Below are 126,101 nucleotides of genomic sequence, written 5' to 3'. Positions count from 1 at the left end.
GTATCTTGGCTACCCATGATTTCATTTGATGTGAAAGTTGCTAGTTAACTAGTAATGGTCATTGACATTTGGTCTGCCCCATGGACATCTTGGATGGAATGGGAAAACTGCGTGGCTACCTTCAATCCAAGATGTTGCAACCTAAAGTTGTTCAACCTTAGCAACTGTTTTGACAATTCAGGTAACCTTGATTCTCAGGTCTTAAGTTACTGGTTTACTCCTGCTCTCTTTGAAGGTCTAGAGCATGTTGTCTAGCCTGATGGTAGAGTAGACAAGTTGATTTGGAAAGACCCACATGTGATTATTGTCAAAATTGTCTACTATTCATCAATCAAACAAAGATGAAAGACTCAGGACATTATATGGAAGAAAATTTGGGGTGCGAAATTTAGTGACAATTGGAGCTGAGACGAACGTTGAGAAGAACATCAAGAATTCATGTCGACATTACGACTGACTTCGAAAACCATTTGACAAATGGTTGGTACTGTTGGAATCAGCTTCACGAGAAGAACATCACCCACTAAGTTTGCTTTGTCAACTCATTATTTGTATGTGGTAAGATTTTGGGATATCCTCCCCTTTATAAGCATTTTTTGGCGAGGGCGATGATCTACTCATCAAGAGAGTCATTTCGATATATGCTATGTCAAGATTCGTTACCTTTCCCGAAACACCATTTTGACTACCAAATAGTGTCATTGTGCATGGCTAAGGTGAGATCTTTGATCATATTTGAATGGTATTGTTGGACATAGTTTGAAGAGTACATCATAATAATAATAATTTTTTATTTCATAGGAGAATGTAGAACAAAGTGACTTATGGAGTGACTAAGCTCTTTAACTTAAGAATTGGGGACTTAGGAGCGTCTCTTTTGCAGAAACTTTAATGTTCCTAAGGAGGTAGAGACTCAACTTAATTATTGGACTTGTTTTTATATGTTATGAATAACATTAGACACATTCTAATTTTTATAATTTAAATGTTTGAAAAATTAAAAACTTAATCTGTATATTTTTCTAGATTGTTCTAGGACACTGAGTGTCAAATGTATTTTTGTATAATTATTTATGCAGGTTATAATTTTTAAGTTTATTCAAATTAAACCTGTTATGCTGCCAAATTTTCTAAAATTAAAGCAGAATATGTTCTTTTGTTATTCTTGTTTGCCTACTTTTGGTTACATTGATGAGAGTCATGTTGATCATGATTTGTGCATTTTGTTGTTTCACGACCTAGTCATTGTGTCATCATAGATAGATCAGGTGTGTACTCACCTGTTGGTGAAAAGACCTAAAATATGTATAGGAAGTGAATTGAATTTGAGCCTCGGTATTATGGTGGCTATCAGGCGCGACTACCCAGTTTAGGATGTTATTTTTTGGTATTGAGAGATAGGAGTCTAGTGAATAGTGTGATATGCACGAGTAGCTTGTCTTTTGTGATTATTTGTGCTCTCTATATATATATATATATATATACATGACGATGATGGTGAGAGGTTTTGTTTTTGAAAGCTAACCATACAAGCATTTTTATTAAACTCTTGGTCCTTTGATATTATTAGTTATTTTCCTATTAAGCTTTATAAGATCACCCATGTCTATTTCCCTTCTAACACTACAAGAAAAGGACTTTTTGCCGGCGCATTTCGTCACATGCGCCGGTAAAAGTTTTCGACACAAAGAAATGTGTGGACTCCAAAATTTATTTTGGGTTTACTTTTGCCGGTACATAGGTGCGCCAGCAAAAGGCATAAAAAAAATTGGAGGGAAAATTCCCGCGTGGGTTTTATGTGGTAGGTTGGGCCACTTTTGTCGGCGCAATTATGTGCCGGCAAAAGTGTTAAGTGAACCGCTCGTTTTGCTTTAGGTTTAGAATTAATTTTTTTAACACTTTTACCGGCGCAATTAATGTGTAACTTTTTGCAGACCAAGTTTGTCCTCCCACGAGATAACCCTACATTCATAGACTACGGTGAGTACGAGATGTCAAAGGGTTTACGTGACTGGAGGGCAGACTGCAAGAAAAAGTGGATACAAAACATTGAGGAGCTTGGACAGGAGAGGGCCGACATGTCACCTCCTGAGGGAGTAACTCAAGAGGTGTGGAGTGACTGCATCGCTTATTGGAGCACAGACAAACAAAAGGTACATTTTTTAAAATGTTTAATTTAGTAATGTTTAATTTATATAGTCAATAATAAATAATTAATTGTTAGAAAAATTATTAATTTCAGGCGAGAACAGCGAAAAATAAAGAAAGTCGGGGTAAGATGAAACTTCTAGGAGGCTGGGGCTCCAAGCCTATTGTTTCACATGTTGTCGAGGGGGTAAGTTTATATTTAACTATCATTCATTTAAATTTTTCTAGTAAAATAACAATACTAATATATTTTCTCTTGAAAATAGGCTAACCCCGACACATGAGAACTGCCAACTGCGGTGGAAACTTTTCAAAAGTTTCACCATAAAGGCAACAATTGGCGCAACGAGTTCGCGCAACAAGCTTACGTAAGTTTACATTTTAATTCAATTTTTATTTATTTCTTTTAATTTATTTGGTATTAAAATTAACCATTTTACTTATTTGTTTGTTTTAGGAGCAAATGGTTGAAATAGCGGCAACTCAACCAACGCCCACTGAAGATGAGCCCGATGAGCCTGCTGTCGATCCTACACAGTACCCCCGAGACTTACCTGTTATGACGCAAGTACTCGGGGAACGATATCGACATCTTAGAGGCTTTGGCCATCTCCCTGCATCGAAGGGAGTTGGGGCCAAAAGAGCACCTGCCACGCATCCTTCAGCCCCACCGACTGTTACAATGGAACAGTACGAGGCTTTACAGAAAAAAGTGGAGGAAGCGGAGCAGACAACTCAACATACGAGGCAGCAGTATGAGACACAACAACTCTACCTCAGACAATTCCAAGATCAGTTTGAGTATCTTTCTCGAGCTGTGCCGGGTTTCAACTTGCCTCCCATGGATCTTCCACCATTGCCCACTCCTGGTGCTGGATCGTCGGTTGCTCCTGGTGCTGGATCGTCATCGCAGCCTCCCGAGACTTAGAGAAACAACGATGACGACATTACCCGCCTATAGAACTTTACTTTTTTTATTATCCGATTCAAACATTTAACATTTTGTTTATATACTGATTTTAGTAGAACATAATATAATTAATGTTGATTTATCTTTGGGTAAATGGCGGCAAAACCCCCAATACTTTCGTTTTGGTTTCATTAAACCCCCACAACTCAAATTTCTGCGGGTAAACCCCAAAAACCACTATTCTGTTATCAATTTACCCTTTCCGTCCAAATTTAGCTGTTAAATGCCAGGTTAGCTTTTCCACGTGGACACAATATACACGTGTCATAATTTTATTGGTCCACGTAAATAATTATATTAAAAAAATTAAAAAATTAAAAAAAATAATAATTTAAAATTAAATAATTTTAAATAATTTTTTTTCTTTCTTTTTTTTATTTTTCTTTTCTTTCTTTTTCTCTCTCTCTCTCTCTCTCTCTCTCTCTGTAACTCCTTCATCTCTTTCTCTATCTCACCACCACCATTACTCCTCTTCAAAAATATCATCACCACCACCCCCATCAGCCACCACAGATGCCCACCACCACCACTACCATTCACAGCCACCGAAACCACAACCCACCATCTCTAAAATCACCACAACCTACTGGTGCCAAAACCACCACCACTGCTTATTTTCAAATCCAAATCACAAAAAAAAAAATCAAAACAAAACACCACCCGATATACACATATATACACAAAACAAACCAATTTAAATAAATCCAAATCCAACAAATAAACAAACACACATATATACACAAAATTTCAGTCCAAAAACACAAACTTTAAAACCCTAAATTTATTTCTCCACAACCATTATCTTTTTACAGATCTGAAAAAATAAAAATCACAATAATACCCAAAACATTTATAGACAAATCTATTGCAAAGAAAAACTATGAAAAACCCTAAATGAGAGAGAGAGAGGTATCAGTGATCGATACCTAGGTTGGGGTCCTCGTGGCCGGCTCGGTGGTCCTCGTCAACGGACAGCTTGGTGGTCCTCGTCGACGGCAACTGGACTCACATCATCGAGAGAGAGAGAAGAGGGATGAGAGAGAGACAGAGACAGAGAAGAGGGCTGAGAGAGAAAGAAAGAAAAGAGGGCTCGGGGAAGCTTACCTGGGTCGGGGAAGCTTCAGCGTGCGCCTGGCAGGTGGTCATCGGCGACGGCGCTGGCGCGGGGGGTCTGTACCTGCATCGAGAGAGAGAGAGAGAGAGAGAGAGAGAGAGAGAGAGAGAGAGAGAGAGAGAGAGAGAGAGAGAGAGAGAGAGAGAGAGAGAGAGAGAGAGAGAGAGAGAGAGAGAGAGAGAGAGAGAGAGACCGTATCTCCGTACATAAAAGAAAACGAAAAAGAAAGAAAAAAAAAGAAAGAAAAAGAAAGAAAAAGAAAGAAATAAAAGAAATAAAAAGAAAGAAAAGAAAAGAAAGAAAAAGAAAGAAAAAAAAATTTATTTAAAATTTTTTAATTTTAAATTAATTTTATTTTAATTTTTTAATTTTTTTAATATAATTATTTACGTGGACCAATAAAATTGTGACACGTGTATATTGTGTCCACGTGGACAAGCCAACCTGACATTTAACAGCTAAATTTGGACGGAAAGGGTAAATTGATAACAGAATAGTGGTTTTGGGGGTTTACCCGCAGAAATTTGGGTTGTAGGGGTTTAATGAAACCAAAACGAAAGTATTGGGAGTTTTGCCGCCATTTACCCTTTATCTTTTTATGTAAATTATTTTGGTTTTTTTTGTTAATATAATATTATAATTATTTAAAAAAATTAATTAATTATATTTAATTAATTAATATTATAATTAATTAATTTTTTTTTTTAAAAATAAATACTTTTGCCGGCGCATTCCTGCGCCGGTAAAAAGTGGCCAAAACTATTGGCGCCAATCTGACGGTTGGCGCCAATAGTTTTGCCGGCGCATTATTGCGCCGTCAAAAGCTTATCAAAGCAGGTTCATAGCGGATAAGGATATTTTTTAACACCGGCGCTTCTTTTTCACCGGCGTGATTTCTCGCCGGTAAAAGAAAGTTTTACCGGTGCATTTACTCTACGCGCCAGTAAAAAGTCTTTTACCGACCAAGCTTCCCAGATAAGCTTTGCCGGCGCAGTTAGTGTACTTTTGCCAGCGCAAAAATACGCCGGCAAAAGAGGGTTTTCTTGTAGTGTAAGAACCCAGTTTGATATTTGTGGATGAGAGAGAATCGTTGATGAAGAACAATGTGATTAGCTTAGTCCTATTTAATTATTGATTAACTCTCCTTTTAAAGATTGAATGTGTATCTAATTATTAATGGATGGTCTATATCATTTAAATATCTATGAACAGTTAGGGATGAGGAAGTATTATTTCGGTACTTTTAGACTTATTAAATCTAACTATTTGGTGACTACATAACTGTAGATGATATTATTGTTCTATATATATTGACGAGTGATCTTATTTTACTACAATTATTTCCTATCTATTATAAGAGTTATTCCATTATTTTAAATATGTATTTCATATAATTTTATAAGGAATTATTACATGAAACATACAAATTGACACTTTATTGACAAAAATACCTCCAAAAGGTGTGGATAATATTTATACCTTTTATGTAATTTTAATTACCAAAATACATCTTACACTATCACTTACACAATCAGACGATGGTTGCAGGGCGGTTGCGCGATAGTTGCATCAGGCAAAGGTTTAATCAGACGAAGATTGCTGGGTGGTCGACCGAATGTTGTATCAGACGAAGGTTGCTGGGTGGTTGGCCAAAGATTGCATCAGACGAAGGTTTTAATCATACAAAATAATTGTTAGCAAATTGTTTATGCAACTGTAATGCAACTGTTATAAAATATTAAAAATCAAAACAATGTTTCCACGTACGTAACTCTATCTACATGTCTCTTTATAAGTTAATATGAACAAATTCACCATTAGAAATTTAGAAAACAACAAAAATACACCAGGATAAATATTTTACTATAATATTGATGTTCTTTTTTTTTGGGTTATACTTGAGTTGGATTGTTTGGGAACTGTAGTTAAACTTTTTGAGATATGCATTTCATGGATCTAAAAATTGAAGTCAGTATATTAGTATTATGCAAATTAAATTGAATTTTAAGATGAATTTTAGTTTTGTAGTAGTTTTTCTATACTTTTTTTTTTCATGAATTCGAAACAGTCCCTGTTTTGATTGATTCTCATCGTCTTCTCAAGTAAAGTTGCCGGAATTAATGGTGGTTCTCTTTCTGGTTGAATTTTTGTTTTGGCTGCGTTGGGTTGTTGTGTGGTTGCCCAGAAAGCATGGATCTTGAGTTGAAGGTATGTGTAAGTGACATTTGTGTAAAAAAAATTGGTTGTATATTTGTTTTTTAGCCAGCTAGAAGTATTTTTTTGTAATATTGTTACTGTTTTGGGTTAAAATTGAAAAAAATTCATTTTATAATATAATTTTGTAATATATTAATTTAAATGATTATTTATAAGTATTATTTTTCAATTAGGATCAAAAGTTAAGTGTGAGTTTTGATCCCCCAAATTATACATATTATATATGTGTCACAGTCTAGCACTGGGACCATGTCACGAACTACTTTTAAACAACACCGTAATTGAAAACTTTGAACAAATCAAATGTTTAATTAGGCTATTTATTATGAGAAATGCTAAAGGACACTAGTGGTGCCTAACACCCTCCTATATTGGTCCAATTAAGTGTCATGTCCCATATAATTTAATATAATAACTTTTAGGAAGTATCGGTAGACAATCGCAACGCAACATGTTGCAAAATTTTATATATGGATTCCTAGAACCCATGTTGGACCAATTAGGACATATTCAAAGTCGTTTCACTCATAAAATTATAAAATGATATAAAGACAAATAATGGAAAGCAACAAAAAAAAGTTATGTGAGTGCAATGATACCGTGGTGACATATTCAAAGGCTAGCTTGGTGGTGAGGGAGGGATGGGAAAATGGGAGAGATCATGAGTTCGAAGCTAATACATGATTGTAAAAACCATTACACTACACTAAAAAAACAAAAAAAAAAAAAAAAAGTTTCTATAATTTATATATAAAACTACCTTAATACGCAAGCAGAAATGATTTTATGTGAGTGCAAATGTAAGAAACTTCAGCTGTAGTCAGAAAATGTTGAAAAACACGTGTAGTTAAAAATATATGAGGGGCACACTAAAAAACAAAAAATACTTTCGTCACACTATAATTTTTTTTACTAAATTTAACTTATATTCATAATATAATATTTAAATATAAATTATCATTAATTTAATTTAATTACAATAATTTACCTTTAATCACCACGACATAAAAATAATAATTTAAATTAATTACACATTTTTCATTATTAATCACAAACTTTATTGACAATATATGACAATTGTAGAGAGGCAGGTGGGGAGTGAGATTAATAACTAATTAGAATACATTGACGTGATGAAGAAAAGTGGGTGAATTAATAATGAAAAGGGTGGTCGGTTTTAATCAACATTTCTTTAATGACATAAATAATAAACTATTGCTAAAAAATAAAATAAAAAATAATAAACTATGGCATATTGTGTTGACTGTTGAGTCATTGTGAAAATTACAGGATTATTATTATATAATCCTGTTGATTAGCAAACTAGTTATACTGGGATTATACATACAGACTACAGTTATATCTATTTTGAATCTATTTCAATTTGGTTGTGAAATTAAAAACCAATATACTTGGTTTAATTAGTGATTATAGTAACAAATGTCTGGATTAGTTCAATTACTAAAGTCTAGTCTTACGCGACTAGAGGAGCAACAGTACTTTTCATTCATTCAAATCATAACTAATCCATTTTTCGGTTGGTTTCATGAAGAATATTCCCAAAAAATCGAAAGTTTAGATCCTTTGGAGATAACTTGTGGCCAAGAAAACAACATATTTCATGTTGCAGTAAAATACACAGCTAATCCACGAGCAGACCCAATACAGACTTGGCTAAGAGAATACTCTTTACTTGCCTTTCAGCCGAACAACAAAGGCGACACGCCTTTGCATGTGGCGGCCAAGTTAGGGAACAAGAGTTTCGGGGCGGTTCTAATAGAACATGCAAAGAGAGTTGTAGAAGGCCATAATTATGAGTCGTATAGAGATCTGTTGAGGAAGGTGAATTATGTGAAGGAAAACACAGCACTTCATGAAGCTGTGTTCAACGGTCACTTCGAAATCGCAAAGCTGTTAATCGAAGAAGACCCAAGTTTGACATGTTTTGAGAATAAGGATGGAGAGTCTCCTCTGTTTTTGGCTGTAGAAGGAAGGTTTTATGATATTGCTTCCATAATTTTGGACACTTATCCAAATTGCTCTTTGTTAGGAAGGAAAGGCATGAATGTCATGCATGCTGCTGCCATTCGTTCGTGCACAAAAGGTATGAATTAATTATTTGATATGATTAACGATTTCAATTTTATTTCCTTTGAACATTTCTTCAAAATAAACAATATAAAATGCTCCTACACTATATCTATACACATAAATTTCATTTTTTTTTTTTGGTTATTATACTAATTCACTTCTATATTTGTCTTATATAGTAGAAACACTGCTGCTTTCAAGAAGTGTTACTAGGGGTTTTGACGGTGAGTACGAAATTGAGTAATTTAAGTTTAATTTTCAGTTTTAAATAAATATTTAAGTTTAATTTTTGACAGTAATTAAGTGGCAAGTTATTATCACGTGTTATTTTTTTATTGGCTATTTTAAACTATTTTTTAAAAAAAAAAATTAAAAATTTAATGACCTAGACCAATTACAATTTTTCACGTGACAATTTACTTCATTTAACAGTCAAGTATTTATAGAAGTTCTAAAATTATAATTTAATTATTAATTATTACCGAAAAAATTAAATTTAGGTATTTATTTATAACTGAAAATTAAACTTAAATATTTATGTCGCAAATTACTCTACGAAATTTGACTCGATAATTGTTTTATGATTAATGTTAAATATTATTTTAATTCTGTATTTTATAAAAATTATCGATTAGATTCAAAATGGTACAAAATAAATCATGAGATTAATTTTTGTCAAATTAAACTTTGTAATTAATTAACTGTACACTACATACCTAACAATCACCATAATATTAATTTAGTCCATACATACAATACAACTTTATACGGTCTATTTTTGTTTTTTTTTTCTTTCAGATTTTGTTAAAAAGTTGTTAGAGAGATGTGGATCCCAGATTTTAGAAAAATCAGAAGATGAGTTTGGATGGATGCCTCATCACTATACAGCAAACAATGGACAATCAAGACTTGTGAGATTATTTTTGGAAGCCAAAAAATGCATTGCCTATATCAAAGATAAACAAGGTATGACTGCTCTTCACATCTCTGCAAGGATGGGCCATGTAGGAGTGATGAGAGCATTGATGGAGAAATGTCCAGATATTGGTGAGTTGTTAGACAATAGAGATCGGACTGCACTTCATATTGCTGTTGAACACAAACAGAGTTTTGTGGTAAATACTTTACTAAGTATGAGACCTTTTGTTAATCTTATAAATGAGCAAGACAATGAAGGAAATACAGCTCTACATGTAGCTGCTATGGATGGTTATTCTAGGATTTTTAAATGTTTGGTAAGTAATCAGAATATCAACAAGAGAATCATCAATAAGATGGGGATGACTGCTTTTGACATTGCTCGTAAATCAGCAATCCTAGGATATGGTTGTCTTGCAGAGGTATGTCCCTAGCTAATTTTTTGTATTTTTAAAAATTATTAAAAAAATATGTATATTTTTTAAAAGATATTTTTTTTTTATTTGGGCCCCTAAAATAAGTGGGCTCTAGACACGGGCCTAACCCGCCTATGCCTAGGGCCGACCCTACTTTTGGCATACATTTAGTTGGAAGGAATGAAACTATAAAAATAAAAAAAGAGAATGAGAATTTGATAAGATGTATGGGGTTCCATTCCAAAACCAACAATGAGATGGGTAGTCCATACACATTTTATGTATGCTATTTAGTTTCTACACATTATCAAATGAAACTCTCTAACAATTTATTCCACATATTATCAATGTAAGAGGGTGCTCCAAATTATTTTATGTTTTTTATTTTCAAAATACAATACTTGTGCAGTTAGTTCTTAGATTTTTTCTTACAAAAAAAACCCTTGAATATTCCACCTCGAGATGAACCCAACCCCGATCTCATCACGCACTTCGAATGTCGGCCTTAGTCCCAAATCTAACTTGGGCCTTGACCTTGGACTCGGTCCAAGTCACGACCCCGAGCCCTAAACTTAGACCTCAACCTCGACACTAGGCCCAACCTAATCCAAACCCGGACTTAAACTAAGACCTCAGACCAGACTGAACACTAGCCTCGGCCCAAGACCCAACTCCAAACCTATAGCCTTGGACTCAAACCTAGTCCCACTCCTGATCCTAGATTCTAGCTCAAAACCTAGACCCAACCCAAATCAGTGGCCAAGGGCCGAGGCTAATGATGAAAAAGAAATTATCAAAATAGATTATGTTCTCTCATTTTTTTTAACTCAATTTTCAAAAATTATTTTTGAAAAATATGGCCAAACACTCCTGTTGCTTTTTAAAAGCAGTTTTTATTTTTAAAATTAATGTGAAAATAAATTTAAAGCTATGAAATTAAACACTCCCTAGCTAGGACAATCTATTCTAACAGACACTATATTCTCTAAGTCAGCGCGCGCCAAGCCAAGGGCCTACCACTCACACCTTTTCTATGTACGATGTCAGAGATTGTCTCTCATGTCACTTAGAGCGTGCATGTCCTTGTGTACCGTGTAAAACGATCCAATGCATGGCTAGGAGCAGGGGTAATTCAAATGAGAAGGGCCCATGAGTGACACGCGTCCAAAGCACCATTAGTACACAACCAGTACAATCTGACATCGGTAAAGACCACATGACAAATATGCCACCTACCAATCCAACGGTGGGGGTTTATCCTCATGAAGATCCACCGACGACAATCCTTGCAAGGGATCGGCCTATAAATACCCCCGAAGATACACAAGGCGGGGGATCTCGATTCGAACTTCGACTTCTTCTCCTTTAATCCCTTCATCTCTCCATTGAAGGCGAACCCTTTATAAGAATATTCCTACTAAGCTTCCTCTTTTTCAAGAGGAACACAGTGGATCGGAGAAAAATCCATCCTTTTTGTATTTGTATCAATATTCACCGGCCAAAGAGCCTAATAAAATAGACTCATAGACTAAGGATAACTAACGTTAACTAACGCCTAAAACACGTAAAAATTTATTGTCTATATTCTTGCTATTTGCGTTTTTATTACTTTCTTAAGCTCGGTAATTATTCAGTTGCCGAAAAACTCGGTAAACAATAAGGTTTTATGATATATTTTTATACAACAAATTAATTGCAGGCTTTTATTGTATCGAGAATGAATAAGAAAGGCCAGCTTGTTCAAAGTTTACAAAAGGATGCGATTGATGAAAGAAGACGTGAAGAAACCCAATTAACAATCACTCATAATCATCAATCTGGACATAACAATAATAGTGATGATGATGATGATGAAGATCATCAACATATACAGCACATGCATACCTTGACCTTAATGGTGTCGACTCTAATCGCAGGTATTACATTTCAAGTAGGCATTACCATGCCAGCAGCAGGGAAATACAATACTCCAAAGGGCTTGGAAACTTTCGAAAAGTTCATGCAATTCAATTCCCTTGCTTTTTCATTGTCATCGTTTAACATGTTCTTACACTTCATTGTGAGTACTCTTTCCAACAAGTTCTTACGGGGAAGACAATATAAGAGGTTTATTAGTATTGCAACAATTCCCATAATATTTTCATCTGTTATTGCATTTATATGCGCCTTTAGTATGGGTACAGAAACACTTATGCACGAGAAGAAAGAGCTAAATAGTTTCATTGATAAGAATTCTAATATGTTTAGGGATATCTTAACCACTTCACCAGGGGCTGTTGTACTGGCTGCAATCATTTATACATGGTACAATAGACTATTTTGACTTCTCCTAAGTATAGTACTGGTATTGTTTTTATAAGGTCACTGGTTACTTTTTCGATGTATTATATCTATTTTTATTGTTATTGTTTACTGTGTTTTGCTAATTAGTTATCCTATTTTGTTATATTATAAAGCTTTTCACCTCAACTGGGTTATTAATTAATTAGGAATGTTTATTAATAAATAATTTGGAGCAACATAAACTCTTTATTACTTTGCGTAGACCTAAAACAAGTAATAGCTCGGAGGTTGTTTGTTACGTACATTCTTAACTAGTGACTGTTCGTTATAGCAGTTGGTTTTAGTTGTTAGAGTCGGTTAGTCCTAGTCAGCTAATGAGAGCTAAATTGTTTAGTTTCTGCTATGACTTCGGTTATTAGTTTGAGCATGTATATAAACACTTGTATACACTGAAATGAAGCAAAATTCTTTCTAGTGGTCACTACTACAAAAAGAGATTTTAGAGAGGTTTTTTTTTTTTTTTCTTTTTTTTTTTCACTTACCGTTGATCTTACAGGAAATTGAACTGAATACCGCTAAATTAGACTTATATTTTTATTAAGTCCTTTTTGACAAATTAGCTAAAAATATATTTTTTAATTAATATGTATTTTTATTGGGTAATTAAATTGATTTTATTGTAATAAATTCGTGCCCTAATTGCTCCATTTCTTTTATGGAAAGATCTGTTAATTCCCAGCTAGTTGTAATTGTTTAGGAAGCTTTTTGAGAAGAAATTCTCTATTTAGAAAGTTGTCTATTTTTGAAAAATTTGACTTTTTTTTTTTTTTTTTTTTTTTTTTGACGTGGTGAACAAAGTCACACATGATAAACAATGCAGCACACCACAATCGGCGGTGGAGCCTCTCGAACCAGGATAGCTCATTGTCTAACCGAAGGGCATGTTTTGCCAAACCATGAGCTGCGAAAAACAAAACGCAAGCCACATAGGACAAAACTGCCCCCGGAAATATAGACAATAAAGCTATAACGTATTTGAACAATACCCCATCACCTTGAAAAACAGCTTTCCTTTATTAATAGTTGTCGCCAGAGTTAGCAAGACTGAAAAAATATCACAACACCAAACCAAAAAAACAGTTATATTAGAATGACAATCTTCAAAATAAAATCTAAAATACAAACTTAAAATTTAACACACAACCCAAATCACTAGCTCAAAATTACTTAAAAACTAAAAAAACCAACAAAATTTCAAGAATAACTAGCCAAAGGGTAATACCTTTGGCTAGTAACAACAAACTAACACCCTTATAAAATTGCTAAAAATCAATAACAAACAGATTATATTTAAAATTAAAACTTATCGACAAATTCTCTGTAAATATAGGCCCGCCACAAAACAACCTACAAAATAACAAAAATAAAACTTCGTTACCAAATAATATAATAAAAAAGAGTATGCGAAAGAAATGATGGTATACTAATCCATATTAAAATTAAGAACTTAAAAAAAGAATTAAAATACTTATCTGATAAAGTAAGAAGGTTGTTGAAGTAGAAAACGAGAGCACAAAATGGATCAAATATCTTGTCCATCATATCACAAACCTATCTTAAACAAGTAGGAACAAACCATAAAATGGCACAAAAACCATAAAAGGTACAAAAACTATAAAAAACATCAAAACATCAAAAAATTAAATGAGCGAAATAGTGGGTTATTATTTATAATACAAGCTGATTATGTAATAATTATTAACAATTAAAAATTAATTATCTAAACTAAATAATATAATAAATAATAAAATTTATTATAAATTAATACAAAATAAAATAAAATGGAAGACAATAAATTAATATGATAATGTATATTATTAAAAAGTTAATGAGTAAAACACCTAATAAATTAAAAAGTCAATAATTATTAATAAACGTCAATCACAAAATTTGTGATTTCAAAACATTAATGAAAATTTTAAAATTAAAAGGAAAGTCAAAAATATTTAATTGATAAAAGCTACAAAAGAGGAAAGAATAAACAAAAAAATAAATACTTTTAAATGTAAATAAAATGCTTTTTTTTAAAAAAAATAAAATAAAATGCTCTTAAACTTTTTATATAAGGTATAAACTACATAATAAATAATAAAATACAAATAACAGAAAAGTAAATAAAACACTAAAAACAATCTGTAAAATTAATTTAAATCTTAATTTAATTATATAAACATTAATTAAAATTAATACTTATCTGTTAAACTTGGTATCTCCCGTTGTCTCCGTCAGTCATTGCCGATCTCACGAGACAGCTAAGTAAATCTCAGTCATATAGGCTCACGTGAACTCCTCCTCTTCAGCCAACTCCGCCACCGCCACCGCCACCGCCACGACCATCTCGGATCCCGCCGTTGCACGACTCTGCCCAAAGCAATCATGTCCTTGATTTCGTCATCTCCAGTCGAAAACTCCGTAATCTCCATATAGCTCTTCAAGTCTTGATGGCTCAGCCATCGTCTCCGTCCTTCTCCATAAATTTAAAAGCTTCTTCCAACACTCCACTGCCGCTGCACAATAGGCTCATCGTGCAACCAAGGACTCGCTCGAACTCGTTGTACTCAAACATGAATTTTTCTTTTTTCTTTTTGAACAAATAGCAAACTTGTACAACAGTACAAACAAATAAATGCAGTACAGATTCGGTGTAAAATAAATGTGATAATTGATATGGTCGGGTAATAAATTAAGATTGAAAATAAAGTTGGGAAAGTCAAAGAGAAGAAAATGAGTTAGTAGTGTTAGTGTCAGCGTACTCACAGATTTGATCTCCAACCCTAAACGTTTTGCCGGAAGTCCAGGTAACGATGTCGTGAGATGCGTCCCAGCCACGATCGACAAAATAGGGAAATATCTCTTTTGATTGAGAAATAAGGGAAACATTAAAAAAGCAGTCTTTTACATATATATATACTAGGTGAATGTACGTGTCGAGCCACGTATTGCTAGTTTTATTAAGATTTTGGTCTTTTTAAGATTTTGAATGTATTTTATTTTTAAAGATTACAATAAATATTCTGTAAAGTGTTAATATTATATAAACATCTCCATTTATAAAGCTAAAAAGTGAGTCAATGACAGAAGTGGTATATCTGCAATCACACAAAGATAAAAGTGGTATTTATGCTTCCTATGCTTATCCAGCGAAAACATTAGATAACTTGAGGTTAACTTTAATATATAAAGATTTTTTTTAAAAATAAAAAAATAAAAAAAATATTAATATTCTCCCAAGATAGGTTTGTTAGAGAGATATGTGGGTAAGATGATTTTTTTTTAATTTAAAAAGAGATTATTAATATTTAAAAGATTGTTTAATTTTTTGGATTTAATTATTGGGTTTATTTGTTAACGGGAGATCAAACCTAATCGTTAAATTTAACAGAATATTCTTTTATTTTTAAGTATATTCTGTTAAACCAAGAATTGCCGTTAGATAGACACTTTTAATATATAAAGATATATGGGTATAAAGAAGAGAAGAGCAGAACAGAAGGAGAAGGAGGAGGCTATGGCGGCGATGATGCTTATTCCAGATGATGTACTCTCTCAAATATTCATCCGAATCCATGATTGCCGATCTTTACTCCGATTTACCGCCGTTTGCAAGGCCTGGTTTTCTATCATCAATTCAGACCACTTTCGCCACCAAAATCAGAAACGATTATCAAACAATCTTCAACAATCAAAACCATTTACCCTTTTATTTAGACATGGTCGCGTTGACAAACTAACAAAACCCTTTCCCTACCAATATTTCTCAAAAGAATCGCAGACTCTACATCAGAAGAACACAAACAACACCAACATCATACATTCTCAGGATGATTATTACCTCAATTTCTTGTCTTTCTTAGTAGGGGGCTGAAAAAACTTGACTTTCTCTCTTTTCTAATTGATGATTTCGGTTTTGCACAGATCAAATAAACTTTATTTGACATGTTTGAAGTCCAAACTCGTGATCTTGATTCATTTTAGAAAGTTTATTTTCTGATCCTGATCTGCTGCTGCAGAGCCCGCTTTTGATGCTGCAAATCAAGAAATTTTTTAAGAAAGTTTTGCACAGTTGGAAAATTATTTTTGTGGTTGTCTCTAGGGTTGCTATGTTCTATAAATAGGACCTAGTGTTAGGTTATTTTTAGTATTAATTTTAGATTAAGTTTAGTATATTTTTAATTTAGTTTTACTTGTGTTTTGAGTATTTTTACGCTTGTTATCTTTTATTTTTGCAGATTTAAAATAAATGAAGATTTAAAAAATATCAACAGAAAAAGATAAAAGATTGCATAAAAATATCAATGTGGAAACAAATCAGAATCCTGCCCAGAAAAGAATATTTCGCGTGGAAAATGGAAGCATTGGAGATACACGGGCCGCGACCCGAGAATGGGTGTGACGCAGCTCGCAAATCTGGAAACACCAAAATCCCCACGTTGAAACCATACATGAGTAAAACGATAAGTATACTTGTCAGTAACACTTGTCAAAACGATAAGTATACTGCGTGTTAGAAAATACCACAATAAGTTTTTAACGCCATTGCCGGGGATTGATAGTTAATATTATTAAAAATTAAATTTTGTTCTAATTTGGTTTGTTTTCAATTATAGTACTAATTCTGTTTGTTTCAAGATCTTATTTTTTTCAGGTTCACTAGTTTATGAGAAGTCAAGGTGCAACTGTCAGATTACCTATTGATCCTGAAATAGAGAAAACTTGTAAAAAGAACATAAGAAGGAAGAGATTGGAAAGATGCAATAGAAATTAAACAAGAAAGAGTCATGGCTGACAACGCCAATAATGGCAACAATGGAGGAGCTGTAGAAGACCAGGCTAATGGTCACAACAACAATGACCGTAGCCTGAGGGACTATTTGCTTCCTAACTTGATAGGGGTCTGATCTTGTATAAGACCACCTGCCATCGATGCCAACAATTTTGAGATCAAGCCAGCCATACTGTAGATGGTCCAATGACCGTAGCCTAACCGTAGCCTGAGGGACTATTATAACTTTCATGAATATTTTCTTTAAACACTCCGAGACCTTGAAATAGAGAGAAATAAGCGTAAAACCGTCCTAAAAGTAGAAACAAAGAGCGAAAAACAACACTAAAAAATGACTCAAAACTTAAGCTAAAAATAGCCTAACACTCATTTATAAATCTTGGGAGCTCTCCATGTAAGAAAAAATGTATAGCACCATCTTTGTCAACTTCTTTCCCACCATATCCCTGAACATGAAAAGCAACTGGCATTCCGTCTGATCCGAGAGCCTTTTCTATCCTCATAGCAAGCATGGCTTTAATGATTTCAAAACTCTCATTGATGACCTATAAATCCTCATCAGCGGGCAAAACTCCTAAAAGACCCACAAGCGAGGATGTTCCCCTCTACGGGTTGATGGAATAAGTAGTATTAAATTTCTGAGCAAAAGGATTGACACTTTCCCCGGATTTGTCACCCATTCTCCATCAGAATTCTTTAAAGCTTGGATTAATTACGTCTCCTCCTTATAACTATTGAAGCCATAAAGAATTTTGTGCATCTCCTTAAGCCTAGAAACCCTTGATTTTAGCTTACCATATACTTCATTTGATAGATGGACATTTTTGCACAATTTTGTAAAACTTTAGCTAACTTTTAGCTCATTTATTGAAACTGCTTAAAGGAAAATTAATAGTGTCAATTCCAAGAAAGAATTGATGCTAAAACAAGACGCGCCTAAAGCTTGTTTTCCCTTTAATGTATTCACCTAAAATATATAAAATAGCTCAAGCAAAAAAAATAGTTTTTTTTTTTTTTTGAAAATAAAGCGTTATATAGATAGGATAAATTAGACATCGCGGTCATTACAAAGGATAGAAACATGTATTAAGGAAGGATCCACAAAACCTGAAATGCTCCAATCGAAAGCCCATCTAGCCACATTATGGGTAGCAAAATTACAACACCGCGAAACAAACGAAAAATTACACGATAAAAAGTTTTTAGAGAGTTGATTACAAAAATAGACATAATTATCAATATTCCATAACTGGTGTAGTCCTTTCAGCGCGTTGATAACCATTTCTGAATCACTCTCCACCAAGACAAAGTTGTGACCCCTGAACCTCGCAGAGTCGAGAGCAAGGCAACAAGCAGCCGCTTCTCCGATCAACGGATCCCTAAAGCCGAGCCTGGAAACAACAGCCCACAGGATATTCCCAGAGTGATTTCGAGCCAGGGTTGCGATGCACATAGAATTACCACCCACCCTCGCATCACAATTGATTTTGATCCAGTCCTCAGGTGGCGGAGTCCAAGCAGGAGGAGCCACAGGTAACATTGGAGGAAACAAGCAAGCCACATAATCTGTATAACAATGAGATATAGAGTCAATTGCTGTTAAAATGTTATTTGATTTCGAGTTGTGTACCTGGTCATTTCGGGTTCTCCAAATAGTGTCCACGATGACTGAAGCATAAAGGAATAACTTATCAGAGTCCACCCCAGAAGCTTTTAGGTTCCAAAGGAACTTGACCCAGTCCCAAGCCTGGCCCCCAAAGTTAAGAATTGGGTACACCCCCCAGGGAGAAGACCTCCAGAGATGGTAAGCAAAATTGCAATATAGAAACAGGTCTTCCATTGATTCCTCAGCCTCCCCACACAAAGGGCAGGTTACGTCTTCAATATGGATTCTCTTGGCCAAGATACCACGTATCGGCAAAGCATTCGAAATGATACCCCACCAAAGGATTTTATATCTTTCCAAGATTTTGGAGTTCCATAGTCTATTCCAGAGAGAAGGAGCCACCACACAGTTGGGGGCTCTTCCCAGAGCTTGAATCAAATAAGCAGACTTCGTGGTGAACTTCCCGTTTCCTTCTTTGGTCCAGATCCACCTGTCTCTCCCTTGACCGGAAGGCTTTCCACCTTTTAAGATATCCCTGATTGTTTCTGATTCAAACAGGGCCTCGAGCTTAGGGATATCCAATTCCCATCGCTCAAAAGAAGTTCCGCTACCTTAGTCACCCTCACAGGGCAAGGAGTGATGGGTTTCGGGTAGAACACTTTCCCATGAACAATCCACGGGTCCTTCCAAACATTAGTATCTTCCCCATTGGATATCACCTTACAAGCCCCTTTCCTGATAATATCTAACGATTTAACCACATTTTTCCAAAAAAATAGTTGAGTTATTTTTTATTTTATTAGCCAGTAATATTAAAATAATATGGATATGTATAAAGTCATTTTTAATAATAAATTAAATGTCACTAAAAGTCAAAAACAGATGTGGATATGTACTACTTATCAAAAAAAAAAAAAAAGATGTGGATATGTACTATTTGTATTTGTGACTGTGAAGGTAGTGAAAAAGCTATTAACATGTGGAAAAAAAATTAGACATAAAAGATGCGATCCACAAGGGTGCTTTCTTGGCGTGAAGTACTTTTTAAGTATATTGAGAAGACCATTGAGTTGAGTATGCTTTGTCTTGGTTTTACTATTATACATTAAAGTGAGAAATGAAAATGACAGTGCAGGGTTATTATTTCTTATTTGAATATTCTATTCCTTCGTAATAAACAAATTAAATATTGCTCCTAACTTAAGGTGTCCAAAATATAATCAATTTGTGTGTAATTTGATATTAAAATGCACCAACAACAATATTAAAAATAGAGTTAAGATATTAAAATAGAACAAAGCTATCCATTCCTTTTATAAACACTCTCGCAATTTGTTTGAATGGGAAAAAGAATAAAGTGAGTTGTTGGGTAAGATATATAAAATTTTATCTCTACCAATACAATCCACATAGCAAATTATTATTGGTTTTAATATTTTTTTACATAATAAAAAAATTGATGTGTGTGGCTGCTTAGGAATTTTGATAAAAGTAATACAGTTGATTGGGCAAGTAGCCATATATTCGTATTTTAGATCGTGAAAAAACCAATAACTAATGAAGCAAATTGTCACTTTCAAACAAAATAAATTAATTAATAACTCAAATGCTTATAGCACTGGATTAGTTTTCATGTTTAGAGCAAATTCTTGTGTTGAGTAAGCAAGTACTTAATTGCATCATGTCTACTTTTCACTACAATTAATCCAAGAAATTGGCTTTTGACATGAGTTCTCTGTTTTGCCATCGTGGGTTACAAGAACATGTAGTAGCCGGCGGTGTCAATCCCGAATTAGATCCTCACCGGATAACAAAGGCCGGAAACAACGCCTTTCACGATGCAGTAAAATGCGGAACTAATCCACTTGCTGTACGTGTGCAGATCTTGCTAAGGCTGCATTCTGTTCTCTCCTACAAACCAAACAACAATGGCGACACGCCTTTACATGTCGCGGCGAGGTTAGGGAATGAAAGTTTCGCCATGGTTCTGATAGATCATGCTAGGGAACCATGCCATATTAATGACTATACAAGTCTGCTGAAGAAAGCCAATCATGTTGGAAACACAGCACTTCATGAGGCTGTGCTTAATGGTCACTTCAAAATAGTAGAGCGGTTAATAGATGAAGATCCAACTTTGACAAATTTAGTAAACAATGCCGGCGAATCTCCTCTGTTTTTGGCTGTGGATCGAGGATTTTATGATATTGCTTCCATAATTTTGGACACTTTTCCTATTTGCTCTTTGTTAGGAAGAAAGGGTATGAATTTCATGCATGCTGCTGTCATTCGTTTGTATGACCCAGGTATGTGTATAAGTATATGTAAATATATTGTTTCATTATATATTTGTATAGATTTAATCATTTGTTGTGTCTGTCTTGTAATTAATGATAGGAAACCTGGTGCCCACCATGATCAGGGAAAATTGCTGTAAGTACAATGGTTTCCTTTGTTACTAATGCTTCATTATTCTTATAGGGAAACACCCCCAATTTCAATTGATTAGGAATGTTTCCCTATACTAAACAATCAAACTTAATGATTCAATTTCAATTACAAATTGACTTTTTAAACACACCCTAAATATTAAATACTAAACAGTTTCCTTAATGCTTATTCAATAATCCTAATTACCCAAATTTGCAAAGATGCAGTCTCTTTTTCCTTAGGAGTTGTTACAAAGGCATTAAACAAATGTGGATCTCAAATTTTAGATAAAGGAGAAGATGAGTTTGGATGGAAGCCTCTTCATTATGCAGCAAGCATGGGACATTCAAGAGTTGTTAAACTATTTTTGGAAGCCAAAAAATCTCTTGCTTATGACAAAGACAAACAAGGTATGACTGCCCTTCATATCGCTGCAAGGAATGGACATTTGGGAGTCATTAGAAAATTGATGAATGAATGTCCAGATATTGGTGAGGTGTTGGACAATGGAAACAGGAGTGCCCTGCATATTGCTGTTGAGCACAAAAAGGTTCATGTGGCACATACTCTATTAAATACTAAAGCTTTCATTGATATTATTAATGAGCAAGACTGTAAGGGAAATACAGCTCTACATGTAGCTGCTGTTTGTGGTTATTATGAAATTTTTGTAAGTTTGGCAAGTAATTCGCGTACGGACAAGAGAATCATGAATGAGATGGGGATGACTGCTTTAGATATTATCGGCAGATCAAATCTACTTGGTATTGTTGAAAAGGTACCTATGTCCTACTCTCCTAAATAAATCAATGCTGATTAGAGTAGCTATCTTAATTATGAGTTACTCATATTTGAAGGAGTAGTCGAAGAATATTAGTCACACAATTTTGTTTGAGCCTCATTAGACTTTCAGTTACTATAATTACTAGGCTAATTTCTCATTAGGGTAGTAATGACATAGCATACTAATCACACTCTATTTTAAAATATAAGGTGTGTTTGAATATGAGGTCAGAAGTGTACGTATAAATTCTTAATTTTTTATTTGACAAAATAATTAGTAATTACACAAAAAGATAATAACAGTGTAATTATATCTCAATTATTTTCAGTTACACTGTTAGAATGTGTTGAGGATACTCAAGATGAGTTCAAACTGTTAGTTAGTGGTAGTTATAAGTCTGTTAGTTTGTTGTTTTCTGTTGACTTAGTTAGTTAAGACAGTTTGTGTCTTTACTTGTCTTGGTGTTGTTATTAGCTTGGACTATAAATATAGCTCTTTCTACATTACTTCATTCATTTCAATCAATAAAGAATTTACTTCAGAAATCTCTCTCTCTCTGTCTCTTTCTCGTAATCTCAACTGAATGTAATTACGTAATTAAACAAATAAGCAAAATATTTTGTAATTGATATCTCTATTACTTCCAAAACTGTGCAATTCCATTTTGTTTTGGCTTTCCAAATGCGCCCTTAAATATTTTGTATTGATTATGGTGGTCATCTCTTTTGAAACATTTGTATGATTAACTCTTTGGATGAAAATTTCCTTTTATCTTTCAAACACATTAATACATATAGTTTTGTCTTTGCAGGCTATTATCAAATTCAAAATAAATACAGAAAGCAATCTCCTAAGTCTACATGAAGCTGCAATAGTGAATCAATCTACAAAAAGTGATGAAAAAGTTCAAGAAATTCAATCATCATCAACAATGACTAATGAATCTGTACCAAAGGAAGAGATTATTGATAAGGAAGTAAAGCAAATGGCAGACATAAATTTAGTGGTGTCGACACTGATCACAGACATAACATTTCAAGCAGCCATCAGCATGGCCGGGGCCGCGACATACAGCAGTTCAAGCAGCCTCGAAGCTTTCACATTGTTCACGGCATTCAATTCCTTGGCCTTCAGTTTCTCGGCGGCCTCTATGATAATCCACATTGCAGTTGCTCTTTATTTCAAGTTACTTGGTAAGCCACACAGATATCCTTTTACCTTGACAATGATTTTAACTATTGCCTCCATTACCTTATCTGTGTTGGCCTTTTTCACGGGTTCAAAAGCATTGTTGTACGAGAAGAAGTCGAAGATTGTGTCTAGTTCTAACATTTGGGATATTGATTTTCCTGAGAAAATTACATTCTTTGCTTTCCTGGCCATTCTCATATGGGTCTTGCTCCCACTTGTGTTGACTACTTTATACCATTTAATCATTTTGAGTTCTGATGATGGGTTGCCCCTCCTTTTGTTCGAATTCAAGTATGGAGTCTTACATTACTTACAAATGTTCTTAAAGTGATCATCAGAGACTTCACTCTATTGTATTAATAGTAATATCAACCAATCATAATTGTAATGTTAAGGTAGTGTCCTTGTATTTGTGTACTTCTTGTTAGTGTAGTCTTGCATGTATATATAATATGTTTTTATGGTTTTCCCACCCATATAGCCAACAATGTTGGGGAGTAAAGCACGTGTGCCTTTGAAAAATAATAGAGCAACTACTTGGGACGACCTAGATATATGCGAAGTCATCCCTGAGTAGTATAAATAATTGGAGAAATAGGAGTGTTTGGTACCAAGTTTAGACTTGGTTAGAATGAGAATGTAATAACTAAGGATTTTCAAGTAAATTTCATTTTTAACTTAAAATAGTAATAATATTAATCATCTCCAACAGTTTCATATTCTCTCTAAGTCTATTTTTTTTAATTTTACTTTCTCTAGCTCAAACTCACATAATAAATACTCAAATTTAGTTGAAAGGAATGAAAACATAACTAGAATAGGAATAATATTCCAATACTTTAAAATAAAATCAAACACAGAAATGAAATTAAAGTTATTTCCTTTTTTCCTTTCCATTCCATTTCATACCTCTAACCAAACGCTACTTAATAGTTAACTTGACTTAAGAGAATTAGATAAAGCTTTCAGATCTGAGATGAGACTATTTCATTTGTTGGGATAATGAAGATGAACTGAGTTTTAGTTATTTATTAAGGTAGACTGATGAGTATATATATAAATATGAACACAATTGACCATACACACTATATCATGTGAGGAAAGCCACGTGACTGGCCTATATTTCTATATAATTATTGAGTTTTGGCTCCATAATTGGTTGGTTTAAAATGTATCTAACTAATAAATTCATGGTATTAAGAAACAACACTCAATGGCAAGACTTATAGTCGAGTTCTTACTAAAGTCTTTTTTAACACCACAACACTTGAGTTTAATAACTCCTCCATTACATTTGGGATCGTTCCATGGACAGCATTGGGTAGACATGGACAATTTGGATCCTCTAAAGAAAACATTTGGCCAAGAAAACAACGCCTTTCATGTTGCAATACTAGGTGAAGCTAATCCCAAAGATTTACCAGTGCAGAAATTGCTACTATCCCATTCCTTGCTTGCCTTTCAGCCAAACAAGAAAGGGGACACCCCGCTACATTTGGCGGCCAAGTTGGGGAATGAGAGTTTCGCAGTGGTTCTGATAGATCATGCAAAGACATTAGGCCATGATAGTGACTACAGAAATCTGCTGAGGAAGGTGAATTATGAGAAGGAAAACACAGCACTTCATGAAGCTGTGATCAACGGTCAGTTTGAGATTGCAAAGCGGTTTGTAGGATTTTTACCGTTTTAACCCTACACCAACAAAGCCACAATATCAGTTATCAAGGTCAAAAATGACCTTTCCTAGTCTAAGTAAACCCTTAGACTAAACGGCACCGTATTAACCCCACGACATCAATCTTGATGTCGTATGAATCCTTTGATTCAAAGACTCAGTAGAAGAGTCTAGAATCCCAAACACTCAGACACAAATCACTCACACACTCACAAACTCGAAACCCTAGCAGAGCAAGTTCTCTCTGAGAACTTGCTCGATTCCAGACCCTAGAAACCCAGAAAGCCCAGAAAAACTCAAATCTAAACACACACACACATAGCTTTTAGGTTAGATGAAAAGAAAATGAAAGATAAGGAGAGAAAACACCAGAAATTTGTTTCAGAGTTCACCCAAATCTGGGCTACGTCTCTGTCAAGCTCTTCTCAGAGATAGAAGCTTGATATCCACTATCACAAGGTTTGTTTACAAACTTTTGGGAGCTTCCTGTCACAGAAATCGATCAGGTAAGCTCGATTTCTTTCTTTACACTTTGTTTTGTTGTTTTTTCTCTGTGTTTTATTCTCGATCTAACTCTCTTCTTTTCTTTCTCTGTGCATGTACTGCTTCTTCGAGCTTCTCACCATGAGATCTGGATTCTCATGGTTGGATCTTGGAGCTGAAGACTCAAACTAGGGTTTTCTCCTTCTCTCTCTCTCTATTTCTGTTTTTCTCTGTATTCAATGTTGTAGATCTAGGTTTTTCTGCTTTGATCTGTATATTTATATTGTTGTTGTGTCGGTTGATCAAAGCCTTAGGAGTTAGTTACAACATCAGTTGTAACTAACTAACTACTAAGTCTTGATCCACTAGAGGCGAAGCCACCCTAGGATCGAGTCTTACTTGCTTTTTAAACTGTTTGTATTTTGCTGATGTGGATATTTGTAAAGAGGACTGGTTATAAGTGGATTTTATTCAACAATTTCCACCTGAAATCCTCTTATAACCAGTTCTGATGTTTGTATGTTTATCTCTGAGAGTCCTAGCTTGATAGGTCCTACACTTAGTCTCCTTTGTCGATTCTTAACAAGTTCATGCAATGTATGAACTTGTTAAGAGTCACAATTTTAGTTCCCATGTCTGCTGGGTTATCCTCAGTAGGCACCTTCTCTATATCTATCTCTCCTTGTGTCACTTTGTCCCTGATGAAGTGATACTTAATTTCTATGTGTTTTGTTCTGTCATGGAACATAGGGTTCTTACATAGAAATATGCGGCTACGGTTTGCGAGTACACAGTGGGTACTCCTTTAAGTAGATTAAGTTCTTTCATTAGCCCTTTTAGCCATATAGCTTCCTTTATAGCTTCAGTTGTGGCCACATACTCAGCTTCTGTAGTTGATAGTGCCACAACAGGTTGAAGTTGAACTTTCCAACTTACACAGTTACCTCCAATTAGAAAGAAATAGGCAGATGTAGATCTCCTATTGTCCCTGTCCCCTGCATAGTCTGAGTCACTATAACCTTCAATTATAGTGTTAGCTTTCTGTCTATTGTAGGTTAATCCAACCTTAGTTGTCCCAAGTAGATACCTGAACACCCATTTCATGGCTAACCAGTGAACTTTTCCTGGATTAGCCATGTATTTGCTAAGTACACTCATAGCAAATCCCAGATCAGGTCTAGTACTTACCATTAAGTACATCACAGACCCTACAGCATTAGAATAGGGTACATCCTTCATAGTTTCAATTTCCTTCTCTGTCTTAGGGCATTGTTCCTTAGAAAGTGTATACTGGCTAGTAATAGGTTGCTTAACAACCTTAGCATCTCTCATTGAGAACTTATCTATGATTTTCTCAATGTAATCTTCCTGTCTAAGCACCAGTTTTCCTTTATCTCTGTCTCTTAGTATAGATATCCCAAGGATCTTGGTAGCATTTCCAAGGTCCTTCATTTCAAATTCTGTCTTGAGTAGAGCTTTAACCATATCAACCCTAGTCCTTTCTTGACTTATAATAAGCATGTCATCTACATAAAGTAGTAAGTAGATGACATCTTTTATAGAGTCTCCTTTGTAGTACAGGCATGTGTCATGGTAGCTTCTGTTGAACCCATGCTTTAACATAAAAGCATCAAACTTTCTGTTCCACTGTCTAGGAGCTTGTTTGAGTCCATACAAGGACTTAACCAACCTGCAGACCATATTTTCCTTCCCTTTAATCTCAAAACCTTTAGGTACCGTTCCATATAGATCTCTTCTTCTAAGTCTCCATGTAGAAAAGCTGTAGTGACATCCATTTGATCAATTTCCATGTCAAACTGATTAGCTATAGATAGCATTATCCTTATAGTCTTGTACTTGGCTACTGGTGAGAATATCTCATTGTAGTCAACTCCTTCTTTCTGTGTAAAACCTTTGGCTACTAACCTAGCCTTGAATCTTATAGGTTCACCTTCAAGTATCCCTTCTTTATGCTTGTAAACCCATTTGCAGGCTATTATTCTTTTCCCTTTAGGCCTTAGAACCATTATCCAGGTCTTGTTTTTCTTCAGAGAAACCATTTCTGAATCCATAGCTTTAAACCATTTCTTAGCATTAGGTCCTGTCATAGCTTCTTCATAGGTTTGAGGTTCTGTACTTAGAGATTTCATAGCAGTCATGAAGGCATAGGCTATGTCTTCATTCCAGATGTTGAAACTGTACTTAGGATTAGGTTTAGGTGTCCTTTTCTCTCTGTCTCTAGTTAATTGGTAGTCATCCAGAGCTTCAGTGGGCTGAACAACTTCAGTTTCATCTCCCTGTTGCTCTTCTCCTTCGCTCCTTCTCTGTTGGAGCTTTCGTATGTTCCACCCGATCTGATCGTGTTCACTTCCACTCGGTTCCACCTGATTTATATCAGGTTCTTCTTGGTCATCTAGCCACCATAGAGTAGGGTCAACCGTATTGTACCCGCATGGTTAGTGTCTACCGTACTGCAGGGTTAGTTTTAAGCAAACAAGGAAATTCATTTTCTTTGAAAATAACATCTCTGCTAATTATAGTTTTGAATCCACCTTTGTCTCTTAGCCAAATTCTGTAGCCCTTAACTCCTTCAGGATAGCCTAGAAAAACCCCTTTAATAGCTCTAGGTTCCAGCTTACCAATACTCTGGTGCACAAATGCACTACAACCAAAAACTCTCAGGTTTGAAAGATCTGGTGGTTTACCAGACCACCTTTCCTCAGGTGTTTTGAATTCAATAACACTTGAGGGACATCTGTTTATTAAATAAGCAGATGTCATAACTGCTTCTCCCCAGAAACCATGGGACAAACCAGATTGTATCAACATACATCTGGCTTTGTTCAGAATGGTTCTGTTCATTCTTTCTGCAACACCATTTTGTTGTGGTGTTAGCCTAATCGTTCGTGTCTTTGAATACCTGTTTCTCTGCAAAACATGTCAAATTCATTGTTGCAAAATTCCAGACCATTGTCTGTCCTTAGGTTTTTAACCTTTCTGTTAGTAAGATTTTCAACAAGTGTCTTCCAATGTTTAAACCTTTGAAAAGCATCATTTTTATTTTTCAATAAGAAAATCCACACTTTTCTAGAAAAATCATCAACTATAGATAGAAAATAGGTATTACCTCCATGAGTTGGAGTCTTTTCAGGACCCCATAAATCTGAATGTATATAATCTAATATACCTTTAGATTTATGTGTCCCTGTTTTGAACTTCAGTCTATGATGTTTTCCAAGTATGCAATGCTCACAAAATTCCACTTTGCTGATTTTGTCCTTGCCCAGTAGTTGTTGTTCATTCACAATCTGTAAACCTTTTTCTGCTAAGTGTCCAAGTCTGTTGTGCCATAGTATAGCTTTAGCATCTTCAGGACTTTGTAAAATGTTGTTCTGTCCAACAGTGTTGTTGCTTCTAGCTATAGGTTCACCAATCATGTAGTATAGGCCTTCCTTTTTAATTCCTTTGATGATAGTCATAGATCCTTTGCATATTCTCATTTGTCCATCTTTGATCTTGCTTTCTATTTTTAAATCATCAAGCACACTTAGTGAAATTAGGTTTCTAGATAAATCAGGTACAAATCTTACCCCAGTTAATGATCTAGTGACCCCATCATGCATCTTAAATGCCACTGTTCCTGCCCCTTTAATTTCACAGCTTTGGTCATTCCCTAGAATCACTTTTCCCTTAGTTGAATCCCTGAAATCAGTCAAAATAGATCTGTTATTAGTCATATGAAATGTACAACCTGAGTCAAGTATCCAATCATCTTTAAAAGATGATCCTGCAACATAAACTTCCCCATTTTCATAACAGTCACTAAAATTTGCATTTTGTGATCTGTTTTATTATTAGGGTTTCTGGATTCTGAATTGTAAGCAGTTCTTTGTCCATTAAACTTGTTCTTTCTGTTTTTGTTCAAGAAATAGCAATCTTTCTTGAAATGTCCAGTGTTTCCCACGGTTGTAACATCCTTTCCGTATCTTGTGGTCCTTTAGAATTTGATCCGCCTTTGTTTTGTCCTCTGTTTGGACCCCTGCTATGGCTTTGACTCCTCCCTTTTCCATGCCAAGGCTTCTTCTGAGTAGATCTGCCTCTACTCAGATTTAGTTCACCATTAGAGCCACCATTCTTTTCTGATTTCATCTCTAAGTCCTTAGATTTTAAGGCAGAGATGACCTCATCAAGAGTGATTGAGGTCCTTCCATACTTAATTGCTGTTTTAACTTCTCTGTAAGTTTCTGGCAATGAATTAAGTATGATGATGGCTTGGTTTTCATCACTAAGAGCCTCATTCTCCCCTGAGTTTGCAAGCTCAATGTGCATCCTCAAGAACTCATCAAGATTTTGATCTAAGGACTTGGATTGGTTCATTTTGAACCCAAAAATCCTTTCCTTGAGATAAATCTTGTTTGTCAAAGATTTCTGTTGAAATTGCTCCTCTAGCTTTTTCCAAATCTTTGATGGAGTCTCTTCCTTGTCTACTAATCTTATTATAGCATCTGATAGATTGAAGATTAGAATTCCAGTAGCAGTTTCTAGGTATTCTTCTTGTTGTATTTTAGAGGTTCCTTCTGGCCATTCAATAGGTTCATCTAGCACCCTTAGTAATTTTTGTTGAGCTAGTAGAGACCTAATTTTCCTCCTCCAAATTCTGTAATCCCCTGTACCATCAAATTTATCAATGTCAACCTTTATGTTACTCATTTTAATGAAATTGAAAAGAAACAGATAAGAGTTTTAGAATTTTCTCAGTTTGTATTTCTGATATTTGAATTTGAATCTTGATATTCTTGCTGTTTGAGTGTTGTTCTTTTTGTCAATCTTTCTTTCAAGATTTTCTTGCCAATTCCTTCCTGATATTGTTTTCTTGATTCTTTGTTGATCTTCCTTAGCCAAACCAGGCTCTGATACCACTGTAGGATTTTTACCGTTTTAACCCTACACCAACAAAGCCACAATATCAGTTATCAAGGTCAAAAATGACCTTTCCTAGTCTAAGTAAACCCTTAGACTAAACGGCACCGTATTAACCCCACGACATCAATCTTGATGTCGTATGAATCCTTTGATTCAAAGACTCAGTAGAAGAGTCTAGAATCCCAAACACTCAGACACAAATCACTCACACACTCACAAACTCGAAACCCTAGCAGAGCAAGTTCTCTCTGAGAACTTGCTCGATTCCAGACCCTAGAAACCCAGAAAGCCCAGAAAAACTCAAATCTAAACACACACACACATAGCTTTTAGGTTAGATGAAAAGAAAATGAAAGATAAGGAGAGAAAACACCAGAAATTTGTTTCAGAGTTCACCCAAATCTGGGCTACGTCTCTGTCAAGCTCTTCTCAGAGATAGAAGCTTGATATCCACTATCACAAGGTTTGTTTACAAACTTTTGGGAGCTTCCTGTCACAGAAATCGATCAGGTAAGCTCGATTTCTTTCTTTACACTTTGTTTTGTTGTTTTTTCTCTGTGTTTTATTCTCGATCTAACTCTCTTCTTTTCTTTCTCTGTGCATGTACTGCTTCTTCGAGCTTCTCACCATGAGATCTGGATTCTCATGGTTGGATCTTGGAGCTGAAGACTCAAACTAGGGTTTTCTCCTTCTCTCTCTCTCTATTTCTGTTTTTCTCTGTATTCAATGTTGTAGATCTAGGTTTTTCTGCTTTGATCTGTATATTTATATTGTTGTTGTGTCGGTTGATCAAAGCCTTAGGAGTTAGTTACAACATCAGTTGTAACTAACTAACTACTAAGTCTTGATCCACTAGAGGCGAAGCCACCCTAGGATCGAGTCTTACTTGCTTTTTAAACTGTTTGTATTTTGCTGATGTGGATATTTGTAAAGAGGACTGGTTATAAGTGGATTTTATTCAACACGGTTGATTCGAGAAGATCCGACATTAACATCTTTGGTGAATAAGGCAGCGGAATCTCCTCTGTTTCTTGCTGTAGAGGGACGTTTTTATGAGATTGCTTCTATCATTTTGGACACTACTTTTCCTCATTACTCTCTGTTAGGAGGAAATGGCATGACTGTGATGCATGCTGCTGTCATTCGTTCTTGCCCTTCATGTATGTATATATCTAATTTCATCATCTCTAATCCATCTAAACATCTTTTGGCACTCTTATACTGTGGAATACTAATCTGTTTCTGCTTGATATTTGTTGTTTTCATTAGTTGCATTGATAGTGTGTAAGAATTTAGTATCATATATAGGCTAATATTCTCATCATCAATGATTTTGAGATAAAACCCCATACATCATACCGTGCACGTTCACTTTATCCAACTTTCTCAACCACATTCTGACAATATATAAGCTTGTGCTGTTGAGAGAAATAGTAAGTTTGAGTGAATTCCTTGCCTTTAAGACAGCCCATTTTGATTAAATTCCCTAACTTACTTTTCTTTCCTCTACCGTTTGTCTTTCATTCTAATATGGTTTTACAATATATGTATGTTATGTTCTAATAGTTGATGCAAGGCTGCTTTCAAGAAATGTTACCAGGGCCAAGGATTTTGATGGTATGTATAGTAGAATATATTTTTACTCAATGTATTGTGTTATGTATTCCGTTGATCTGATTTGTCAAACATTAACTCAGTCCCTACTTTCTTAATTATTAGAATTTGTTAAGAAGGTGTTAGAGAGATGTGGATCCCAGATTTTGGAAAAAGCAGAAGATGAGTTAGGATGGACTCCTCTTCACTATGCTGCAAACTTGGGACATTCAACCATGGTTAAACTATTCTTGAAAGCTAAAAGATCAGTTGCTTATATCAAAGATAAACAAGGCATGACAGCTCTTCACATCGCGGCAAGGAAAGGACATATTGAAGTGATGAAGGAATTGATGGAAGAATGTTCAGATATTGGTGAGATTTTGGACAATAAAGATCGAACTGCCCTTCATATTGCTGCTGAACACAATTGCCATTCTGTGGTACATACTTTAGTGAAAGAGAGAGCTTTCACTTATCTTATAAATGAGCAAGACAATGAAGGAAATACAGCTTTACATGTTGCTGCTATTCATTCTCGTTATGGAATTATGAATCGTTTGACAAGTAATACTTTGACAAACAAGAGAATGACCAATAAGATGGGGATGACTGCGTTTGAGATTCTTCTCAAATCATCAAATTTTGCTGGTTTTATTGGAAAGGTATGTCCTCCAATTCTTGTCGAAGAGTCCTACATTAATTTTGAAATAGAATCTCATGCATCTTTTCATACACACACCCTATTCAACACTCGTTTGCTAACTTTTTCATTTGGCAGTTTATTGTTAGATTAGAATTGCGGCTGGCCAAGAATAAAGACCCTCTTCTAAGTTTACAAGACACTGGATATGGGATGGTGAAAAACCATGGAAAAAACGAAGAAACAAGTGGAGAAACCCAAATAGAAATGACACAATCCTGTGTACCAATTAAAGAAGATAATGGTCAAGATGTACAACACATGCAAAACATGAATTTGGTGGTGTCCACACTCATTGCAGGTATAACATTTCAAGCAGCCATAACCATGCCTGGTGCTGCACAATACAAAACTAAAAAAGGCCTTAAAGCTTTCAAAGACTTCATGGAAATGGATTCTTTGGCTTTTGGTTTCTCGGCGGGCTCTTTGTTAATCCACTTCATATTTGCAATGTTTTCCATGATCTCGAAAAGGAAATTCAGGTATCCTACTATGGTGACAATATTGTTCATCTTTCTTTCCATTTTTAATTTTGTGTTTGCCTTTATCATAGGTACAAACGCATTGTTGTACGAGAAGAAAGAGCTGAATAGTCTGCTTATAACTAAAAAAGGTGCTTTGTTTTTTAGTGTTCCTGGTAATTATGCACTCGCAGCATTCTATCTCACTATAGGTTATGTCTTCTTCATCATTCGTTACCTCAAGAAATAATTTTTTTGTTTTTTTATTAGTGTAGTATTCAGTGGGGGTAGAAGAGAAGGTCTTGTTGTTTGATTTTTATTCTAGTTTTCATAAATTGGAATTAAAAACAAATGTTGTTGTATTCAAGAAACCTGCAGTTATTTATTTAATTTGTAACAACTTATTTTTTTAGCCTATAATAGAAATTTTATCATGATGTATCTTATTTGATGAAAAATAGGAAAGTAATAATAAAAAAAAAATCTATAAATATAATAAAAGGTAAATGAGAAAAAAGTTTTTCACTTTTACAATTTAAATGAGTTTTTTTTTCACTTTTATGAAATTTTATATAACAACTAACGAATCAATCTAAATTTCAATCAAAATTCACATAGTAACTCACATAGAACTACATAAAAACACCGGAGCAACCCAAATAGTAAATTTGAAAAAAAAAATTAAAAATAATATATGAGGTAATTCATTAAAACAAATGACTGGAGAAGAGAAAATTAATCATATACAATTTAAAGAGGCAAGTTGTAATGTAAACGGTATAAAGAAAATGAAGGAAGACCTCGATATATGCAAAGTCGTCCTAGTATATCATTAAGATTAGAGAAAAAGATTATATATAGTTTTAATTAATACGTTGAAATAACCACTTGAGGCTAGTTCAAGTAGTCATAAGAAAGTGAATGTGTGTTGGAATTTCTTCGAGTCTTAAGTTATGCAATATAATATATAAATATTTAAATGAAAAAAATTATGTTGAATTTAAACAATTTCTTTATTACTAGTCAATACAAAGAAGAGGAAGCAAACCTCTTTAATATATCTTTCAAAATGATATGTAATGTGTTTACATTCGATTTAGATAATAAATCATTGAATTGTGAGAGGAACAAGGGTTTGGTGAGGAGGTCAACAAGGTTGAGCTTGGTGGAGACATGGAGTAGTTTGAGTATCCCAGCTTGGAGATTCTTGCGGATTATGTGGCAATCGATTTCAACGTACTTGGTACGTTTGTGGAATTAATACTGGATTTTCTGATATGTGGATTGCTGCAGTATTATCACAGTAGAGATTGATAGAGAGCCGATGAATTATGGGGAAGTCTTGTCGGAGAGTTGTGATCCAAGTGACTTCGCATGTGGCATTGGCCATGGCGCAATATTCGACTTCTGCAGAGAAACGAGACAGAGTGGCTTGTTTTTTTGATTTTTAGGATATGAGACAATCACCTAAGAAGATGCAGTAGCCCATGATTGATCTTCGGGTGTTAGGGCATGTGCCCCAATCCACATCTAAGAACACCTTGAGGGAAACACTGTGGTCTGGGAGATCAAATGTTGTATAAGCAGTGAGTTGTGAAGGTGTGTTGGAGTAAAAGAATAGTCATTGGCCTGGTGTTCCTTTGATGTATTGAAGGATACGGTGTGCAACTTGAAGATGTGGAAGTCGAGGTGTAGTCATGAATTGACTAAGCTTGTTTACTGCAAAAGTTAAATCAGTTCGAGTGATTGTTAGGTAAATGAACTTACCTAACAATAAGTAGTGGGGTCTCAAAGGAGATCGCTCGAATCATTGCTGAGTTTGTTGTTAGGCTCCATGGGGTGGAGGCAAGTTTGGCACTCAAGAAACCAGTGTCTTGCAAGAGTTGTAAAACAAAGAGTCGTTGTGATACTGAGATCCCTTTGGGAGATCTTGCAATTTCTAGAGGAAGAATTTGAGGGGGTTAAGGTCTTTGAGTTTGAAGATTGAATTAAGGTGTTTGTAAACACAATGTTTCTGCTTTAATTCTCTATTAGGCCTTCCCCTATAGATTCATAGCTCTTATATATGTGTACGCCAACTTAGTATATTCATGAGTACGTCTTATATTATAAATGTGTAGAAACATAATATTATAAGATGTATAGTAATTAGTTCTGAAATAGAACCCATGCATTAAACCTAACACTTCCAAATCTAATTAATAAGATTCTTTTCTTTCGATCAAAAAAAATGTATTATAAAAACACTGTAAATTCTAATATATACGACAAAGAGTTCATAAAAAATGAATTCGGTCAAGAAAAAGTAAAATAAACAAAGGTGGACGACCTCGATATATGCAAAAGAAAATCAGACTTTAGAATTAAAAAAAATAATAAAAAGAAGATCAGTTCATTAATTGTTACATTTAATACTTAAAAAAATTAGATAGTGCTTGATTTAGGAGAAAGCTGTGTGAAATGTAGTTTTTTTCCTTTTTTCTTTTACTAATAAAATAAAGATAATTGGTTCAGAAAAAAAAAATACTAATATACATAAATTAATAATGGTCATGTAAGAGTAAGACCACGTGGTTATATATGCTATCTTTAATAAATTATTGGGTTGTGGCTCCTTTTCTTATATATTATTCAAATTTATCTAGTTCAATCTAAAATGTGAGTGCAAGACATAGAAAGACAAATTATTAAGACACTAAAAGATTGAATTTAGACAACAATCAACTCAGGTTGTTCATTGTTGTTTCTGATTCTGGTCTGTTAACAAACAATAATGGCCACAATAGTAGACATGATAAAGTCTTTTCTAACTCATAATTCACACTTTGGTTGGGTATTTGATAAAGAAGAACATTTGACCACATTAGACATCGGCAATTTGGATCCTCTTGCCAAAACTTTTGGCCAAGAAAACAACATCTTTCATCTTGCCATAAAATGCGCAGCTAATCCACGAGCAACATCTGTAAACACATTGCTACTCTCGCATTCCTTGCTTGCCTTTCAACCAAACAATAAAGGCGACACGCCTCTACATTTGGCAGCCAAGTTGGGGAATGAGAGTTTCGCAGTGGTTCTGATAGATCATGCCAAGGTATTAGCCGCCGCAGAAGGCCACAGTGACTATAGATATCTGCTGAGGAAGGTGAATTATGTGAAGCAAAACACAGCACTTCATGAAGCTGTGATCAACGGTCGGTTTGAGATTGCAAAGCGGTTGATTCAAGAAGATCCAACATTGACATCTTTGGTGAACAAGGCAGGGGAATCTCCTCTGTTTCTTGCCGTAGAGAGACGATTTTATGATATTGCTTCCATCATTTTGGACACTACTTTTGCCGATTTCTCTGTGTTAGGAGGAAATGGGATGACTGTGATGCATGCTGCTGTCATTCGTTCCTGCCCATCATGTACGTATCTAATTTCTTGAGTGTCTCATTTGATTAAACTATTCTTTGTCTGTGTGTTTCTAATATTGACACATTTATATTCATGTTATAATAGTTGATGCAAGGCTGCTTTGGAGAAATGTTACCAGGGCCAATGATTTTGACAGTGAGTAGTACTAGATTATATTTGTATTCCTATGATCTGATTTTACCCCAATTAACTTTTCATCAGCATTAACTCTGTCCCTACTTTCTTAATTATTAGAATTTGTTAAGAAGGTGTTAGAGAGATGTGGATCCCAGATTTTAGAAAAAGCAGAAGAAGAGTTAGGATGGACTCCTCTTCACTATGCTGCAAACATGGGACATTCAACCATGGTTAAACTATTCTTGGAAGCTAAAAGATCAGTTGCTTATATCAAAGATAAACAAGGCATGACAGCTCTTCACATCGCGGCAAGGAAAGGACATGTTGAAGTGATGAAGGAATTGATGGAAGAATGTTCAGATATTGGTGAGATTTTGGACAATAAAGATCGAACTGCACTTCATATTGCTGCTGAACACAATTGTCATTCTGTGGTACGTACTTTAGTGAATGAGAGAGGTTTCAGTTATCTTATAAATGAGCAAGACAATGAAGGAAATACAGCTCTACCTGTTGCTGCTATTCATAGTCATTATGAAATTATGAAACGTTTGGTGAGTAATAAAATGGGCAACAAGGGAATGAGCAATAAGATGGGAATGACTGCGTTTGAGATTCTTCTCAAATCGACAACACCTGCGGGATCTATTGCAACGGTATGTCCTCTACTTAAATGGACTCGTCTAGCTATTGCATAAATTACAAAATATGAAAAGAAAAATAATAATAACGAGGATAAATATTATTTTGGAGTTTGCATTTTGTAAAAAATTTTGATTGAACATTCTGTTTTGTTAAATGATAAATTGGACCTTATTTTGCCTCCGAATTATGACTCATGCATTATTGTGTCCGAGATCTTTTCAACCCATTATACATAATCTTTGAATTATTCTGTAAAGTTTTATCATATCAAATAAAATGATGATATGGCTATTTAGCCAGTTTAGATATAATATATAGGTTATATTTTGAGGACAAAAATATTAAATAATGGTTGAATAAATAACATAATATTATTTTGATAAGTTTTAGAGTTGTTTAAAAAATAAGATACAAGAGAGATTAAATGAAATATTATATTTTTAAATGACGCTACAAATTTTTTTAGTCAAAAAGTGATATTAGAGATTGGAGGTGCTCTTAGCCTTTTTTTTTTTTTTTTGTTTGTGAATGGTGCTCTTACGCTATTTAATTAAGCGTTAATTTGGACAACTTTTCTGTTCTTTTAGCAGTTTATGGTTGGATTAAAATTGTGGCTGGTGAAGAGTAAAGACCCTCTTCTAAGTTTGCAAGACACTGGATTTGGGATGCTGAAAAGCAGAACTAATGAGGAAGAAACAACTCGAGAAAGTACCCAAATACAAATTAGTGGACCAAATATTAAACAAGATAATAATAATAATAATGGTCGAGATGTACAACACATGCAAAACATGAACTTAGTGGTGTCCACACTTATAGCAGGTATCACATTTCAAGCAGCCATAACAAATAACAATGCCTTTCGCTGCACCATACAAAACTACAAAAGGCCTTGAAGCTTTCAATGTTAGACATTTATATGTATAAACTGAAATATATATGTTTATGTATAAAATGCGGAATTAAATCAAACATATATACACTATGAATAAGGATCGAAATACCTCCAGCCATTGATTCTTGAGCTTTAGTCCCACATAAGCTTTGATCTGCAAAGAAAACTGGTTGATGTGGGTAATCGGGCTTCCTCGCTCTCTCAACTCTCTTTAGATGGATTTTGTTGTTATGAACAGAATGAGTGAGGAGCTCGGAGACCGAGACCCTATATTTATAGGTGAGATACTCCATCAGTATCTGTGCCACATTAATTGTCAGAATATTTTGACAATTAATTCAGGAAATCAAATCAGGTAATGAATATAGAAATCTGACCATATATAGAATATTACGTAATTGATTCTGTCCAGATTCAATGAATATAAAATATTCATTTATCAGAATAAATAATATTATTTTATTTCCTTAATTAGAAATATTCTAATATTCTCCCACTTGGTCAGCATTTAAACTAAAACATTCAAACCCAAACGTTCCTCATTATATAATAAACATACGAATCATAGTGACATGTCCTCATTATAAGTCGAGTATTATCTTCCATGTATTACGATATATTTATTATATAACAATGTACTTTATGTGGCAATGTACTTAAGTGAATAAACCCTAACCCTTATGTTTATTCAGGTCCTCTTACGATAATTTTCTCAGATGAAATTAAGGTGCACATAAATATGAGAAAATATCGAAATTAGAGTTTCATAAAATAATTTTTGGTTGTACAAATAAAAAATAAAAAAAAAAACTGCATATGGGTTAACTGAATCCCATATTTACTTTATGATCCTTGAATTTGTGTTGCGGCATGCCTTTAGTCAAGGATCTATGCGATCACCCAATTCAGTTTGCGTGATTAATGACCACTTATCACGCCTTTTTATGGCTAAATACTTAATGTCGATATGCTAGCTTCGACCAGTACTCTTAGAGTTATTAGCCATAAATATTGTAGCTGAATTTATCGCAAAATTTTCTTAATGGCCTAATGAAACTGTAATTCTGAACTCTAGGCCTACTATGAAACTCTATAATACATCATACGAGATGTATCCTCAAAACAATAAATGAATCTGACTTCTATAGTGGAAATAACAATCAAGATTCTCTACAATATAACTTACTGGGAATCTTAAGAACGTAATAAAATATTGATTTACGTGAATCAATACAACCAGTGAAGTATGTTAGAATCTAATTGGTTAACTATATTTCCAGATGGTCAATTCATCTTAAAATATGTATGAATATAATTTTTAGTATCTTAAAGATACCTCATCACTTTGTATGAAAAATAAAGTGGTCTTAACTTTAGTTATTCTGATACTACTTAACGATCCTGAAACAAATGTAATGCAAAGTCTTATTCAGACTCTTAGGCATACATTAGGCTTCTAAAACAGAAGCAAATGAATGTTCTTAATTTATTCTCACTCCAGATCATTTTTCAGATGCTGGTTCGAGTTGAATTTATCACACTTAAAGATAAAAGTTATATCTGATGAATAATACATAATTTTATTTAATCAGAGATGCTGTGGCTACTCTCTAATTAATTAAAATTATATATATTATTTATATTCCTTATCTCAAAATAATAATTTGAGATATGAATTATTTTAACTTATATAGAAAACTTTTATCATCATTTGCAAGTAACATATTGTCTACGTATAAAACAAATATTACTCCCACTAACCTTCTGGTATATAATTATTTCAATAATTCTCTTTTCAAACCTAAAGGAAAAGATGATATAATACCAATTTGTGAGATGTTTGTTTTAATCTATAGGTAGACACTTTAAGCTTGCATATGTTCACCACTTATTAGAGGAAAATCTTTATGGCAGTCTGTATACCTTCTCCTCTAGTTCACTGTTTGGAATTGATTAATGAATTAAAACAAGCAACAAATGCCAAGGTCTATAATAGAATCATTTATAAAAACAAGTGAGAATGTAAATCTCTTTTGTTATTGATTCTTAGTTCAAAATGAACTTCTTAGCAATGAATATTCTTTTATATCTTTATGTTTCTCAATGTTGCCTAATGAATATTATTAGTGAAAAAACCTATGCTTAATTAATGTTCTCCACCCCATTAGGCAACTTACTAAAGATAAACTTTATTGCTATTTAAGATATTCATTTCTTCATTCATGGCATGTTGTACTACAACTTCAATTCTTTATCATTCTATAATTTAATTTGTGTCTCAAATTAATATTGTAGTTGAACTCTTATTGTACAAAATGTGATCACTAGAATACATTGATCTTACTGTTCTAATAAGTCATCTTAAAGATGGACCAACAAACTCTTAAAAGAGCAAATGGTTCAATAGCATGTTATTTTATAAATTGTAAGCAATTACTAAATAACATAACTTATTAAAATTTTACCAATGACTTGTATATTATTAATGATTAGTTATGAATTCTCAATAACCAGTAATCTTAAGGGTTGTTGTGAATCATAATTAATCTAACACTTGAGGTGGAAGTTTGAGAAAATATGAATGATCTTTCTCGGAAACCAGGTTCCTAGATTGATCACTCCCACTGATCAAGTCAATTCTTAATTCCACAATTCTAGTGTTGTGAGATGGATAATAAAATATGTAACCCTTAAACCTTATAGCTTTTCAAATGAAATATGCTCATTTATGGTTTAGGGCCCAGATCTTTTCTTTGACAATTGTACTCTAACTATATATGGGTATTTATAAAATGTGTACATGTCATCAAGTCGGTTTTCAACCTTATCACAACTCAAAATTTGTTTGAGAAACAACTTTGGTTAGAACACGATTCGATATGTACACCCCATTGTTGAGTATCAATAGACAAAGATTTAGGAAAGATTGGAGTTTGCTATGTAGGCTCCACCCCATGTCCAAAAAATGCTTAGTTTCTTAAATCTGTTACACACTATAATTTGGGTGTACCAAGCATATGTATCGGGCAATGAATCCATGCTTTTAAAGAAACTTTACAAATAGACTGGGAGTTTATCCATACTCACGAATTTTAATGTAGTATTCTCCATTTTATATTTGATCTCACTATCTTAATATGCAAAATGCACCATTTCTCTACTTAAGATTTAAATGTCTTTGAAACATATAAATCTATACTTTTGTAGAAAAATTATTTATGTGAGTAATCGTTAAAAGGAGATGCAAAATTTGAGTCCATGTCTTCAAAATTAATTGACTTGTATGATTTCTAATATGATAGAATTCTAGTATGCACCGATTTTGACTTGTTGGAATACATATTCTTAATGAAATTTACACAAGTTCTAAATAAAGTTAGTAAAATCAAGTGTAATGAAGATCCCCACCATTTACTAACATTTATTCTATTTATGGAGATATGTTCCATAATTTTTGGTGCTATAATGTAGAAGAATTCTTATTAATAACACATTTCTTATTGTCAGATTGAACTTGCATATCTTTATGGGTGACATCATTTGTAGTAAAGACCTCTAAATGTGTCTAAATCAAGTTTCAATAGAATCTTGGAACATAAAGGTCTTTGCCAATTTTAAAACAAAGTCACTACTATATTGCTTGTTCCTTAAACTTCTAAATGTGAGAACTTATCTTGTCTGTGGATAAGATTTGCTCACAGTTACTGACTTTCTTAGGTTTATTTGTAAACCTTGCAAGAAATTATGAATGTGGAATAACAATCTAAAATAATCCACTATGTGTTAATAATCACATTAACTATATTAGAATGAATTCATACACAATAAATTAAAATTTATTGGTGATAATAAAGTGTGATTTATTTTTCTTAATTATACAGTAAAAACTGTACATTTTAGATTAAGTTATCAGAATAAATTTTTGGAAATTTCTACTGGTATGGAAGAAATTTATGAATAGTGATGTAATAAAATTACATATATTGTTTTGAGGTTTAAATGAATCATGTTTTTACCAATGAATAAACATGCTTACATATGAAATCTTATTAAACAAAAATTGCCTGTGGGCTAAATTTTTAATTTAATAAGATTAGATTTAGATGTAGATTATGATAGATTTACACAATTTATGAAAAACTTAAAGTTTAATATTTCTATCTCAATGAAAGGTATGAAACACTTAATTATTTATAAATGTTTCAAAATTTTATACTTTATGATAAAATTATTAAATTAAATCTACATAATTTCCTGTGGGATAAATTAAGAGAATTTAATTTAACATATTAATTATGTAAATATAATAAAATCCCTGTAGGGTAAGATTATTATGTTCACATAATTCATGTCCATTATGTGATCTTGATCCACTTAATGTATATAATTTTATATAATTAAGGATGCTGTGGCTACTCCCTAATTATTTAAAATTATGTGGTTCACTAGACACCAAAGTATAAACTGAAGATTAAAATTTTACTAAATCCAAAATTGCCTGTGGGCTAAATTTTAAATTTAATAAAATTAGATGAACTTTATGATAGATTTAATTAAACAATTAGTTTTGGAAAATGAAGATTTATTATCTATCTTTAATTAAATTTGTGATAACACTATTAAATTAAATTCCCATAACTCCCTGTGGGGTAAATTAGGAGAATTTAATTTAACATATTATCCTAATTAATTATACAAATATAATAAAATCCCTGTGGGGTAAAATTATTATACCTATATAATTAATTACAAGTTATGCCCTTTAAGGTGAATTTTAATTAATATATAATTTTATACAAATAAAGATGCTGTGGCTACTCCCTAATTATATAAAATTATATTTTCACTTTGACATTAGGTATTGGGCTCTACCTAAAAGTAATTTTGTTATTAACATAATAGACAATCACTGAGATTAGTGCTCCTAGTGTGGTCGTCCGAAGATCATTAAAAACCGTTCTAGATATGAGCATTTGTCCCAAGTTCATGTTTTCTTATGTCAAACCACAAAATTACTTACATTTTATTCATATTTTATTCATTTTAGGAAGTTTTATGAATATTTTATGAATAATTTTATGAAACTTAATGTGCTATATAAAATATTCAACCTATCTTAATGTTTCAATATTTCTAAATATATCTAGCACTATAAAAGGAATTTATGTATAGCATTTAAATCATACAAATCAAAATTAATTGTATTAAAAATAAGTTTGCCAAATAAATACAAATTAATACAATTATTGTATGATAATAAATTAAATGCTTAATTCCATAATATATAATTAATTATGCATTTATGACCATATAATATCTTAAATATTTGTACTAATAATAAATTGTATAAATAAGGTAAATATACAAATTAGTACAATTAATTATATGATATGAATTAAATGCAAAATTAAAGAATATACTTAATGGCAGATTTTTCAACTTTTATTAATTTAAACAATAAATTACATAATATTTGGTAATAAATAATTAAATGCACAATTATTACATGCCTAAATAAATCATGTAATTAATTACCAAGTTAAAACAAATTTCCATTTTCAATTTATACTAAATAACATATTAATTCTAAATATATGTATTAAATTAAAAATGGAAATGGAATGAATGTAATTTATTGACTAAATTAACACAAAATAGGAAAATAATTAATATTCCAAATAAATAAAAATTTATAAAAATTTGGAATTTTCCCATTTTTTTTTTTTTTTTGGAAAAAACTGGCCCGACCCAAACCCGAACAGGAAAACGAATTCCGACGATAAAAATTTATGGAATCACTCCCATTTGAATCTCCATGCATAAATAAAGAGATTCATGTCGGTTTTAGGCAATTAAACATGTAAAAATTGGACTTTAATTTCAATAAAAAATGGGTCGGGTCTCTTCAAAAAATTTTCCAGACTTTGATGGTTTTCAAAACCTTTTCATGCATAGATTAAATATATAACATCATATGAAAATGATAAGGCTATTAATATTGAAAAACGCATCAAAGATTCAAAGAAAATAAATAAACTTTTGAACCCACCATTCCAAAAACACGCAAACACGTGAATATATATATACATATATAATTATATGCAGTAATTTAATTGTTTAAATACAGAAATAGAAATAATGAAGTATTCAAATGAATGACAAACAATAAAATTACAAATTCATAATAATTATATATAAACATATATACATAAATACATATATATACCATATATATACGAACTCTCAAAATGATGATTTTGTATATATATATAACCATATAATAAATATATATATATATGAAAGGTATATATGTATATGAATATATATAAATATGAAAGAATATATATAAAAATAAATTGAGTATGAATATATATATATAATCGGGATTATATAATATGAAAGTATATATATATAAAATATATATTATATTATAAATGAAGAATCCCGTAAATGTATGTATATATATAAAACTCAAAATAAATCAAGGCAGAGATATATAATCTGCTCTGATACCAACTGTTAGACATTTATATGTATAAACTGAAATATATATGTTTATGTATAAAATGCGGAATTAAATCAAACATATATACACTATGAATAAGGATCGAAATACCTCCAGCCATTGATTCTTGAGCTTTAGTCCCACATAAGCTTTGATCTGCAAAGAAAACTGGTTGATGTGGGTAATCGGGCTTCCTCGCTCTCTCAACTCTCTTTAGATAGATTTTGCTGTTATGAACAGAATGAGTGAGGAGCTCGGGGACCGAGACCCTATATTTATAGGTGAGATACTCCATCAGTATCTGTGCCACATTAATTGTCAGAATATTTTGACAATTAATTCAGGAAATCAAATCAGGTAATGAATATAGAAATCTGACCATATATAGAATATTACGTAATTGATTCTGTCCAGATTCAATGAATATAAAATATTCATTTATCAGAATAAATAATATTATTTTATTTCCTTAATTAGAAATATTCTAATATTCAAAGCCTTCATGGCAGTGGATTCTTTGGCTTTCGGGTTTTCCGCGGGCTCTTTGTTAATCCACTTCATGTTTGCAATGCTCTCTATGATTTTTGAAAGGACATTTAGGTACCCTACTATGGTCACCATATCATTCATCTCTTTTTCCATTTCTTATTTTGTGTTTGCCTTTACCACGGGTACAGAGGCATTGTTGCACGAGAAAAAAGAGCTGAGTAGTCTTCTTTTTGAGACTAAAAATGGTGCTTTGTCTTTCACTGTTCCTGAAAATTATGCCTTCGCAGCATTCTATCTCACTATATTTTATGTCATCTTCATCGTTCGTGGCCGCAAGAAATAATTTGTTTTTAATAATTTGTATCTTATTAATTTATCAATATAAATATCTCACACTCAAGTGAAGAATAATCCACAAGATTGACTCAATAATATAGTGGATTTTATCATTGCAAACTTGACTTTGACTTTTTGGAGTTTGTTTGTTAGTGTAATACAGTTAGTTTGGATTAGTTAAAACATGTTGTATTTGTCCTAATCTATAACAGAATTCTGTTATTCTATTTTCCTTGTATGCCAGCTGAATTCTTGCATATATAAAAGAAAGTCTCAGCACATTTTGAGAGTTTGAGCAATTTATTACACTTTCAATTGCAATCTCTCTTTTCTTTTTCTTTGTTTTTCTTTGTAAAGTCAAAGGTTTTCATAGCTTCAACTTGGTTTCAGAGCCGATACATCGAACCACCAGACGCTTCATCTACCCAAAATGTGGTCGTCGTAGCTGTGATTTTTTTGTTTTTTTAAAGCTTATCTTTTATATATATCTATAATATCAATAGAAGAATTGATGTTCACAAACAACTCAACCGTACAAACAAGATAAGTTGATATGTACATTTATGAGAGAAAACTATTGTCTCATGGTTGTTCTAGTTTTTACTTACCCATACCTGCACCACAAAGCATTCGAGAGTCGCGAGACTCGATAAAAACATAATTAATAACATAAATTAAATAGATAATCAATCAAAGTTAAAGCACGAATAATGCCCATATCATAAATATAACAACAATCCATAATAAACAAGAAATTACCTCATTAGACAAACCATCAACATCACTATATAGGATTTAAATATTCTAGTTGCAATCTTGTAAAATATTCCTGATACCTAAGCCGATATTCATATATCATTGTCGTTGTAAAACTAGACAACCCGTATACCTTGCTACTAGTATCCCTGATATGTCATTGTCGTTATCTGATGAGATAACCAGCAAGTAGAAAACTTAAAAACAGTTTAAGTTTAGATTCATGACTATTCTTTTATAACGGTCATGATCGCTTCTTCACTTTCATAACAGTAATGATTGTCTCGTTCGTTTCATAACGGTAACGTACGTCTCTTTAGTATCATAAGGGTAATTACCATCTCGTTGCTTTCATAACGGTAATGACCATTGTGGTGAATCTTTACCCTCAAAACAGGTTGTTACAGTAGTAACAATGTTTAAGAATGCACAAACAAAACTAAAACCAATCACAACATTAAAACTAGAACTTAATTGAAATTAGATAAAGAAAACTTAGTTCAATAATGAATGCATGATGGATCTTTACTGAATAGAAATAGTCAGTAGTACATGTTAGAAAAATTAATAATAAACCCAAGATCTATTTGTATATAACATAGAACACAATAATAATATATAATAATTAGGTATGCGTACCTGATTGATCCATAGCAATTATCTCTGTTTGATCCACAGCAGTTACTCCACTTTGATAGTGCAATACTATCAACTAAGTCTTCCTCCCTAGATCTCTAAATCAGAAGCAGTTTTATTTATCTGATTATCAAAAGGTATACAATTGTGATGAGACAATATGTATTTATAGAGTTTGGGAGGGGACTTAGCTACAAAACCCTAGTTGGGCTGGGCCTGCTCATCAAAGGCTTCAGTCAACTAGAAAAGCCCACACTTCTGCTTCACCTAGACTTTACACACAGATGCTAAGCCCATTAACAATTGATCACCAACAACATGGGCTAACGCAGCAAAGAACTATCCAATCAACCCAAGTTTTAATAAAACCAATAAAACTTAATGTAAGCCCAAATAAAAAGTCTAACATTCTCCCACTTGGGCTACATTAATTTTAATACATATATATTATATATCAAAATAATTTTATTTGAAAACGACTCATGGGTTGAACAACAAGAAAACATTTGTGGCCACTTTAAAAATGATAGTTCTCTGATAGCATCTCAACATACCGGTCCAATTTAACCTTTGATAATGAACTATGACAATCATATTGTTTTTAACTCAACAAAAGACATTCATAATCACAAATACCAAAGTATTAAATCGACATGGTCAATAAGTCTAGCAGTGTGGTAAGGAATTATGTTCAACATGTGATCAATTTAAAATAACATAATATCCTTATCAGTCCTCAATTTCACTGATACCGTGATGCTTAATAAATAAGCCAGTGAAATTAAACATACACAACTTAATAAATAAGTCAGTGTCACTAAATTTGCTTAAGAATTAAGCCAACAAAATATCATTGTCATTAAGCAAATATACTTAATATACAATGATCACAACAAGATATGAACTACATGCTTTCAATTCAATTATTCTCGAGAATATAACAAAACCTAACTGAAAGCATAAACATCCAATAATCAAAAAGTATTGGCCCACAAAGTAGTTCATAACATCAACAAGTAAATTACATATAAATGTAATCTCAAAAGATAAAATAAGAAACTCCCACTAACCCAAAGGAACAAAAGATTATAAAATGCTCATATGAACAACATGTAATCAAACAATATGGCACTTAATCCTTTGGTTAGAGGATCTGCTAACATCAACTTGGTTTTTCAATATTCTGTCACAATGTCTCCTTTCTTGACCAAGTCTCTAATAGTGAGATACTTTATTTCCATATGTTTAGAAGCACTACTAATCTCATTATTCTTTGAAAAGAAAACAACAATATTATTATCACAATAGATTAGTATAGGAGAGGAAATAGAATCAACTAGTCGTATCTCTAAAACCGAATTCTTTAACCATAAAGCTTACAAAGATGCCCCATAACATGCAACAAATTTAACATACATAGTAGATGATACGATTAAAGTCTATTTAACACTTTTTCAAGAAATAGCAGCACCAACAAAAGTGAAAATATAGCCAGAAGTTGACTTTAAATCATCTACATAACCACCAAAATCTGAATCTGAATAACCAACAACTTAAAGATTGTTGACATGCTTATACACAAGCATAAAACTCTTCGTTCTATGCAAATATCTCAAAACTTTCTTGGCTGCAACCCAATGATCATGGCCAGGATCAGATAAATATCTCCTAAGAACATCGACCATGAAAGCAATATCAGGTCTAGTGCAAACCTAAGCATACATCAAACTCCCTACTGCACTTGCATATAGGATATTCTTCATTGCTTCTTTTTTTAAGTCGTTCTTAGGACAATGTTGCTTAGTAAATTTGTCCCTTTCAAAATAGGAACGAAACAAGCTTTACACAAATCCATGTTGAACCTTTTGAGCACACAATTATTGTAAGCTTCTTGAGGTAAGCCAAGAAATTTTCAATTCTTATCATGATAAATCTCAATCTCCAAAACTAAAGATGCCTCTCCAAGATCTTTCATATCAAAATTGGTAGATAGAAAACTTTTGGTCTCATTTAGTAATGACAAATCACTGCTGGCAAGTAAAATATCATCTACATAAAGAACAAGAAAAAATATGATGACTCCCACTGATCTTCATATAAATACACTAGTCAAACTTGTTCTCGATGAAACCCAACAGTGTCACAACCTTATCAAACTTCAAGTACCACTGGTGAGATGCCTGTTTGAGACCATAAATGGATCATTTCAATTTGCAAAACAAATTGTCATTTCCATTTTCCTCGAAGCCTTCAGATTGAGACATAAAAAATTTGCTCACTCAATTCTCCATTCAGAACAATAGTTTTAACATCCATTTGATGCAACTCTAAATCAAAATGCGCAACTAAGTCCATAATAATTATGAATGAATCTTTAGTGGAAACATGTGAGAAAATTTTGAGTGTAATCAATACCTTCTCTTTGAGTAAAGCCTTTAGCCACTAAACACGCTTTAAACCTTTCAATCTGTCCCTTTTTATCCCTTTTAGTTCTTAAAAAATCCATTTGCAACCTATTGGTTTGAAACCATCAGGTAATAAAACTAGCTCCCATACACCATTTTTCTTCATGGAGTCGATCTCATCATCCGTAGCTTCTATCTATTTTGAAGAATGTGGACTATTAAGTGCTTCACTAAAAGTAAGAGGTTCCACAAAATGACCAAGATCACATTCACCTTCTCCAAGGTAAATAAATTTATCATCACACCTTATTGACATCTTTTGTCTTTGAGATCTCCATATAGGAGGTACTTCTGGAATAACCTCTATTTATTGACCATCATTTTGAATGACATATTCCACAATTAGATTTCTCTGATAACAAGACCCTCATCAACAACAAAACCTTCTTCAATAATAGGTTCCTCATCAATAGTAGGACCCTCGTCATCTTGGATAGTAGGAGCAATATATTCATCAGCAATGGGAGTGTTATCAACTAGAGTAAGAATAAGACTGCTATTATTATCATCTCTTGAAAAAGAGATAGGAATAAAATTTCCTTTAGATGACTCCCCCATTTTCAAGAGATGGTGAAGTAATATTTTTAGCAACATCAAATTCCAGAAATTTAGCAGTCTGAGATTCAACAATTCGCGTACCACGAGTAGGACAGTAAAAGCGATATCCTTTTGAGCGCATTGGATAACCAATGAAATAACAACGATTTGTTCTCGAATCTAACTTTTACAAATTAGGATCATAAATCCGTACTTCAGCTGGACAACCCCATACATGAAGATGATTTAGACTAGGCTTTCTCTCAATCCACAACTCAAAAGGATTTTGGAAACAGATTTACTGGGAACACGATTTAAAATATAAGTTGCAGTCATGAGTGCTTCACCCCATAAAAACTCTGAAAGATTTGTTCTACTTATCATGTTTCTGATCATATCCATGAGAGTGCGATTTCTCCTTTCAGCAACGCCATTTTTCTCAGTGAACCTGACATATTGTATTGAGAAACTACACAATTTTCTGGAAAATATCCAGCAAAAGGCCTCATGTGTGTTTAGATTCTATATAACAACCAGAATATTCTCCTCCGCGATCAAAATGAACAAATTTTATGACTCTTCCCAATGATTTCTCAAGAACATTTCGAAAGATTTTGACTTTATCAAAAGCGTTGGATTGTCTCTGATCAGGTAGGTGAGGCCATAAGAAGAAAAAACATCGATAAAAGTTATAAAATACTTGTTGCTGCACAACGTGTTGGAATAAGGTTTACTGATGTTAGTGTGGATAATCTCTTATAAAGAGTGACTATAGTGAGCAGTCTGCTTTCTTATTTTAGTCAATTTTTCACCAGTACAATCAGCACAAGTATCACAACCAGAAACATCAACAGGAGAAAGAATTTTAGCTAGAAGTAATCGATCAATTCTTTCTTTAGAAATATGACCCGATTTATCGTGCCAGAATAATAAGGATGTTATCTTAATATAAGATTTCTTATCCACAATATTCACAATATTGAAAAAGGAAGCTAAGGAAGTCAATGATAATTTGAAAAGAATATCAGAGTAAAAACAGTTTCCAATTATTCGGAGTCAAACATAATGTCAACACTATAATTGGCAAAACGAAAAGAAAATCATTGTTTAACTATAAGCGGAAGCGAAACTGAATTACTTTAAAAGTAAGAATCAAGAAAGTACTGTTCAAGACAATCTGAACACTAAACTGTAATTCAAGAATAAATATGCCAACATAGATAACATCATCGCTAACATAAGTGCCACTTTAAGCTTTGACTCCTTCTCACTTATCTTCTTGAAATCCCTTAGCCTCTGGTTGTTGTTGTTTCTCTTCATATTTTCTTTATCCTTTGTTGGGCTTGAGTTGAGAAACAAAGTGAGAAGACTCATTCTTTTCATTTTGTTAGCTTGCTTGTTTCAGCTACACACTGAGAAATTAGATCACTAAAACTCCATGTTTTATTATAAGTGTTGTAGGCTGTCTTGATAAGACTGAAAGAGGCAGGAAGTGCATGAAGAGCTCGATGAATAATGAAAGAGTCAGGAAGAGGAATATTATGATCTTTCAACTTGGACTGAACATTCACCAATTTCAGAATAAAATCTCGCACTCCTTTTATTTTTCATACTTAATGGTTGCCATTTCATCCATAAGATGTCCAGCTTTAGCGATTTCACTAGTGTGAAATAGTTTTTCTTTGCTTTGAAAAACTCATTAGTATTTGAGGTGTTTGGCAAACCATCAAAAGATGTTCAGGAATTAAACGGTTCATAGCAATGAAACTAAGATGATTTGAATTTTTCCAATGTGCATGAAGAATTTTTTGGGCAACAATTCTGATATTAGAATAAGATCAGCAGATTTTTCTTCTCGAAGGCATAAGTCCAAATCTATTATGCCTAAAGTAATTTTCACATCTCGTTTCCATGTCTTAAAGTTGAAGCATTCAGAATTCAGATGAAAACGGTATTGTTGTTCGTAGAAAGGAGACCGAAAAATCCAAAAAAATAAAACTTGAATAAGCAATATGAGCGATGCATTAGAAAATATTGTAGAGTCAACTGGTCATTATAAACTCTCCTTTGGGGTGAGAATATAACACACACATGATCTACCTTCATGAAGTTAACAACAAAGAAAAAATACATATCATTGAAGAATTTTATTACCTTTGGGCAAATAAAATTCTTAAAAATATGTATTAATTCAAGCAAAAAACTAATAATAAATTTATATATTTAAATTATTACCTTTGGGCAAATAATTAAAATATATACCTTTTAATATTAACTCACTTCATGGAATGTGAACTAATATATGTAAATACTACCTTTGGGCAAGTAATTACACATATAGTCAACCAAAAGATATAATATTTTCTTCAACATGTGAAATTTGGTGATAAAACAATCATTGAAAATTAATAATTTTCAACTAAATTTCTAAAAGAGATATATAATTGCTTTTATTATATTGATAATCAAAAAATAAAGTGTCCACCATAACACATTATTTTTGTATCAAACAACCAAATTTTATAACTTTAGAACAACAAATAATCAAAAGATGAGAATATAAGAAAATTGGTGGAGACTACATAGTTAAATAAGGGAGTGACTATGTCTAATGGAACGAGAAGAAATTCAAAAAATTTTCTATGATTTACGGATTTTGAAAAATCATCAAAAATTATTTTTAATAATTTTTTAACTGCATAATTATCATTAAAATAATAATAATTATTAAATTGCGTCAAAAAATTAATTAAAAATCACCAAAAAATCAAAAATCAAATTCTAATAATGCTGGAAAAAAGAATCGTCGAAAACGGAGTCACAAAACTACCTCACTCTCTCTCACTCTCCGGCAGCCGCGAGTGGGCTTCGTCCCAGCGGGTTGTCTTCAACCTCCAGCAGCTTCCATGGCTGCAACATGGATCTTGTGCGACCCGGTTCAAACCCGGTCGGGTCGGGATGAAATTCCGGCCATAAAAGTGACGAAACGGAGGGGAAAAAGAGGGATTTTGATTGGTTTACAATTTCTAATAGATCTATGTCTTTAATTTCGGCTATTAATTGCTAAAAAAAATAAATCTAAAGAAAAGCTATCCAAAAAATAAAGAACATAAAAAAAAAAATTATTTGGATATCAATCTTGATCAAAATACAAAATTAATCATTGAAGAACATTCATAAACAATTAAGAATGAGATATTTACAATCAATTTTAAATTAAAAACAATAAAATCAAAAAACACAAATTATAATTTCATATTATAATTATATAAACCCTAAAACTTTAAAGTTAAAATTCTCTTAATATACACAATGATTTCATGCATGTAATATATCAATAGAACGAGAATTTGATGATAAACAAAACCCCTAAAGTTTTAAGATTTAAGAACAAAAAATTCAACATAAAATAATAACGAAATTCATATGTAATTATGGATAATTAACATATGCAAATTAATTATACTAATTAAAGGTTCTAAATCATATACAATAGGCAATTTGATACCACATGTTAGAAAAATTAATAATAAACCCAAGATCTATTTGTATATAACATAGAACACAATAATAATATATAATAATTAGGTATGCGTACCTGATTGATCCATAGCAATTATCTCTGTTTGATCCACAGCAGTTACTCCACTTTGATAGTGCAATACTATCAACTAAGTCTTCATCCCTAGATCTCTAAATCAGAACAATTGTGATGAGACAATATGTATTTATAGAGTTAGGGAGGGGACTTAGCTACAAAACCCTAGTTGGGCTGGGCCTGCTCATCAAAGGCTTCAGTCAACTAGAAAAGCCCACACTTCTGCTTCACCTAGACTTTACACACAGATGCTAAGCCCATTAACAATTGATCACCAACAACATGGGCTAACGCAGCAAAGAACTATCCAATCAACCCAAGTTTTAATAAAACCAATAAAACTTAATGTAAGCCCAAATAAAAAGTCTAACAGTACAATGAACTCAAAATTACAACTCAACATAGTAAATTATTACAAAGAAATGTCTCACATTGAAAAAAATCACTTCAAGAGTAATACTCTCTTTACATCACTCAACACACACTTATTATGATTTTGGACACTTTCTCTCTAAACTTAAATCTGAATCTAAAGTATGAGTTTGGAGATTAGAGAACAGAAAAACACCTAACTATTTATAGTTATTGGTAGGGTGCTTGATTTTAGAACTCATGCATTAAACCTAACACTTCCAAATCTAATTAATAAGATTCTTTTCTTCTGATTAAAAAAATGTATTACGAAAACATACTGTAAATTCTAATATACACGACAAAGAGTTCATGAAAAATGAATTCGGTCAAGAAAAAGTTAAATAAACAAAGTTGGACGACCTCGATATGTGCAAAAGAAAATCAGACTAAATTAAAAAAATAATTAAAAGAAGATTAGTTAATTAATTGTTACATTTAATACTAAAAAAAATTAGATAGTGCTTGATTTAGGAGAAAGCTGTGTGAAATGTAGTTTTTTTTCTTTTTTTCTTTTAATAATATAATAAAGATAGGGCATTTTACAAAAATACTGGATTTGGGGTAATACTTTTCAATTTTACTGCCACACGGCAGAATTAACATTTATACTGTCCTCCCTTTTTTTTTTCTTTTATACTGTCAATACCAAAACAAAAGTATGAGACCTCCATCTTTGACAATCACAGACATAACCACCACAACAACACCAAGACAACCGGAAAATAACCATTAATTCCGACAAGATTGAAAAAAGCAGTAAAATTGACGTCAATAAATAATCATGGCAAAACAACGGTAAAACAACACTAAAACAATCAAACAAAACAAAAGAAAAAAATGATTAAAAAAAACAAACAATCTGCTGCACAACCTCAACACCAGATGCAAAATCAACTATATTTGCAAGTCTATTCCTAGAAAATTATAATAAAAAAAACTACTAAAACAACACTGAAACAACACAAAAACAAATGAAGCAAATATAACTACTTAGAAAAATATAAAAGAAACACACACCTCAAAACTCTCTTGTGAGTGAGCTCGTCAAATATATTTATAGGAGAACCAAAAGAAAAAAACCACAAAAATAGCCAAAGAGAACGAAGAAGAAATGTATTTATAGCCTCCATCTTCCACACTCACATACAGAACCATCACAACAACACGAGAACACCCAGAAAATACCTATTAATTCCAGCGAGATGGAGCAAGGGCAGTGAAATCGGCATCAAATAAATAAATCATGAAAAACAACAGTAAAACAATACTAAAACAATACTAAAATAAATAAAACAATAAAAAAAATGATCAAAAATTAACTATGTTGTGCACATCCTCAATACTAAATGCACTATATTTGCAAGAAAGTTCTGGAAAATTAGAACAAAAAAAAAACCACACTAACTCTTATATTTTCAAAAAAAAACGTAACTAAGAACTTCAAAAAATAAAAAAAAAATGAAGAAGAAAAGAAAAGAAGATGAAGAAGAAGAACTGAACATGAAAAAAAATAAAAATCATGAAAAACAACAGTAAAACAATACTAAAACAAATAAAACAATAAAAGAAAAAAATGATCAAAAATTAACTATGTTGTGCACATCCTCAATACTAAATGCACTATATTTGCAAGAAAGATCTGGAAAATTAGAACAAAAAAAACCCACACTAACTCTTATATTTTCAAAAAAAACGTAACTAAGAACTTCAAAAAATTAAAAAAAAAAAAAAAAAAAAAAAAAAAAAAAAAGAAGAAGAAAAGAAAAGAAGATGAAGAAGAAGAACTGAACATGAAAAAAAAATAAAAAAGTTATATGTTGATGGAGAGAAATAGAGAGAACTTGAGGAAGTAGAGAGTGAAAAAAATGAAGAAGATGATGAATAGTAAGAAAGAATAATAGAGAAGTGAGATTAAAGTGAAAGAAATGAGTTTGAAATATTTTAGGTGACATATTTTTATCATCAATTTCAATTAAAAAAATAATAAAAAAAAAATATATATGTCACTAAAGTGACAACACAAGTCACATCTCACTTTTATACCTTTAAAATATAATATAATTTTAATTAAAAGAAAATTAAAAGATAAAACCCACACTGCACACGTTTTTTAAGATTATAATATATATATATATATTTTAGGTAAAGTTTGCAAAGTATACTGCAAAAAAAAAAAAAAAACAGTATAAAAGTTAAGTTGAGGGTGTAATAGTATAAATGAAAGAAATTGGGAAAAAACAGTAATGGGTGTAAATTTCCCTAAAGATAACTGGTTCAAAAAAAAAAATACTAATATACATATCAGGCTGGAGGCCTAGACTGGTTGAAATTAATCTGTAAATTAATAATGGTCATGTAAGTAAGACCACGTGGTTATATATGCTTTCTTTAATAAATTATTGGGTTGTGGCTCCTTTTCTTATATATTATTCTAATTTATCTAGTTCAATTCAAAATGTGAGTGCAAGACATAGAAAGACAAATGAAATGATTAAGACACTAAAAGAGATTGAATTTAGACAACAATCAACTCAAATTGTTCATTGTTGCTTCTGATTCTGGTCTGTTAACTAACAATAATGGCCAGAATAGTAGACATGCTAAAGTCTTTTCTTACTCATAATTTACACTTTGGTTGGCTATTTGATAGAGAAGTACAATTGACGCCATTAGACGTCGGAGATTTGGATCCTCTTGCCAAAACTTTTGGCCAAGGAAACAACGTCTTCCACGTTGCCATAAAATGTGCAGCTAATCCACGAGCAACATCTGTAAACACATTGCTACTCTCGCATTCCTTGCTTGCCTTTCAACCAAACAATAAAGGCGACACGCCTCTACATATGGCTGCCAGATTAGGACATGAGAGTTTCGCGGTGGTTTTGATAAATCACGCCAAGGTATTAGCCGCCGCAGAAGGCCACAGTGACTATAGATATCTGCTGAGGAAGGTGAATTATGTGAAGGGAAACACAGCACTTCATGAAGCTGTGATCAATGGTCGGTTTGAGATTGCTAAGCGGTTGATTCAAGAAGATCCAACATTGACATCTTTGGTGAACAAGGCAGGGGAATCTCCTCTGTTTCTTGCCGTAGAGAGACGATTTTATGACATTGCTTCCATCATTTTGGACACTACTTTTGCCGATTGCTCTGTGTTAGGAGGAAATGGCATGACTGTGATGCATGCTGCTGTCATTCGTTCCTGCCCATCATGTACGTATCTAATTTCTTGAGTGTCTCATTTGATTAAAGATATAATCAACTTAGTGTTCTTTGCTCTACCTCTTTGTCTGTGTGTTTCTAATACTGACACATTTATATACATGTTATAATAGTTGATGCAAGGCTGCTTTTGAGAAATGTTACCAGGGCCAAGGATTTTGATAGTGAGTTGTACTAGATTATATTTGTATTCCCATGATCTGATTTTACCCAAACTAACTTTTCATCAGCATTAATTCAGTCCCTACTTTCTTAATTATTAGAATTTGTTAAGAAGGTGTTAGAGAGATGTGGATCCCAGATTTTAGAAAAAGCAGAAGATGAGTTAGGATGGACTCCTCTTCACTATGCTGCAAACATGGGACATTCAACCATGGTTAAACTATTCTTGAAAGCTAAAAGATCAGTTGCTTATATCAAAGATAAACAAGGCATGACAGCTCTTCACATCTCGGCAAGGAAAGGACACATTGAAGTGATCAAGGAATTGATGAAAGAATGTTCAGATATTGGTGAGATTTTGGACAATAAAGATCGAACTGCACTTCATATTGCTGCTGAACACAATTGTCATTCTGTGGTACGTACTTTAATGAATGAGAGAGGTTTCACTTACCTTATAAATGAGCAAGACAATGAGGGAAATACAGCTCTACATGTTGCTGCTATTCATGGTCACTATGAAATTATGAAACGTTTGGTGAGTAATAAAATGAGCAACAAGGGAATGAGCAATAAGATGGGAATGACTGCGTTTGAGATTCTTCTCAAATCAACAACACCTGCGGGTTCTATTGCAACGGTATGTCCTCTACTTAAATGGACTCAATTCACTTGTTTAGTTATTGCATAAATAACAAAATATGCAAAGATAAAACAATAATGATGTCTAAAAGTGACATCCTTACTATCTTCTCTTTACTTTTTAGCAGTTTATGGTTGGATTAAAATTGTGGTTGGCGAAGAATAAAGACCCTCTTTTAAGTTTGCAAGACACTGGATTTGGGATGATGAAAAGCAGTACTACTGAGAAAGAAACAACTCGAGATAGTACCCAAATACAAATGAGGGCCCAATCTGGTGGACCAAATATTAAAGAAGATAATAATAATAATGGTCAAGATGTACAACACATGCAAAACATGAACTTGGTGGTGTCCACACTTATAGCAGGTATCACATTTCAAGCAGCCATAACCATGCCTTTCGCTGCACCATACAAAACTACAAAAGGCCTTGAAACTTTCAAAGACTTCATGGCAGTGGATTCTTTGGCTTTCGGGTTTTCCGCGGGCTCTTTGTTAATCCACTTCATGTTTGCAATGCTTTCCATGATTTTCCAAAGGAAATTTAAGTATCCTACTATGGTCACAATGTCATTCATCTCTCTTTCCATTTCTTCTTTTGTGATTGCCTTTATCACGGGTACAAAGGCATTGTTGTACGAGAAGAAAGAGCTGAGTAGTCTATTTATGGAGACTAAAAATGGTGCTTTGTCTTTCAGTGCTCCTGAAAATTATGCACTCGCAGCATTCTATCTCACTATATTTTATGTCTTCTTCATCGTTCGTCGCCTCAAGAGATAATTTGTTTTTATTTTTTTTTCTAAATAATTTGTATAATATAGTTGGTTGGCTCAATAATACAGTTGATTTAATCATTGTAAACTTACCATTTATGTTCTACTGTTGCAAGAATCAATTATGGAAGTGACAACTTGAATTCTACAAATTATTTAATGGAATGACACTATGTAAAAGATAGAGCTTGAAGAGATGAAAACATGAGGGTATGGTCTCTTAATCATTAGGCAGTTTGGATCAGCTCAATATTTCCCACAACTTTCTAATGGGATCACTTCCAAAATTACTTTTCTGTTTCCCAAATGTAGAGGTTCTACACTTGAGCTCTATTATGCCAATGCCATCAATTACCTTCAATGCAAGATTTGGACATGATAGGTAAAAGCCTTCTTTGAGACAAGGCTAGTCCCCAAACCAATCAATTTGCTATTTCATTCAACAAAAACCAAAGTTTTTTTAGAGGAAATTATTTATACTCAAATGATAAAAGCCAAACAGGATTAACAGAATTTAGTTATTAAAAAAAAAAAAAAAAGGCTAGACCCCGAATGAGCTAGCTGCATAATGAAATCTTTGAGCCATTGTGGTTTGGCTCTTTCCCTCTTCTTTGGCGATCTTCTTTTCAACTCCATCATTTACTTTAGCTTCTTCACGAGACGAAGTCTCCTAATATTTCTTCAATTTCTCTTGTATAACTTTTGGGTCAAATGATATTGGGCCTGGTTGTTGGGCTTTCATAACACTACTCCCCTTCCCGAAATCAATTTTGTCCAGGTTAGGGTATCACAATAAACTACAATTTTTTTGATCTCAAGGTAAAGCTAACATTAGATTTGCAATTCTTGGAAACTAATTTTACACTTATCGGTCCACACAAACCGCTGATTCTTCTTGGTTAATTCTCTTAAGGGTGTGGCAATCTTGGAAAACCCTTCCACGAAACGACGATGATACCCGGCTAAACCAATGAAGCTCTTAACTTCTGTAACTGTCTTCTTTTTTGACTAATCCCTAACCAATTAAATCTTTCCCGATTCTATCATAATTCTATCTTTAGTGACAATATGACCCACAAAGATAATGGTTGCGAAATATTTAAGCTACGCAAGTGCACATGTCAAACAAGTAGTACTCAGTACTCACACAGGTGAAATCGAACCCAAGAGAATTGTAATAGAATACTAACTAAATTGGACCTATATTTCTATTTGGTGATAATAAAATTCATAGTAAACAATGAAACAAATTTGAAAATTAAAATAAGCATGTAAAGTATTTAACAATGGATGTGAAATTATGGATAAGATTTCAATCAATGCGATTATGCAATCGTTAATACTATTTAACGATTCTTCTTCCTTCTATGTGATGAAAAGTTACAAATTCACCTAAAGTTTTTTTAGATCATAAAGGTTTTAAATTGCATATCAACTATTGATAGATATCAATGCGATTATTCAATCGTTAATAATTAATTTGATTCAAATTTATAATTCAAATCAAATATAAATATCATATTATAATTAATAGAATTCAGTTAAATTTTTTATTTTATTATTATTTTTTAATTAAATAATTATTTAATAATATATTTAATTCAATAATTAAAAAATTATGAAAGATGTTAAAATAATATGTTGAATTAACCCTAGCACCTATGTATACAATTATAAATCGTTAATGGTACTAGTATTAGTACAACAACTATTGCTAGTAGTACTACTAGTTAGGTCAATTTGGTTGGTTGGTTCACTTGCATATTGATTCTACTTTGAATCTTTTATTTAGACTATATTACTTCACCTCACAATACCTTTATGTCAAAATCTCAATATTTAGGCCTTACCATTCACTAGTGTTGGTCCTAGACGCCCACCCCCACTATTAACATCATCATATTCTTCTTTATCTACCCCTACTCCAACTCCAAGCCAAAAATCATGATGATCAAACATGATAGTGTAAATATTAAGTTGATAAACCACTCATGGTTAGGTTTTGAAAATATGACTTTTACCTATTTTGTTTAGTTTTTTACATATAAATACAAAAATAAAAGAAAATTATCAAATTAGCCCTTTGGCCATGTAATAGATGTAAAGACAAAAAAAGAAAACATTAGATTCTCTTCTCTTTTGGGTCAAAAAAAAACAAAGAGAGAGATAAAAGAAGATTCATTATACCCTTTGGGCCAATATTATCTTCAACAAAACTAAACATGACTAACTTGTGGTTGAAGAAAGTAGATAAACATAAAGTTTAGTCCTTTGAGATAAGTTTAAACCAAGTAGAGTCACATGCATTGCATGGTTCTAGATCCAATGAATTTCTTTCAACTATGTGATGGGTTTTGAAAAAATGAACCAAAAAGCAAAATCATCTCCCTCAAATGAGGATCACATATGACAAAACCTAAAGTCAATACCTTTCATAGTGTATACCTAACAAATTCTTTTTTCCTAATTAAATGATATAATTAACTAATAAGGTCATTGTCCCTATTCTATTAGGACTTAGGTGCAACAATATTCATGAATAAAAAGTCAGCTTGAAAAGGACTAATATTAAAACAAAATTTATTAAGGAAACCAGTAAACAAAACTCAGCCAGCTCCTTTGACTAAAATGGTGAAAAAAAACAAGAAATCTTTAACTAATCTTTTTTATAGACACGTGAAGATATTCAAGCTTAACAAAACTGATTAATTTATTTTCATTATTTCTTTTCTGGGTATTCTTTAACGGAGTTTTTTATATATCAAAGATATTTTCTGAAGATGAAAAAATCAGCTTTATAGTCCACTCTCGTGATTGAACTCTACTTTGTTCTTCTTTTAGTTGGAACTTTATATTCAACATTTAATTTCAACTTTCAACATTGAACAGATTAATTTATGTATATAGACATATCATATCATATCATTATCAACCTATAAAGTTAGAGACAATAAATTACCAAAGTTAAAACAAAGATATTATATGAAATAATGATTTTCTTTATGTATCATCACTACAAAGTACAAACCAACCCCCCAAAAAAAACATCAAAAAAATTTATTTTTACAAACGTTTGAGAGCCAAGACTTCTCTTCAAAATTTGAATTCGGATGTAAAGACTTACAATGTTGAACATAACAAGTTATGTTACTTAATTTTTTTTTCATACTTTTTCTCTAATACATCTTTGGATGAAAACCAAGCTTAAGAACCCAGTTATGAGGTGAATATTTACACCAGGACCTTAAGATTTATAAGTACAAAAAGGTGCCAACTTATTTTCAGTTAAATGAGTATTGAAAGTGATATCTCTAGCTGTACAACCAGAAATCGCTCACTTACTTGATGATGAAGCTATATGTTTGTACCGATGCTGTCGAGCCAGGAAACCAGCTGTTGAGTTGAAGGTCTAACTTTAGGAAACTCGCTTAAGCATAGACAGGCAATCTCAAAGACTTGTAACAATTCCTTATTATGGTCCTTGTCCCAAATGAATGGATCGAACACCTCGCTTTCCTTCTTTTCTTTCTTCATCTGAAACACCCAAGAGATCAAATCTCGGCACCCTTTTGGCTTACACATGTCCATAGGTCTCTTCCCAGTTAGAAGCTCCAAAAGAACAACACCAAAACTATACACATCCCCTTTGTAAGTAGCAACAGATGCTTGGCCGTACTCGGGAGGTATGTAGCCTAATGTCCCAACAAGATCAGTTGTCACATGAGTGTCATAAGGAAGAATGAGCCTTGCAAGACCAAAATCAGCTAAATGAGCCTCAAATTTCTCATCTAAAAGAATGTTACTCGACTTTATATCTCGATGAAGGATATGGGGTTCGCAGGATTGGTGCAAGTAAGCGAGCCCTCTTGCAGACCCTCGAGCAATTTGAAGTCTCGCGTCCCATTTGAGAAAAGCAGGGCCATCAACCCTTTCGTGCAACCAATAATCCAAGCTACTATTTTCCATGTAGGAATATATTAGGAGCCTGTCACTCTTGTACATACAATACCCTTGAAGAAGGACAAGATTAGGATGCTGAGCTCTTGAGAGGGTTTCCACTTCAGCGCGAAATTCTCTATCCATCTGTCCACAGTCACCAGAGAGTCGCTTTATTGCTACCTTCTTACCATCAGGCAGGGTCGCTCTGTAGACTAAACCAAAACCCCCACACCCGATAATATTAGCTTGGTCGAAATTGTTGGTAGATTTCAGAAGGTCGTCAAAAGATAGTTCTTTACTGTTCTCCTTATTCTGCTGGAACAGGATCACCAATCTTGACCCCAATTCTTCCAACCCCTTATCATTTGTGCTATCATCCTCTTTCTCAGGATCAATCCCTCCAGGGCGATGCTTTCGCAACACAAATATGAACATAAGAGAAAGAATTAAGGCCATCCCAAGTACAATGCCAATAGTAATTCCAACAACAACACCTCTTTTTTTACCAGTTCTACCAGATGATTGATGAGAAAGACCCCCATTTAGTGAACAAGGTTTAGCATGGTCACCACAAAGATTATTTCCTTCAAAGCTCGAATTTGGAAAGGTTGGAAACTGACCCCCTGTAGGGATTGGCCCATGTAACTGATTGTTTGCAACATTGAACTTAGACAGAAAGCTGAGTTTTACCAAAGAACTTGGTATTTGGCCTGAAAGCCTGTTGTGAGACAAATCCAAAGTCTCTAAGCTGCTCATCCCCTCCAGGCTGCTTGGGATTGACCCAGTTAGATTGTTGAATCTTAACTCCAAGACATGTAGCTTTCTCAGTTGCCCAAACTCTGGCCAGATTGGTCCGGAAAGATTGTTGGAGCTGAGGTCCAAGGTTGGCGGAAAACTCCAAACTTGATTGTACTGCAATCCCCTTGCACTAATATTCCTCTTCATGAAAAATGGGAAATCTGGGGAAGGTTCCTCCAATGAGATATCCTTACCAATGAGACTTTGTAAATCAGTGAGGCTTTTAGGGATCTCCCCAGTTAATGTGTTGTTTGATAAGTCCAAGTAAAAGAGGGCTTGAAATCCCCCTAACCACGAAGGTATCGATCCAACCAAGTGATTCCATGACAAATCCAACAACTGCAACTGTTTGCTTGCACTCAACCATTGTGGAACTGAACCTGTGAGTCTACAATTGGCAATAACAAGAATCTTAAGCTTCTCAAAATGCATTGTAGGGTCTGAAGGCAACTCCTCACCGCGAAAATTCAAGCTTAACACCAAAGTGGTAAGGTTCTTACACTGCTGAAAGATTCTAAGAGCAGAGGAGAGGTTAGTATTGCTAGAATTTGAAAGAGAGAAGTATGAGAGACTCTGAAAATTCTTGAAGCTATCTGGTATTTCACCAGTAAAGTTGTTTCGGGCAAGGTTTATATTATTCAGGTGTTGGCAAGAAGGGAGATTATCTGGTACATGGCCAGTAAACTGATTAGTGCCTACATCAAGAGAAGCCAAACTAACCATAGCTGAACAATTAAGTTTCAACAGACCACTCAAGGTATTGTTTCTCACATTCAACAAAGTAAGACTAGGGGAATTTGACAAGGAAGGGGGTATAACACCAGTGAATCTATTAGAATGAGCTAGAAAGAACTGAAGTTTCTTTAACTTATGGAAAACATCTGGAATCCTTCCTGAAAACCCACTTGAGCATATGTCCAATCTAACAAGGTTAGAGAGGTTACCAATTCCTTTGCTTAAAGGCCCAGAAAACTTGTTATCTTGAAGAATCAAATCAGAAAGCTTTGGGAGCCGAAAGATACCTTCAGATACATTGGTGAGTCTATTCATCCCAACACAAACATGCTCCAAGGAAAGACAGTCTCCAAGTCCTGCTGGAAGAGCACCAGTGAAGTAGTTGGCTGCCATCTTCAATATCCGGAGTGAAGATGAACCATTACAGATACCAGAAGGAAAAGAACCATTCAAATAGTTTTGCGACAAGTCAAGGAGTTGGATTGAAGGTAAATGGAAAATATCAGGAACAGGATCATATAAGTCATTAAAGCTTAAGTCCATAAACTCCAAATTTGACAAATTGAAGAGTGAAAATGGAATTGGACTTTTGAGAAAGTTGTGAGAAAGGTTGAGAGTTCTGAGCTGATCCAAAGAGCCCAAAGATGGAGAAAGTTTACCCGTTAGTCTCATGCTCATAAGCTCTAGCTTTACCACTCTACCCGTATCAGAATCATCCTTAAATCCCAGAGAAGATGAAGAATTACATTTGACACCTGCCCATTTACAGCAATTGGAATTAGAAGAGTTGTTGGCGTCCCACCCATCAATCTTAGTTTGCAAACCCGCCATGAAATCTTGTAAAGCTTTCAAATCATTTGGGTCACATTTGAGGTTCTGATCAGAGCTCTGAGCCAAAGCTCTGAAGCAAAAAAACCCAGTAACAAGGAGAATCACCCAGAAATCTTTAACGCCCATTTGAGAGAAACACATCCAGAAGATAGAGAAGCAGAAAAAAAACAAGTCTTTAATCAAGTAGAGTCCAACATTCTGCAGAAGAATAAGAACCAAAGCCAAAACAAAACATGTATAAGGCAAAGTAATAAATATATGTATAAAAATGGAAGAAAAATCAAAATGATGAAGTTTTGTTTTATGTGAACAATAGAAGAAAGAATAAGAATATGACAGTAGAAGCACGAAAAAGAGAGAGAAAAAGAAAAAGACGAACCTTTCAGATAGGGAAATGGCGGATAGAGATAGCTCTAGAGAGAGAGAAAGAGAAACCCACCAAAGAGAAAGAGAGATTAGAGAAATGGTGACATTTGACTTCAACACGGTTTGAGACAGTTTTGTGGGTATGAAACGAAGGAAAAGAAGAAAGGAAGGAAGCGGTTCTTGCTTCCAGAAGAGAGAGAAAGAGAAGTAAAGTTAAACTTAAGAGAGAGAAAGAAGAAGAAGAAGAAGAAGAAGGAGGAGTTATTACTAGTGATTTTTGGTTACCGGTTATAACAGGTGAAAGAGAAGAAGTGAGTTAAAAGAGTGACCGGTAAAAGTGTCACGTGATGACCGGAGATAAGCGGTGAACAGAGATTTTTGGTAAAGTATCTGTGATACATGAGAGAGAGGATTTAAAAATAAAAAAGTCAAAGGATGGGTGGCGACACGTACACGGAGTTTCCTCTTTTCTTTCTTTCTAATTTTATTTTATTTATGGTAAATGTTATTTTGGAATTTATCTTTTTCAAAAGTGATTTCGTTAAGTTTTAATGTTTGTTTATAGTAAGAACTAGAAATATAAAATAAGTATAAATTTTGTTTTATTTTTATTGTTGAATAAATAACTATTATATGAATATATTTTTTTAATGAAAAGTATTTTTGAATGTGTTTTGTTATTATTTAAAAGAAATAATTATATAAAATATTAATTTTTATAAAATTTTATCCTTTTATATTTAAAGTTTTTTTTTAATATTTTTATGGTATTCTATAAAAATACAAAAATATAAGATAAAAGTAATCAAAAAATAACATCAAAATATTATACAAATAATAAAAAATTAACAATAAAACAACAAAAATATACAATAAAAATATACTAAAATACCGTATTTTATGATAATAAAATCTAAAAAACCGTAAAAATATTAAAAATTTCATACCGACCGTATTTTTGTATTTTTTTTTTAAATTATCCCACAAAAATTATGGGCAAATTAAGAAATATGTAAATTATTTTAATTTTTAAAATAGCTTCTCAAGAGTTAATTTTTTAATTTTAAAAGTTAAAAAAGAACTTATAAAACCTAAGATCATGTTTGGCTAAGCTTGTTTCTACTTTTTCTTATAGCTAGAAGTATAAGTTTTGACTTATTTTTTACCATTTAGATAATTATTATATAAAAATCTTTTATTAATTTAAAGTGTTTGTGTATCATTAAAAAAGATTTTTTGTTAGTAAATTATGAATGATATAAATTATTTTAATTTTTAAAATGGCTTTTCAAAAAAAAATTGGAGAAGCTACAAATTCTAGCTTCTTCCAAAATAATTTTCAAATTATATTTTTTATCTAAATACCCGTAAAACAATTTTTTTAATTTAAAAGCTAAATAAGAGCTCATAGAAGCTAAATCAAACAGGACCATAAGTCAAATAAGGTTTTATTTTGTTAAAAAATCTTATTTTTTTAAAATAGTACAATTTAAATCTTATGTTTTAAAATCTTAATTTTTATAAAATTAAAATTTAATAATATCTTAGCTTGAAGGTGTTATAATATGGCTTGTTACATTTTTTATATATGTCCGTGCTATAAATAGATGAGTATATTAAAATAAATTACAAAAATTAATTTTAAGCTCTATTTTATATTATTTTAAAAATACAAAGTGAATTATCATTTAAAAAAATAAAAAGTTAATTAGTAATTTTTTACAAAATACTGAATTTAAAATAATATTTATCTTATTTATTATGGTTTTTTTTTTTTTTGGAAACTATTATAGCTGAATTTTATATCTGCACCACTTTTCAATTTTTATATTCTTATAAAAAAAATCACAATAACTATAGTTTATGAAAATAAATAATTGGAATTTTTTTTTCGAACTTGCTACTAATTTCCTATTATTAGTCTATTAAGTATTAACATTCAACAAGTTCCATATTTTCCACAAAGTTTTCAACTTCTCTAGTAAAAGTCTATGAAGAATAAGCTTATAATAATTTAAAAACAAATAGTAATTTTGAATTTAATCGTATTAGCTAGAATAAGCTAGAACATAATTTATGAATCAATATAATATGATATTGTACCTAATGCCTATCTATTACACTAGGTCCAAAAAACATAATTTTGGCATAATTTATGGATCAAAATTTCCTAAAAGATTAAAATAAATAAATACACATTTTTATCATTTTTCAAAAGAAAAAATTACAGTTTTTTTTATCTTTAGTTACCACTTAAATTTTGATAAATAACTAAATAGTATGGCTTGTTCTTTAGACACATTACATGTTATTTTATAATAGTATGCCTTGTTTATTATACTTAATTCTTTTTTATCTTTTTATATATTAAGAAGTTCATATCTTGTGACTTTCAAGAAAAATTAAATGATTTTTTTTAATATTATTTTGCTGGAGAAAAAAATGAAATAATTAAATAAAAATAAAGAAAGGTTTTTAGTGTGGACTGTCTTCATCTGAACCTGACTGAAGTGGTTTGTCTTGTTTAGAGGAATGGATTATAATATTATAGATCCCCTCAGATTTTGGATCAACACACATTGAAATGCTCTTTTTCATATGAATTTATTTATATTTATATATATTTACTTTATTTATTTATTTATTTTTGCTTATTTTCTAAGTTGCTATTAATTATAAAGTCTTGATTTTTGTTTCCCATTTTCAAAATATATTTTTGTTTGTTAGTTTTAGTTTTATAAACACCTTTTACGTCACTCAATATATAGGAAATTACTGTCGCAAACTCTGAGATTTTCCATATTTTATGTCATCATTAATTATATTTTCTTAAAATAAATAAATAAATAAATAAATATTCTTTCATTAAATGTGTTTAATTTTGTGTTATAATAAGGTGTTAAATTTTTCTACCATGAGATTGTTGTAATTTTTAATTAATGCTTGATATTTAATTAGAAATTATATTATTTTTAATTATGTAGCTGAGATTAATTATATAGTAGTGTATGTAAAAAGTGTGTGTAATTTAAGTGTGCTTCAATTATTATTATTTTTTATATAAATTTTAATAACAATCATTCTCAAATTAGAGTTTTTGACCCAAATTTAGTGTCCCAAATTTAACCCAATGTAGCTTTTAATTTTATTTTTTGTTCTTATTTTATTATTTAATTAATAATTTTTTCTTTAAAAAAAGAATATTATATTAAATATCCATTTTAATGTAATGGGGTGGAGAATAAATAATAAATGAGTGTAAATATTGCACCATTATCAAATTAAAGCTACATTATCTGAGAGAAATAGATTGAAAATGTGGCCTTAGAATTATTTTAATTAAAAGCTCTGTTTGGCATCTCAATTATTAAATTTAATAATAAATTGCTTTAAATATTGATGTTGTTATATTATTGGTTCTTCAATTAAAAAAATTGACTAATGTAAAGTAGCAATGGCCAACTTTGTATTAAAAAATAAACCTAAGTGGAAGGGGTTCTTATTAGTGAAACTTTCCATTGTCTTTTGTTTTTTAATGTGGATATGAAACTTTATGGTAACTAGTTTTTTTATGATATCTTTTTAAATGGAAAAATTAAGTAACTTTATTAATTAGAGAAAAACAAAACTATGTAACTTTATTGTGATATTCAAAATTAAATAAGACTATGCATGTTTGTTATATTTTTTTTTTAAAAAAAAAATGCATCTATCTTGTGACTAAAAAAAATGTAAGTAAAATATAGTTTATTATTTCTATTTTAAAATAAATGTCAACTTCATTAAGTATAATCACCTAATTAAATAGGCAAAAGATTTATATCACCTAATTAAGTATAATCACTCGTTAAAGCGTAAACAACTATATTCACAAATCGTTTAAAAGAATATAATGCAACATTATTGAAACTTATACAAATATTGTGAGAAGAGCCAATGTGCAATATAAAAATTAAGAGGGGCATTAAGTAAATTTTTTAATATATATTTATACAAATTATCATTACAATTTTTTTTAAAAGAAAAGGAGTATGTAGCTCTGTCCTTGTGCCACACACCCAAAATTCATGTCCCATTCTTCTTCTTTAAGTAATAATTCCTTTCCTGTAACAAATTTTAATTGTCTCCAATTCAAGTATAAGTCTTCAAATAAATTAAAATAAACCCAAAACCAAGAAAGAGTTAAGACAATGAAAAATGAAAAGCAATGAGAGTGCAACTTGATAGTTTTTTTTTCTTTTTTGGGTTGAATTTTGGGGTGAATCTGAATTGGGTTTTCAGATTATTCTTTTCAAATATGTACAAAATGGTTTTGTTCTCTATTGACATTTTTGGTAAATAACTGAGTGGTTGGTTTTGGTTGAATAATTTTGACTAGAAATAATTATATGATGATGAAAATCTAGAGAGCCTAATAAAGTCAACTATGTGAATCCACGGTTCAAACAAATCAGGCTAACTAACTCCCTCTCCCCCAATATGTTTCTTTTCTTATTATTCTACTTTAAACAAATAATACACTAATTAGAATTTTTTTCCCGAACTTTAACATGTACCAAACTATGCTTCCTAAATTTTTAAGATCGTTAAAAATACTTTATGAGCTATTGAGATTGTTAAATTTAAGAATTTTTGTCCGATTTTAGTCAAAAAATTTAATATGGATGAAAGTTCAGGGAGCATGATTTAGTACATGTTAAAGTTCGAGGGGCATGATTTGGTATATATCAAAGTCTGAGAAGCATGATTTAGTATATAAACAATCACTTAAATAGTAAAATTAAATGAGAATAGACAAAAGTCCTTAAATCTAACAATCTCAATAGTTCAGGGAGAATTTTTCACGGCTAGAAAAGTTCAGGAAGCATGATTTAGTACATATTAAAATTTAGATGTAAAAATTCTAATTAACCTAAATAATATACTTAATTATTATTGTGAAAATTTTGATGGTGCATCTCCAGACATTTTTATTTATTAATTTTTTTTAATTGTGTATATTGTATATATTTAAGATATTATGTAAAATTAACCTGTCGAAAATAAGATTTAAACAGTTAATTACACACGTTTAAAATAAATAATTTAAATATTATAAATTATTATAAAATTATTATAATTTTACAAAATATTTTGAATAACTACAAAATACATCATCATAAAAAAAAAAAAACAAACTAAAAATTAATTATCCTAAAATGTCAAAATATAAAAGGTTGCACCATTAAACCTTCCTATTCCTATTATATTATTATTATGTCTATATATGTGTGCAGCGTTCATTGAATACGTAAGAAGTCATTGGAGGTCTATTTATTATTATTATTATTATTATTATTATTATTATTATTATTATTATTATTATTATTAATTTCCTTTGAAGCCCTCCAAATCAAACTTATAGCCTTTTAAATACTCATAATGTTGTGGTCCTTATTTATCACTGGTTTCATATTGGTGTTGGTGTGGTCCTTGGCATCACTTGAAAATTTTAGCATTTCATTTGAGATGGTAATTAAGGCCAAGCAAATTAAATACTTGTTTATTGTATATAACTCATGTAGCATATATAATTATTTAAGAAAATTTTAATAATTAGTTTATATAAATTAATAGCAATATTAATACTTGGTAATAATTACATTAAAAAAAAAAAACAATTTATTGGTTTTTATCTTCATTGTAGTATGTGCAAATAATAAGATGAAAAGTCAAGGAAAACTGTTGCAACTTGCATGTCTCAAAAATTAAAGTAGATAATAATGTCTAGTAAATGAATGGCAATGTGGTTGTAATGTTTATATATAACCCTATATAGCTAGGTCAATAAATAAAGTTTGTCAAATATTAAAGTCACATTATTATTATTATCAATTGTAGTAAGTTTATTATGGTCTCTACACTCTAGCTTTCTCGTAAAGTTTTCATATATTGGATTTAGTTGTCATACGCGGCACAATCATAACCATGGCAATAATAAATAAATTTAAACATAAATAAAAATGTATTTGGCTATAATTTTTTTTAAAAAAAAAAATAGAAAATTTATGTTAAAAAATTCAATTGCACTAATAATAGATACGCAACAGACGAATCAAACACTATAAAAAATATAACTTTTAGCGAACTGCGCTGTTACTTTTACCAGCGCATTTTGCAAATTGCGCTGGTAAAAAGATCAAAGTTTTACCAGCGCATTTACGCACTGTATTACGAGATTACCCTCCTTCATCCTCTGTTACCTAATTCGGTTAACTAATTCTTGACTCTTACTGTTATATTTCAGCTGAGTTAGTTATTCCTAACTAACTCAGCTCTCTATATAAAGAGTCCCTCTCCTATAAATTGTATTAATTCAGTTCAAGAATAATAAAAGAGTTCAATACAGAGTATTTTCTCTGTTTGTCTTCTTCACTTTCATCTGTTTTCCACTCATATGGTATCATCAGAAATTCAAGCTTCCATTTCCATGGCTAGACCCACCACCCGTTCTCAGGACGGCATTCCCCCGCCCGCTTCTGAGAATCATCAAACGGAGTCTAATCTAGACACAACTTCCGCACCACCAATGGTGGATACTTCAGTTGCTGCTCGACAAAATGCCAACCCAAGAACTCGTACCAAGATTGATCAAGAACACATCGAACCAGCAAATTTCTCCCCTGCCCCTGTTGCTGATGTCCCAGTTCAGGCTCGACGGTCCTTAGCCGATCGATAGGCTCACGAGGATGTTTCCAGCCCCTTCTTCCTCAGCACAGCAGATCATCCTGGTCTGGTTTTAGTTTCCACCGTGCTCAATGGCGCCAATTATCAATCTTAGAAACGAGGCATTATGATGGCTCTTACAGCAAAGAACAAATCTGCCTTCATTGACGGTTCTCTTCCTCGCCCAGCCACTGGTAACATTCTCCTCTTTTCTTGGATTCGATGCAATAACATGGTCATGTCTTAGCTTGTCAATTCTGTTTTGTCTGAGATAGCACAAAGCATTATGTACTTTGATCTTGCTACCGACATGTGGCATGATTTGCAAGAAAGATTCAATAAGGGAAATGGCCCTCGAATCTTTCAGCTTCAAACCCAATTAACACATCTTCAACAAGGTGATCAATCCGTCACCTCTTATTTCACCAAGCTCAAAACCATTTGGGATGAGCTAAAAGAATTCCAACCTAACACTACTTGCACTTGTGGTGCCATGAAAGTTTTCTTGGAATATTACAATCAAAACCAGGTGCTTCAGTTCCTTACTGGTTTAAACGAGTCCTATGCATCTGTTCGGGCTCAAATTCTTCTCAATGAACCCATCCCCAACCTCTCTAGGGTGTTTGCAATGATTGTTCAAGAAGAGAGGCAACGCACTCTTGGTTCTTCCACTACTTCACTTGCTGCCTCTGCCTGTGCTTCTTCGAACAATCGATCTCCCAAATCCAAGAAGCCAAGACCTTCGTGCACCAATTATGGCAAACCGGGTCACTATGTGGATAAATGATATTTTTTACATGGCTTTCCTCCCGGTTATGGCAATAAAAAGAAGCAATACAAAACAAAACCTGTTGCAAATCACACCAGCACCACCACAGATGTGATTCCCTCTTCAACAACCAATTCGGACTTGACTACTCAATGTCAATACCTTATATCTCTTCTCAGCCAACAGCTGAACCAAGCTACATCTCGTGAGGACATCAACAACCCTCCTGCTGCCTCTAACATGGCTGGTAACTCTCCTTTTTCCCATACTTTTACTTGGATTATTGATAGTGGGGCAACACATCACATGTGTGCTACAAGAAATTGTCTTCACACTTTTTTTCAGTAGTGTTTTTCCCAAATATGTAGTCCTTCCTACTGGTGCAAACATTCCTGTAAAAGGAATAGGAACAGTTCGGTTAAACTAGCACATTACTCTTCACAATGTGCTATATGTTCCAATTTTCACTATCAATCTTGGTTCTCTTGCTGCCTTCATTGATAACAGCCTTAATAAGGTTTTCTTTTCTAATGATTCTTGCTCTATACAGGCTCCTTCTCCGAGCATGATGATTGGGACAACTAAACGGCTTGGGAAACTCTATGCAATTCAACAAGAGCGAAGTCCCATAATTCAGCCTAGTTGTTGTCTTTCTTTTCACAATAATGTAGATTAATGGCATTCACGCCTTGGTCACCCTTCAATGTACATTTCCAATACATTCAATAAAAGAATTAACTCTGGTTTTTCCATTCCAGCAGATCAATTTTGCCACATTTGTCATCTTGCAAAACAAAGGAAATTACCATTTTTATCAAACCATAATTTTGCTGAAAGTGCCTTTGATCTAATCCATTTGGACATTTGGGGTCCATTTCATGTAACTAGCATAGAAGGCTATAGGTATTTTCTCACAATCGTTGATGATGCATCTCGGTTCACTTGGACTTTTATGCTTAAAACTAAAGCTGAAGCACAAACTATCTTCCCCATGTTTTATAACATGATTTGCACACAATACAATACCCCAATTAAAGCAATTCGATCTGATAATGCTATAGAACTTGCAATGTCCGCCTTTTATGCCTCTAAGGGTATAATTCATTACCACTCTTGTGTAGAACGTCCACAACAAAACTCTATTGTTGAACGCAAACATCAACACACACTCAACATTGCATGTGCTTTGTGTTTGCAATCTCATTTTCCCCTTGCTTATTGGGGATATCTCATTGCTACTGCAACATACTTAATGAACAAAACTCCTTCTGCTCTACTTCATGGCAGTACTCATACGAAAAAACTTCACTCTAAACCCCCCAATTATGATCATCTTCGGGTTTTTGGATGCCTAGCATATGCTTCCACTCTTACCTCCACTAGGCATAAATTCTCCCCAAGAAGTCGTGCATCCGTGTTCATTGGCTACGCCCATGGAATGAAGGCTTACACCCTTCTTGACATCCAAACAAAACAAATTTACCATTCAAGAGATGTCATTTTCCATGAAAATGTGTTTCCCTTTTTTGGGCAAGGTTCCAACAATGAAATTGATGTGTTCTTCCAACCACATTGCATACCTGCTAACACTTCCATTAATCGAACCAATCCCACTACCAACACACTGGAAACACAACAACTCATTACCACTACATCGAGTCCACACTCAGCACTTCCTGCTGATTCTCTCACTGTAACGCCCAAAGCTGATGCAGCCGGTTCTGTTGGTGTTGTTCCTACACCAGAAAATACTACACAAAATAAAAATACTGGTGTTCTTCCCACACTATAAACTATTATAAAAACTACTGGTGTTGTTCCCACACCAGCAGCTACTACACAACATCAAAATACTGGTGTCCTTCCCACACCAGCAACATTCTTTGACCATAACTCCACTGCTGATGTTAACACCCACACAACATCAGCAACCACTGGTGTTGTTCCCACACCTGACAAACTCGTCGACAACAATTCAACTAGTGTTGGTCCTACAATCACTAAAACAACCTCCACCATTCCTTCAAATATTGAAGCCACTGGTGTCACTCCCACACCAAGTCCTTCACCCATTACTGGTAACAATTCTGGCATCACACCAGATATTACACACCCAGCCGCAGCACAAAAATCTAAAGCTGGCCGCCTGATACACAAACTATCCCATCTCAAGGATTATGTTTGACATACTCATTCCACTGCTTACACCATTGAGGAGTTCATTGTTGGGTTTTGTGCCCTAAATAAAACCCATTACAATCTGATTAGTTATCAATTTAGAATTTTGAAGTGAATTATGATTACATGTATGTTACATGTTTATGGTTTAATATATATACTTGATATATGCACAAAATCAGTTAAATCCAGAACATATAGTTATTCACAATTACAGTATTGTCAGTACAGTGGAATGTGATTGTGATTATATGATTCAAAAGATTTGGTCCCTGTTCATCAGTGTTTTAGATTTACACTGATGTGATCATTAGCGATGAAGTATACTTACACTTGGAGTAAGTGTTATGTTCTTTCCAGAACATTGGTAAAGTATACTAGTTTCGAATGTATGGAGTATGCATTGGACTGGACCGATATTGAACTTGGTCAAAGATATTGTAAACTTACCGTTGTATCTTTCCAAGTCAATGTCAGAAGTTGATCTTAGATTAAGAGAATCTAAATCCTGATATGCTTAGGCTCAATCTCAGGAGTGTTATTCATGTTCTTTGATTTATTAGTTAAGCCTACTTTTGAATCAGGGTGATACATATATTTTGGGAACATGATAGCATAACTGAGTGGGAGTGCTGAACATAAATATAGAAATCTATAGCTTCTACTGGTGTATAGAAGTAAAGTGATGATTCCCTTTGAGCTTAGTTAAATAGAAGTAAATGGATGAGCTCTTGTTTCAGTGACTATATATTAGATCACTAAAACATCATTTACAGGTAACTAAGTGTTCAAAGGGGCAAAATACATTGAGGGGTGTAAACGGTAAATTGGTCCCATCTCGATGTAAATCATCTATATAGAGGATCTCTAAATCACATTAAGATTATAACAATGGTTAAATGAGATAGCATATTGATATCGTGAAACATATGATATGCTTTATATAAGTCTGAGAGTGCAATTCCAAGTTCTAAGAGTGGATTCAACGAGGAATTAATAAGTTAGGGATTTACTTGGTAAATCAGTTCAACTTATTGGAAGCTCAACATATAGATCCATGGTCCCCATTCTAGTTGAGACTATACTGTTTGTAAGACTCTATAATTGATTTATGATTAATCAATTATAATTCTAAAAGTTAGACTATGTCTAATTTGTGAATTCTCACAGTTTAAGGATGAAATTGTAAATAAAAGGGTTTCTAGGTTTAATTATTAATTAAGAGACTTTGCATGTCTAATTAATAATTATTTTAAATGGCAATATTATTTAATAATCTATTTTAGTTATTAAATAATTAGTTTTGGCATTTAAAAGATTAGAATTGGAAAAATGGCATTTTTGGAGAAATAGAAATAAAATTGAGGAAACTGCAAAATTCCGGTGAGGCCCATACACACCATGGCCGGCCACCCTTTGCTTGTTTCCCAATTATTATTTTCAATTTAAATTGCCATGTAATTGCTAATCAAAGCCTAGCAAAAGTAGGAAAGTGGTGGATCACACTAAATAAGGCAGTTATTCAATTACACAGTAAAAGAGGAAACTGTTTATTTGGAAAGTTGTGCTCTTCCCTTTTCCTATTTATAGCCGCCCCTCTCTTCTCTTGAAACAAGCTTTATGCTATGCATATTGTATCACACGAAATCAAGAGAGAAAAACAAGAGAGAATTTCAAAATTCCTAGTGAGAGAGAAGTGCCCACACACATCACTCAGTACCTCATCATAGTTTGGAAGACTGTGAAGGATCACATCCAACTGAAGAACTTTCGGGCTCAGATCTTGATTATACTCTGCTACAGACAGGAATCAAGAGTTAGAGATCTGAGTGGAAGGAGACACTTAATTCCGCTGCCATCACTGTAAGTTATTCTTAACTTTTATGTGTTTAGTTCATCGTTTTAGAAGTTCAATATTAGGTTGTTAAATCAACATACTTGTGAGTATATCTAAGTTCCTGGTAAAATATATTTCCAACATTCATCTCCTATGCCAAACTTAGCCCTCACTTTCGAGCGGTTGTTTTAGCAGCATACTCCCACATCGAGCCTACATCCTATAGTGAAGCTTCCCAATTCAAACATTGGCTACTCCCTATGGATAATGAAACTCAGGCTCTCGAAAAAAAAAAAATCATACTTAGACTGTCACAAAATTACCTCCTAGCCATAAAGCCATTGGATGCAAATGGGTATACAAAGTCAAGTATAATGAACAAGGTGAGGTTGTACGATTCAAAGCTCGTCTTGTAGCCAAAGGGTTCAACCCAAAAACAAGGCATTGATTACCTTCAAACATATGCTCCTGTGGTAAAATTCAATACACACAAGATCTTATTAGCACTTGCAGCTATGAATAACTGGAATGTTCACCAACTAGATATCAATAACGCATTTCTACATGGTGACCTTCATGAAGAAGTGTATATGAAATTACTGTTGGGTTTTATGCCCTAAATAAAACTCATTTCAATATAATCAGATTTACTTATTAATATAGATCAGAAATAACATTTAATGTTGCATGGTTCACATGATTTATTTCATGATTATATGTACATAATGTATGAATTCATCTGAAACCCTTTTCACATACTTGATCCTGTTTATTGTGCCGTCAACACATTGGAAAGTAAACATGACTATGTGAATAAAGTTTCCTAGATTTATCAGACATAGAGTTTTACTGATATGATAATCTACAACAAGAGTTTACTTGCATTTGGAGAAATGCTATGTTCTTTCCAGAGCATTGGTTAAAGTAAAGCTCAGGTTGGATGCATGGAGTATGCATCGGAAGGGACCGATATTGAACTTTGACTTAGATTTATTAAACTTACCGTAATATCTATTCAAGTCAATATCGCCTAGTTGATCCTAGATCAAATGATCTTAATCCTGATATGATTAGGCTCAATCTTGAGAGGCTATTCATGTTCTTTGATTTGTTAGTTAAGCCTACTTTTAGGTCAGGGTGATACGTACATTTTGGGAACACGGTAGTGCAATTGAGTGGGAGCGCTATCATAAACATGGAATCTATAGCTTCTATATGGCGAATAGTAAGTAAAGGATGATCTCCTTCGAGCTTGACCAAACGAAAATAAATGGTGGAGATCTCATTTCACATAAGCTGAAATATTATTTATACGGGGTCAAGTGTTTTAAGGAATAAATACATTGTAGGGTGTAACGGTAATTTAATCCCTTTACAGTGTAGATCATTCATATAGAGGATCAGTGATCACATTAGGATTATAACAATGGATAACTGATGATGCGTCTATATGGTGGAACATATAGAGCATTCTATTATACTGAGAGTGCAATTCTAAGTTCTATGTGTGGATTCAACGAAGAATTAATAAGTTAGTAAATTTTAGTAATAAATTCTTGATCTACTTATTGGAAGCTCGGTTATATAGACCCATGGTCCCCGCACTAGTTGAGATAATATTGCTTGTAAGACTCATATAATTGGTTTTGATTAATTAATTATAATTCTCAAATTAGATTATGTCTATTTGTGAATTTTCACTAAGTAAGGGCGAAATTGTAAAGAAAGAGTTTATAGGGGCATATTTGTTAATTATGATACTTTGTATGGTTCAATTAATAAATATGATAAATGACAATATTATTTAATAATTATTTATAGTTATTAAATAGTTAGAATTGGCATTTAAATAGTTGAATTTGAAAATTGGCGTTTTTGAGAAAATCAGATGCAGAATTGAGAAAACTGCAAAATCCAAGTAAGGCCCATTGCTGTACATGGCCAGCCACTTGGTTTAAATTTTTAAACTGATATTTTCATTATTTTAATGTCAAATAATTCAAACCTAACCCTAGTGGAATGCTATAAATAGATAGTGAAGGCTTCAGGAAATTACACTTAAATTTTCTATTTTTCCTTCAGAGAAAAACCTGAGCCTCTCTCTCTCCCTATCTTTGGCCAAACCCACTTTCTCTTTCTTCTTCCTTCAATTTCAAAAATCTTAGTGTATGAGTAGTGCCCACACACAGCAAGTGATACCTCAATCATAGTGAGGAAGATTGTGAAGAAAGACTTTCAGCAAGAAGGAGGTTTCAGCATCAAAGATTCAGAGAAAGAGATCCAGGTTCAGATATTTATAATGCTCTGCTATAGAAAGGAATCAAGGGCTAGATATCTGAACGGAAGGAGTCATATTATTTCGCTGCACCCAATGTAAGGTTTCCTAAACTTTATATGTGTTTATTTCATCGTTTTAGAAAGTTCATATTTAGGGTGTTAATCAACATACTTGTGAGTAGATCTAAGATCCTGGTAAATAAATTCTAACAACTGGTATCAGAGCCATGATAATTGATTTACTTGCAAGAAATTTGGACTTTAAAACGATTGTTTGTTTATTTTTGGATGGTATCATGTTGTATTGAGTGTTATTTGATGATTGATTGGTGTTTGTGAATTTTCGTTAAAAATAATTGAATATCTGTTTTTGGAATTATTTTTATTGGATCCTGGTAAATAAATTCTAACAACTGGTATCAGAGCCATGATAATTGATTTACTTGCAAGAAATTTGGACTTTAAAACGATTGTTTGTTTATTTTTGGATGGTATCATGTTGTATTGAGTGTTATTTGATGATTGATTGGTGTTTGTGAATTTTCGTTAAAAATAATTGAATATCTGTTTCTGGAATTATTTTTATTGGATAGTATGGAAAAAATTAAGCAAGTTACTTTTTTACAGAACTCAATTTCGATTTAATTTGAATCAGTTATGATTTTTTGAAGATTCGACAAAAAAAAAACGGAGTTGGGCTGAAATTTTCCTGCGATCGCGAAAACTGTCCGTACAGCTCACAATTTTTTCGTTTTTCTTCGATTTTTCATGCTTTTTCATGGAATTAACTTCCGATTTTTTGTGTAGTTCTATATTTATACTATTACTATTTCTAATTCAATTCTAATTATCATTATGAATTAATTTAATATTTTTTAAATTTAATTCAAGATATTAGTGTAATTTGAATTTGAAAATAGTTAATATCTATCTTTTTTGCTTAATAATCTATCTTATTTTTAAATTTGATTATATCTTATCTTATTTTTAAATTTAAGGTCAGATTTTAAATATTTTAAATTAATTTTTTTAAAAAAATAATTTGACCTTATTTAAATTTAAAATAAGATAATTATAATCATGTAATTTTAAAAAAGATGTAAGATATTTTGCTAACTTTTAAATTTCGTTATTTTATTTATTTAAATTACATTTAAAATCTGAAAAAGATATTCATTTATCTTTTTTAATTTTTTTATTTAATTTTTATTTATAAAATAACATTTAAATTTTAAAAGTAGTTAGCAAATTTTGAAATGATATTTAGGTTGGTTGAAACCTAATTTTTCAAAATTGTAGCTTTTATTTTAAATTTAATTTTTTTTAATTTCGAATTTTTCAATTTTTTTTTAAATTTTCAAAAATTATTTTTTATTTAATTAATTATTTCGAAATTAATAATTTAATTTAAAATTAAATAAATCCTACATCCAACTATCCAGCTAACCTTGTTGCAGGAGTATGTGTTTTAGCTTGTGTGTAAGTTTTCAAAACCTATTATTTTTTTATTGCAAGTAGCCATGGTTACCTTTTGCCAGATCTATTGATCAGATGGCTCCCTTGGTCAAGTTAATAATTTATAACAGGTATATTTACAATCTTCTTTCATCTGTGTATGACCTAGCAACATGATAGGACCCATCCAAAGTGTGCATGTGTGAGCCTATGTGTTTAATTTCATTATAGATGCATATAGGTTGTTGTTGCTAAATAAAATGTCATAGTCATTGATAGATTTTATTTAGGCCCATTTAGTTTTTGGGCCTATTCAATTAATAACAGTAGTTCTTATTAAGGTTAAATTCCTCTCTTTTGGGCCTTATGTGAGAGTTGGGAGCCATAGTAGTGGGTACGACATACTGAACCCAGCACCCCTCACATGAACCACCCCAATTGTGAAGGCCCATTTGCCTGATTTGAATAACTGTACTAGGTTAATTAAACTAGTTTAACCTAATAAAATTGATTAGCAACATAATTAATTTCATTTATTTTGAAATTAATTTATGAAAAATATAGTTTAAAGAATTTTTTATTCTAAGCTAAACTATATGTATTTTCTTGTATTTAATTAAATATAGAATTATAACCATCTAGATTCTTTCTGGAGCTTAATTCAAATTTTTCATTAAATATTCCTATTTAAGTTGATATTTAGTTATCTCTAACTAATCAACTTAAATCTGAATATCTTTTGAATTTCAAATTTTAAAATTAAGTTGAGGAATTTTAGGCATTGGTTATTAAGATTCTTTAAGACATTTTTTTTAAGTTAATATCTTTTCGAATATTAACTTAAAATAGAATATTTTAAATATTTTTTTAGTTAATATCTTTTCGAATATTAACTTAAAATGGAATATTTTCAAATTAAGTGGTTATAACTTAATTTTTGATATTTAATTAAATTTAAATTTGAAAATATTTAAGTTCTAGATTTTTTCTAATACAACTTAAATAAGATATTTTTTCAAATTTTGTGGAAAAGATACTTAGTCAAATAAGATATTTTCTAGATAGTTATTTCTAGACTACTTATTATTTCTAAATTAAATAGGAAAATATTATACATTGTGAAATTAATTATTTAAATAATTAATTTTGGTACAATTTATTTTAAGTATATTTTTCCTAGTATTAAACTAGAGATTAATAATTAAGCCTTCTCTACACTTAATTATTTATTTCTTGAATTTAATACATTTAATTAATTTGAAAATTAAATATCTAAGTTGATTTTCATCATGATACTTAAATATTTCTTTTTCATGACACTTAATTAAATAGAAAATTATTTTTAGTTGAAATTTAATTTTTCAACTAAATTTAAATAATTTTCAAAATATATATATTTTTTTATTTTATTAATCAAATTTCGAAATTTCATTTCTTAAATGCTGGAATTTCGAATTTTACTTGAAAAATAGATTAAGTTGTAAATTAATTATTTATTTTAATTAATTTTTGGACCAACTTAAATCAATGATTTTTTCATTTATTGATTAATTTAAAATAAATTGAATTAAAGTATATTATTAGAAATTGAATTAATTAGTCAAAGGAAAATCTAGATAGGTGATATTTTTTTTTGCTTGAAGTATTTTTCTAGTGTATTTAATTAAATAGAAAATTAATATTTAAGTTGATTTTCATCATCATACTTAAATATTTGAAATTTTTATTATATATTTAATTAAATAGGAAAATTATATTTTTTGTTGTAAATTATTTTTATTAATTAATTTTGGGCCAACATTAAATTAGAATAATTTTTCCAGGATTAATTTTTTATTTTAACATGCATTTTCGAAAATTGAATCCTTGAATACTTTAATTTTTCGAAATGCAATATATATTTATAGAAAATTAAATTTGAGTTGTAAATTAATTTAAATTAATTTTGTAACAACTTAAATTGAATATTTTTCTAAATATTTATTGGAAATTATTACTAAGATGGAAATAATTCATGTTATTTTCTTATCCATCTAAGTAAAATTTATAAATATTAAATTAAAATTTATATTTAGAATTTTTTATTCTAAATTGGAAATTTTAATTAAATAAATATCTATTTAAAATAAATAGATTAAATAAAGAGAATCAAAGAAAATACCACTCTCTTTAAATAATGAGCTTTATTATTAAGATATTCGATCTCCATTGTGGGTTTTACACCGCGTTTGTTTTAGTGAGTAATCCTCCCTAATGGAGGAACGTTCATTAGCAATTTCGCACCGTTTAACCTCGCATGATAAGTAGTTTGTAAGTGTTTTGTATGGTCTGGATCACCCTAATGGTGGCGACCATACTTGACTTGGAAATTATGAAACAATGGTGGAAGCTCATAAGATAGAATTTCCTTGACTCTCGCCTAAACGGGACAAAGCTGAATTCAAATCTTGATCGAATAAAAGGTTGCTAGAATGTTTAACATTTTAGACGAGCTGACAACTCTATTCAATGAATGGTAGCTTTGACTCTCGCCTAAACGGGACACTGATATCAGTTTGTTGAAAACCTTGGAAATTATTTAGGATTGTATGTTTTAGTATTTTCACTTGTCATTCCTACTTGCTATATGCTTATAATTTCTGAATTGTGTATGAATTTATATTGAACCATGTTATTTTCTGTTATTAAGTTGTAGTTTAATTTCGAATCTTCATTGTTGGTCTAACTTGGCTTGTTTATCTAATGAGATAAATCCCTAGTGGATTTTCACCATTAGACATACATAATAGTGTTAGATCTCGAAAGATAAATATTGTATATGCGACATCTAGCTGTTCATCAATTGATGACACCTTAGACTAGTATTTTTACGATATGAAACAAGAAGATTGTATAAATAAGATTACTATGACATTCGCTAATCGAAGCATCGTTGGATTCTTATTTATAAACGAAATTATCCTAATTCCTCTTAGCTTATTCATTTCGAATTAGCTTCAAAACATATCACTGGATGAATGGTCTATAAATCATTTCATGTCATTATATTTTCTCTTAAGAAATTAAATGACGCATATGATTATAGTCCCGAAATTCTATTCCCAATCGATATAAATCCTCAATCTTAGAAATCTCCTACTTGTATGGGCAAATCAGACTTAGAATTAAATTAGTAGTAGTGGTCCAAGATAGAATTACTCATTATATTTGGTATAAATTTAAGTCTTTGACTTTAATTTTAGCTTCCAAATAGAAATTTTCTTATATTTCTAATTCCAGATACAATACAGTTACACTTTCTCAAGTGTTTAATATCCATCTTTTATTAATGGATTCAAACTGTATGGAATATGAGTTAGGCATTTTGTGACCAGGATCCACTTGCACTATTCTAAGAATTCTTTTATAAACCTAAGTCATCAAAAGACACTACCACATTTTTTAATCTATGGCATTTGTATCTTGTTCATAGTGGATTTGACAAGATCAATCTCTGCAAAGAGTTAATATGCCTATATCCACTGAAAGTAGTTCAACTCATTCGCAGATGGATGTACATTCAGGGGTGGATATGATTTTTTCGTTGTATTCTTAAAACGATAACTCTAGATATACCTTTTAGCAAGAAATTTGAAATGTTTGAAAAATTTCATTAATTTCAAGCAATGGTTAAAACCATTAAGGTAAGTGGTTAAAGATCTTGCGAACTGATAGGGGTGGAGAAATAGTTAGTAGATATGCAGTTCAAAGATCATTAATTTGATTTTTGAATTATATCCAAACTTACATCCCCAGAAATTTCGAGTTGCATGTTGATGATTAGTTACTAGTTGTAATACCCGGGATTAAGAAAAGGATTAGCAAAACCCTAATTATATAATTATGAGTTAATTGAGGAATTATATTATTATATAGTTCAATATATGTGAAATTATATGAAATGTAACATGTTAAAGACCCCGTTGGTGAGCCAGGGGCATTTTGGTAATTATGACCCGAGAATGGTAAATTGTTGAGATTAATTTAATTACGTGCTTAATAGAACTATATTATTATATAGTATGCCTGTGTTGTCTTTTCAGGTGTGTTCTGACAGGTTGGCGCGGTATAGTCACACCCGGGAATTTCGGGCCGAACCGGGTTCGGCCCCGAAATGTAAATTTGATTGATTTATTTGGCATTATTATTTATGGGTGATAATCTGAATTTTTATTTGTAAATAATTGAGTATGAATTGACTTGAATGCCCTTGTATGTGTGAATAGGTGAAAATTGGCCTTAGGGGCAAAATGGTCATTTGACCTTTATTTTCTATACTTGGTAAAAGCTGATTTTTTTAGGGAAGTAAATGAATTTCTAGTTTTTGTATCCCTCACACCCGACCCCTCTCTCTCTCTAACCCTTTCTTTTAGAAATCTTGATTTTGAGAAAAAAGGGCTTGATTTGGTGTAGCTTTGTGGATGTTCTGTTGGAAATTATTTTACCAGGATCTAGATTTACTAACAAGTATGTTGGATTAACAACCTAATATGAATTCTAAAACAATGAAAATAAACACATATAAAGTTAGAAAACCTTACAGTGGGTGCAGCGGAATAATATGACTCCTTCCGTTCAGATCTCTAGCCCTTGATTCCTTTCTGTAGCAGAGCATCACCAAGATCTGAACCTGGATCTTCTTTTCTCCTTCTTTGATGTAGAATTTCCATAGTCTTACATACTATGATTGAGGTACCACTTGATGTGTGTGGGCACTACTCATCTCACAAGGATTTCGAAATTGTCTCTCTTTTTCTCTCTTGAATTTCGTGGCTTTTAGCTTCATACAAGAGAAGAGAACAAGATTGCTTTATATAGGGAAAAGGGAGAGCACAACTTTCCAAATAAAACAGTTTCCTTAATTACTGTGTAATCAATTAACTGCCTTATTTAGTGTGATCCACCACTTTCCTATTTTTGCTAGGCTTTGATTAGCAATTACATGGCAATTAAAATTGAAAATAATAATTGGGAAAATCAAACCATGTGGCCGACCATAGGGTGATATGGGCCTCACTTGGATTTTGCAGTTTCCTCAATTTTATTTCTATTTCCCCAAAAATGCCATTTTTCCAATTCTAATCATTTAAATACCAAAACTAATTATTTAATAACTAAAATAAATTATTAAATAATATTGTCATTTAAAATAATTATTAATTAGACATGCAAAGTCTCTCAATTAATAATTAAACCTAGAAACCCTTTTCTTTACGATTTCATCCTTAAACTGTGAGAATTCATAAAGTAGACATAGTCTAACTTTTAGAATTATAATTGATTAATTAAAATCAATTAACTGAGTCTTACAAGCAGTATGGTCTCAACTAGTATGGGGACCATGGGTCTATATAACCGAGCTTCCAATAAGTCGAACCGAATTTACCAAGTAAATTCCCTAACTTATTAATTCCTCATTGAATCCACACTTAGAACTTGGAATTGCACTCTCAGTCATATAGAAACGCTCTATATGTTCCACGATATAGACACGTCATTAGTTATCCATTGTTATAACCCTAATGTGATCAATGATCCTCTATATAGATGATTTACACTGTACAGGGATTAAATTACCGTAACACCCTACAATGTATTTTATCCTTAAAACACTTAACCCTGTATAAATGATATTTCACCTAAGTGAAATGAGATCTCCACCATTTATCTTCGTTTGGTTAAGCTCGAAGGAAATCATCCTTTACTTCTATTTGCCAAATAGAAGCTATAGATTCCATATTTATGTTAGCGCTCCCACTCAATTGCACTACCGTGTTCCCAAAATGTAAGTATCACCCTAACCCAAAAGTAGGCTTAACTTACAAATCAAAGAACACGAATAACACTCTTGAGATTGAGCCTAACCATATCAGGATTTCGATCATGTGATCTAGGATCAACTTAGTGATATTGAATTGAATAGATATTTACGGTAAATTTTAATATATCTAATCAAAGTTCAATATCGGTCCCTTCCGATGTATACTCCATACATTCGATACTGGTAAACTTTGCCAATGTCCTGGAAAGGACATAACACTTTTCCAAGGTGTAAGAATACCTATCGCTGATTATATCATGTCAGTCTAAATCCAGTGTTCTGACAAATCAGGGAATAAACTTTTGAACATATAATAAAGATTATATTCTACTGTGCTGACAACACTATAATCTTTAAACCAACTCATATGTTCTGGACTTAAAAAGAATTCATACATTATATACATATAATCATGAAATAAATCATATGAACTATGCAACATAAAATGTTATTTATGATCTTTATTAATAAGTAAATCTGATTATATTGAAATGAGTTTTATTTAGGGCATAAAACCCAACAAACTCCCACTTGCACTAATATAAAACAAAAAGTGCATTTCAAATAATCATTAACACCTTGATATACCAATCAAGTGTAATAGTAGTAAACTCCTCGTAATAGGATCTGACAGGTTGAATTAAACATAACCTCTTCTCCACCATTACTCTTCCTTAATCACAAAATCCTTGATAATGTGAAGTTCCTCTCTATATGTCTACTCTCTTGGGATACTGGATTCTATACTTTTGGGCAACTACTCTTTGGTTATTCAGGAAGTAACCCTAGTAGTTAAGGCAAGTTGGAACGGTGCCACAAAAGTATAGAACTTTCCTTAGACTGAATAAGTATCTTTCCTGCAACTTTTAACATTCAGTCTCTTTCTGGTAGACCAAGAGATTTCAGATAGGTTTTTACACTTCTCCAAAATCACTACTCCACCCCCAAAGTAATCACCATCTCATCAGCAGAATTTCTAGCACACAGGCAAGTCTCGAAATCTGATGTGGTGTAGTCTAAGAGTTTCAAAACTACCGTTATTGACTAACATATAGTTCCTCTTCTTAATCTTAAAATTTACTTGATTGTCTTCCAATGTTCTTCTCATGGATTAATCTGATACTTACTCATTACTCCCACTCAACAGCAGGTGTCTGGTCTAAGGCATGCATATTAAAGCATATCTGAGACCTCTCTCTGTTGATTCAAGAAATTCTTTCATGGCTTTATCTTTTTTGGAATAGTTGAGACTTTTCCTTAGATAAATAAAATCTATGCTTAGAAGTTGTGAAGCTTCTATAGATTGCCATTGGAAAGAAAATGCTCCAGCATCTTACTAAAGTAAGTTGCTTGCATTAGAGTAAGTAATTACCAGGTATACCAAAAGCCATAGGTTTAGATAAACTCAAACCTACAATACTAGGAACAGGAAGTTTTGTTAAGTCCATTGAATAGACTTATGAACGAAAATTTCCTTTCATGTCCTTGTAATAGAAAACTTTAGGTTACTCCATGTGAATGGATCAAACCATAGTTCTATTGGCTTTCTTCTTAGTTTCTTATCTTGACAATCCATTACTTGTTTAAAGTCACAATGGATTTTAATCACTAGTGTCTTCCAAGTCATGAAAAGGCGAGTTCCTAGAAACTCTCCCACTACAACAAGGTACCGTGAACTATGTCTAAGAAAACTAAATGGTATAGACCTCTTCAGTTGTGTTAAGACAACAGAGGCAGTGGGATCATCTTGTAAAATAAGATGATAGAACACTTTTAGAATCAAGAAAAAATATCTCCTTTATTTGCTACTGTATTTTCAGACTTAGTCATTTTCTTAGAAAAGTAGTATTTGTTTAAACAAACACTTTCTTGTCTAATGACTATGGGATGCTCCACCCCTAATCACTTAGAATAGCTAACAAACATGCAAACCAAGGTTAGCAGTTCTAGCTTTTCTTAAGATTTCGATTAGGTCATCCATGAATCTAGTAATGATTTACATTAAGTATACAACCATTACATCAATCTGAAATTTTATTACCATATAAGGATTTAGGCAACAACTAGTAACTAATCATCAATATGCAACTCGAATTTCTGGGGAGGTAAGTTTGGATATAATTCAAAATCAAATTAATGATCTTTGAACTGCATATCTACTAACTTTTTCTCCACCCCTATCAGTTCGCAAGATCTTTAACCACTTACCTTCACCATTGCTAGAAATTCATGAAATTTTTCAAACATTTCAAATTTCTTTTGCATAAGGTAAAATCTAGAGAGATCGTTTTAAGAATACAACGAAAACTCATATCCACCCCTGAATGTACATCCATCTGCGAATGAGATGAAATTACTTTCAGTGGATATAAGCATATTAACTCTTTGCAGAGAATGATCTTGACAAAACAACTATGAACAAGATACAAATGCCATAGATTTTTAAAATATGTGGTTGTATCTTTTGATGACTTACTTTAGTTACATCAAAGAGTTCTTAGAATAGTGCAAGTGGATTCTGATCACAGAATACTAAACTCATACAGTTTGAATCCATTGAAAGAAAATGGTTATGAAACACTTGTAAAAGTGTAACTGTATAATTAATAATTCTTTCTTGGACCACCACTACTAATCTAACTCTATGATTTGCCTATACAAGTAGGAGATATCTAAGATTGAGGATTTATATCATTTTGGGATAGAATTTTGGGAATATAATCATATGCGTCATTTAATTTCTTAAGAGAAAATAAGACTTTATATGATTTATAGACCATTCATCCAATGATATGTCATTAAGCTAATTCGAAATGAATAAGCTAAGAGGAATTAGGATAATTTCGTTTTAAATAAGAATCCAACGATGCTCCGATTAGCGAGAGTCAAAGTAATCTTATTTATACAATCTTCTTGTTTCATATTGTAAAACACTAGTCTAAGGTGTCATCAATTGATGAACAGCTAGATGTTGCATATACAATATTTATCTTTCGAGATCTAACACTATTATGTTAGTCTAATGGTGAAAATCCATTAGGGATTTATCTCATTAGAAAAACAAATCAAGTTAGACCAACAATGAAGATTCCAAATTAAACTACAATTTATCTCATGTATGTGTGATCATCTGTTTACCGCTTTCCATTTTAGGCAGTATGCAAGCATCTAGAGTATGTATGTGTTATGTGATGCCATGCTATAAATGTTATTTGTTTATGTAAATATGTATGAGGTAAATAGATGAGTTAGGGTTTAAGGCAATAAGTGCGTAAGTGTGGTATTGGTGCTTAACTCGCTGGGGTTGATGATTACAGGGGTACTAGTAATGGACCCTCCGCAATCATCCAGACCACAGGGCGAGCAAGTAGAGCCCGGGGCTACCCGAACCGATCCACCAGCACCGCCTCCACCTCCGCAAAATCCGGGGGATAATGCAGAGGCTGTTAATGCTAATCCTCTTGCTGACTGGCAGCAGATGTTTCATGAAATGCGGAGTGTCATACTTCGTCAAGAAGAAGAGTTGCAACGTTTGAGGCAACAAGCTACCCCAGCTAATCAAGGGTTACCACCAGCTCCTGTGCCGGTGGTGGGTAACCAAGGGTATGTTATGCCGCACCGGGACTCTGTGTTCGAGCGGTTTGTGAAGCTACAACCTTCGGCTTTTCTGGGAGGCATTGACATTATTAAGGCCGATCAGTGGATGAGTATTGTTACCCGTATCCTCGATAATATGGGGGTGACGGGAACTGAGAGGGTAAATTGTGCGACCTTTATGTTTCAAGATCATGCCCGCGTCTGCTGGGACATAGTGAATCAAACTCGGGATGTCAATGTGATGACATGGGAAGAGTTTAAGAAACTTTTTGAGGAAAAGTTCTATAATGTGGCTGTAAGGACTTCACATCAGGAAGACTTTGTGAAGTTGACTCAAGGGAAGATGTCTGTGGCCGAATATACTCTGGAATTTGACCGTTTATCTAAATTTGCTGGTGATTTGGCGCCTACCGATTTTACCAGAAAACAAAAGTATGTTCGAGGGCTGAATGCTACAATCAGTCGAGACTTGAAAATTACCACATCCCATGACACTCTGTATAAGAGAGTGGTAGACTTGGCCTTAATTGCTGAAGAGGCCGAGCAGCAAGTAATGAAGGAGCAGGCTGCAAAGGATGCCGCCATGGCATCAAACCCTCCTGCTGGTGGTAATGTCAGTAAGGGGATCGACAGTAGCAACCCTGAGCACAAGCGGAAGGCTGAAGCTTTCGGAGCTTCAGGAGGAAGTAGAAAGTTTCGGGGAAACAGAGGTGGCCGTCAAGGCCGCGGGTCCTCATTCCGGTCATACCCCGAATGCCCTAAATGTAAAAGCATCATCCTGGTGAGTGCCGCGCCAAGGCATGTTTTCAGTGTGGCATGGTGGGCCACTTTATTAGGGACTGTCCCCAAGCTAAGAGAGAAGAGCCTAAGAAGAATGTTGCTCAGAACCCGGGGCGACTTTTTACTATAACTCAGGCAGATGCTGATGCTAGTTTGTCAGTTGTGACAGGTCAGTTATCTATTAATGGTTGTGCTTATATTGTGTTATTTGATTCGGGAGCTACTCATTCATATGTATCGAGTAGGGTGATAGAAAGTTTACATAAGCCATGTGATATTTATGCTTCGGGGTTTGGAACCCTGTTACCATCGGGAGACCTGATAGTATCCACAAGGTGGATTCGGTCCTTGTCTTTTTGGATTGACGGTTGTGAATTGACCGCCAATCTAATTGAGTTGCAAATATCTAATTTTGACATAATCCTGGGAATGGATTTTCTGTCTAAGTATGGAGCGATAATTGACTGCAAACGAAAGATGGTGGTGTTTGAGCCCGACAGTGCTAACCCAGCGGTGTTCGTGGGTAAAGTTCAGGGAGCACGCATACCGAGAATATCGTTGTTGAAAGCTAAAGACCTGATGGGTAAGGGTTGTCTAGGGTTCATAGTTACTGCAGTGGACACTAGCCAACCTGTGACATCAGGGCCTGAGAATACGAGATCGGTATGTGAGTTCCTTGATGTCTTTCCAGAAGATTTGCCGTGAATGCCACCTGTTCGGGAAATTGAATTTGTTATTGAACTGGCTTCGGGAGTGGATCCAATGTCTAAGGCACCGTACCGAATGGCTCCAGCAGAGTTGAAGGAATTGAAGATACAATTGCAAGAGTTATTGAATCTGGGATTCATCAGACCGAGCTACTCACCTTGGGGTGCTCCGGTTTTGTTTGTGAAGAAGAAAGACGGAACCCTGCGAATGTGTATTGACTACCGAGAGTTGAACAAGCTTACCATTAAGAACAAGTATCCTTTACCTCGAATTGATGATCTATTTGATCAACTGAAGGGGAAGACTGTCTTTTCCAAGATCAATCTTCGCTCAGGCTATCATCAGCTGAGAATTCGAGAGGAAGATATGCAGAAAACCGCATTCCGTACTCGGTATGGACACTATGAATTTCTAGTGATGTCTTTTGGACTCACTAATGCCCCGGCGGCATTCATGGATTTGATGAACCGAGTGTTTAAGGATTACCTGGATAGGTTCGTGATTGTGTTTATCGATGACATTTTGGTGTACTCTGAGACAGAAGAAGAGCATGAGTCGCATCTCAGAGCGGTTTTGCAAAGGTTACGGGATCACAAGCTTTATGCCAAGTTCAAAAAGTGTGAGTTCTGGTTATCTCGTGTCTCATTTTTGGGGCACATAGTGGATAAAGATGGGATTATGGTGGATCCGGCCAAAATTGAAGCTGTTCGGGATTGGCCAGCACTAAAATCGGCTACAGAGGTTAGAAGTTTTCTGGGTTTGGCTGGTTATTACCTTCGGTTCGTTGAGGGTTTTTCTAAGATTGTTGTACCCTTAACGGAGCTGACCCGAAAGAACCAGAAGTTTGTTTGGACTGATCGGTGTGAGAAAAGTTTCCTGGAGTTAAAGCAACGCTTGATTAGCGCTCCTGTACTAACTCTTCCTTCAGATAAGGAAAAGTTTGTGGTATATTGTGATGCCTCGAGACAGGGTCTAGGCTGTGTGCTTATGCAGGCTGGGAGGGTAATAGCGTATGCTTCTCGACAGTTAAAGGAGTACGAGCAGAGGTACCCTACTCACGATTTAGAACTTGCAGCGGTGGTATTTACGCTAAAGATTTGGCAGCATTACCTTTATGGCGAGAAATGTGAGATATACACTGATCATAAAAGTCTGAAATATTTCTTCACCCAGAAAGACTTGAATATGAGGCAGAGGCGTTGGCTAGAATTGGTGAAAGATTATGATTGTGAGATTCTTTATCACCCTGGTAAAGCTAACGTAGTTGCTGATGCCCTGAGTAGAAAAGGTCAGAGTCAATTGAATTCTATGAAGCAAATCTCTCAACAGCTAGCAACCGAAATGACTCGAGCTCAGATTGAGTTGGTCGTGGGGCAATTGGCTAATATTACCCTGCAATCCACTCTTCTAGAGAGAATTAAAGAAGCACAAAAGCAAGATTCAGAATTGATAAAAACCCGAGCTAGGGTTTCGGCTGGGAAAGCTAGTGATTTTTCAGTGGATGAAACGAGAATGTTGAGATTTGGGAATCGAGTTTGTGTGCCTATGGACGAGAACATCAAGAAAGAGATCATGGATGAGTCTCACACGACTCCTTATTCAGTTCATCCAGGGTCGACAAAGATGTACCAAGACTTGAAAGCCATGTTGTGGTGGCCCGGCATGAAGAATGACATCGCTGAGTATGTTGCAAAGTGCCTTACGTGTCAGCAAGTAAAAGCTGAACACCAGCGACCTGGAGGGTTGCTGCAGCCGCTGAAAATACCAGAATGGAAATGGAAAGATATAGCTATGGACTTCGTGGTAGGTATGCCTAGAACCACGGGACAGTTTGACTCTGTGTGGGTCATAGTGGACAGGTTTACAAAGTCTGCTCACTTTTTACCTGTTCGGACGAACTTCTCCATTGATCAGTATGTTGAGTTATATGTTAGAGAAATTGTTCGTCTGCATGGTGTCCCAAAGTCCATTGTGTCGGATAGAGATCCGAAGTTTACATCAAGATTCTGGGAAAGTTTGCATCGAGCTATGGGAACTCAGTTAAAGTTCAGCACAGCTTTTCATCCTCAGACGGATGGGCAATCCGAGAGGACCATACAGATTTTAGAAGACATGCTACGGGCATGTGTGATTGACTTTGAGGGATCATGGGTAAAGTACCTTCCCCTGATCGAGTTTTCTTATAATAACAGCTATCAGGCAACAATCGGGACGACTCCTTATGAACTTTTGTATGGAAGGAAATGTAAATTCGCCCATTCACTGGGATGAAGTGGGTGAAAGAAAGTTCTTGGGTCCCGAAGCTGTTCAGAAAACAAGTGAGGCAGTTGACAAAATTAGAGCGCGAATGCTCGCGGCTCAAAGTAGGCAGAAGAGTTATGCCGATCCAAAGCGTCGAGATATTGATTTCCAGGTCGGGGACATGGTATTTCTCCGAATATCTCCGATGAAAGGCATAAAACGCTTTGGGAAGAAAGGAAAACTAAGCCCGATGTTCATTGGATCTTTTGAAATCCTAGAAAGGATAGGGCAAGTAGCGTACAGGTTGGCTATGCCCCCAGCGCTGGCAGCTGTACATAATGTGTTTCATGTTTCATTGCTTTGGAAGTATGTCTCAGACTCGTCCCATGTTCTGAGTTATGAAGCGTTGGAACTTCAACCGGACTTATCATATGAGGAACAACCAGTGCAGATACTTGATAAAAGAGAAAAAGTCTTGAGAAGCAAGACTGTGGCACTGGTGAAAGTACTGTGGAAGAACAGTAAAGTGGAAGAGGCAACCTGGGAGCTCGAGACGGATATGCAGCAGAAATATCCGGAGTTGTTCAGGTAAATTTCGGGACGAAATTTCTATAAGGAGGGGGTAATTGTAACACCCGGGATTAAGAAAAGGATTAGCAAAACCCTAATTATATAATTATGAGTTAATTGAGGAATTATATTATTATATAGTTCAATATATGTGAAATTATATGAAATGTAACATGTTAAAGACCCCGTTGGTGAGCCAGGGGCATTTTGGTAATTATGACCCGAGGGGTAAATTGTTGAGATTAATTTAATTACGTGCTTAATAGAACTTATTATTATATATTATGCCTGTGTTGTCTTTTCAGGTGTGTTCTGACAGGTTGGCGCGGTATAGTGACACCCGGGAATTTCGGGCCGAACCGGGTTCGGGCCCGAAATGTAAATTTGATTGATTTATTTGGCATTATTATTTATGGCTGATAATCTGAATTTTTATTTGAAAATAATTGAGTATGAATTGACTTGAATGCCCTTGTATGTGTGAATAGGTGAAAATTGGCCTTAGGGGCAAAATGGTCATTTAACCTTTATTTTCTATACTTGGTAAAAGCTGATTTTTTTTAGGGAAGTAAATGAATTTCTGGTTTTTGTATCCCTCACACCCGACCCCTCTCTCTCTCTCTCTAACCCTTTCTTTTAGAAATCTTGATTTTGAGAAAAAAGGGCTTGATTTGGTGTAGCTTTGTGGATGTTCTTGCTTGGGAAGAACTTGAGGAACTTGTGGTAATGATCTTTAGCCTTTTTGATTTATTAATTTCTGATGTTATGTAATGAATTAACGTGTTCTTGATTTTCTTAAAATTATGGATGCATGATAGTGGAATTGGAGGTGATTTTGGTGTTAATCTTAATGTTTTAGCTTGATTATATTGTTGAGTTGAGGAGTATGTTTACTAGTAATTTCAGATGAGATTTCTAAGGTTATATTGTGTTTGAAATCTAACCTTAAGTTCTGATTTTTGTTGTGTTCAAGCATGAGGTATTTGGGGTTTTGATGTTCATGGTTATGGACTTGATTTCTAGGTTGAATTTTGCTCAAGTGTTGAGCTTGGCTTGAGTGTTGTTAATCTAATTTGTGGGATACATATTCTGTGGTGAATTTAAGCATGAAATTTGTGTTTTTACTCTGTGATTTGGTTGAGGTTCGAATATATGGTAAAGTGGGCATGTTTAGACCTTAAAATCTGGTTTTCTGGGTTTTTCGAACCCAGTGGCCGCGGCCAGATCTATGGTCGCCGCGGCCATAAAACCCAGGAGAGAGCCATCTTTTTCCTGATTTTGTTTTGGCCATAACTTTTGACTCGGGACTCCGTTTGGGACGTTCTTTATACCGTTGGAAATCTCTTTTTGAGCTCTATGTGATTATCTATATTGTAAATGCCATGATTGAATTTTATTGAGTGGAAAATCAGGGGTTAACCCTAAGTGTGAATTATCCCGGATTTGTGTGACTAGGATTACCGGCACCTGATCAGGAGCACCCGGGGATTCGGAATCTCCTTCTATAGCGGGAAAACAGGTAAGACAGTAGTTTGCACGTAGAGTATGCGCAGTGGCGCTTATGTTGAATATGATATATGTGAGTTATGGTAACTGGGATTAGGGTTATTACCCTGATAGGAACGGTTTGTTAGCCTAGGGTTATTACCCTAGTGAAATATGTGTATAAATGCCATGCCATGTTAATTGAAATGAAATTTATGGATTATGCGCTCAAGGCATAATCAGGTTGGACTCGGTACACATAACCGAGATGAACCACTTCTAAGACCTTAATGTATTTAGACGTGTGAGAGCAATACGTGGGTCTACGTCACGTAGATTTAATTAGATGTGTGAGCGCAACACATAGGTCTACGCCACGTAGACATAAATGGGCATGTTAATATAGTGATCAGGTCTGTGCTATACAGACATATATGAGAATGAGAATATTATATTTGTTATGATTTATACTGTCTTGCTGGGCTTGGCTCACGGGTGCTCTACTGTGCAGGAAAGGGTAAGGCATTAGCTGATCAACCATGAGTTTCAGGAGCAAGGCGAAGAATGTACATGTTCATGCCACTTCAGACCAAGCGGGTTATGGGTCTAACAGTGTTGACTTTGTATTCTGTTTTGCCGCTTAGGTCGGCTAGTAAGAAAGAACTTGTAATAAGTTTGTAAATATTTTTGGGATCCCAACTATTTTGAAAAGTTTAAATATATTACAAGTTTATTTTCAGTCTGTTTAATATAAAAGTTTAAATTCTGCGCTATTTTAATTAGTAATCCCGATTAGGGGATTAGGGTTTCATAAGCATTTTGGGTAGCGTGCCTAATTATTTAGGGCGTTACACTAGTCGTTGCCTAATTCCTTCTATGGTAATACAATTTCAGAATGATGTAATGGTTGTATACTTAATGTAAATCATTACTAGATTCATGGATGACCTAATCAAAATCTTAAGAAAAGCTAGAACTGTTAACCATGGTTTGTTAGCTATTCTAAGTGATTAGGGGTGGACCATCCCATTGTCAATAGATAAGAAAGTGTTTGTTCAAACAAATACTACTTTTCTAAGATAATGACTAAGTCTGAAAACAAGTAGCAAATAAAGGAGATATTTTTCTTGATTCCAAAAGTGTTCTATCATCTTATATAACATATGATGATCCCACTGCCTCTGTTGTCTTATCACAACCGAAGAGGTCAATACCATTTAGTTTTCTTAGACATAATTCACGGTACCTCGTCGTAGTGGGAGAGTTTCTAGGAACTCACCTTCTTATGACTTGGGAGACACTAGTGATTAAAATCCATTGTGAGTTTAAACAAGTAATGGATTGTCAAGATAAGAAACTAAGAAGAAAAGCCAATAGAACTATGGTTTAATCCATTCACATGGAATAACCTAAAGTTTTCAATTACAAGGACATAAAAGGAAATTTTAGTTAATAAGTCTATTCTATGGACTTAACAAACTTCCTGTTCCTAGTATTATAGGTTTGAGTTTATCTAAACCTATGGCTTGTGGTATACTTGGTAATTACTTACTCTAATGCAAGCAACTTACTTTAGTAAGATGCTGAAGCATTTTCTTTCTAATGGCAATCTATAGAAGCTTCACAACTTCTTAGGTGTAGATTTTATTTATCTAAGGAAAAGTCTGAACTATTCCAGAAAAGATAAAGCCATGAAAGAATTTCTTATATCAACAGTGAGAGGTCTTATATATGCTTTTGTATGCCTTAGACCAGACACCTGCTGTTGAGTGGGAGTAATGAGTAGGTATCAGATTAATCCAGGAGAAGAACATTGGAACACAATCAAGTAAATCCTAAGATTAAGAAGAGGAACTATATGTTAGTCTATAAGGGTGTGTTTAAAACTCTTAGACTACACCATATCAGATATCAAAATTTGCCTTTGTGCTAGTAAATCTTTCTGATAAGATGGTAGTTACTCTGGGGGTGGAATAGTGATTTTGGAGAAGTGTAAAAACCTATCTGAAGTCTCTAGGTCTACCAGAGAGAGACTGAATGTTAAAGCTGCAGGAAAGGTACTTATTCAGTCTAAGAAAAGTTCTATACATTTTTGGCATCATTCCAAATTGCCTTAAACTACTAGTGTTAATTTCTTGATTAACCAAAAGTAGTTGCCAAAGATATAGAATCCGATATCCCAAGAGAGTAGACATATAGAGAGGAATTTCACATTATCAATGATTTTGTGATTAAAGGAAGAGTAATGGTGGAGAAAAGGTTGTGTTTAATTCAACCTTTCAGATCCTATTACGAGGAGTTTACTACTACTACACTTGATTTGTATATCAAGGTCTTGAGATTATTTGAAACGCACTTTTTGTTTTATATTAGTGCAAGTGGGAGTTTGTTGGGTTTTATGCCCTAAATAAAACTCATTTCAATATAATCAGATTTACTTATTAATATAGATCAGAAATAACATTTAATGTTGCATGGTTCACATGATTTATTTCATGATTATATGTACATAATGTATGAATTCATCTGAAACCCTTTTCACATATTTGATCCTGTTTATTGTGCCGTCAACACATTGGAAAGTAAACATGACTATGTGAATAAAGTTTCCTAGATTTATCAGACATAGGGTTTTACTGATATGATAATCTACAACAAGAGTTTACTTGCATTTGGAGAAATGCTATGTTCTTTCCAGAGCATTGGTTAAAGTAAAGCTCAGGTTGGATGCATGGAGTATGCATCGGAAGGGACCGATATTGAACTTTGACTTAGATTTATTAAACTTACCGTAATATCTATTCAAGTCAATATCGCCTAGTTGATCCTAGATCAAATGATCTTAATCCTGATATGATTAGGCTCAATCTCGAGAGGCTATTCGTGTTTTTTGATTTGTTAGTTAAGCCTACTTTTAGGTCAGGGTGATACGTACATTTTGGGAACACGGTAGTGCAATTGAGTGGGAGCGCTATCATAAACATGGAATCTATAGCTTCTATCTGGCGAATAGTAAGTAAAGGATGATCTCCTTCGAGCTTGACCAAACGAAAATAAATGGTGGAAATCTCATTCACATAAGCTGAAATATCATTTATACGGGGTCAAGTGTTTTAAGGAATAAATACATTGTAGGGTGTAACGGTAATTTAATCCCTTTACAGTGTAGATCATTCATATAGAGGATCAGTGATCACATTAGGATTATAACAATGGATAACTGATGATACGTCTATATGGTGGAACATATAGAGCATTCTATTATACTGAGAGTGCAATTCTAAGTTCTATGCGTGGATTCAACGAAGAATTAATAAGTTACTGAATTTTAGTAATAAATTCTTGATCTACTTATTGGAAGCTCGGTTATATAGACCCATGGTCCCCGCACTAGTTGAGATAATATTGCTTGTAAGACTCATATAAGTGGTTTTGATTAATCAATTATAATTCTCAAATTAGACTATGTCTATTTGTGAATTTTCACTAAGTAAGGGCGAAATTGTAAAGAAAGAGTTTATAGGGGCATATTTGTTAAGTATGATACTTTGTATGGTTCAATTAATAAATATGATAAATGACAATATTATTTAATAATTATTTATAGTTATAAAATAGTTAGAATTGGCATTTAAATGGTTGAATTTGAAAATTGGCGTTTTTGAGAAAATCAGATGCAGAATTGAGAAAACTGCAAAATCCAAGTAAGGCCCATTACTGTACATGGCCGGTCACTTGGTTTAAATTTTTAAACTGATATTTTCATTATTTTAATGCCAAATAATTCAAACCTAACCGTAGTGGAATGCTATAAATAGATAGTGAAGGCTTCAGAAAAATTACACTTAAATTTTCTATTTTTCCTTCAGAGAAAAACCCGAGCCTCTCTCTCTCCCTATCTTTGGCCGAACCCACTTTCTCTTTCTTCTTCCTTCAATTTCGAAAATCTTAGTGTGTGAGTAGTGCCCACACAGAGCAAGTGATACCTCAATCATAGTGAGGAAGATCGTGAAGAAAGACTTTCAGCAAGAAGGAGGTTTCAGCATCAAAGATTCAGAGAAAGTGATCCAGGTTCAGATATTGATAATGCTCTGCTACAGAAAGGAATCAAGGGCTAGATATCTGAACGGAAGGAGTCATATTATTCCGCTGCACCCAATGTAAGGTTTCCTAAACTTTATATGTGTTTATTTCATCGTTTTAGAAAGTTCATATTTAGGGTGTTAATCAACATACTTGTGAGTAGATCTAAGATCATGGTAAAATAAATTCCAACCATTAAATCCAGGTTACAAGGCACCACCCGATTCGGTTTGCAAACTTAATAAAAGCATCTATGGATTAAAACAAGCCTCTCGTCAGTGGTATGAAAAACTTAGTACCACCCTCACCACTGCCGGCTTTATCAGATCCTTATCCGACAACTCCCTTTTCATCAAAAAAAACAAACACTTTTTTTCTAGCTATTTTGATCTATGTCGATGACATCATTGTAGCTAGCAACAACGACATGGCAATCACCCATTTCAAAATTTTCTTAGATAAACAATTAAAACTCAAAGACATAAGAACTCTAAAATTCTTCCTTGGTCTTGAAATTGGTAGAACAAAGAATGGGCTTTCCATATCCCAACGACCATTCACTCTCCAATTACTCACCGACACGGGGTATCTTGGAGCTAAGCGTGCATCCACACCTATGAAAACTAACCTCAAGCTTAGCAAAGACAAAGGCAAGCTCCTCCCCAATCCTACTGTCTATAGAAGCCTTATAGGCAAATTGATTTATCTAACCATAACAAGGCCTAATATCACCTATGCCGTGAATCACCTAAGCCAATTCCTATCATGTCCTCGAGCACCACATCTTCAAGCTGCTCATAGGATCCTTCAGTACCTAAAGAGAACCCCTGGACAGGGTATTTTTTTCCCTGCCATTTCTTCTCCCCAACTTTCTGCATTTGCTGAGACAAGTCTATCCTCAACGAATGTTCAATTGTCTTTCTTTGGCGATGCAGATTGGGGCGCTTTTCAAGACACACGACGTTCCATTTCAGGTTATTGTGTCTTTCTTGGACAAGCCTTAGTATCTTGGAAATCAAAAAAACAACAGGTTGTCTCTCGCTCTTCAGCCGAAGCCGAATATAGAGCCATGGCCAATGCCACTTCTGAAGTAACTTGGATCCTTACATTACTCAAAGACTTTGGCATCTCACTCAACCAACCCGTCTCTCTCTCTATTGCGACAACACTGCTGCCATTCACATCAGTGAAAACCCCGTCTACCATGAGCGCACCAAACATGTTGAGATCGATTGCCACTTCATTGGAGAGAAAGTTCAACAAGGCGTCCTCAAGTTACTTCATGTTCCATCTCAAAACAACCTGGCTGACATTTTTACCAAGGCTCTGCTATCAGCACCTTTCAACAACATTGTCTCCAAGCTGAACGTTTTGAATATCTACACTACAGCTTGAGGGGGGCTATTACGAGATTACCCTCCTTCATCCTCTGTTACCTAATTCGGTTAACTAATTCTTGACTCTTGCTGTTATATTTCAGCTGAGTTAGTTATTCCCAACTAACTCAACTCTCTATATAAAGAGTCTCTCTCCTGTAAATTGTATTAATTCAGTTCAGCAATAATAAAAGAGTTCAATACAGAGTATTTTCTTTTCTTCTTCACTTTCATCTGTTTTCCACTCATACACTAGGAAAAGTCATTTTTGCCAGCGCTTTTCATTTTGTGCTGACAAAAGTTCTAATACCAATGTTGATTTGCCAACCCCTTTTGCCAAAACATCAGAACTAAATTTTACTTTACCAGCGTGATACCAAACTTTTGCCAGCACAAAAATATACTGGTAAAAGTATCATTTCTTATAGTGAAACTATCTCAATACATATAGATTTTAGGGAAGGAATAAGGAAAGAAAGTAAAAGTAGTATGACTATGAATAGTGAATATCATAAATAAAAAGGATAGTAATCGTGTTGTTTGGGATTAAAAGTAAAATAAAGAAAAAACTAAATATTATAATTACCGTATTATTCATTCTAGTATACTTGTAATTATATAGGGGTAGATAATATATAATTTTTTTTCTTTTTTCTCAATTTTTGGAGGGATAATTGATGAAATTTGTATGTTTGGAGAGAAATGATCTCTCATCCTATCTTCCTCATATCACACAAAGAATTCATTAATTATTTCTTTATCCTTCTCCAATATTAATATTAATAATATACATATGTATATATTAAAGAGAGAATGAAGATTTTCATTAAGTGACAACAAGTCAAAATAAATTACAAAGACTCAAATTTTTCTCAAGGCATATTTTTCTTTTCAACTCTAGATCCCATTCTTTATCAAATATTGCCTCCACAGGACAAATTGATTTTTTTTTTCTTAAAAGATTTCTCATATTTGTATTATTAGTTATAATTAATCATTTGGTTTTAACGCCAAATTAACTTTAATTTGATAGACTTAAAATCATATAATCATGCAGTCAAGCTGCAGCTTCTTTCTTCAACTAAAAGTAAAAAATACTTTTAAATAGAAAATATATTTATATATGTTTTGTTTAAGCTCACCCAATATAAGGTAAATATTTATTTGTACTCTATATTTTATAAAAGTTATAAATTTGACTCATTATTTTATTAAATAATAATTCAAATTCTGAATTTTTTAAAATTTTAAAATAGTATAAAATAGATTCTAAACTCATTTTTTCGTTTTTTTCTCAATATAACTAACTATGAAAATAGTTTTCAGCACGAACAGATAAAAAAGAAAATGTAATCATTCTTGTCATAATACTTCTAAGTGAGGTTATTATTAAGTTTAAATTAATTTGATGAAAATTAAGCTCAAGGTCTAAATCTACCATTTTGAAAAATGCAAGGTTCAAATTATTGTCATTTAACAAAATAAAAATCATCGATAATTTTTACAAAAACAAAAGATCCAAAATAATATTTATCTATGTATGCATAAATATATATTACACAATAATCTCAAAGAAGCACACCTATATAAAAAAGCAGCCACACCATTCACCCCATATATTTTTACAAATCCCATATAATGTAATTAAATATTAAGTCTCACACATTTTAATTTTATTATCACACAAAATATTTAAACCAGTAGTTAACTATTATTATAGCAAAAATGCTTTCATAGAAAAGGTAGTGTTATATTATTTGTTATAATATGATATAGATTAAAATATTTAAATGTGATAAGATTAATTTATATTATGTGTTTAAGGTTATATTATATCATGTATAGTATAATAATACACATAAAAATTATAACATAAGAGGTTTTACAAATATAAAAATAGATTGTAACTTAAGGATCACTATTGATAATATGTAACGAAGTCATTTATTACATATAGAAGTTATGAAATCAATGGGATGAGTTTTTAGTTGTTAGAAACTGTTACAATACTCAAATTATATCATTTAAATGAGTATTGGAGAAAGATTTGACTCGAAGAGGAGTTACAAAAACTAAATATTGAGTTTTCTAGAAATGGTTATTTTATGGTTATTTTTTAACATCTAGAACCAGTTTTTTGAAAACGTCCATAAATGTACATGAATTGATTGAGCATGTTTCCAATTCTCTTGTCCAACGTTTTTATCCCATTAAACACCAATTAAAGTGCTAGTAACAACCATGTGGTGAAAACTCTAAATTCTAAACACTAAACCCTAAATGTACATGAATTGATTGAGCATTCTCTGTCCAACGTTTTTATCCTATTAAACACCAATTAAAGTGTTGGTAACAACCATGTGGTGAAAAGAATGTAATTTTTCATATGTGATCCTCAAAACACTATAAATAGAGGTCTTAGGTTCATTTTGTAAGACAACAAATTTCTATCAAGAGAGCATTGTTACAAACACTTTAGGCTTGATAAATCCAGAAAGTTATTTTCATTATTTTCTTTTCCTTAAGTGCTTGTGGTAGGAGGAAATAAACTTTTGGACAAAAGTGTAAGACCTTGTTCAAGCTTGGTGATTCTATTATTATATACTTGTGGTGTATGTGGTGTTGAGATTGCTCTCACATCTTCTATATATATATACTATTTATATATTGTGTTTCATGTGTAGCTTATTGCTTTGAGTTGTAATTCTTCTCTTCGTCTCTATATTTTCGATTTTATGTATATATTTTATTTAGTATTATAATATTATTTAATTTATGATTTTGTGTTTTATATTATTTATTATAGAGTTATAATCTTATTAGTATGGTATTTCTATTAGAGCACGCACAAATTTCCAACAAGTAATGCATATAATTTATGTATATATGTTTGTTATATAACTACAATTTGGCCGGTTCTTTCTAATTCAACAAACTACAATAATAAAAAAAGAAGTTTGTTAAAGAAATATATAATGGTCACAGTATTGTTAGAAAAATTAATAATAAACTCAAGATCTATTTGTATATAACATAGAACACAATAATAAGATATAATAATTAGGTATGTGTACCTGATTGATCCATAGCAATTATCTCAGTTTGATCCCAGCAGTTACTCCAATTTGATAGTGCAATACTATCAACTAAGTCTTCCTCCCTAGATCTCTAAATCAGAAGCAGTTTATTTTATCTGATTATCAAAAGGTATACAATTGTGATGAGACAATATGTATTTATAGAGTTAGGGAGGGGACTTAGCTACAAAACCCTAGTTGGGCTGGGCCTGCTCATCAAAGGCTTCAGTCAACTAGAAAAGCCCACACTTCTGCTTCACCTAGACTTTACACACAGATGCTAAGCCCATTAACAATTGATCACCAACAACATGGGCTAACACAGCAAAGAACTATCCAATCAACCCAAGTTTTAATAAAACCAATAAAATTTAATGTAAGCCCAAATAAAAGTCTAACATTCTCCCACTTGGGCTACATTGATTTTAATACATATATATTATATATCAAAATAATTTTGTTTGAAAACGACTCATGGGTTGAACAACAAGAAAACATTTGTGGCCACTTTAAAAAATGATAGTTCTCTGATAGCATCTCAACATACCGGTCCAATTTAACCTTTGATAATGAACTATGACAGTCATATTGTTTTTAACTCAACAAAAGACATTCATAATCACAAATACCAAAGTATTAAATCGACATGGTCAATAAGTCTAGTAGTGTGGTAAGGAATTATGTTCAACATGTGATCAATTTAAAATAACATAATATCCTTATCAGTCCTCAATTTCACTGATACCGTGATGCTTAATAAATAAGCCAGTGAAATTAAACATACACTACTTAATAAATAAGTAAGTGTCACTAAACTTGCTTAAAACATTAAGCCAACAAAATATCATTGTCTTTTAGTAAATATACTTAAAATACAATGATCACAACAAGATATGAACTACATGCTTTCAATTCAATTATTCTCGAGAATATAACAAAGCCTAACTGAAAGCATAAACATCCAATAATAAAAATTATTGGCCCACAAAGTAGTTCATAACATCAACAAGTAAACTACATATAAATGTAATCTCAAAAGATAAAACAAGAAACTCCCACTAACCCAAAGGAGCAAAAGATTATAAAATGCTTATATCAAAAACATGTTTATCAAACAATATGGCACTTAATCCTTTGGTTAGAGGATCTACAAACACCAACTTGGTCTTTCAATATCCTATCACAATGTCTCATTTCTTAACCAAGTCTTTAATAGTGAGATACTTTATTTCCTTATATTTAGAAGCACTACTAATCTCATTATTCTTTGAAAAGAAAACAACAATACTATTATCACAATAGATTAGTATAGGAGAGGAAATAGGATCAACTAGTCGTATCTATAAAAACAAAAATTCTTTAACCATAGAGCTTGCAAAGATGCACCATAACATACGTCAAATTCAACATATATAGTAGATGATACGATTAAAGTCTATTTAACACTTTTTCAAGAAATAGCAGCACCAACAAAAGTGAAAATATAGCCAGAAGTTGACTTTAAATCATCTACATAACCACCAAAATCTGAATCTGAATAACCAACAACTTAAAGATTGTTGACATGCTTATACACAAGCATAAAACTCTTTGTTCTTTGCAAATATCTCAAAACTTTATTGGCTGCAACCCAGTGATCATGGTCAGGATCAGATAAATATCTCCTAAGAACATCGACCATGAAAGCAATATCAGGTCTAGTGCAAACCTAAGCATACATCAAACTCCCTACTGCACTTGCATATGGGATATTCTTCATTGCTTCTCTTTCCAAGTCGTTCTTAGGACATTGCTGTTTAGTGAACTTGTCCCCTTTCAGAATAGGAACAGAACCAGCTTTACACAAATCCATGTTGAACCTTTTGAGCACACGATTAATGTAAGCTTCTTGAGATAAGCCAAGAAATTTTCGATTCTTGTCACGATGGATCGCAATCCCCAAAACATAGGATGCCTCTCCAAGATCTTTCATATCAAAATTGGAAGACAGAAAATTTTTGGTCTCATTTAGTAATGACAAATCACTGCTGGCAAGTAAAATATCATCTACATAAAGAACAAGAAAAATATGATGTCTCCCACTGATCTTCATATAAATACACTAGTCAAACTTGTTCTCGATGAAACCCAACAGTGACACAACCTTATCAAACTTCAAGTACCACTGGTGAGATGCCTGTTTGAGACCATAAATGGATCGTTTTAACTTGCAAACCAAGTTGTCATTTCCATTTTCCTCGAAGCCTTCAGATTGAGACATAAAAAATTTGCTCACTCAATTCTCCATTCAGAACAATAGTTTTAACATCCATTTGATGCAACTCTAAATCAAAATGCGCAACTAAGGCCATAATAATTCTGAATGAATCTTTAGTGGAAACAGGTGAGAAAGTTTCAGTGTAATCAATACCTTCTCTTTGAGTAAAGCCTTTAGCCACTAAACACGCTTTAAACCTTTCAATCTGTCCCTTTTTATCCCTTTTAGTTCTTAAAAAAATTCATTTGCAACCTATTGGTTTGAAACCATCAGGTAATAGAACTAACTTCCTCATATACATTATTTTTGTCCATGAACTTAATCTCATCATTCATAGCTTCTATCCATTTTGAAGAATGTGGACAATTAGGTGCTTCACTATAAGTGAGAGGTTCCACAAAATGACCAAGATTACATTCACCTTCTCCAAGGTAAATAAAATTATCATCACATCTTATTGACATCTTTTGTCTTTGAGATCTCCATATAGGAGGTACTTCTGGAATAACCTCTATTTATTGACCATCATTTTGAATGACATATTCCACAATTAGATTTCTCTGATAACAAGACCCTCATCAACAACAAAACCTTCTTCAATAATAGGTTCCTCATCAATAGTAGGACCCTCGTCATCTTAAATAGTAGGAGCAATATATTCATCAGCAATGAGAGCGTTATCAACTAGAGTAAGAATAAGACTGCTATTATTATCATCTCTTAAAAAAGACACAGGAATAAAAATTCCTTTAGATGACTCCCCCATTTCAAGAGATGGTGAATGAATATTTTCAGCAACATCAAAATTTAGCAGTCTGAGATTCAACAATTCACGTACCACGAGTAGGACAGTAAAAGCAATAGCCTTTCGAGCGCATTGGATAACCAATGAAATAACAGCGATTTGTTCTCGGATCTAACTTTTTCAAATTAGGATCATAAATCTTTACTTCTGCTGGACAACCCCATACACGAAGATGATTTAGACTAGGCTTCCGCCCAGTCCACAACTCAAAAGGGGTCTTGGGAACAGATTTGCATTTATCGGGAACACGATTTAAAATATAAGTTGCAGTCATAAGTGCTTCACCCCATAAAAACTCTGGAAGATTTGTTCTACTCATCATACTTCTAACCATATCCATGAGAGTGCGATTTCTCCTTTCAGCAACGCCATTTTGCTCAGGTGAACCAGGCATAGTGTATTGAACAACTATACCATTTTCTTGTAAGTACTCTGCAAAAGGCCCCATGTGTTGTCCAGATTCTGTATAACGACCATAATATTCTCCTCCACAATCAGAATGAACAACTTTGATGAATCTTCCTAATTGTTTCTCAACCTCATTTCGAAAAATTTTGAATTTATCAAGGGCGTCAGATTTTTCTTTAATTAAATAGGTGAATCCATAACGAGAAAAATCATTGATAAAAGTGATAAAATACTTGTTTCTGCACAACGTGGTGGAATAAGGACCACTGATGTCAGTGTGGATAATTTCCAATAAAGATTGACTGCGGTTTGCAGTCTTCTTTCTTGTTTTAGTCAATTTTCCACGAGTACAATCAACACAAGTATCCCAACCAGAAACATCAACAGGAGGAAGAATTTTAGCTAGAAGGAATCGATCATTTTTGTTTAGAAATATGTCCCAATATATCGTGCCATAATAATAAGGATGTTATTTTAATATAAGATTTCTTACCCACAATATTCACAGCATTGAAAAAGGAAGCTAAGGAAGTCAATGATAATTTGAAAAGAATATCAGAGTAAAAACAGTTTGCATAATGTCAACACTATAATTGGCAAAACGAAAAGAAAATCATTGTTTAACTAAAAGCGGAAGCGAAACTGAATTACTTTAAAAGTAAGAATCAAGAAAGTACTGTTCAAAACAATCTGAACACTAAACTGTAATTCAAGAATAAGTGTGCCAATATAGATAACATCAACTCTAACATAAGTGCCACTTTAAGCTTTGACTCCCTCTCACTTATCTTCTGAGATCCCTTAGCCCCTGGTTGTGGTTGCTTCTTTTCATATTTTCTTTATCCTTTGCTGGGCTTGAGTTGAGAAACAAAGTGAGAAGACTCATTCTTCTCATTTTACAGCTTGCTTTGCTTAACTTTATACTGAGAAATAAGGTTACTAACACTTTATATTGTACTATAAGTGTTTAGGTTGTCTTGATAAGGCTGAAAGAGGCAGGAAGTGCATGAAGAACTTGAAGAATAGTGTAAAAGTCGGGAAGAGGAATATTATAATCTTTCAACTTGTACTGAACTTTAGTAATTTTGAAAATGAAACTTGTCACTCCGTTGATTTATCATACTGAATAATTGTCATAGCATCCAAAAGATGTCCAACTGCAGTGATTTCACTAGTGTTAAATAGTTTTCCACTTCTTTGAAATATTCATTAGCATTTGTGGTGTTTGGCAAACCACCAAAAGATGTTCAGGAATTAAACGGTTCATAGAAATGAGACTAAGATGATGTGAATTTTTCCAATGTGCATGAAGAATTTTTTTTTTTTTTTTTTGGCAACAATTCTGATATTAGAATAAGATCAGCAGATTTTTTCTTCTCGAAAGCATAAGTCCAAATCTATTATGCCTAAAGTAATTTTCACATCTCGTTTCCATGTCTTAAAGTTGGAAGCATTCAGAATTCAGATGAAAACGTTATTGTTGTTCGCAGAAAGGAGACCGCAAAATTCAAAAAATTAAAACTTGAATAAGCAATATGAGCAATGCATTAGAAAATATTGTAGAGTCAACTGGTCATTATAAACTCCCCTTTGGGGTGAGAATATAACACGCACATGATCTACCTTCATGAAGTTAACAACAAAGAAAAAATACATATCATTTAAGAATTTTATTTCCTTTGGGCAGATAAATTTCTTAAAAATATGTATTAATTCAAGCAAAAAATAATAATAAATTTATACATTTAAATTATTACCTTTGGGCAAATAATTAAAATATATACATTTAATATTAACTCACTTCATGGAATGTGAACTAATATATGTAAATACTACCTTTGGGCAAGTAATTACACATATAGTCAACCAAAAGATATAATATTTTCTTCAACATGTGAAATTTGGTGATAAAACAATCATTGAAAATGAATAATTTTCAACCAAATTTCCAAAAGAGATATATGATTGCTTTTATTATATTGATAATCAAAAAATAAAGTGTCCACCATAACACATTATTTTTGTATCAAACAATCAAGTTTTAAAATTTTAGAACAACAAATAATGGAAAAATGTGAAATAAAGAATATTGGTGGAGATTACATAGTCAAGATAAATCAAATAAGAGAGTGACTATGTCATACGGAACGAGAAGAAACCCAAAAAATTTTCTATGATTTACGGATTTTGAAAAATCATCAAAAATTATTTTTAATAATTTTTTAACTGCATAATTATCATTAAAATAATAATAATTATTAAATTGCGTCAAAAAATTAATTAAAAATCACCAAAAAATCAGAAATCAAATTCTAATAATGCTGGAAAAAAGAATCGTCGAAAACGGAGTCACGAAACTACCTCACTCTCTCTCACTCTCCGGCAGCCGCGAGTGGGCTTCGTCCCAGCGGGTTGTCTTCAACCTCCAGCAGCTTCCATGGCTGCAACATGGATCTTGTGCGACCCGGTTCAAACCCGGTCGGGTCGGGATGAAATTCCGGCCATAAAAGTGACGAAACGGAGGGGAAAAAGAGGGATTTTGATTGGTTTACAATTTCTAATAGATCTATGTCTCTAATTTCGGCTATTAATTGCTAAAAAAATAGATCTAAAGAAAAGCTATCCAAAAAATAAAGAACATAAAAAAAAATTATTTGGATATCAATCTTGATCAAAATACAAAATTAATCATTGAAGAACATTCATAAACAATTAAGAATGAGATATCTATAATCAATTTTAAATTAAAAACAATAAAATCAAAAAACACAAATTATAATTTCATATTATAATTATATAAACCCTAAAACTTTAAAGTTAAAATTCTCTTAATATACACAATGATTTCATGCATGTAATATATCAATAGAACGAGAATTTGATGATAAACAAAACCCCTAAAGTTTTAAGATTTAAGAACAAAAAATTCAACATAAAATAATAACGAAATTCATATGTAATTATGGATAATTAACATATGCAAATTAATTATACTAATTATAGGTTCTAAAGCATATACAATAGGCAATCTGATACCACATGTTAGAAAAATTAATAATAAACCCAAGATCTATTTGTATATAACATAGAACACAATAATAAGATATAATAATTAGGTATGTGTACCTGATTGATCCATAGCAATTATCTCAGTTTGATCCCAGCAGTTACTCCAATTTGATAGTGCAATACTATCAACTAAGTCTTCCTCCCTAGATCTCTAAATCAGAAGCAGTTTATTTTATCTGATTATCAAAAGGTATACAATTGTGATGAGACAATATGTATTTATAGAGTTAGGGAGGGGACTTAGCTACAAAACCCTAGTTGGGCTGGGCCTGCTCATCAAAGGCTTCAGACAACTAGAAAAGCCCACACTTCTGCTTCACCTAGACTTTACACACAGATGCTAAGCCCATTAACAATTGATCACCAACAACATGGGCTAACACAGCAAAGAACTATCCAATCAACCCAAGTTTTAATAAAACCAATAAAATTTAATGTAAGCCCAAATAAAAGTCTAACAAGTATAACTCCACCACAACAAACCTTAACCTAATAAAACAATAAGAAATTAAAATAGAATATATATATATATTATGCTTCATGGTCCAGCATTTTATTAATTCCTTATAATAATAGAGCACTGATATATATAAATACCTTATTTTGATGTTATTATAGTATAAATAATTTGATAAAACAAAAACAAATAATAATTGGTTGAACCATATTTTTGTATTTTATATATACGTGGCTTATTTGTATGAATTGCCAGTTTTGTTCATCTTCATATATAGTATATGGAAGTTTGAAATGATAAAGAGTTTACATTAATTTCATTTTATATATATGATAATAATATATATTTAATTAAGTAGTTTTATGACCCATATAACGTATTGTATTTTTGGCTGCATTATATATATATATATTGATCATAGATGTGACTTAAAGATCGAACCCTCACTAATTAAGGTTCAAAACCAGTTAGCTTATAATTAATTAAGAGTAATTAATACATAATACAATTTAAATTAGCTGTAATGATCTGCATTTTATTTAGTTTTACATATGTGAGAATGTGGTGCATTTAATAGAACTGAAACAGTTAATTCAAAATAATAATAAAAAAAAAATGTCATATTGATTAACGAGAGGCAAAGGTTTTACTTCAAGAAAATAAAATCAGTTTACATTTAATTATGTCATTAATTTTTGAAAAATGCTAAAAAACATCCGAGGTTTTTAGTTTGAGCAGTGGGTTCAGTCACGTCTTCTCCATATAAAATCAAAATCAGAAGAAAAGCATATATCATTATTATCCATTATCAACATTAATTTTGATATCTTATTTTCTTTAATTTAAGAAATTAAATTGATATATGAATAGATGCCAACTCATTTCCCAAAATATTTTAACATCATTGTTTTGACTTATAAGAGTGGAGATTTCATTATGGGGATCGAAAAGAATGTTTGTTGAGACATCATGAGTAACAATTGTATATATATGATGATACATATATATCATATACATATATACATATGGAGTGCGATCCATTATTTGTCACCATCAAATACTATAATTATAAAAGCATATATTTATATATGGGTTCTTATATATAAGAGAATTTAGTATATAGTAAGTGGACATGGTTAACTAAGCATTTATTATATGTGTGTGTGTGTGTTTACTTAGTGGGAAGAGATTGAATGTGTCTCTAATTTAAAATGTCTTTTGGCCAAAAGGTTCTCAACGCATTAAACTTTTTATATATATTCCTCTTACGAGGAGAGAATTAGACATATTTTTGTACTTAGATGATCATGTGGATCCCAGATGCCAAATCAATGTGATTTCTTTAACAAGATTATTAGTGACTAATTAATACATATAGGGTTTTTCTAACTTTGTTATATTGTGAACTACTATTCCATTGGTGTAAATTCATCTTTAATTAATTTATATAATTTATTGTTAGGATTCACGATTTGTAATACACATAAACCAATACCAAATTAATTTGAAAATACAAACCAAAAAAACAAAATGCAATACAAATACTTAGGTGGCGTTTGGTTGGAGGTAATGAAATGGAATGGAATAGAATGGAAAGAAAACAATTTTTATTCCATTCCTTTGTTTGATTGCATTTTAAAGTATTGGAATAGCATTCCAATAGAATGTTCTTTCCACCATTTTAGTAGAATGGCTATTCCATTTTAAAAAGAAAGGAATGGTCATTCCAATGTAACAAGAAAAAAAAATTAATGATTTTTTTATCAATTTTTTTTATGCATTTTAAATTTTATTCCATTCCATTCCTATTCCTATTCCCATTCCCATTCCCATTCCTATATTTTCATTCCTCCCAACCAAACGCCTCCTTAGTAATCAAAATGAATAAAAGCAAGAAAAGATAAAAGATAAGAATACAACCAATTTTACTTAATTTAGATCTGAGTCAATGCGACTGGTCCTACTCCAAGGCTAAGGCAGTGCCTTGAATCGAATTCACTATATGGAAATGTAGATAAAAAAGTGATCCTCCTCACTCAAGCTTCCGTTACAGATTTATCTCTTTGATACAAATTCTCTCTATGAACTTCTCTTCAGAAATCTCACTATACAATTAATATCTCAACTCTTAGTTGATCAGGAGTCTAAATATATATCGCATGAGAAAGAGAGTAGATGAGCTAAATTAAGTTGTAACAAAATTAATAGATTTCGTTACAAACCGTTGAGTTGAGTCTTGAGTCTTGACCTTAGATTGACTGGTGCAACTAGCAAGTCTTCAGATGCAACAAGAATCTGAATAGATGAGTCCATCAAAGGTCTAGATAAATAGGGACCAATCCTCCACAATTCTCCACCTTGGTTTGAGTGTAACATACAAGTGAATTAGAAACTACCTTGGAAAAGCTACATGAATCAAGTCTTGATACCAAGCAAGTCCAATGCAGCATTGAACTTGCTAAATGGTATCGCTTTAGTTAACATATCAGCAAGATTGATCTCTGTGGCAATTTTTACCACCTTGATGAGTTCGTTGTTAGCTATGTCCCTTAGTTCGTTGTTAACTAATTGTATAGCACTTTGAGAGTCACAGAACACACTTACATCCTTTTGATCAAACCCCAACTCATTCATGGTTCCCATAGAGCTTCATTTTCAGTTTCAATGAGGGTAATATACACTGCTTAATTCTTTAGTGGATAATGGCACTACATATTGTAAATTTGATTTCCAACTAACTATATTCTCTCTAACAGTGAGTATGTAGCATGTCAATGATCTTCTTTTATTAAGGTCATCAGCATAATCAGAGTCACATAACAAGTAATTGTGCAGTCCATATGATCATGTTTGTTAATCTTCAAACTTGAGGTTCCCTTCATGTATTTGAGCAGCAATTTCACTGCTTGCCAGTATTCAGAACCCAATTTGCTCATTTATCTACTCACTAAACGTATTCCATATGCAAGATCATGGTCTTATAGAAATCATAGCATACATTATGCTTCCCACAACATTGGAGTAAGACACTCCAAGCATCTTTTTTTCTTTAAATGCAGCTTGTTCATCTGTTAGTGCCTTGAGTTTTAAGTGAGCACTTATTGGAGTGTTGACAGTCCTTACATCCTTCTTGTCAAAAATCTCCACCACTTTCTTGACATTTGCAGCTTGTGTCAAGTATAAGATGTTGTTTTTCTTATCTCTGGTTATTTATATACCTAGGATCTTAGTAGCCTATCCTAGATATTTCATGTCAAATTCAGTGTCAAGCATCTTCCTTAGCTTGTCTATCTATTGGAGAATATTGTTCCACATGGATTAAATGTAAAAGTATTGAGCCATTTATAAGAACATGGGCTACTCCACTCATCACCAATTGGTTTTAAGATGGAACACCCCATGATTCTTAACATGGTATTAGAGCTATATCCCTAGCGGACTTTCGATCCACACCTATCCAGATGGTTAGCCAGCCGCACGAGATTCAAATAGTGCAAAGATACTTGAGATCCGAACAAAAATAAGCGAGCAAATGACATGGCTTGTGATAAGGTGATTTAAGATGGTGAGCAAAAATAGCCACCATCTTAAGAGAGAATATTGGAGAATATTGTTCCACATGGATTAAATGTAAAAGTATTGAGTTATATATAAGAACATAGGTTACTCCACTCATCACCAATTGGTTTTAGATGCTATCCCCATGTCAGCTACATAAATCAAAAGATATATGTAACTCGTCTTCTAGCACCTTGTAGTATACATAAATGTTAAATTTTGATCTTGTGAACTTCTGTTTGAGCATATGAATTCATCAAATAGTAACTTGTTTTCTCCTAATTTTTATTGTTAATAACAAATGACTATAATAATGTTCATGTCATTATTAAGTTTAATTATTATAAGCGACCTGATAATGTTGTAGCTTATAGTCTTGCAAAATTAGTTCTATTTTTACATTGTTATAGTTTGGTGGTTGGGTTTACCAAATCGTATAATTGAGTTGTTTATGACTCACCAATTATTTAATGAAGATTTTATTTTATTGATAAAAAAAGGTTATATATAAGTGCTCATTCATTATTCTTTTATCATTTTTTTCTAATATTATATATTTTTCTAATCAAATCAAATCTAATCCTATCTAAGTCTCATAGCCATCTAAACAATGATCATTATATATAGACTAAATCCAACTTAGAAATAAATTAATAATAAGTAGTTGAAAACCATGTCACAACAGTGTACGTAATTTCTTTTTTGTGTACTAATATTATTCGTTATAAATCTTTCTCTAGATATGCATGCAATATTAGAGATAATTTTTTTATTAAAAGAAAATGGTAGTTCCTTACCCACTTATAAAATGTTTGTATTTATAGGGCAATATAAATATACTCATGAATGATAATTTATCACTCAAAAACAATACAAAATTAACATGTTAATTTGTATTTAGCATAAACATGTATGAGTTAGAATAACAGGTTATACGGAATTATAATTCAGGTCAAAAACATTTCAACCATCACACTAAACTTGAAATTGACTTATTTAATATGATGTCAGTTTGACACATCTATGCTATGGGAAAAAGTAACCGTGTTGTAACATGACAGTGAAAAAAAATTGAGTTAAGTGTTTGGTAAATTATAAATTTTAAAATATTATGAGTAATGTTAAGATTTTTATTATAATATTATAATTTAGTTCATTATAATTGCAAACTTATAAAAATTTATGTTATATAAAATATTTATTTTATATATATATATATTAGTTTTTAATTATTTTTTTCAGAGTATAAATTTATATGTATTTAATAAAAATAAATTATACATTTTTAAATTATATTTTTATTACAAGTAAAAATTATTAGAAACTAAAATATATAAGAATGTGTTTTGTTAACATTAAAAATATAAATTATAAAATATTTTTAAAACAAAATAAAAGAAATAAGAGATTAATTAATATATTTTAAATATTTTTTTAATATATAATAAATAAGTAAATATATTTTAGGACAAATAAATTTATCGTCATCTTTTAATCAATAACTTTTTGTAAAGTTGGATTATACTAGCTTTAACTTTTAACTGTAATTTCTCTATAAATTCTTTAATAAACTGTCTTTGAACTATGTACTAAATACTTTTTTGTCACAACTTTTTTAAAAAGTAGATTTTAATTTTTCTAAAAATTGTAGCAAACGGATATAAATTATATATATTAATCATGCACATATTAACCTAAAATTAACCAAATCATTAACCAATTTATAAAATGTTTACAATAATATAAATATTTATTTGTGGTATTTGATATTGCTTATGTATAGGTTAAAGTTTTAGTTAACTTATTTCATTGATATAGGTGTTAAAATAATATGTTTGAACATATTTTTTTTTAATTAAAAAAAAGTAATGAATTAAAATATGTTACATGTTCAAAATATAAATGTGTTGTGTATGAGTAGAAAAACACAATCCAAATATGTCATATTTAAATATTGTGTTGTATGTACGGTGAGTTATGTAAAAAAATCTCTCTGTGGAAGTTATTCCTTGCAATTGTTAACGATGTTTGCGTCCGGCTTCGTCCAGTCCTTTCGTCCGGTAGAATATTGGTGGGCGTCCACCCCATTTCCTGTGCCCAGTGATGGTTCTTTCTTCTTCTCCAACCTCATTGTTTACCCTAGGCTCTTCTATGCATTTTTGACTGGTGTGGGAAATGGCCTTCTCTGGCTCTGCAATCTTCACGCTCAGGGGCATCAAAACTGTATAAACTCTCAGTTTAATGTTACCAAAGGAGAATTTTCTCTTTCCATTAATTTACAGTTGCATAGATCTAAGACAATGGGGTGTTTCCAGATCTGTGTAATTGAAGAATATTCTCTAATGTTTTTATCAGATTCGATCCTAAATGGTCTCAACGCAATTGGATTCATGAAGATGGTGTTGGTACAGGAACCATGGCATTATTATAATCAATACATTGTTTTGTGTTCACTAGGTGCTCGACCAAATGCCACTATGAAATATATGACTCAATTTACTCTTTGGATTCAACCACATTTACCATTAATAAAATGGTGCACTCCACCCTCAGGTCGACTAAAAGTTACAACTAATTAATGGGAATTTTCTCTTCCAATAGTTGGTGTTCGGGCGATAAGAAGAATTTTGCACGGAATGTACTTTCAGGTCTTTTCCTGCCTACTATTGGCTTTTTCAAGACTAAAGAATTAGAAATTATTATAGCCTTGCTCCTTTAGAACAATCTAGAGATTATTTTGACATTGATTCATGAAGTTCAAGGCCATACTCATCCCAATGATTTAGTCTAGTTATTAAAATCTTGTTTCCAATTTCCCTTAGAGTAAGGTCTTTAATGTTTTGGCCTAATTTACTCTATCGGTGGATAGAGATTTTTCTGATTGAAGGATTGTCTACCTTCAATGTTATCTGTTGTATTACATTTTGTTTGAATGATTTATATAACAGTACTTTTTCTCAAAAAAAAAAAAATATTGTGTTGTATGTGTCATGTCACAATTTTTCTTATTTATAAATAATTTGTATATATAAATAGAGGAGGTTTAATGATTATATCAAATATATAACTATTATGATTATATTTATTTTTACCTATTAGATTACTATAATTGTGACTAATTAGAAATTAAAAATAAATAAATAATAATTATAGAAATTAAAAATAAATAAATAATAATTAACTTCTACTTAATAGTAACTTAATATTTTATTTTATTTTATAAAATTTTAATTAAAATTATTATATTTAAAATTAAATTACTAATAATTATTAATTATTTTTTTGTAATTTGTTACTCAGTAAAAATCTTTTAGCAATTTTTTTTATACTTAATTATTGAAGTATTTGTAACAAAACTCTTTATAATTTAAAATTATTACATAAATAACCTTAGATGGCATTTGGTAACACCTTTTTAATCAGTTTTCTGTTTTTAAAAGTGAAAAAGTGAAAATATTTTTCAAAAACATGTTCTATAAAACTGTTTTTACTTTTCAATTTTATAAATAGAAATCAAAATTTTAAAAACAAAAAAAAAATCACTTTCAACATTTTTTTAAACAGTTTTTTTTCTTAATCAATCCTTTGGATTACAACCAGACCCAGACCCAAATCCCCTCCTCACGGCCTTGGCGCTGAACCCGGCTTCTGACCCAAACCCGAATCCACCCCCGGATCTTGACCCGACTTAAATAAAATCAAAAAATAAAAATGAAAATGAATTTTACAGAACACATTTTTGTTTTCTGTTTTTAAAATTGAAAAATAAAATTGGTTACAAAACGCATTTTTATTTTTTAAAAATAAATTTTTAAAAACAAAAATTTTACTTTTATTTTGTGATTAACAAATTAAAAAACAAAAGTGTTACCAAACGGCACCTTAATTAATAAAAAATAGTAAGAATAACCTCTAATTTAGAGGTAATTCTACACCCAATCTTGTTTTCAATACTTTAATTACCAAATCAATATGTCAATTCCAGATTAGTTCAAGTCATTTAGTTATTTTTTTTAATTTAAAAATTAAATAAAAAATGTTTAAAATCTAATAACAATTATAAAATTAAAGATAATAAGTTAACTTTTTTTTTTCTATTTCTCCTTCATCATCGTGTTCCAAAAAATATTTGAAAGAAGTGGGACAAAATTACATAGTGAAATGATCACCGAGAAATAACATTGATTGAGTAGGTGGAGCCTCTTGTCTCAAGACTCTCCACTATGAACTTGGTATTTTAGTTTTTCTTTGGTATGGAATTTTCAGATTAGCAAAAAAAAAAAAAAATACAAATATTATATATGAATGACATAATGATCATGCTAGAAATTGATGTTATTTAGACCTATAAAAAGACATCATGTGAATAAAAAAAAAAATAAAGTATGTGGAAAGAATTATTTGAAGAAATTAAAGTAGATAAGTCAAAATAATATTTTGTTATTATTGTCAATTGATTAATTTATGAACGGCACAACATCATTGAGTCTGGCCGTGCGACAAGACAGTTGAGATCTAGAGAGAAATGGAAAGAATGTGATATAGCTGGTGGATTAGAGGAATAAATTTGTGGTAGAGATATAAGAGATTGCATGGAAGTAGAAACTAATTAATTATTCAAAAAATTTATTTTAGAAGGGGTGGAAGTCTAATATTTGTCAAAAAAAAAAATAAAGTTTAATTTTATAAAAATTAGGAGAGTTCTATTTCCACTTTACAAAATGATAAGTACACCACAATATTTTTTTAAAAAATAAACTTAAAATAATTTTTAAAATCACTCTTAATATTTTTTGAAGAATTTTTTCTCACATTATTTTGTGTTAATTTCAATACTTATTTAAATTTTATTTTCATATATATATTTTTTTTTTTAAATCATGTTTAATTCAATACTTATTTAAATTTTATTTTCATATATATATATATATTTTAAAATCATGTTTAATTTTTTTTCTAATAAAATTTCATATAATTTTTAATTTTTTTGTTATAATATTTAAAATACAATTTAATTTTGTTTAATAGGTTTTTTTTTAAGAATATAAATTGGAAAAAAATTATTAAAATTAATATAATTAAAGATATATATTTTATGTAAAATAAAAATTATTAAATAGGGTGCTCTTATATGTTTTTGGGATGTAAATAAAATTTCGCAAAAGGGACCTAAAAATAAAATTATTTATAAATATTAATTCCTCAAAAAGGTTTTATTAAATATTTAATTAAAAATTAATTATTTTAAGAAAATGATTAATTATAATTAATTTAGTTCTAAAAAAGAAAATTTACCTATTGGAAACCTACTATTAAAGTGTTGGGTTTTATGCCCTAAATAAAACTCTTTACAATCTGATTAGTTATCAATATAAGAAATTTGAAGTGATTGATGTTTGCATGAATTTTACATGCTAATGGTTTAATATGTTTGATATGTTTATTACATTCATACACACAAAATCAGTTAAATCCAGATCATATGTTTATTCACAATTACAGTATCGTCAACACAGTGGAATGTGATTGTGATCATATGAATCAAAAGACTTGGTCCCTGTTTCATCAGTGTTATTGGATTTACACTAATGTGATAATCATGGATGATGTGTACTTACACTTGGAGTAAGTGTTATGTTCTTTCCAGGACATTAGTAAAGTATACTAGTTTCGAATGTATGGAGTATACATTGGACTGGACCGATATTGCAACTAAGTTAAGATATTACAAACTTACCGTTATACATATCTTTCCAAGTCAATATCAGTAGTTGATCTTAAGATTAAAAGAATCTAAATCCTGATATGCTTAGGCTCAACTCAGGAGTGCTATTCATGTTCTTTGATTTATTAGTTAAGCCTACTTTTGGGTCAGGATGATACGTATATTTTGGGAACATGATAGTATGATTGAGTGTGAGTGCTGAACATAAATATGGAATCTATAGCTTCTACTGGTGTATAGAAGTCAAGTGATGATTCCCTTCGAGCTTAGCAAATAGAAGTAAATGGATGAGCTCTTGTTTAACTGACTAATTATTAGATCACTAAACACCATTTACAGGTAGCTAAGTGTTTTAAGGGGCAAAATACATTGAGGGGTGAGAACGGTAAAGAAATCCCATCTCGATGTAGATCATCTATATAGAGGATCTTTAAATCACAATAAGATTATAACAATGGTTAAATGAGATAGCGTATTGATATCGTGGAACATACAATATGCTCTATATAAGTCTGAGAGTGCAATTCTAAGTTCTAAGAGTGGATTCAACGAAGAATTAATAAGTAGGAATTTACTTGGTAAATTTGGTTCACTTATTGGAAGCTCAGCATATAGATCCATGGTCCCCATTCTAGTTGAGAACATTCTGCTTGTAAGACTCATTAATTGATTCGTGATTGATCAATTATAATTCTAAAGTTAGACTATGTCTAATTTATGAATTTTCACTAAGCAGGGGTGAAATTGTAAAGAAAAGAGTTTCTAGGTTTATTTATTTATTAATGGACTTTATATGTCTAATTAATAATTAAATTAAATGACAATATTATTTAATAATCTATTTTAGTTATTAAATAATTAGTTTTGGCGTTTAAAAGGTTAGAATTGGAAAATTGGCGTTTTTGAGAAAATAGAGATAAAATTTGATAAAACTGCAAAATCAAGTGGGGCACACTATAACACCATGGCCGGCCACTTAAGTTGGTTTTTCAAATTAATATTTTCATTATTTTAATGCCAAATAATTCCTAACCTAAACCTAGTAGTTGCCTATAAATAGAAAGTGATGGCTCAGTCACAATACATGCTTTCACATGCTTTCATTAGTAATCTGACAGAAATTTCTCTCATCAGAAAAACTGAGCCTTCCCCACTTTCTATACCTGGCCGAAACCCTCTCTCTTCTTTTCTCCTTCATCAATTTCGACCCCAGTGAGAGAGTAAGTGCCCACACACAGCAAGCAGTAACTCAATCATAGATTGGAAGATTGTGAAGGATCAAACTTGAAGAAGAAGGACATTCGGGCTCAGATCTTGATTATACTCTGCTACAGAAAGGATGCAAGGGTTAGAGATCTGAGTGGAAGGAGACATTAATTCCGCTGCATCAATGTAAGGTTTTCTTAACTTTATATGTGTTTAATTTATCGTTTTAGAAAGTTCATATTTAGGGTGTTTAAACAACATACTTGTGAGTAGATCTAAGATCCTGGTAAAATAAATTTCTAACAACTGGCCTCAGAGCCATGGTAATTGATTTACTTGCAAGAAATTTGGACTTTAAAACGATTGTTTGTTTGGTTTTGGATGGTATCATGTTGCATTGAGTGTTATTTGATGATTGATTGGTGTTTGTGAATTTTCGTGAAAAATAATTGACATTCTGTTCCTGGAATTATTTTTATTGGATAGTATGGAAAAACTTAAGCAAGATACTTTTTTACCGAACTCAATTTCGATTTAATTTGAATTAGTTATGATTTTTTGAAGATTCAAAAAAATCGGAGTTGTGCTGAAATTTTCCTGCGATCGCGAAAACTGTCCGTACAACTCACAATTTTTTCGTTTTTCTTCGTTTTTTCATGCTTTTTCATGGAATTAACTTCCGATTTTTTGTGTAGTTTTGTATTTACAGATTTACTATTCCTAATTCAATTCTAATTATCATTATGAATTAATTTAATATTTTTTAAATTTAATTCAAGATATTAGTGTAATTTGAATTTTAAAATAGTAAATATCTATCTTTTTGCTTAATTATCTATCTTATTTTTAAATTTGATTATATCTTATCTTATTTTTAAATTTAAGGTCAGATTTTTTATATTTTTTTTTAAATTAAATCTTTTTTAAATAATTTGTCCTTATTTAAATTTTAAATAAGATAACTATAATTATGTAATTTTAAATAGATGTAAGATATTTTGCTAACTTTTAAATTTTGTTATTTTATTTATTTAAATTAAATTTAAAATCTAAATTAGATATTTAATTTATCTTTTCTAATTTTTATTTAATTTTTATTTATAAAATAACATTTAAATTTTAAAAGTAGTTAGCAAATTTTGAAATGATATTTAGGTTGGTTGAAACCTAATTTTTCAAAATTGTAGGTTTAATTTTAAATATTTTTTTTAAATAATTTCGAAATTTAAATTAATATTTTTTTAATTTCGAAAATAAATATTTATTTTATTTTTTTAATTTTCAAAAATTAAATTATTTATTTTTTTTAATTAAATATTTTTTTTAATTATTAATTTCGAAATTTGTTTATTTAAAATTAAATAAATCCTACTTCCAACTATCCAGCTAACCTTGTTGCAAGAGTATGTGGTTTTAGCTTGTATGTAAGTTTTCAAAACCTATTATTACTTGATTGCAAATAGTCATGGTTACTTTTTGCCAGATCTAATGATCTGATGACTCCCTTGGTCAAGTTAATAATTTGTAACAGGTATATTTTACAATCTTCTTTCATCTGTGTATGACCTAGTAACATGATAGGATCCATCCAAGTGTGTACCTGTGTGAGCCTATATGTTTATTTTGTTTTAATATAGATGCATATAGGTTGTTGCTAAATAAAATGTCACACCATGATAGATTTTATTTAGGTCCATTTAGTTCTTGGACCTATTCAATTAATAACAGTTATTTATTTTAAGGTTAAATTCCTCTCTTTTGGGCCTTGTGTGAGAGTTGGGAGCCATAGAAGTGGGTACGACATACTGAACCCAGCACCCCCTCACATAAACTACCCCAATTGTGAAGGCCCATTTGCCTGATTTGAATAACTGTACTAGGTTAATTATATTAGTTTGACCTAATAAAATTGAATTAGCAACATAATTAACTTTTAAAATATATGAAATTTATTTTCATTTTAATATTTTAAAGTTAATTTTAAGAAAAACACTTTTAGTTTAGATATTATTTCTAGACAAACTATTTGTATTTTTCTTGTATTTAATTAAATACAGAATTTTAACTAACTAGATTCTTTCTGGAGCTTATTTAATTAAATATTCCTATTTAAGTTATAAATTAGTTATTTCAACTGATTTTACTTATCTAACTTAAATTTGAATATTTGATTTAAATTTTAAATCAAGTAGAGGAATCCTAGGCATTAGTTATTAAAGATTCTTAAGATATTTTTTTTAAGTTAATATCTTTTCGAATATTAACTTAAAATGGAATATTTTAGATATTTTTTAGGTTAATATCTTTTCGAATATTAACTTAAAAAGATATCTTCAAATTAAGTGGTTACAACTTAATTTTTTATATTTAATTAAATCTAAATTTGAAATTATTTAAGTTTTAGATTTTTTTTCTATATAACTTAAATTAGATATTTTTCAAATTTTTGTTGAAAAGATACTTAGTCAAATATGATATTTTCTAGATAGTTTTTTCTAGACTACTTATTATTTCTAATATTTAAATAGGAAAATATTATACTTTTTGAAATTAATTATTTAAATAATTAATTTCGGTACAATTTTATTAAGTATATTTTTCCTAGTATTAAATAGAAATTAATAATTAGGCCTTCTCTACACTTAATTATTTATTTCTTGAATTTAATACATTTAATTAACTTGAAAAATTTAAATATCTAAGTTGATTTTCATCATGATACTTAAATATTTATTTATTTTTCATGACACTTAATTAAATAGAAAATTATTTTTAGGTTGAAATTTAATTTTTCAACTTAAATTTAAATAATTTTCAATATATATATTTTTTTCTTTATTTTCTTAATCAATTTCGAAAATTGCATTTTATTTATGCAATATTTTTCGAATTTTTAATTTTGAAAAATAGATTGAGTTGTAAATTAATTATTTATTTTAATTAATTCTTGGGCCAACTTCAATCAATGATTTTTTCATTTAATTGATTAATTTAAAATAAATGAATTTAATATATATATATATATATATATATTATTAGAAATTCAATTAACTAGTCAAAAGAAAATCTAGATAGGTGATATTTTTGCTTGAAGTATTTCTTTTCTATTTTTATTATTTTTTTTGAAAATTGTATAGTTTTTATACTTTAAATTTTCGAGCTCAATAAATATATTCTCAAAGGAAATTTTTAAGTTGCTAATTATTTAATTTAATTCAACTTAAATTAATTTCCTTAATATTTATATTTAAGATTATTACTAAGATGGAAATAATTAATTTTATTTCAATCACCATCTAAGTATAATTTTATAAATATTATATTAAATTCTTATTTTTGAATTTTAATTCTTAATTTTGAATTTAATGAGAATTTATTTATTAGAATAATAAAGAAAATACATTTTAAAGAATGAGCTTTATTATTATTAAGATATTCGATCTCCATTGTAGGTTTTACACCGCGCTTGTTTTAGTGAGTAATCCTCCCTAATGGAGGAACGTTCATTAGCAATTTCGCACCGTTTAATCTCGCATGATAAGTGGTTTGTAAGTATTTTATATGGTATAGATCACCCTAATGGTGGCGACCATATTTGACTTGCAAATTGCGAAACAATGGTAGAAGCTCATGTAACGCCCTGATATTTTGCCTTATTTTACAAAAATACTATTTTCATGCATAATTTGAAAAGATAAAAAAAATAATTTAAATACAACAGTGGATTTTAAAAAAAAATCAAAATGCAACAGAGAAGGATCCTTCATTTGTAAAACAAGATACAGTAAGTAAATAATTTTAAATAATGCATTTCCACTGTGTTAGATTTATCAACTGCTTAAAATAAAACTAAGGCACCACCAGCGTTCTAGATCGTTTGTGCGCCCGTAGCCGCTCACAGTATACGTACTTAACCGACCCCCGCTCACTATACATACTTCCCCGTCTAATACCCGTAGGGGGAAAGTAAGGGGGTGAGCTAAAAGCTCGCAAGGAAATGCTTATCAAACAATACCATATAATATCACACATACCATTAATGTATTTATTAAGTTTTAGCAATATCATACATGCTCTTTTATAACTATAACCAAATAACTGTACATATGGAAACCTTTATCATACAAGTCTATACTATTTGTTCACACCGTACACATATACAGAGATCATAACTCCAATATCATACTCATAACATAATCATATCAATACTATAGATAATAATAACATTATCACAACATTGGCATATCATAGTCATTACTTACATAACCCGGGCCTAGCCTGACCCTACAATATCCTGGGCCTAATCTGCCCATATAATAACATGGGCCTATGCAGCCCTACCATTGTTATAGGATAGGGTATCTCTATATTCAACAGTAACATCACTGTATCATACCCACCATAACAATCTCATACACGACTCAGTAAAATGTAGGGTAGGGTATCTCTACATTCAACGGCCTTATCCCGTATCATACCCCAC

General features: G+C 32.1%; 7 protein-coding genes across 10 annotated transcripts; 6 read left to right on the top strand and 1 right to left on the bottom strand.

The window, feature by feature from the left end:
* Positions 1–7,237: 7,237 nt before the first annotated feature.
* On the top strand, positions 7,238–12,407 carry LOC115722885 (ankyrin repeat-containing protein At5g02620-like). The gene is made up of 4 exons (XM_030652237.2): positions 7,238–8,553; positions 8,720–8,764; positions 9,339–9,880; positions 11,574–12,407. The coding sequence occupies exons 1-4, from the start codon at positions 7,890–7,892 to the stop codon at positions 12,195–12,197; spliced, it is 1,875 nt and encodes a 624-aa protein (XP_030508097.2). The 5' UTR covers positions 7,238–7,889; the 3' UTR covers positions 12,198–12,407.
* Positions 12,408–19,550: 7,143 nt separating this feature from the next.
* Positions 19,551–23,406, top strand: LOC115723690 (ankyrin repeat-containing protein At5g02620). Of its 3 annotated transcripts, none has more exons than XM_061104161.1 (4): positions 19,551–20,912; positions 21,004–21,039; positions 21,324–21,814; positions 22,632–23,406. In XM_061104161.1, exons 1-4 carry the CDS (start codon positions 20,333–20,335, stop codon positions 23,340–23,342), a joined length of 1,818 nt encoding a protein of 605 aa, XP_060960144.1. In that variant the 5' UTR covers positions 19,551–20,332; the 3' UTR covers positions 23,343–23,406. The 3 variants fall into 3 exon arrangements, with proteins under 3 accessions (XP_060960144.1, XP_060960142.1, XP_060960143.1); XM_061104159.1 differs by having other exon boundaries at positions 21,258–21,814; XM_061104160.1 differs by having other exon boundaries at positions 19,552–20,912; positions 21,264–21,814.
* Positions 23,407–24,338: 932 nt separating this feature from the next.
* LOC133031473 (uncharacterized) lies at positions 24,339–24,701 on the top strand. Its single transcript, XM_061104979.1, has one exon. The coding sequence runs from the start codon at positions 24,339–24,341 to the stop codon at positions 24,699–24,701; it is 363 nt and encodes a 120-aa protein (XP_060960962.1).
* A 6,356-nt stretch (positions 24,702–31,057) lies between these two features.
* Positions 31,058–33,254, top strand: LOC115723689 (ankyrin repeat-containing protein At5g02620). Its single transcript, XM_030653171.2, has 4 exons — positions 31,058–31,252; positions 31,659–31,709; positions 31,812–32,350; positions 32,467–33,254. Exons 1-4 carry the CDS (start codon positions 31,210–31,212, stop codon positions 33,097–33,099), a joined length of 1,266 nt encoding a protein of 421 aa, XP_030509031.2. The 5' UTR covers positions 31,058–31,209; the 3' UTR covers positions 33,100–33,254.
* A 1,825-nt stretch (positions 33,255–35,079) lies between these two features.
* Positions 35,080–45,330, top strand: LOC115723688 (uncharacterized). The gene is made up of 5 exons (XM_061104158.1): positions 35,080–36,259; positions 36,354–36,404; positions 36,504–37,042; positions 37,622–37,937; positions 44,929–45,330. The coding sequence occupies exons 1-4, from the start codon at positions 35,623–35,625 to the stop codon at positions 37,925–37,927; spliced, it is 1,533 nt and encodes a 510-aa protein (XP_060960141.1). The 5' UTR covers positions 35,080–35,622; the 3' UTR covers positions 37,928–37,937; positions 44,929–45,330.
* A 10,779-nt stretch (positions 45,331–56,109) lies between these two features.
* Positions 56,110–58,603, top strand: LOC115722884 (uncharacterized). Of its 2 annotated transcripts, none has more exons than XM_030652236.2 (4): positions 56,110–56,878; positions 57,001–57,051; positions 57,151–57,689; positions 57,820–58,603. In XM_030652236.2, exons 1-4 carry the CDS (start codon positions 56,242–56,244, stop codon positions 58,471–58,473), a joined length of 1,881 nt encoding a protein of 626 aa, XP_030508096.2. In that variant the 5' UTR covers positions 56,110–56,241; the 3' UTR covers positions 58,474–58,603. The 2 variants fall into 2 exon arrangements, with proteins under 2 accessions (XP_030508096.2, XP_060960140.1); XM_061104157.1 differs by having other exon boundaries at positions 57,817–58,603.
* Positions 58,604–61,444: 2,841 nt separating this feature from the next.
* Positions 61,445–65,381, bottom strand: LOC115722300 (phytosulfokine receptor 1). Its single transcript, XM_030651473.2, has 2 exons — positions 65,149–65,381; positions 61,445–64,967 (listed from the first exon to the last, which is right to left on the bottom strand). Exon 2 carries the CDS (start codon positions 64,908–64,910, stop codon positions 61,821–61,823), a length of 3,090 nt encoding a protein of 1,029 aa, XP_030507333.2. The 5' UTR covers positions 64,911–64,967; positions 65,149–65,381; the 3' UTR covers positions 61,445–61,820.
* Positions 65,382–126,101: the final 60,720 nt, after the last annotated feature.

Source organism: Cannabis sativa, chromosome 9 (genome assembly GCF_029168945.1).
Source record: "Cannabis sativa cultivar Pink pepper isolate KNU-18-1 chromosome 9, ASM2916894v1, whole genome shotgun sequence".
Lineage (NCBI taxonomy): Eukaryota > Viridiplantae > Streptophyta > Magnoliopsida > Rosales > Cannabaceae > Cannabis > Cannabis sativa.
The sequence above is the reverse complement of the archived record's forward strand: the minus strand, read 5'-3'. Positions and strand labels throughout refer to the sequence as shown.

What these genes read in the sequence shown, in the direction of transcription:
- LOC115723690 (XM_061104159.1), top strand. Translation starts at nt 20,333, where the DNA reads ATGAGTTCTCTGTTTTGCCATCGTGGGTTACAAGAACATGTAGTAGCC. An exon ending in CATGATCAGGGAAAATTGCT is followed by an intron (nt 21,040 to 21,257) that starts GTAAGTACAATG and finishes AAATTTGCAAAG; the next exon opens with ATGCAGTCTCTTTTTCCTTA. An exon ending in TACTTGGTATTGTTGAAAAG is followed by an intron (nt 21,815 to 22,631) that starts GTACCTATGTCC and finishes TTGTCTTTGCAG; the next exon opens with GCTATTATCAAATTCAAAAT.
- LOC115722885 (XM_030652237.2), top strand. Translation starts at nt 7,890, where the DNA reads ATGTCTGGATTAGTTCAATTACTAAAGTCTAGTCTTACGCGACTAGAG. An exon ending in CATTCGTTCGTGCACAAAAG is followed by an intron (nt 8,554 to 8,719) that starts GTATGAATTAAT and finishes TGTCTTATATAG; the next exon opens with TAGAAACACTGCTGCTTTCA. An exon ending in GATATGGTTGTCTTGCAGAG is followed by an intron (nt 9,881 to 11,573) that starts GTATGTCCCTAG and finishes AATTAATTGCAG; the next exon opens with GCTTTTATTGTATCGAGAAT.
- LOC133031473 (XM_061104979.1), top strand. Translation starts at nt 24,339, where the DNA reads ATGGACAATTTGGATCCTCTAAAGAAAACATTTGGCCAAGAAAACAAC.
- LOC115722300 (XM_030651473.2), bottom strand. Translation starts at nt 64,910, where the DNA reads ATGTGTTTCTCTCAAATGGGCGTTAAAGATTTCTGGGTGATTCTCCTT.
- LOC115723688 (XM_061104158.1), top strand. Translation starts at nt 35,623, where the DNA reads ATGGCCACAATAGTAGACATGATAAAGTCTTTTCTAACTCATAATTCA. An exon ending in CATTCGTTCCTGCCCATCAT is followed by an intron (nt 36,260 to 36,353) that starts GTACGTATCTAA and finishes ATGTTATAATAG; the next exon opens with TTGATGCAAGGCTGCTTTGG. An exon ending in CTGCGGGATCTATTGCAACG is followed by an intron (nt 37,043 to 37,621) that starts GTATGTCCTCTA and finishes TTCTTTTAGCAG; the next exon opens with TTTATGGTTGGATTAAAATT.
- LOC115722884 (XM_061104157.1), top strand. Translation starts at nt 56,242, where the DNA reads ATGGCCAGAATAGTAGACATGCTAAAGTCTTTTCTTACTCATAATTTA. An exon ending in CATTCGTTCCTGCCCATCAT is followed by an intron (nt 56,879 to 57,000) that starts GTACGTATCTAA and finishes ATGTTATAATAG; the next exon opens with TTGATGCAAGGCTGCTTTTG. An exon ending in CTGCGGGTTCTATTGCAACG is followed by an intron (nt 57,690 to 57,816) that starts GTATGTCCTCTA and finishes TTTACTTTTTAG; the next exon opens with CAGTTTATGGTTGGATTAAA.
- LOC115723689 (XM_030653171.2), top strand. Translation starts at nt 31,210, where the DNA reads ATGACTGTGATGCATGCTGCTGTCATTCGTTCTTGCCCTTCAT. An exon ending in CATTCGTTCTTGCCCTTCAT is followed by an intron (nt 31,253 to 31,658) that starts GTATGTATATAT and finishes ATGTTCTAATAG; the next exon opens with TTGATGCAAGGCTGCTTTCA. An exon ending in TTGCTGGTTTTATTGGAAAG is followed by an intron (nt 32,351 to 32,466) that starts GTATGTCCTCCA and finishes TTCATTTGGCAG; the next exon opens with TTTATTGTTAGATTAGAATT.